The sequence below is a fragment of the Sinohyriopsis cumingii genome, chromosome 12, assembly GCF_028554795.1.
Source record: "Sinohyriopsis cumingii isolate HCF-2022 chromosome 12, ASM2855479v2, whole genome shotgun sequence".
In the NCBI taxonomy this organism is placed as follows: domain Eukaryota; kingdom Metazoa; phylum Mollusca; class Bivalvia; order Unionida; family Unionidae; genus Sinohyriopsis; species Sinohyriopsis cumingii.
In genome coordinates, this window is record NC_142972.1 from 87,772,218 (window position 1) to 87,916,396 (window position 144,179).

Genomic DNA, 144,179 nt, shown 5'->3' on the forward strand with positions numbered 1-144,179 from the left:
CATTTGTTGACAATGGGATATGTAGATCAAATGAGGACTAACATTTGTTATTTGCGTTTTCAAACGGGATGTAAAAGATATAAATTTTCTAGCATCTCATTCTTGGATTTTTCATAGACATGTACAGTTCTTAATGCATTATTTATTCTGCTTCACAAATGTAAGTTATCAATACACAGGCGTATTTCAGACTACTCACTGACAACAGGTCACTTTATACAATTTTGACTTGTGTGCGAATTTTTATTTTGTAGCCTCCCACCCCCCGCAAACACTTATCTCAACATCAGCTTAAGTCGACAATATTATCTTAGTCCTGTGGATATCGAGATAAACAGATAGTACTGTATTATAAAAATGGCTACTTGTTTTTTTTTTTTTAAATTCGCTACAAAATCTTGACGTTTGCTGTTTTGTGCTATGACAACCTTTTTAAATATCAGCACCATTCCTGTATTATCAGTGGGACAGATTCGGGGTAATGTATGCTTCATTACATTATAAATTATTGCGTCTGTTCAAGCAGAATTTATTGCTTGTTGTTTAGAATTTTCTCATTAAAAATCTAATCTGCATGTTGGACAGAGGTGAATGTTTGCCGTCTTAGAAAATATATTCTTAAACAAAATAATAAAAATAATATTCCTGAAATTAACTTGTTCACCTGATTGGACTGGTTTAGCCCAGTACTTGAAGTGCTTAATACATTGTATATATTTACTAATAATTATAACATATATAATGTTTGAATACAAAACAAATTAAAATGAAATAAAAAAAATTGCAAAATTGATTTGTGCATCTAGTTAAGTCATTTTAGCCCAGTACATGAATCATTTAGTGCATTATATATACTAATCATTACTATATATATATATATATATATATATATATATATATATATATATATATATATATATATATATATATATATATATATATATATATATATATATATATAACAGAGGTTGGTACCGTGAAACATTTTGTACTGCGGTATATCGTGACATTTCTGAATGTCCTGCGATGTGTAAACAAGCATACCGCAATAATATTAGTGACCAACAATTTAATGTTCTGGGGCAGGAGCCCTGCCAAGTTTTTGTTTAATTTAAGTCTGTCTATAATTGGGATACTATTTTCCTCTGATATATACCAAAATAACACCATATTACACCCATTATAGTATTTGAAAAGAAAATATTAATGTTCAAAAGAAGATACTTTTCCCTTCAATTTCTTGAACTTTTTTGTTAAAGGTCATTGCGCCCAGAATTCAGCACTTTGTGACAATTATGAAACTTATCTGCAGATCAAATGCTGTACCCTTATTTACTGTCATAAATCATCTTCATATAGTTGTTTTGTAACTATCAAGTATATCTGGTTCTCGGTATGTACCATCTGGTTTCATGAAAGTAATCAGTTAGCCACGAACTTAAGTGTCTAATTCAACAGGGGCAAAGTATTATCCAAATGTATATGCATTTCTAACCTTGTATTTAAGCGAGACGTGACTCCCCGAGTCTTCCCTACTTTGTCTCAAGTTTAGAAACTTCCATTGCAAGATTTCAGCAACGTAGTACTTGATCTTTCTCTCTCTGGCTCTCTCTGTCTCTTTCCTCTCTTTCTCATTCTCTCTCTCTCTCTGTTCGAATGTGGAGACATTTCAAACTAGGCCTTGATTCTTGACCCGAGTTCTAATAAAACCAGCTGATACAAATAGCTACTATTGTGTTGACTGTGTTTGTCAGTACAATGAATCAGTTTCACAAAACACTGCCTATAGGAAAATTAGATCCCGAAACTTTCCTTGGTGTGATTCATTATTGTTACATCAAACTGCATTTAGTTGGATACAAACGTTAACCATACTGTGGTGCATGACTAACTTATATATATATATATATATATATATATATATATATATATATATATATATATATATATATATATATATATATATATATATATAATTGTGTCCTTATCTTTGGTCAGTGATTTTAATTTATATAATGTAAATATCATACTTACATCACTTTCTTTTGTCCATTATTGAAGGTTATAGATAGGCTGTTTGTATAGTATTTGCATTTAGAACATTGTAGGCACAGATTTGTTTACTCTTGGATTGTAATTTTCCATTGGAATGACTCACTCCACTGTCTAGTGAACATGTGTATAAATAGGGAATTGGTTAACCAATAATTGATTCCGATGTTAGATTAGTCCGTGAAATCCATATATTATAGGAGTTTACAGTTGTGTTCAGATATATTTTGGGAAGAATTGTTTATTAAAATATTCAGTTGATTTCCTAAAGTGCTCATTCAGCTGTGGCATTGATATGCACTTCTACAGTGCGTTACTGTGAACTCATTCAAATGCAATCTGGATTGCCTCATTGTGTTATATCAGGAATTTGAAAATTATTTGAATTCATTCGGAACATTCTGTATTATTGACCTGTGAAACGGCATGAAGGATTATATGGGATGTAATCCACACTACTATAGTCCTTTTCAATAAGTTACTTACTTTCCTTAGATGGAGGCGCTGTCATCACTTAATCAACTTCAGGGGGCTATGCTTATCAATTTTGATTACTCGCTACAGTGAGCTAGTTAAACAATGACGCTTTGGAAAGTTGTAAAATCCCGGAACTTAACTCTTATCTGAATCAGCATGGTCAGAATGTTAGTGGGAGAAAAGAAGAACTAGTTAAGCGAGCGAATGGGATTAAAGCGTTGGGCCTACAAGATGTAAATTGTGTTTCATTAAACGATCAGCAGGGACACAAGTCAAGGACAACTGAGAAACTATTCTTGGTGAGAAAATGCACCGGTGGATATATCTGAATAAAACAAAGATGGAACTAATGCTTCAACTTCCACCAAATCGAAATGGAATAATCTCAGGAAATGATGTCTTAATCCAAAGAAATCAAAGGATCGTTCCTTTTGCCACTCACTATGTAATATTGAGGAGCCATCATTGAAACCAACTGTTAATGTTTAAAGGTTTAGATAAAAGCTTTTAAAGCTAAACTCTAATTTTGAGAACTCTCAGTTCATTTCCATAATCACTTCAGAAACATATCCTATTTTAAAGTACAAAATGTCAAATCGAACCTGGAACGAAATTTCAGCATAATAACAATAGGTGTATGGAATACCACAAAAGGAGAATTACATGTTCAAAGTTCGGCCAAATGGTAATGCGTAAAGAAACTACTCGACCAGACAATTTGGTAAAAGTTAGCATGGGCTATACATCATTTGATAGCATGCATGACACAATCTCATACAGATCTTCACGTGACGCCGTGTGGGCTTTATGTTAACACACATTTTCCTCATTTGGGTGCAAGTCAAGATAGAGTTGTTGTCAAGATTCCTCAGGCTTACTGGAAATAAAGTGTCCAGCATCCAACAGATGGAAATTTGAATTTCCAAGTGAATGTGCTCAAGATTCAGATCTCTTTTGCACATTAGACCTCCATGGCAGTGCAATCTTAAAAAGGAAGCTTGAATATTAGTTTCAAGTGCAAGGACAAATGGCCATTACGGCAAGGAATGGTGTTATTTTGTGGTTTGGACTTTGAAGCAACCACCATCTAGCCAACTATTCAACGCATTCCATTCAATTTATAATTCTGGAACAGTTATATTATCTCTTCTTGAAAGGAATTATTCTTGAAATGTACAGAACACGTGTGCTTAGAGGTGTTCCTCTCTAACAGTCGGTTGGTGATGAGAGAAACGAATAAAGTTATTGTCAAATTAAAGACATAAGTTTACACTTCAAGTAATTTATCGACTCAATGAGATTTGAATAAAATTTTATACAACAATGTGGACTGAATAGTTTAATGTTTTCTTTATTAAAACTGCTGTTAACTTGTTTAGCAAATGAGATTTAAATATGTGTTGTTTTTAAAAGTCAAAATTATTGGCACAACAATGTTGAAAGTAATGTCATGTATATGGTCATAACAGACTGCTGTAATACATCTAAAATAAAGTATTATAATACTAATTTGCTTTGCAAAATGTTGCCTGTAAATGTGTTAATCGTGTATATATCTTCCATATTATTGTTACTTGTTGTGACATACTTATAGGCATAACAGTTTTAAGAATATTAATTTTTTTTATTCTTTCCATCTGTCTCTCAACACGGATACGAAAATTTCCAATTGTTTGTGTTTGTTGCATGTTTCTTTTGTAGAACCGGTTATTCCTTTGTTTAAACGGAGGGATGATGAGATGGACACCTTTTGTGGTTGTGTTGTCCGAGATAAGGAATCCTTTGTCTGCCATAATGGCATCTCCAGGTTCACACATGTCAACCAGGGCACTGTCTTTAGTAATTTGTTTGTCCTTTCCCTACCAAAAATCTGATAAAAAATGTTACAACCCCAGCTGGACTAATTCCAATTAGCCCTTTCCATGTCATATGTGATTTATCACTGTACATCAAAGAGTTGTGCTGTAAGGAGGAACAAGGCGTTTCCGTGCATAACTGTGCACTACCAATTATCACCCTACAGTATGGATATCTTTCCTTGAAATAAAGTGGCATATGTTCATCAGCAGCACCTCTTGAAGGCCACTGGATTAGAAAATCTAACTGTATAAACATTTATTAAAAATCATTCCACATGTCGATGTTCCAGTGCTTAATTGATCTGCTAAATCTTCCAGTCACAATCTTAGTTTGAATCGCATCAAGACAAGAAAGAATTCATCTATCAGACACAAGTGTCTTGGACGTCCCTTTCCACTTGTAGCACCATAACCAGCTGTCTGATTTGCAGTTTCAGCCTTATTTGCATCAAATATGCTGGAAAAGTAGCTGAATTTGGGAATCAAGTACAAAATACCATATTTTGGTCATAATTTTCAATGTCCTCATATGTTAATACTGGAATTGACCTGTATCCTGCAATCTACAGTTGTCACAGGGGTTCTATATTCAGGTGACATATCATTAAAATCACACGATGCAGAAACGTATATCCTCAGTAGGGTATTGGTTTGTGTTGATTGGCTGTTAATATGACTGTCGGCAATATCTTTTAAATTTATTGGTCCACATTAATCATGTAAATGTATAGAGGTGTTAAGAGGTGATTCAGTTTTTGCTATAAATGGTTCTGACATATTTGAATCATCCTCTTCATCACTCTGTTGTTCAGCAATGTTACCTTGTTCCATATCTTCATTTAGTTGAAAGTCACTACTGGCAAGTTCCAAGGATTCACTCTCCAGATTCTGAAATTAAATAATTATACAAATATAAAAACAATCTTTAACAGTTAATTAACATTTACATATACATTTGTAGTATGAACAGTTAAAAGTTGGTGCTGGTGTAAGTTACAGCATTTCCTTTAAGTACTGGATGGGTAGACAGTCCATATTTATAGTGTAACTGTGCTCCTGTAGCCATTACAGTGGCAATGGCAACAGCAGATGTGAAGGCAACACGACTTTTGTTATCTCTGAACATCTGTATGTACACTTACTAAGTTAAATATGGAATATGCTATTTGTTTAAAAGAATACCCAGTGATATTGATTACAACTTAGTCTTTATAATATTCTTTTTGTTAAGTCATGGAAGTTTTACTATTCATTCTCCTTCCTTGCTTTTATTCAGATTCTTGTTGTTTAGCAGGATTAAAAAGTTATCACAAATAGGGAGTATCCAAACTGGAACTTGTCATGTTCAATAATTTGAGTTTTATTTATTTTAGTTTTACTGTCAGGCAGCATGGCACCTAATCATTGTGTTTGTATGTTCGTGTTCATTTGTGATACGCCATTGCATTCCATCACCATGTTCATATGACCCAGAGGTAATTATTGATATATAATTGCATTTTCTCAGGCTGTTTATATGATCCTGTGATCATTCCTAATATAATAATCTAATCAATGTGAGTTATTTGGCACAAAAGACAATGCAATTTTATCTGATATATACTTTTAAAATAAAAACATATAAAATGCCATATGTTATAAGTTTAGTTAGCATCTGTGAAAATGTAATGTATGAATACCCTTGCCATTCGAATATGCTAACTAATGTTGTGGGTACGGTAGGTTTTGTTGTAGGTATATAAGCTGTGGATTGCTTTTGGGGAAAAGGGTAATCTTCCAAACAACTGACATCAGAATTAACTTGTTTTGTTATTGTTTTGTATTATCTTCTTTTTTTCAAGTTTATTGCTTTTCTGTATAAAGTTATGGAACTGTTGGCAATACTTTCAACAGTTAGCAGTTGTAAAGTTTATTTTAAACTCACATTACTTAATATATTTGAGAATTATCTATGAGTTATGCGGTCCATGTGTATGTGTTCTCCTCACCAATCAGTTCTGTCAGTGTTTGATTTCTCTATTTATGTGTTATTATCAAGCTGCACAAATCATTATGATTGTTTTATGCAGTTCTGTGAGACCATTATCTTTACTTACTGACCTGTTCAGTTCAGTACGTGCTTAATTCTACATTGCATTGACAGTTTATTAGGTAGTCATAAGATCCTCCAAAGTCCAAACCTTTGAAAGGTATATATATATATATATATATATATATATATATATATATATATATATATATATATATATATATATATATATATATATCGTACCAGCTTGGTTTCATGCACTGTACTCATGCAGTAAAATGCACTTTGCCAGGTGAGTTTAAAGCACCTGACCAGCTCTGTTTAATGTACTGTGTCAGTTTGGTTTAGAGCAATATACCAGTTTCGTTTAATACAACATATCACCTTGGTTTAATGCACTTTATCGCTTGCTTTAATGCAATGTGCCAGCTTGGTTTAATGCAACTTACCAGCTTGCTTTAATGCACCCACCGTATCAGCTCAGTTTAATGCGCTGTACCAGCACAGGTCAATGCACCGTACTACTTGTTTAAATGCACCGTACCAGCTCATTTTAATGCACTATGCTAGCTTGGTTTAAAGCACTGTACTAGCTTGGTTTAATGTTCTGTACCAGCTTGTTTTAATGCACTGTACCAGCTGAGTTTAATGCACTGTACAGCTTAGTTTAATACACTGTACTAGCATGTTTTAATGTTCCGTACCAGCTTTGTTTAATGCACTGTATTAGCTTGGTTTAATGTTCCATGCCAGCTTGGTTTAATGCACTGTACCAGCTTGGTGTAATGCACTGTACCAACATAGTTTAATGCACTGTACCAGCTTGGTTTAATGCACTGTACTAGCTTGGTTTAATGTTTCGTTCCAGCTTGGTTTAATCACTGTACCAGCTTAGTTTATTGCACTGTATTAGCTTGGCTTAATGTTCTGTACCAGATTGGTTTAATGTACTGTATATGCTTGGTTTAATGCACTGTACCAGCTTGGTTTAATGCACTGTACCAGCTTGGATTAATGCACCCACCGTATCAGCTCAGTTTAATGCGCTGTACCAGCTCAGGTCAATGCACTGTACTACTTGTTTAAATGCACCGTACCAGCTCATTTTAATGCACTATGCTAGCTTGGTTTAATGCACTGTACTAGCTTGGTTTAATGTTCCGTACCAGCTTTGTTTAATGCACTGTATTAGCTTGGTTTAATGTTCCGTGCCAGCTTGATTTAATGCACTGTACCAGCTTGGTGTATTGCACTGTACCAACATAGTTTAATGCACTGTACCAGCTTGGTTTAATGCACTGTACTAGCTTGGTTTATTGTACTGTATTAGCTTGGTTTAATGTTCTGTACCAGATTGGTTTAATGCACTGTATCTGCTTGGTTTAATGCACTGTACCAGCTTGGTTTAATGCACTGTACCAGTTTAGTTTAAATCAATGTACCAGCTTAGTTTAATGCACTGTACAAGCTTGGTTTTATGTTCCGTACTAGATTCGTTTATTGCACTGTATTAGTTTGGTTTAATGGTCCATACCACCTTAGTTTAATGCCCTGTACTAGCTTGGTTTAATGGTCCATACCACCTTAGTTTAATGCACTGTTCCAGATTAGTTTAATGCACTGTACCAGCTTGTTTTAATGCACTATACCAACTTGTTTTAATCCACTGTACCGGCTTGTTTTAATGCACTGTACCAGCTTGTTTTAATGCACTGCACCAGCTTGGTTTAATGCACTGTACCAGCTTAGTTGAATGCACTGTACCAGCTCAGTTTTGGCATCATCATATAACAGTGATGACAAGGAAAGGGAGCCAAACGATATTTATGATAACTAGACATGATGATTTACAAGACGATTATGGAGGCTTTCAGAACTTTGTACCGGATGACATTAGGTAGTGAAATTTATAGGAGTCTGTTAATTAAAAAAAGGGGGCTTAGCAAAATTAATTCAATTTCTCTTTGAGCAGGTAAACTCTAACCGATTATTTGGATCAGCATCTATCCAGTATAAGTTTTCTAACAATTTTAACGGGTTTAGTCATGTATATGTACTCTTTTTAAAGTCTAACTTGAAATGAAAGGATCCTGATGATCATACATGCAGTTTATATATTGACAGCAGTAAAGATAATAATTGTCGGACATCATATAACAGAGATATTGACAGGATATGCAATGTGCAAATAATGCAAAATTTACACTAAATCACCCATATGGAGAGCAGTGATCTGCAAGAACTTCTATAAATTACTCTAAAGTCGCGCATCTAAAAATGTACTCTGTGCTGTATACAATCTTAATTCAACAAAGTTATTTGTTGCAACGTGCGTCACTCCATATGAGGTACCATAGGAAATACTGGCTGCTGATAGTGAAGATGACACTAATTTGTAATCTTGAAGCATATCAGGTCATTGGAGCTGGGAACGTGTAGCCCAAAAATGTGTTAAAAATGACTCAGATATACATGTTGGATAAATAATAATAGACGTCATGCCAGTCATTCCCACTTTCATCAATATATGTACATTAAACGTAAAAAAGGCAGAATAACAAGCATATTAAAACTACGGACAACTTACAAGTATAGTGCAATTGTCATGTCTTTCTCAATCAATTTAGCCCAGCAGGATAGTGTACTACAAAATTATATAACCCTATAAGAGCAAATGTAAGTAAAAAAGTCCTATAAAGCAAGAGTCAACACTTTTTAAAGGTTTTGATTTCAGCAGAAGAAAGATATTAATATGAAGTGTTAGTTAAATATTGAACTATGGGCATTACCTACTCCTTTTTATACCCCTTATTATTTTTGGACAAGGTGCAAAGTCTCCCTTTTGGATAAAATTCTGGCAGCATTTTTTCACACATCAGAGGCACTTTTGCATTCTTTGGATCCTTGGTATATCATGTGTTGTTCAAAATATATTTTAATTTTCTTTGCTAAATTAAGCCCAGCATATTGAAGAGTACCACATTATTGAATAATTATGAAGTATTGTTTCCGTAATTTAAAAATAAAAACAAGAGTCGATAAACTAAAGCTTGTGTGTCATTTATTATTATGTTTACCATCCACAGCGTGGACATATTGAAAAGAAAAATTGTACTGGACCCAAAGTGGATGATTGATGCCTTGAAGTCTCTCATCACTGCTGAAATGTTTGTTCTAAGAAGTATTCCAGCTGTCACTGAGAAGTGGTTTGAGTTTAAGGAGAATGGAAAATTGTCTTTCGAGCTCGTTGGTTGGTATATTTTTATTTTGTAACATATTTTTAAGACAAGAGTGTTTCTTTAAATTTCATATTTATTGAATTAAATAACAAATCGGGTAGATCTTCGTTGCTTTTTATATTTTGTATTTTGTAACATATTTTAAAGACAAGTGTTTCTTTATAATTCATATTTATTGAACTAACTAACAAATCAGGTAGATTTTCAAGAATGCACAAATGTTGTACGATATCACACATTTTGAGAGCATACACACAAAAAATCCTGCAAGATAATTTAAATTCAAGCATATAAATATGCACTCTGCGCTGTATATACAATTTTATTTAACTGTTAACCATTTAAATTTTTGTCTTTACTTATGCTGCACTACCAGTATAGGTCTCATAGTGCTTGTCATTAAATCTTTAAGGTCGACAACTGTTTGCACATATGGCTACTTCAACTAGATATGAATTGTTAAAATAAATTTTATTGACACATTTGGAACAGAGACAACCATTCTGTCCTAGTTTGAACCTTACATGCATTTGTGAAGTGTTAAATATGCTTGTTTAAAATACAGGCTACCTAGAAACCCACAATGGCTGACTATCAACATAGTTCATCTTCAGATGAGGATCTTGTTAACCAAACACTGACTGCAAGTAGAAATGATGAAAATAATTTTTTAAAAATTTTAAAGTATATCCAGTTAATGGATCTGGAAACGTGTTTGTGAGGGGTTTAGATTTAATGTAGCTTTAACATTTTTTCAGTCATATTGCTACAATATCTGCATTACAATGTCTCTATTGTGGCTGTTTAAAGTAATGTCTAGCCCTGGGGCATCATTCCGCGCATGTAACATCATGTCCCTCCGAGTACCATTATCCTGACACCAGACCAGCCAATAGATTTAACCTCTTAATCATGAGAGCCAAGTGAGGCAACTGCTAGTATCATTTTTGTCTTTGATATGACTTTGGTTGGGTTTTTACTGCAACTTCCCGTTTTCGAGGTGGATGATCCAACCACATAAGCCAGCTAGAGTGGTGGAACTAAAAATTGATATTGGAAATAATGACAGTGAGAGATTTTGACATAGGATATGTTTTATTGTTGTTGATTTTTTCTTACGTGCTATTCATTCTAGACTGAAGTTATGAAATGCCTCATGTTTTATGCTCCAACCTTTACGCCACAGTGAGCTCATTATGAGCTATATTTCATCTTTTACTGCCAAGATTGGTTAAATATTTGAACTTAGCTCATGCCTGTATTGCTTTTCCATACCACAAATATCTGAACAAACACTGATATCCTTTCTGACTATTGTAATTGGAAGTAAAGATATTGTTTTTTTTTCAGTGGTAAGCTTTCCATATATTTTATGACAAATTATTCTCAAAAGGTTAATTCTAATATCCAGTCAAGGTAAATGCATATATGAATTAGAAATTTAGCTTTAACGTTCAATCATGGAAATTAGGATAGGATATAGATGAACAGACTGCATGATTTTCATATCAGGCATCAACCATATTAGCTGTTCAGGAACATTAATAATGTATGAACTCTGTGATATTTTCTGTCTCTCCAAGCTTATTCCATGGCTTTGACGTTCTGCCAGTCAAATATGTCTTCTCGGGGCTGATTAATATAATGTATCATGTGTATTTGTGTGGGATAGGGAAAACTCACCCAAGTGGTCATATATTATGTCCAGGAATGATACTTTGCTAAGTTTCAGCCCATGAATTAGGACTTTGAGCATGGTATTGCCTTTAAACAGAAATACCTGTGATCATTTTTCTCCAATTTACTGCTTCATTCTCCCTTTTTACGAAATAAAAACGAAAATTTGTCAGGCAAAGGTCTTCAAAGAAATCTATCCCATTAAATAGATTGCAGAAAGTTTTAGTCTACGATGAAATTATTGGCATAGACTTAAAACTTCCAAAATTGTAGAAGTAAAATAAATGGCTTCACAGTAATTCTGTTTTTCAAATCAACACACCAGAACAGTTATATGGTAGATATGCATTCATATTTAGTCTACGTCAGAAACAACAGTTCATGCTTGTAATTGTGTTAAAACATGCAGACAACACAGTTTACAAATTAGTATAGTACGCAATCCACAAGTACAAAACTTAGGAGAAATTTGAAGATATCAAACGAGAATGACTCTGAATAAAATATATCAAACTATAATAAAAATTAGCATGCAAGGAGCTCCAATGCTGCAATGTGACTTCTATCAGAAGCAAGCTTGGAGCAGAGAATCAGCGTTATCTTTGACTGAATGTTTTCTTTTTCGATTTTTATCCTTAGCTACGTTTGCATGGTAATTTATATTGACTGTAATGGTTCTGCTGATCATTGCGTCTCCATAGAAAATAGATTCAGATGGTTGCTTGTTGCTCTTGATGAGGGCAAAGCTTTGACAGAACAGTTGCGTCAATCTGGCGTCAATTGATACAAGGTTTTGGCAAATTTAGGAGGGCACAGGCTGTCTATAAAAGCTGTAGATCTGGTGTTCTGTGTCACTGCATAAGCCCATGGCTTCAAGGAGATTTTTAGATGCATTTTTTCAAAATGCACATTTTTGTCTTGTTTATTGCGTGATAGTTATTCAAGATTGGATTGTTCATATGGCCAGTCGTGTAGACTTGGCAGTAGTAAGAAGCAGCTTTATCCATCATCTTTTGCACCAGTGTTTTCCAGACACTAGTGTTCATTATTATTGTATTCTCCCTGAGATTTGCTTCTATTGACATACGCTACAAGAAGTTCCTGATTTATTTGCTATCATACATGCATCCAAGACCCAACTTTCATGAGATTTTGGATTTTCATTGGTTACTTCAGGATCATCTTTATTTCAATAATTCTATGGATGGTGGGATTTATATATGAGGTAAGTAATAACAGGTGGTTTGTATGTATAGAAGAGGTACGTCATCATAGGCCATTATAGTGAGATTTGCATAGGAAGTAAGTTGGCAGAAGCCAGCATTGTGGAACATCTATACCTGTAGGAGGTAAGTCGTCACAGGTCAGAATTGTGGAACTTCTATATCTGTAGGAGATAAGTCGTCACAGGCTAGAATTGTGGAACTTCTATACCTGTAGGAGATAAGTCGTCACAGGCCAGAATTGTGGAAATGCTATACCTGTAGGATGTAAGTCATCACAGGCCAGAATTGTGGGACTTGTATACATGAAGGACGTAAGTCATCACATCAATCATCCTTGGGTGGAACTTGTGGAACTTGTATGAGGTAAATCAACACAGCAAACATCCTTGGGTTTCTGGAGAATTGTATGTATATCAAGCATATGTTACAAGTGCTGATCATGCATCGTATTCTTGACATCTGGCATTTGCCATTTTCTTAACTTCAAACATGTCTTGTATACTTGACAGCTGGTATTCGCCATTTGCTTTACTTCAAACTAAATATAGAAACAGTAAGTTGATTGGTTAAAATTTTTCCTGTGATTTTTTGACTCTTTTCTTCACAATGCAAAATGATTTGACAAGTTAAATGTGACTCAAGGTTTTGCATAGTATGATATGAATTTCACCATATTTGATCAAGGTATGCATATTAGCCTCTCTGACTGTTTTATACCTAGGCTTTCTAAATTGACCTTCCATGTCTAACATATCTCAATTAAAATTATAGAACAATATACAATATGTTCAAAAGTAATATCAGACATAAAAATAGTGGATGTTAGTTATTCCCCTTTACAAATAAATTTAGTCTGGAGTCAGGATAAAGATTTTCTGGACCAGTGTTCTGGCTGTATTTTCTATATCTGTACTAATATGGAATGAAAGAAAATGATAATATATTGTGAAGCAGTTTTATAGAATAATTAAATAAAAAATGTAACAAGCAGTGCAAATTACATATAGATAACATTATGATTAGTTGGTCCTATATACAATTGTGTTGATATGAGAACTAGTTCTGGTCACCACAGCAACCAAACTTGGAAATCTTGTTATTACTACTTCTCCTCGACAAAAGGTCATATTATCATTTAGTTTCTACTAGAAGACCCTTCCATTATGACAGTTTTAGGCTAATAGGCTAAAGCTAAAACCTGCTAATCTCACTCATTGGTGTTATCCTTAATTCCTGGGAGTCCTTTTCAGCTAGTATGAATCCTTCAACGGACTTATGCTTCTTAAACCATTACTTGAAGCATGCTAGTGTAAATTATAATTATATGTAAAGGCCAAGTGAGCTGATATTATGACCTACATCCTTTTTTATATCAGTCATTAGTGTTACATCACACATTTCATGTTTGACAGAAGACCCATGTTCCCACAGTGAACCATAAACCTTTCATGCTGTTTCCATCACAGACACGATATAGTGGCTGACATGGATTGTCCACATCATGGCCTTTAGTGGGATGAATCAAGTTGTATTACCCAACTTAAAGTTTTAGCAATATAGTAATAATGCATGTCTACTACAGATACAGTACACATTGCTGAAAAACATTCAGCAGTTCATCCACTAAAACGCATTCACATACGTGTATTGATAGCTATTAATATATGCTATCATTCGGTAACACATTTTGTTGTCCAGTTCCGTCTCTAAGTTTCACATATTAGAACTAACTTCAATAGAAAGTTTGCATGTATATGTCATTATAGACAACTTACAACATTACAACTAGCTTCAATCTGTACTTTGCATGTATAGGTTATTGTAATGTGTTGCCCACCGAATTTAGACACAAATACACAGTAATCCCATTTAAAAGTGCTCTTAAAACCCCCTTATTTCGATTGAAAAAACAGACTTAAAGACCTAATAATGTTTCCTACCTTAAATATTTTCAGCATGTGTTTTTTTTTTAAATGCTTTTCTAATTTCATGGTGTTTGTGTTTTGTAATCATATCATTACATATTTGTATAGTATAGTGTTTAATGTTGTAAAGCGCTTAGAGCTTCTAAAGATCAGGCGCTATATAAAGTCCTCATTATTATTATTATTATCATTATTATTATTGTTGTTTGGGTTTCATTTTTAGACACGCTTTTAGTGATGAGTGAGATCTGTTGAACTTTGTTGGCTAAGTGAGCTAAGTCAGTCACCTTTATCAGTCACTGGCATCCCACCACTGAAAATGTGGGTTCGAATCTTAGGCTATGTCAATGTGAGAATGTGACAAAACTTGCTATTAGTATCCAATGGGTCAGTGGGTCTTCGTGTATTTCTAGTTTTCTTCCTCTACAAAATAAACTGGTTGCCATTTATAGCCTATAATGTGCTGAAAAGTGCCAAAAGATCCATAGCAACAACAATAACAGAAACCAAAGAATAATAATGATAACATTATGAGCTGCTTCACGCTTTCCACTAACATTGATACATTCATGAAAACTTTCATTGGTACCTGAATTATGTAGACAGAAAAGTACATTTATTCTATTTTAATGTCTTGATATTTAGGTTAATGACAATGCAACTTAAAAGATTTGAAAAAACTCAAGAATATCAAGGATATTTTTTTTTTCACTAATCAGATATTGAAAAGAAGAAATGGTTTTGACTTGGATTCTTGGAAATTGTTTTCTACCAGCAGTGCATCTGTTCCTCTAGGACGCTTGCTTCCATTGTTATCCAAAAATGTTATTATATCAGAGTATGCATCCATGTGAATATTTGACTTACCATTGTAACAACTATTTTCATTTCATTGGAAGATGCTGTCTGGACAAAAGAAAAACATCCAGACCTTTATGACAACAAGGAACACATATTGTTCCTAATGGAGCAGTTGAATATAATTGCAAAGCTGAGGATATACAGCGAGGAAGCATCAGAAATCAAGGTCAGTTCATTTTAAAATATAAATCTCCTTACAATTAATGATAGCACAACTAATTTTAATCACATATCAAAGCCTTATATTTAAAACAGGAATGAATGTATTTATTGGGAGTTAAAGGCACGTGAGCACAATAGTAGATACAACAAGCAAAAGTTAACAAAATTATTTATTTTTGTATTGCCCCTGCTATGGAATGTTGAAAGACAACACGACCGCAATGATGATAGACATTGCCTCTGATATGCAACTTATGTGCACAAATGCATCAGAACAATAAAAATTAAACTGGTACACATTCTGACATCCGGTATGACCACCATATTAGTCATCTTGAAAATCTTAATATTGCTACAGTTCTGAAATGCAAAGTCATATTGACTAAAATTTTAACTGGCACACTTCTTATTGCTAACTGGTCCTAAACAAAAACGTGCCGCATGCACACCCAACATTACCATCACATTAGTCATCTTGAAAATGTAGTTCTTGCTCTAAATGGATTCTTGCTTCAATGGCGGATTGTACTAAGCAACTTCTTATGAAGAACATGGTGTTGGTCATATGTAACCACAACATTGAATATACTGAAAATTCTGTTATCACTACTGAACGTGTATATATATATATATATATATATATATATATATATATATATATATATATATATATATATATATATATATATATATATATATATATATAAACATAGGACATTCACATTAAGAATGGTCATATCAGCATGCGATTTTTCTCTGAAAAAATGGTCATACCAGCTTGGGATATTGATTAAAATGTTTTGTATGATGTCAGGATTGTTATCAATGGAAATGGCATTGACGTGATTTCCAATATGAATGCCAAAATGTCATCTTGGAACTATTTTGAATGATATTTCTCTTAAATGGCAGGACATATTGACATTATCATTTTACCAAAAGATGTTTTATGATATGTAGTGGTTACTGGGTAGAAAATGATGCCTACCTGAAACTTCTGTAGTCACCATGGCAGTCTATTTAAACAGCTTGCTGACATTACTCGTCCAAGGCAGAAAGTCAGATTAGAGGATTTACACAAGAAGATTTCGTGTCATATATGGCTGATCATAAACATTATCTTGTTGTTTCTAAATACGAATGATACCATTCTTCCATGGAATATATTCATCGCAGCAGCTAAATGGAATACACACACACACACACACACACACACATATATATATATATATATATATATATATATATATATATATATATATATATATATATATATATATATATATATATATATATATATATATATATATATATATATATATATATATATATATATATATATATATATATATATATATATATATATATATATATATATATATATATATATATATATATATATATATATATATATATATATATATATATATATATATTGCCAAAGAATAAAAAATATGGTTTCAATTAACTGCAGTTGAAAGGAAAAATAATGGTATCTTTAATTTCTGGAAATTATTGTGGGCCAGTAGAGCGTCAGTCTTGTTGAGAGATTCTTTGTAATATTATATTACCGTTATTATTGTTATTATTATTATTAGGAGTAGTAGTGTCGTAATTATTTTATTCCGATAAAATTATATCAAGTACCATATGGATGTATGGCAATTAAATAACACACAAAGACTACACAATAAAAATAGACGCCAATTCAGCATGACTTCACATAATTCAGTTGTACAGAGTCTATATTTAAAACACATTCAAAACCAGTTTTTGCAATGTCTTAATATGCATTTCCTTTGAAACAATTAGCATAACCTGTTTAAGATTATAACAAGTACCTCAATTGCATATATATATATATATATATATATATATATATATATATATATATATATAACCTCAATTGCATATATATATATATACATATATATATATATATACATATATATATATATATATATATATATATATATATATATATATATATATATATATATATATATATATATATATATATATATATATATATATATATATATATATATATATATATATATATATATATATATATATATATATATATATATATATATATATATATATATATATATATATATATATATGGTTATTAGCTCAACTGGTCAAAAATCATGTAAAGCTTATGAGATGGACTGTTATTTGATATCTTCATCCATGCATTAGCACAAGATTGATAATCACTCCTCCTCTTAATTACATGTATATGGAGAAATACAATGCAATTTGACACACCCATTAATCGTGTGGTTTAAGTGGTCCTAGCATGACAATAGGGCTACTTGGATATCCATCATGGCTGACAAAGTGGCCAACTTTGACAATTTTGTTATTGCTGCTTCTCAATGAATGGTTGTGCCATAATAAGGTTTTCACCTAAGGACTTTTTATAATGTCTAGTTTGTCCAAATGGCGACAACCTGATGTTCCGTTTTTAAGCTTGAGCTACTATCCTGAAAATCTTGATATTGCCTCCGTCTCTTTCTGAATGGAAAGTGAGGTTGACAAAGATATGTGTTTTCACCAGATATCTTCATATCATGTTTATCTGGTCCTAAAATTAATTGTGATTAGGTGGTTCTAAAAATAGTTATGATTAGGAATCCAATGAGATCACCACAGTGGTCATTTTGGAAACACTTGTTATCACTACTGCTTCTGTGTGGATGATCTTGTCAGCTGAAATATTTGTTGTGATATTATTAATGAAGTTGTGCAGCCCAGACGTGCAATACGGTCACCACAGTGTCAATCATGTGGATAATGTTTTTGCTACCTCTAGACTGCTGGCAATATCATTGTGATTGCACCAAAATAAGTAGTATTCTTATGTATCGATGGACCTAAACATATATTATCCCAATCTAATACCCAATATGACCATCTTTTCAGCCATCTTTACAACTTTGTTATCTTTAGTCCTCAAAAATGGAAATTCCTATGTCCAGAAGAAGATGTGCAAGTGATTCTTCATTTATGTGGACAGTATTGTTTATGTTAGATTTTCATTTTAAGATTTTGTACACTGTCTAGGTGGTCATCATCGTATACATATAGATAAACATGTTGTCTCTGCTCCATTCAAATGGTTGGCCATATCATTATTCAGTTTTCACCAGTAGGATTCGTATGATAACTAATTGGTCCTTTCTCACTGTGGATGTTGATAAGCAGACCGTTTTCGTATTGATGCTTACTGTTTAGCCAGTACCGTTCATCTTAATTTAATGCTCCAATCTGGACCTCTCAGCATTTGCTGTCTATCATGCTTCCCACTGTGTTACATTCGCTGATGTTATGTTAAATCTTTCAAGTCAGAACTGCGGACATTGTTTAGGAAATAATTGTGTATTGTGCTGTCAACTGACATTGGCAAATTTACTTTAATGAATATACTTTGGAAGGTATTCATCTTGCATCCTGTATGAGTCTTTTAGCTAGGGCACTCTTCTCTGTTTACGAAGTATTCAAATGCTTGTTAGACTGGCTTGGGCTAAGATTCATTGGTAGCCTTGACCTGACATATAATGCCTGGGATGCAAATCAAGTGGAAATACAAATTCTTTTCTTTTCTTCTCAGATGTAGGTAGTCCATGCATCTTTGTCATACATGAACACATAGATTTGATAGATCAGTATATTGTTCAGGACGGTAAATTATGTGAAGAGATGAGACTGAAGCGTTTCAGAGAGAATCTGATCGTTAGCTTAAAGATGGCTGCCTGGATTAACATATCATAATCCTTGATGGATTTGACAAAGCAGTGTTGAGTAGTTTATGTTCACGTCTGCACTTTATTGTATTTGGAGTAGGGTAGAGATCATATCACTGTTGACCTTAATGCTCCTCAAAAGCCACATTTCACACCTTAATAAGCATTTGGTCAATGTGCTGTTTGATTAATCTCAAGGTAACCCTGTCAGTGTCTTTCCTTGTAATGCTGAGGAATGAGATGCCATGGTATTTGTTGCAGTCAACCAATGACCTTTATTATTATACAGCAGTGATTCACAAATTGGGTGGTAATGAGCCCCTGTGGGGCAGAATGATTACTGGGAAAGGGCGCTAATGCTGAATAATGCTATTTTTTACGGAGCAAAATGGAGTGCTGATGATAATCGAGTGGGTGACGGCTCAGAAAGGTTTAGGAATTACTGTGCCACTGCGGGATGATGCTGGTATAGTTCATGCCCTGTGGAGCTAATTATTCCATCGACGAGGGGAAGAGAAGGTGATATCAGGATTGACTTTGTACATTGCGTCACCTCATCTAGAATTATGTCCTTTATGTCTGCCTTTCCAATTGCAAATTAAATCTATAACTTAGTTGTTCTTATGTGCTGTTGACAACTTGTTACGATAGGTAACCGTTGCAATACATCAATTGTTTGTTTGGATATCTCCATTTTACAAGTGTGCAAGTCATAGTATTACTCAGTATATTTGCCTTCTTCAGTCGTGAATACCTTGCCATCCAATGCCTTTTAATGGGGAGATATGACTTTCATGATGTAGGGGAAAGGGCATTATTGTTCACAATGCAAATTGTGCAAATGTTTCCCGTCTCTGATGCTGTTTGTATTTCCTGACACAGATGTTCTCTGTTCTGAGTTGCATTCTGTTTCTTATGTCCACAGCACCGCACACTATGCTGACACGACATACACTGTAGAAGGTGTAGGTGGCCGCACATATTTATGATGTACTATTCTGTCTTGTTTCCTGGGGAGGTGCAATGCTGATGTTCAGCCTATGTTGCTTGCATGTTGTCAGCTGTTCCAAGATAGAAAGAATTGATGATACAGCTTCTAAGCAAGAAGTGTTTGCTTTCCATTTTTGCTGGGTATATTCATGCTGTCTGCTTTTAAAACAAAATCTCTAAACTTCAGGCACCAACTGAAGCATCTGGGCCTTTGATTAACCCCATACTGCTTGAGAGATGCCCAGTTTTATGTTTTATCATGAACAGACCTTTATGATGCAGTGATTAATCTCACCATCAGATGCTACCTATAGTGCTATTGCTAAATACCACTTGAGCTTTAATTATAACTGGTAAACATTCACGTCATATGTTCTACCCTTGGTGAAAGGAGCAAGGATGAATTGTCCTGTCCATGGCTTACATCACATCATGGGTAAATATGTCTCCCTTTTGACTTCAAAGCAGGTTCCAGTACATATGGGACATTTTAAGCAGGAGTTGCTGAAACGGTTGCAGTATTCACCAGTGACTGAACTGTAGTCCAGATTTTCTCTCATGGGTGAACTCCCTTCGTCCTTTGTCCCTCACCACAATGTGACACCCAACGAAATTGGTCCTACTTGATCCTCTGCAATAAGCCTGGAACCACAAGGCCCAATATTCTTTTTTGTTGCCATGTGGAAATACTGCGGGACTCTTGACCATGTAGTTTATATGTACAGACAGGCAAAGATTGACTTACACACTTGGCTCTCTCATCATTAATAGTCTATCTAGTATCAGTAACCTAAAATTAACACACTGGATATGTTACACAGTGATACATGCCACTAGCATACTACAGCAGTATCTTTTGCACACAGTGCTATGATATGCCACTATTGTAATCAGGTTGTTAAGACAATTTAAAATTAAAGAAAGTTATATTCGAAGAATTGACCTTCATGAAGGGTACAACCTGTTAAGCATGCAACAGTAACCCGTTTTGAATCTTACTCTGACCATTCCACTATGGTCATCATATATACCGGTTATAAAGAGACAGATATGTCTGATTTTAAAATGTCGTCAAGCCTGAATGTAAATACCCACCCAGGTCTGAATAGTCACAAAGTGATTAAAGGTTGTCATGTTAAAACTTAAAAATTTACATCATCATATAACAATCACGATCTCTTTATTTTTGTTTTTAAATTACCTCCTACCCATCTCCATTTGAAGCATTTCAACTAATTACAACAGTTTATCGTTGTTGCTGTATTTGCAACATGCCATATGCACACTAAAAGTTTTATGTTTACTGAGTATTGTGTTCGTGGAGTTAACACCAGAAAATGCTACTTGTGTCTCACAATACAGGTTCTTCCCTTGTTGGAATAGTATTACACAAGTCATATTGATATAATGTTTATATTGTGTGCTTAAATTGCTATTTCGTGCGGTTAAATTTCATTATACTACGTGTGCACTGATGATACTGTAAACAGTTCCACATCACATGTATATACATTCAGTTAGCTGCTTCTGTCTATGGCGATAACTACATTCTGGAATTGTGTTCCTACTAACAATAAGGTCATCCATATATAAAGGTAGATATGTTCAGATGTCTTTCTTGCATGTTTCATGTGTGATTTTGTTCCGTGTAAGATTGCAACCCACAAAGTTCAGTCTTATTGACAAAAGCACATTTATTGCAGTATGTCGTTAGAAATTAGTGATGTTCTAGACTGACGTAAGCAACAGGACACATGACAATCCATGACAATACTATTAATTATCAGCTGCATGTTGTTCAAGTTGAAGCAATCCATAGTTTGTTCAATGAATATTTGGTTTCCATGAGTAATCTATTCTGTTTTATTTCCATGAGTAATATCTGCTGTTTCTATTTTCATGATTTATCCATACTCTTTTGGTTTCTGTATTTTGGTTTCCATGCGTAATCTGTACTGTTTTAGTTCCTGTATTTTGTACAGTTTTGGATTTATTTGTGGCCTCCACAATATACATTTATAAAATATTTGTCCATTCGCCTATCATATCACAAAAACTTTTTGATACCTTTAAAAGAAGAAAATAGGTGATATTCTGTCATTTTCCTTTGTGAACAAAATATGCCAATAAAACATTTTTTCCCAGGTACAGTCAGCTATCTTCAACACTAAATTAGTGATTTCCGTGTTTTGATTTACCCATAAAAATAATAAAGCGTAGTTCAAGAAATTCGACTTGTTTATCCAAAATATAGACTTTCTTCACGATAACTGTTGTTGCACTGGATTGTGGCATTAGTCCAATTTGATTCACTTATCCACTGAACTGTGTTTCTTTTACTTGTATTTTGTTCAAAGGAAAAGTAGTTTCTTACCAAAGCATATGTGCTCATATAGATCACTGAACAAGTTGTATTTTAACTAATTGCATTAGTGTCACTGCTACCAATTGTTTGCATTGTATCTTTATGGAAGCTACCAGAGTAGGAATAATGCCAGGAAAAGTTTGTCACAGCAACCTATAACCTAACAACGCCCTTGTACGCAAATCAACTGTGTTATTCAAAGGTTAACTCCAGTGAAAACTACCTTATTTGTATGCATGTATTTAGGAATCAGACAGCCAAGTATGTTTAAATAGTGGACATGTTTAGAAGTGGATGAGCATTGGATACTATATTTAATATTTGGAGATAAGGTCACTGGCTGTAATATTAGCATTGACCAATTTGTCAAGTCATGTATCAGTGCTTTAAAGTTTAATGCAGATTCTGTGCAAGTTGGTGATTACTGTTACCTTTATTGACAACCCACTTCAGTGCATTTATCTAAAGAAAATTAAATGTTTTTATTGATAACCCCCATGCACATTTATTTTAAGAATGTGGCATGAATAACATAGGTTTGATTGTTCAGAACATTTGCACTTGCTTGAATCGAAATGTGCATGTGTTACATACAGGGTCATCTTGCGTACAAATTTTATATAATTCTGTGTTCTCAAATACTACCAAAGATTTTAATGAAATTATATGTAGTCTGATCCTTGGGGTATGTTCATGGATTAATTCAGTTGAATTTATTCATCATTCTGAAATGCACTTGGGAAATGTAGATGATTCTAGTGACATAGTTTTCTAACAGTAGTAGATAATTGTCATCATTGTTACAAATGACCATAACATGTAGTTGACATGGATTTTACTTTTTCACACCAATTGTCTTTATCATTAGCATTGCAGAAAGATAAGTTTACAATACAGTAAAGATGATGATGTGTTTCTGGTCAATTGGGTAACTGCCCATTGATAGAAACCTGGGTAATAAAATAAGCTATTGTGTACCTGTTGCCCATATATGTTTTCTAGACGTGCTTGTAAATGTATAACTCACTTTTTTGACAATCCTTTTGATAATGTTGTGAATAAATGTACTTTGTTGATTCCGTGATGACGCCTGCCTCATCCAGCTAATAATCAAACTTAATCCAGTGGTAGATTCCCCACACGACAACACTTTGATTGAGCTGCGATGTGGTCCAGTGGCAAGTCACAGAAGGTGGTTATTTGATCTTGCTGCACAATTTGATTTGGTTCCGTTGCAACTTTTAATACATTTAACAAACCATATGATCAAAGTGTTACGTACAAGGCTCATGCTCAAACTCTAAATAAACATCTCATATGATAGTGAGGCTGAGAAATGGGAGCCATTATATGTATGATTACTAGACCACAACGATTTACTAGACGACGATAGAGAATTTCAAGACTTTATCAGTCAGGACTAATTTTTGGACCATACATGATTTTTCTCCATTTTAAAGCGGAATTCCACTTTTCTCCTGACTTGAATCAGTTTTTTCTTGATAAAGTTCGTGTTTTCATATCACCACCAATCCCGTGTTTTAAAAACGGTCTTGCCGGTCCCATTCTTCAACAACCCTTGTAAATTATTCGTTCCATATATTAGTTAGCACACGAATCTCGTAAAGAGTATTCTGATTGGTCAAAGGTTTATATACATCAAATGAATCTTCATATATTGGAAACTGATCGCAATGTAAAGAAGAAGCATGCTTGCAGAACATGGCATCCCAAGTTGTTGAGAGAGAGCATGACACAACAAGTGTAGATAAATGTTTAAAAAACGGATGGAACTGGGAATGGCTGGAGCGAAAAGTGGACAGAAAGTTAGCTGGTCATTTTATAATAAAACTGAACCCTAGATGGGTGGTATTTTGTGACCTCTGCAAGAAAGATCTGAGTTACGGTAATCGCGCTTTGAAGAGTTTGGAACAGGACCTACACAAGAAGCTGCACACGGAAAATTTGAAGCTCAGAAGACATCTGGAACAAATGCAGTCAGTTACTATACGAAGAAAGATTTCTTGCATGAGAGAACAGATGTAGCAATTTGTCAGAATATGCACACTTCATGTCGCCAATAATATCACCAGCTTGAAAGGAGAAAAGCTCTCTTTGAGAAGGAAAAGAAATGATTGCACATTGAGCCAAAACAGTCAATGATGACAAAAAGGAATTCTAAAGAAATATTTGCCAAAGACACAAAAAGAGCTCAACTGGCATATTAACAGGCAGTGTCCATTGGATAAAACGTCAAGTGAATGTATGGAATTATTTGTATATAGTTGATATACTTGGGTGGTTTTTTTTTAAAGATTTGTTATGAAAAGACAGAAGTATAATATATTTGCTGCAAAATTTGACAAATTATTGTGATCGAATTACGATGTGAACACTGACATGCACATGAAGTAACTTTTGTATCAATTAAATTATTGAAGTAAAGTTGATCTTTTTTGGTAAGTTTATTAGTTTTTCAAATGATTATTTTATTCATGAACACAAGTCGTACCAGGAGCATTTTTTATGAGTTTCAAATGGGGATTTGGCCGGGGTCTTCGGACCCCTGGACTTCTGGATTGGGGGTACCACCCCTCGATGACACATTGGGGGAGGACCACCAAGCCCCCCTAAAATGTTTTCATCTTTTTTAAATAAGACCAAAATCATGTCTCTTGGACTTTGCACCAGATGCAATTACATGGTGATGTTTATAGCATACTGTGATTTAAAAAAACTTAACTTCAGGCTTGTGCATGTAAATACATTTTCCGATTGATCGGATACCCGACACAATGAGAATACAAATTATATCATTTTTGCATACATTTTGTTAAAATGTGAATTAGTTGAATGCTCATGTATGTTTTCTCATGTGCTTGCATTATGAGAACTCAAACAATTTTATCACCACAAAATATTCGCCATTAAAATTGGAACCCTTTTATTTTCTAGGAAGAGAATTGCTTTCTTGCTCCATGCATGCTTCGTCAAAAGACTCCTAGAGAGGTCATCTTTCCTGAACCACAGCCTCAGATGGAGAGCTCCTCAGTCCTATGCTATGTCTTCGTGGGAAAATATTTGCCGTCCCCAATTTTTCATAGACTTCTAGCTGCCTGTGTTGCGCACTGGCCAATAGCCACAAAGAAAAAAGAGGATACACAGGATAATCTGATCTTCTGTGGGTGCTGTGTTTTTCAACTTGATCATTATCACAAACTAATTATTCACTTTAGGGACTACATCATATTTATGAGAGTCATAAGAAAGGGGATAACAGACAGGACTCCAGCTACAAAGTTGTGCATTGATGTCAGAGAGTTTGTCACTGCAATGCTCACAAGGATCATCGGTTGTCTGGGCCAGAGCCTGAAGTTTGAACTTTTTATACAATGTCCAGAATACACTGGTGACAGTACCAACAGTTTGATCCCTTTGTCCCGGCTCAAACAGAATACAGAAGTATGCTGTGAATTGCACGACAATATAATCGAGTCAAAGAAGCTGTTAAAATTCTGGTTTAAAGACACAGTGAGTAATAATATTAAGTCCCCTCTAGATCTTCCCAGAGCTAAGTAACCCTTTACCATTGATATATTGTCTATGCATGTAAGATGATATGTGCATGCATTTCATGTCATATTGTCAATCTGTTAAGTAGGCATTGTATTTTAAATATCAGTCTAGGTTATTGCCGTGTCTGATTATGTTTGTCTATGATAAGGCAGATTTGTATTGGTCTTAAGTGTTGTAACTCCTACATCAGTCTTAGATATTGCCTGGTCCGATTCCATTTGTCATATTATTCTTACTTTTTGTAGTTCCAATACCAGTATAAGCTACTGTCTGGTCTGATTCTATTCGCCTGAGATAAAACAGAGTCTAGAAGATGTATACTAAAATATAAGAGGTAATACAAGTGACCGATCTATTGTAACATGTCGATCAAAAAACAGTTCTTAACAAAGTTTAGCAAAGTGAAATTCGATCATTTTTTAAACCTAAAATAACTATTAACAGTCAGTTGTATTATGCCCTCATTATGTAACATGCTAACAACAACCCATATCATACCTCATCAAGGCAAAATTCATATGGGATTTTATAATGAAACGAGTGTATTACACTTTGTGAAACTTTAACTACTTTCTATTGAATTGTTGAATTGCCTCTCCTGGAAGAAATTTGCTCCGCTTAAGTGCTTATTTCCTTTATACTGTTTGATGAAGAACATATTTTATTTTAAAATAGACTAAAGTAATGATTTGGGGTCAAATATATCATCCCTCACACAACAGACTTCAGTTAAATAGTTGGTATCACACAGTGTCTGGCAATTAAGTTGGTTTAAGAAAGGCAAATAGACATAATAGGCCAAATATAACATATATTTTGTTTCAGTTGCAATTCAATAATATTAGGGCGGGTAGGTCAGTGCAAACATTGCTTTTTCTCTTCCGGATAGATTTAAATGAGTCATAAACTAGAAAATAAGTGTCATTCTCAGCCTGAATTTAATTTTGATTACAGATACCTTTTTAATTTGTTTGTCTTTATATTGTTTTCTTTACTCTATTTCTTTCTCCAAACAAGAAATGAAGGCTCGGCTGGAAATAAATAGAGCCGGCCAGGTGGCAGGAATCACGCATACTTTATTATTTGGCCTTATCAAGAATGTGATATTTATTATAAACTTAACTGTTTAGTGCAAATAAACTTGTTGTGCTGTTAAAGGAATTAAAAGCAATTTACATGTTGTTTATCGTCTGCAGTAACAAAACTTGGTGAACGATGTGCAATTAGGTGTATTAAAGAATCATATCCTATACCAAAAGATCAATGCTCAAAGTCACTGATTATGAAAGCAGAAAATGGTTTCCTATCCAATAGTATTAGTTCTAAGTCACAAACGTGGCAAAAAAATTTGTGGGTGACTTGGGGTAAAGAAGAAACATATTTTCTTTGTTGAGAAGGTCAAAGATCAGAGCCATTGTCACCGTGATTATTTATGCACACAAGTTTCAGATACAGAATATCCTATTTGTGGATGAGTTGCACATTGTGTAAGAAAGACGACTTGATTTTGGGGTTGGAAAGGCCAAACATTAATGTGACCATGACCTTAACATCTACTGTTGATATAGCACTATAGCAGATAGGAAGGTAGGTCGCTATAACATGTTTGTCAGGATTTTTTTAAACTTTTGTCAGTTTTAAATCCACTACTGTTCATGTGTGTATTAAAAGCTAATCTGCATGGGACAATCAATAAGAAGAGAAGACCCATGAAAAGAGTTTATATCAGCTAGGATATTCTCCGAAGACATAGAGATTCTCATTGATATCAATGTAGGATGATGTAAAGAAAAATGGGGATAATTGTATGGATATTTCCTCGAGCAGTATTAATTGGAAGCTTTCTGATCAAGCAGCATTGCCTATAGAAGCCAGCTACTGGATATCTTAAATCACAGATCAGTTGGATCATGGTTGATCCATTGAATGCAGCTCCCATTAGGAAAAAGAGAAAGAAGAAGCAACACCCACTGTCCCACCTGATACAGGATTGAGATTAACAAACCGTCATTTTCAGGGCCACTACTTAATTAATTACCATAAGATTTTAATTTTGGCCAGAAAGCTCTTTTATATATAATTTAACAAAATCTATTCAGCCACCTGTTCAAAAGTATCCCCATTAATTGCCTAAAATGCAGTACAAATTCAGTTAATCACTTTGACCTAAATTACATTTAGTAGAACATTTTTTGGAAGTAAAATTATACTATGTATACACAAGTTCTAAATTTACGATTCCATAGAAAAATTCACATGACTCTAGTTATGATAGTGGCTAATACAGCATTCTTAATAAGGAACAACCCCATTTAAGCAATTGGGCAAGATGTGATTATATAATCACACCTTGGCGTTTTAGACACAACCCGGCAGAAGTTTACAGTTTCCTGCCAAGCCCTTTGCCAATGAACATGCAAGAGGTCAGTGTGTGGGCCAGTTCCTGATATTCTGCATCACCACAAACCCAAAAGATAGAGAACACAGAACTGAGGTGTCGCCAAATATATTCTCAAGAGGCGACTTAACATTTACAGTACTGATATCCAATTGCCACACAAATGCAATTCATTGTTCCAATTTCCCACTCATTCCTAATACCGCATTTACCGTATATAATGGGACTGCGTATTTGTTGGGACACCACACATTTATTTTAAAAGTAATTTTGTGTGTGCACTGTATGTACTGGGACACATCGTTTTTTTTTCGAGCCGTACGTTGTGGGACACCTTTTAAATCATTCGAAAACTACATGTCGGAAAATGCACTCAGATGTAAATTAAAAAAATTTTAAAATGCTGTGAGTGTTGTCTGTTTACACCTTTATTCCTAGATGCAAATTTGGTAAGAACAGGAGCTCAGGTAAGAATGAATCGTTTGTGTATATGAAAACGAGTCCAACTTTTTCTGTTCTAGTTTATTCTTCAACAAAGATTTTTTTTATATTAAATGTCAAGGTTTATTTGCCGTTCGTGCTCGTTTATTTTGCAAAGTAACTATTGATGAGTACAGGATAAATTATTCACAGTAATTAGGATAAAAATATATTCAGAGAGAGAGAGTGAGAGAGTGCGAGAGTGAGATAGAGATACCGTTAGATAGTGACGGTACAGAGTGATTGATAAACATACTAATTCCGAAAAAGAACATCTTTTATTTTCACAGCAGTGATATTTGACATAATGACAAGTACTGCTGAACAAACTTGAATGCCGCTAATATATTTAATTAAAATCCTTCAATCTGTCCACATTTTTAATTGCCCACTCAACCTCCTCAAGCTCAAATCAAACAAATGTATCATTTTCACTGTCGCTGCCATCACATTCATTATCTCTTATGATATTGTCCTCACATCCATTCAAGTTATTGTTAATACCACAAACTTTAAATGATTTTCGGATCAGATCTGGCTTGTCCCGAAGCGATTCGAACATCTTTTATGTACACATCAGTGCTATCTGACATTATTCAAGTATTGCTGAACAAACGTGAATGCTGCTAATGTATTCTGAAGAAACCTATTGCCCATTTCCTACTGGCTTGAAAGTCAGTTTCTGGACGTTCACGTGACACAAATTCCTTGGCATAAGTGCTTATAGTGTCCACACTAACAGGGATCTGCAGATCGCGTTGGACGAGAACCCACTTTGCTATTTTTCCATCTAATTCGCTGCCATATGATGTCGGTCTCCCACTCCTTGCTAAATGTCCCCATTCATTCAGCTGCTGAGAAAAATGTATTTTTAACGAATTTGCAATGGTTGATTTGGGGATTTTGATATGTCTTGCTGTTACTCGAATTCCATGCAATTTTGAGAAATTTACAACTTTATTTTTTGTTTTAATGTAAAATACTTGTAATGCCCTCGCCTGACATCATTTTCGTAGTCATTATAATTCTCCTGACTGGGGTCTCTAATTTCGTGTCTTTTTGCACCTGGTTCATTTTCTTTTGCATCACACTCCTCCTCTCTAGCATACTTTTTGGGTCGACCAACGGGCCTCTTAGGTGAAGCGTTAGGCAACGCATTTCCTTTCCATGCATGAGGCAAGGCCTCTTCACTACTCGGGTATCGCACTACAAACCTATCCATACTAGCGGAGATCTATAATGTGGTTTAATTTGTTTTATTTTTATTCCCCTTTATATATGCTATGTACGCGATAACAATGACTGCGAGAAATCACTTTTTTGTGTAAATGTGTGAGAAATTATCATTTCAAAGTGTTCCATTGTTTCTATTTATTTTCAAAATCCCAGTGAAAACCGGTATAAAGAAATCAAAGTTGGCTTCTCCATGTCGGTCGACTTTGTATACATATGTTTAATTTTACAAAATCTCCACGCTAAAAGGAATCAAAAGTCTGCTTATGTGGTCAGCTTGCTTTGTAATAAATTAACCTTTGTTTTTGATATACTACTGGTAAGTTCAAACAAGGAATTTATGGCTGTTAAAAGGTGTGTTTATTCTACACCTGGTATTTGATTTATATGCCATCTGTAGTCATAATTGAAACAAATGGGTTTCGAGTTCTTCAGTGTAAATAGTATACACAGCATTAACTTGCTTTAATAATACTTTTTGTAACCCATGGAATCAAAAAGAATGTCATTTGTACTCACAGTGAATGTCTTTCTAATAATGATTTTAGTTTGTGAGATATTGTCTTATTGTTAGCATGGATCTAATACACTCTTGGTTATTTTGTACCTTACACCGTGTCACGCATGAATAGCAGGTGCTTTCGAGCAATGGGGTTTATAATTCTCACTCTCTTTCTTTCTTTCGTGTGTGATTTTGTAGGATCTAGTTTTCATTCTCATGACATTCAAACATGATTCGTTTCTCAATATTCATGTCAACGACCAATGTGTTGTGTTGTCTGACAAAAAGCGATAACACTATGGATGCATGCTCTACTTATATGGAGTTCGTGGATATATTTTTCTTTAATAAAATGCTAATGTCGACCAAAAAAGTGAATAAATGATAACAGTACAAGGTTAGTTTCTTTCATGTTATTATTAAATAAGCATTTTATTGATCTATTTTATTGCAACATGCGGTGTGGCCGGTTGCGGTTGGGAGTGGGAGGGGGGCCTCAAATATTGAACACAATTTATTTCATTTCCTAAGTTTTGGTTCACATGATGTAGGTTAAAAAAATTCATCCTAAGTTCTGGGACACAAAAATAAATATTTTTCGTGTCCAAACATATGCGGTAAATACGGTAGCAACGATGCGAGTTATAGCCTGGTACAGTGGTTGCATCAGGTGCATGGCTGTTATCCCAGTGCGCATTTAATTAATGGGCGATTGTTTTAATTGAATGCCACCAATTTGAATATTATGTAGTCTGCATTGCAGACATAACTTCGTCACACATACCGAAAGAGCGAATGCGGTTTTATTTGAAAACATTACAATAATAGTTCCTGTATTTTATATGCTTCTTGTTCTTTTCAATTAAAAATGCATGGATAAAATGAAATGTGCTTTCAGGAGGATTTAAGTTTTTAGTATGAATGAAAAGTCGATTTGAATAAACATTAAATTAAAATGTTTATATTTGCAATTATTCTATATTTAATTTCAGTATTACCTGTGTTTGAATGCCTTAGGCTTCTTCTCATTTCTCTCTATCCTTGTCTCGCCGATCAATTTAAGGAAGCAAGTATGAATTACAGGTATAGGGTGTTTTATAACTTTTATCAAATGATTAAAATAAAGCAAACACGTGTTCAAGTTAATATTGTATTCTGAGTTTATGGTATCAATTTTGACTGATTAAATACTATTAGCGTTGTATATCGCTAGGAATAAAACACAGTAAGAAAATAAGGGCATGGCAGATTATCATAATCCGTTTGTAAGTTTACATTTGAGATTTAAATTCATGGTTCAGGGCACCAACAAAGACCACCAAAGTGTCCCCCACGGAAAGTTCTGATACTGCAACACCGGCCAAAATGCTAGGCTTGGTTTGAGACAGAGGCAAGTGTAGGTTACTTGCTGCAGAAGCAGTCTGAGTGTGGGACCGGCGTTCTAGTGACTGTGCCAATGCAGCTCCTCACTGCCAATAGCATGCTATATATTTTGATATTTTGTTCATCAGTTATCATTCTTTTTTCTCAAGGACATCTTTCGTGTTACACAATCAACCTTTACCCTACTTAGTGAATGCCTAGCACTCGAATAAAAAATAATCCTTAAAAAGTTTGGGTTAAAAGGTCAAAGATCAAGGTCATTCCAGAAGTAAAATGGACACCACACAATAGTATTAAATTTGGTTCTCTAAGGTTAATAGGTCTAGTTTACTGTCATTGAGATTAGAACGTTAATTATGTACAAACAATATGAATTACTTTGAACTTACTGATGCTAGTTTAGATTTATGAAGGTGTTGTCAGGGTATGTATTGTTGTCTAATCATTAATATTAAATGACATAATAATTAGAATGATGATGTCATTATCCAGAATCTTTATTCTAATATAATTATTAATATGAAATGGCATGCCCATCATATTCCTGAAGACACTATATAGGTTTGTATTCTAGTACAATAATAATAATAATAATAATAATAATAATAATAAGAATAATAACAATAATAATAATGAGGACTTTGTATAGTGCCTAATCTTTAGAAGCTCTATGCGCATTACAACGTTAGACAACACCTATAACAAAAAATATATAACATGCCCATCATATTCATGAAGACATTATATATGTTTGTATTCTAATACAGTATGAATTGACATACTCATTAGATCAGGAATGCACTATCCAGATCTGCATTCTAGTTTAGTTAATATCTTATCATTTAATCCATTTAAGATAGGTATTCCTGAACACTGCTTGATTGCACTATCATACCACCAACTGACGGCATACATTGGCAATATATTCAGATGGTGGTGATAACTCTAGTAATCACTAATAACCCATTCATGCACATATATGCACATACTTAAAACGAAACAAATATGTGCACACATTTTAATCTTGATTGCCAATGATTGCAACATAAATCAATCTAAAAAATTGATGATTCTATCAGTTTTCTCTGTGTATATGTGCACTGCCCATTTATAATATTACTTTTCATACATTGTTACAATTGTTACACTTCAGATGCAAAGATAAAAACATGATCATAATAAATTGACTTGTGTGCTTATCATACGTTTTTCTTCTGGTCCTGAAGTCAGCTATTGTCGAATTGCTTTAACAATTGTAGTTCTTAATATGAGTTTCAACAGCGTTTATGTTAGCATTTGAAGATTGATTTATTTAGACTTTGTGTGTACTTTTTATGTTGTTGATAAGTTTTATATGTGGGCTACTCTCAAATACTTAGCTCCATTAGGTAATAACGGTCGAGGTGCCGTTCCTTGTACCGACATCTTTAAAGCCTTTATATGTTGCCCCCAAATTTCTGTTAGTGTGTCTTTCTCAGTAAAAGGTGTACACGGAATTTGATTAAAACATGTTTTTAAAAACACACACGCACACACGCACGCACACACACTCACTCACACACACACACACACATGCATATATATATATATATATATATATATATATATATATATATATATATATATATATATATATATATATATATATTGTTTGATTGGGGTGCTCTGTTTACCTAAACATTTGAGAGGTTTGTATTTGTCAGGTTTTCCAGTCTCAGTTTCGCCAATGTTCCTTCCCCAGGTCTAAAGTTAAAAATTGGAGAGAATTGTACTCACTTTCTTAGACAAAAATGTCCGTGGCCAGTTGCTTTTCCCCTTTTCTCTGTAGAGTAATCTTACCACAGATCTTCCTATTGTCGAATGTATGCTGTCGTTATATTACTATAGTCTTTGATTTTGCACCCCATATGTTTGTTTGGACTGGTATACAATCAAATTCGTCAGAGGTGTTTAATATTTTAGTGGAAGCCAGATTTGTTTGTTCCTTTATATGTGATAATTGCTTCAGAGATAGTCAGAGTTGTGCATGCAATGCATATAGACTTTATAAGAACTTTAAGAGGACATCCACATTTCTGGAATTTTCATTTGCAACCATTAATGGTCAATAGTGCATTAAAGTTTCTTTCAAACCATGCTGGAATAATAGGATTGATACCTTCATTAAACAAAAAACTGTTGATCTCAGAAACTCCAGTCAGTTTAATGTCAGGTAGAGGCCAATAGAGGCCAACACGTTCATTTGCATGTACATTCTTGTGCTCCAAGTTTTGTAGGTATTTACCACATTCAAGAACACTGGCAGATCTCGTTGTTGTGGGTGCATTTAGATGCTTGTGATGACAGGATCCCCATTGTGAAGCACAAATTGATCAAAACACTTTCATGCTGACAACCGCTGCTAAAAAGCCAAGCAGATGCTGGATAGTTTTAAACAATGTTTATAACTGCCTCATAAAAGCCGACAGAATAAAATTTAATTGTATGTCTGAGTTGAGATTGCACTACAGGTGACCACACACATTCATTATATTCGATAAGTTTGATAATACTGAGATATCTTCACATGTTGATGCTCAAGTCAACCTCTAGCACATGCTGCCCCATGGCCAAACAATGAATTGTACCGGTTCTCATCGTGGACAGTCTATCATAATTAGGCCCATTCATCACATATATTCCATATACAACCGCAATGACAGGATATGTATTGTTGTAGTAAACATAATCGATACCTGTCAGCAATCCGGACGAAGAACATAACATTAACATAATCACCGGCTGACCATGTTTGCTTTCTTCACGTATTGGATCACAGTTGATACGTGGCTCCGCGCTGCTCAACCATCTATGTGGAATACGTATGAAATGTAATCAACATTAAACGCATCTTTGCATTTACAAAAATATTGATGCAGCTCTTAAAATTTCTCAATTGTCAAGATCAAGCACTGATTCAAAAACATGGTAATAGCACTCAACAGGTTCGATTTGGCGTAGTCATTGCAATTCATTATTGGCGTAACATTTGCCTATTTCCTGATTATGAGGAATATATCCAGTCTTTTTTATACCGGTAGGTCATTTGCTGCGAATTTGAACATGGCCAGTGGAATTTTATTCCAGTTGGTTGAAAAAGATTACTTTATGCCAATCAAGCCAGTGTTTGACATTTTGATAACTTTGTTAGAGACACATAGAGACAGGCATGCAGGAGGGGAGAAAAGTTTGATGTCTGTAATAAGATATTTGTCCCAGAAATGTATTGGCTGCATGCAGGTTGGTGAATTCATAAGAGAATTTCCATCGAAACCATAATGCATGCTTCACAATTAATTTTTCCCTACACAGAAACGTTGCATGCTTCACATGGAATGGACCACCATACCTCTTATATGATTGGCTTGTATCCAACAATGTTCATTGACACATTGCTGGCAACAATATGTTGTCATCCCATTATGCAACCATTTGTGTTGATTCTTTCGAATCATAGGTATTAATATTATTATATTTCTAATTAAGTTCAGCTTGGGAGGAAAGGTAGCAAGGTTGGCTACCTCAGTGTTTGTTTCATTGATTGATTGGCAGAGGACATATCCTTCTGAAAAAGATTTATCCTCCAGCTGTGTTTAGTAGTTTTATACATAGATGTACAGTAACAATAACTGGTTTACCTGGGATTAATAATTTATAACAAACGACATCAGTGTGTCAATTGGACCATAGAACAATAACACTTATGGTGGTGCCACCCACCCGACCCCCCGCTGTTTTGTTACCTTTTTCAGAATGGCTTGACGTGCATAGCAAACATATAGAGAACATATTTGCAACATCTTTAGCTGTGCTAATTTCATCAGACTTGGACGAAATGTTTCTTGGGACATGATCTCTTGAATTTCTAAATGTATCAGCCAAGTTATCGCACCGTGGTCAGCTCTGACAGCAAAATATTTTCCATATCGTTAGTGATGGAAGTGTTTAACACTGTCTGCGATTGCAAGCTACTCTTGGTAAGTTACACAGTAGCTTCTTTCTGCTTTGTTTAATGTTTGACTGAAAAAAGTGATATGTTCTTGGCCATCATAGGTTTGAAATAAAACAGCGCCCATGCCATGACCACTTGCATCTGTATAAATAATGAATGGTTTGGTCATATCTGGGTAGCTAATAATAGGAGCTGATGTTAGTAGTTTCGTCGGTATTTTTGGATAGGCGTTTTGTGGTCTGTGTTCCAATGAAAAGGAACATCATTTGCAATAAAGAGGTGAAGAGGTTTAGTTGGATGAGGCCAGTCTTTTACCGCAACGACTAGTTCAGGATCAGTCAAAATACTTTTGGAGGATACAATATGTCCCAATAATGCAAACTTTTCTTTAGGACAAAATAACACTTATTTGGAGTTATTTTCATAAATGCCTTCTGAATGTGCAAACAAGTGAGGTGTTCTTCAAAAATATATGCAAAGGCGATGATAGCATCTAATTATATAAAACATGTTATCCACTTTATTTCTTGGAGAATATATTTCATCAGATTTTCAAAAGTCTCTGGAGCATTGCAGAGCCCAAATGGTCTGACCTTAAATTAAAAGAGACCACATGATATGACAAATGCTGTCTTCTCAGTATCATTTGGATCAACTTCTATTTGACAATAGTCATTGGCATGGTCCAAAGTTGAGAACCATTTGGAGCTTCGCAGAGCGTCAAAGGTCTCAATATGTGGAAGAGGATATCTGTCCTTCACTGTTATATAATTTAGTCTGCGATAGCCTATGCAGAATGTCTCTGACTCATCCTTAATTTGCACAAGGACATTGATTGATGCCCATGGGGATTTAGAAGGTTCAATGAAGCCATCCTTTAACAATTGATTTCATCTGCTTCACCTTGATATCTATTCAGTGAAAGTCCTCAGGATGCACTTTTATAGCAGCGTAATTGCCAATGTTGATTATGTGTTGAATTATATTTGTATGACTAAGATTACTTTTATACTTGGCAAATACTGATTCATATTTGCATAGCTGTTTTCATAGACTGCTGTGATTCAGATTATGTTTTACTTGACTGGTCAATCAAACAATTTAAATCTTTTGGATCCTAAAGACAAGTAGTGGTGGATACTTTATTTGCTTTTCCTACTAGGTAATCATTCTCTGTGTCTTCCAAATGAAAAGTGGAAGCCACTGGTTAAAACAATTGGAGCACATTAATGTTTATTTAGCTTAATGGTGTTACGAGACAAATTAACCGTTCGAAGTGGAAATCAGCCAGAAGTTGGGCTGACAACAGCTTTTGCAACTAGAATGTCATTGTATGCCAAGTGTGACTTGTGAGGTTCCAGAACTGCCTTTTCACAGCTTACACTTTTACCGTCTATCCTTCCTTTAAGTAGTATTTCCGAGTTGGAGGGTGCAATGATGTCCTCCGATAGTGCAATTTGAAACATAGATGGTATCTGATTTTCTCATTTGCATGGAAAATATTTCCGATCTATTATAATTTGCCCTTTTCTCATGTGTATTTGACAGTTGTGTCTATACAAAAAATCATATCATAGAACAAGAGGTACTTCCACATCGGCTATAATACATTGATGTGTCAGGGATTCACCATTGATCTTGATGCCAAAGTCAGCACTTCCCAATGAAGTAGCCATACCGACATGTGCTATTCTCAGTTGTCCATACCTGGATTGCAAAGTAGTTCATAGTGAATCTAAGATAGCATAATACTTCTGAAGATTTAAAACTGTGATTGAGCATCCAGTGTCAATTAATGTATTGATCCCAATATCACAAATTGTAAGTTTAACATAAAAATCATCTTGTTTAGAATGTTTCATTTCATTCATGGTCCACATGTATTGAACTTTAGCTGAATCTTGGTCCATTCCTTTAACTATTGTTCATTTCACCTGGCTGTAGGTGTTTGGTATAATACTATCATGTTTGAAACTGCCTTCATGATGCAGACGTTTGAAGCACTTACTTTCCCAGTGTTTCAGTGGTACATTTATTGTGCTTATTCATTGTTGGGTTTCCGCTATTTTTGCTTTAATTCTCCAGTTTAGAATTCCTCTCAGTATGTCACCATTTTCAGCTTGTTATCTCTACAAACATGATGATTACTTTGTTCAAAACTGATCGTTACTTCCATACACCGTGATTGGGTTTGAAGCACATATGTCTTCTCTTTTGAAATGTTTCATATCGATGAACAATTCACAGTGCAGCATCCACAGTTTGAGACTTTGATTACAAAACCACCCATTCAAGCTCAGAGTCAACCTGGGAGTCAATAAAGCAGCCTAGGGCTAGCTGCCTTCTCTCTTCCGCAGTGTGTTCTTAATCTGTGTCCAATACAGTTCTGACTGTTATTCAGCTGCAAACCAAACCACTAAAGAACTGATTAGACACTCGTAATTTCTTCGTATGTCAGGGTGTAGGTCACTCAAACTCCATGCTCATCCCATTGATTAGTTACAGCTACCAACTCAAAATGTACCAATTAATCTTTAGAATGGAACAAGCCATCAAACGTTACTGGTTTGTGATATTTTGATTCATTTCAATGATGTGAATTACCATATGGCATACGTATTACAGGCTGTCCATCATTATTTATATCAGCTATAACTCTGGGTTGGCATATAGATTGAGGCAAAATAAACTGAGAGGCCACATGACCTTTGTCTATCCTCATTTGTAATGCTTCTTGTATTGTCTAAGGAGTCTTCTGGTCACCTGTTTCATTTGATTAGCTAATAGAAAAAGCTGTGTTAATATCTCTTCCATCACTCAGTTGAAACTGTTCAACATATTATGGATAATTTCTAATAGTTAAGGGATTGCTGCTGTCTGATTAAATGTAGTGACTATCCCTTCCCCTTTTTCCACCATTACTAATTCTAAACTGTACATCTCCAATAGGTCTTGCATTTAGGATAGTACTTGCAAAGGAGGTTCTATGGAATGGTCGGAGTAATTTGTTCCTGGATTATGATCATCTCTAATGTTTAGTCATGAGAATCCATTGTTGTTCTCCTCAAACAGGTTTTTATTGATCTCTCCTCTGCCACCCATGTCAGTGGTAAAGGCCAAATACAATATAGTATATAGACAGCTCAGATTTCGTTCAGTTACTAGATCTCTCCAATGTGTTGTAGTGTCAAGAAATCATGCATTCACCACAACAGGTCTTTTCTAGATTATAACAGCACACTACAACATAAATATAAATTGTCAGCACAGTTTATTATATAACCTCTAGACTTGGATGTGTTTCCTCTGACAATATGGTGTTCAAAATGGTAAAATATAATATTTGCAAGTATAATATTTAATTGAACCATAGGTCTCAACAGGTAAAATTTTAAATTGGACCCTTGTTATTTCTTCTGTTCCCTACCAGCGTTACGTCATGGACTTCATTTACTGAGATGACTTATCAAGAGGAATTAATGCTTGAGTAGTACCAACTTATCATGCAAATACTTTTTAATAGCAAAATTCCCGTAACTTATTTCATTCTCCTTGCTTACAGTTCAGCACCGAATATGAGTCAGCTGATACATTTTCTGCCTCATCCAAATACAAATCAACTATTAAAGAGAGTGAAAAGTCTGCTTATCTAACTGAAAGGGACATCCGAAAGCATCCCTCTGAATACATCACTGCCCCAAGGAGCGAGTTTGAGGTTTCTTAAAAACAATTAATCTATAGTGTGATATCGATTACTGTTGTGAAGCTCGATTTATGTGGATTGTTATAAAGACATTTTTCCTGGGTATATAATTTTTGTGGTTTTTCTGTCATAGTTGACATATTAGTATATGTTTAATTCATGGTTTAGCTTCGGCAGATATCTCCTAAGTATATAAAAGAATAAAACTATGCCAACACAGATGGCAAACCCTAATGTTAAAATCCATACTACTAAAACTGCACTGGCACAAATCAAAGACCAAACAAGTTGAATACTTACTCTGTGCCTTGGCACGTGGGAAAAACATTAATTAAACTAGTGCAGGCAATAAAAGTAAAACAATGCTACCATCTCTATAAGAACTAATATGCACTTGTCAAGATCGTTCACTTACACAGTGTTTTCTTCTGCATGGTCAACATAAAAGGAAGTGGAATGAGCCAACAGCAATAAACCAATCCGTTAATAAGGCACATTAGTATGATCTCTTCCTTAAACCACTGTCCATAAATTTGCACCATCAGTACTTTTGACAATCGTGAACTTGTACAGTGACTTTGATGGTGGTAAATTTCAACTTAGACCACATCTCGCTTCCTGGACTTGCTAACCCAGAAGAAGCCGAGAACACAACCCAGCATAGGCATTTGCTTACCAAACAGATAATGATGCCATAGAAGTCCTGCTTCCCTCTTCCTCCTGGAAAAGAAAGTGAGGAGATTATAGAAATTTCATTGAGGAAATTTGGGCAAGAATAGCTTGATACTTTATTCATAATGGTTTTCACAAGTTATTCTTACAGTTTTTATAAAGTATTGAAGACTTTAATAAAGTGTAAAAGAGTTTACATTGATCATACCGGTGTTTGTCTTTGGAAGTTCTAACAGGTTTTATACATGATATACAAACGATGACATACATGAAAATCTATTTTTGCACCCTGTGCTCTTTAGTGTGGTTTCTTTTGGATACAAAAAGATTTAATCTATTCCATAAAGAAATTTAGAACTATAAATATAGTGTCTTTCGGTTCATACCTATTACTTCTTTTGTTCAGACCTGTTTATTACGCTGCTATTAGTTATATTAAAGAGTATATCAATAATTTAAAGACATTCAGAAAAATGTACGAATCTTTGTCATATAAAAATAGCTTATGCAGCATTTTCCCTTTTCAAGTTTGTAGAATAATTGCATTGTTATATAACGTGGGAGACTTTGATAGAGAGAGAGAGAATAGTTAGGCATACAGGTTTGTTTTATACAAATGGTTAATCATCATGGGAAGACCTTAGTGACACTTTGTAACTTTTGTATATGCTAGGCAGAGTTAGACCTTCCTATGTCCATCCTTCTGTCTATCTCATTATACCAATGTATTTTTAAAAATATCAAAATTTGCTTAAAATAATTGGATTCATTTCCCTACCAGTGTAATGTCATTGCCTCTATTTACTGAGATGACTTATCATGAGGAATTAATGCATGAGTAGTACAAACTTATGATGCAAATAATATTTAATAAGAAAATTCCGGTAACTTATATGATTCTCCTTGTTTTAGTTCAGCACCGAATTCAAGCCATCTGATATAGCTTCTAACTCATCCAAATGCAAATCAACATTTAAAGCGAGTGAAAAGTCTGCTTACACAACTGAAAGTGACATCAGAAAGCAGCCCTTTGAAGACACCACTTCTCCAAGGAACAGCTTTGAGGTATTTGAAACAAGTGTCGATTATTGTTGTGAAGCTCGATTTATGTGGATTGTTTTAAAGCCGTTTTTCCTGCGTACTTAATTTTGTGGTTTTGTCTGTCAAAGTTGACATATTAGTACATGTTTAATTCATGGTTTAGCCTCCACAGATATTCTTAAAGGATATAAAAGAATACAAATTTGCAAAACAAATGGCAGTCTCCCTAATGTTAACATTCATGCTCCACAACCTGTACTGGCACACATCAAAAGATCAACAAGTTGGATACTTTGTCCCCTGGCACAGATGAAAAACATTTAATAGAACCAGTGCAGTCAATAAAAGTAAAACAATACTACCATCTATTTAAGAACCAATATGCATCTGTTAAGATCATCCACTTACACTATGGTTTCTTCTGTATGCTCAACATGAAAGCAAGCCTACCCAGCCAACAACACTAAACCAATTAGTTAATAAGGCATATTTGTATGATCTTATGCTTAAACCACTGTCCATAATTTTTCACCATCAGTACTGTTTGAAAATCATGAACTTGTACTGTGACTTTCTGGTGGTAAATTTCAACTTAGACACCACCCCTCACTTCTTGGATTTCCTACCCATTATAAGCCATGAACACAACATAGCACAGGCATTTGCTTACCAGAAAGATAATGATGTCATAGAACCCCTGCTTCACTCTTCTTCCTGGAAAGGAAAGTGAGGATATTATACAATTTCATCGAGGAAATGTGGGCAAGGATACTCTATTGGCAATGATATTGCCAACTTTACTGGCAAATTCATTAGAGATTCTTCTTTAGAATCATTGAGAAATATATAGAGTTTGAGGGAGCAGTACATAGAGTAAGAAAAGAACAAGATGTGCAAAATGTTTACCATCTACCCAATTAATTCTGGGCTAGCCTTTGATGCTAGGAAGCAGGCTTGACGCAGAGTTACAAGACTGGATGAAGAAATGGTTAGAATTAATGTGTGAGGGAAATATATATATCTATATATCTATATCTATCTATCTATCTATCTATCTATCTATCTATCTATCTATCTATATATATATATATATATATATAGATAGATAGATAGATAGATATAAATATACATATATATATGCATATATATGTGTATACACACACAAACACACACACACACACATATATATATATATACATATATATATATATATATATATATATATATATATATATATATATATATATATATATATATACACATACATACATATATATACATATATATATATATATTAGGTTAGGTTTGTAAAGGCTGGGACAGAGTCTATAATCAACAAGTAGATTTCCAGCCAGCTGGGACGTTACGGTGGAGACATAAGCATCAGCAAGACTTGGACAAGGTTGCTACATCATCATATGGGATTTATTAATTGGATAGGTACAAAAAGTACATGAAACATCTGCCCAGTGACTTGGATGAAGTTAACATAATGTTTTTGTAATAAAATATGATCAGTCAGGTTGCCAACTTCCATATGTGAAGAAAACACGTGACCAGGTGTCCCTTGCTCATTGCAGTCAGCAGGAAGTGACAATATTTGATGTGTTTAGAGCCCATCAAAGTGTAAAGATGCTAACTAAATTAAGCGACAGTGTAATCATTCATGTGTTTGTGCCTGCAACATGTACGCACCTTAACCACTAGACAATAAATAAAGAGCACAAATAAGAATTAAACTCTCTCTTTCACAAGTGGTATACTGAACAGGTCATGGAGGCTGCTATGGAAAACATGCAGGATTTTAATTTTGGCCAGAAAGCTCTTTCAGATAACACTTACCATGAGTTTAACAAGATATACCCAACCACCGGTCCAAAACTACCCCCATTAATTGCCTCACATGCAGTATAAATTCAATTAATCACTTTGACCTAAATTACATTTAGTATAACTTCTGTGGAAGCAAAATTATACTCTGTATACACAAATTTATAAATTTACGATTACGTAGGAAACTTTGCTTGAGTCTAATTACGACTGTGGCTGACACAACATTGTTAATAAGGAACATCCCCATGTTAGCGACCGGACAAGATTTGACTATATAGTCACACCTTTGCATTTATGACAAAAATCGGCAGACTTTGTGGTTTCCTTTCTGTCCATTTGACTCCTTACCACCCATAAACATGCAAGCGCGATTTTAATTCAAAGCAAGGCCAAAATTATTTTTTATATTTTACAGGCTTCTTGTTCTTTTCCATTACAAACGCATGGATAAAATGAAAGATGCTTTCAGGAGGATCTAAGTTTTTTCAGCATGAATGAAAGAGCGATGTGAATAAACATTAGATGTCATTTTTTATATTTGTTGTTATTCTATATTTAATTTCAGTATTACCTGTGTTTGAATACCTTAAGTTTCGTCTCGTTTCTCTATATCCTTATCTCACCCATCAAATTAAGGCAGCAGGTAAAAATTACAGGTATTAGGTGCTTTATACTTTTCAAATGGTTAAAAGAAACACATGTACAAGCTAATAATTTATTATGAGTTTATGGTATTGATTTTAAGACACAGTAAGAAAATGAGGGCATGGCAGATCATCATTACGTTTCTAATGTTTCATTGGAGATTAAAAGTCATTGTTCAGATCAGCAATGAAGACCGCACAAAGGTGTCCCTCACAAAAGCTCTGATGCTACAGCACCCGCCAAAATGCTAGTCTTTGTTTGGCACAGAAGCACTTGTAGGTTAGTTCGAGCAAAAGTAATATGAGTAACGTTCGTTGTCCAAGAACAATCCACAGTAGTTGACCCATGCTGGGCTGATGGTAGGACTCAAATCCACATGTTTTGGGTAGTGGGACTGGAATTATAGCGACTGAGCCAATGCAGCTCTTCCCTGCCAATTACATGCCATATATTTAATTATTTTGTTCATCTGTCATTATTTTTATTTTTCAAGAGGTCAAAGGTTAAAGTCATTTCAAGAAATCAAACAGAAACCAGACTATAACATTTCCACCATAAATTTGGTTTGCTGAAGTTAATAGGTCATGATTACTGTGATTGAAATTAGTTATGAAGAAAAATATAAATTCGAACTTATCGATATGTATTGTTTAATTGTTAATATTAAATGACATACCAATTACATTGATGACAACATTAACCAGATCTTCGTTCCAGTTCAATTATTAATTTGAAATGACATACCCATCATATTCATGAAGACACTGTCTAGAACTGTATTCTAGTTCAATATGAATTGACATACTCATTAAATGATGAATGCTCTCTCCAGAACTGCATTCTAGTTTAATTAATATCTTATCATTTAATCCATTTAAGATAGGGATTCCTGACCACTGTTTGATTGGACTATCATACCACCAACTGTCGGCATTCATTGGCAATATAATCAGATGGTGGTGTAAATCTCGTAATCACAAATAACTCAAGATCATGCACATATATGCACATACTTAAAAAGAAACAAATATGTCCACACATTTTAATCTTGAATGGCAATGATTGCAACATAAGTCAATCTAACGAAATGGATGACTCGATCAGTTTTCTCTGTGTATATGTGTACTGCCCCTTTATAACACTACTTTTCATACATAGTTACAATTGCTACACTTCAGATGCAAAGAAAATAAAAACAAAATCATCATAAATTGACTTGTGTGCTTATCTGGCTGACAAAATATTTCACATCAAGCCATTGTCGAATTGCTATATCAGTTAGTTGTTATTCAGAGAATCAACACTGTTTATGTTCATTAGCATTGGAAGTTTGATTTATGTAGTCTTTGTTTGCATTTTTGATGCTGTTGATAAGTTCTGTATGTGGACCCCTCTCAACTCTTTAGCTCCATTAGTTAGTAACCATCGAGCTCCCCCCCCCCCTTAGGCCGATATCCATAAAGTCTTTTATTATGTATATGTTGCCCCCAAATTTCTGTTGGTGTGTATTTCTCAGTAAAAAGGTCTTAAATGATTTTGATTTCAAAATTGTATATATATATATATATATATATATATATATATATATATATATATATATATATATATATATACAGTGCGACCCGGCCATAACACGCCCCATGATAACACGAATTCGGACAAATTAGGATATAATGCGTTCATGGCTTGGCTCCCAAAATTCCGTATATTTATTCTCACATAAAACAATATTTTTTGTTCAAAGTACGTGAAATAGTGTGTACAAATTTATTTTCATTTTGGGGAAGAGATCTCGTTTGAATTCGAATATAATATGATCTTGGCATGGTTCATGAAATTTGAAACACATGTACGTGTATTTCTCTTGAACCGGGAAACAATATTTTTTTAAGTACAAGAAATTGTGTGTAAAAACAGTTATTATCATTTTGAGGAAGAGTTTGCGTATGAATTTTAATATAAGATAACCGTGGCGTAGCTTCTGAAATTTAAAAATTTCACCAGGTTTTTGGAGTGTTATGCCAAAATAAATATTATCGGAAATGTTATTTATTATTGATCCATGACTAAAGCCAGTAAGTCGTCTTTGCGATTGTCTTCAATTAAATCTGTATACAATCATTGCTCAAACAAAAGCCAACATGTGTTTCTTCTTTAACTGCATACACAACCGAGCAGCAGACAATACGGTGGTTGATATAAGATTCTCAAAATTTAATAAACATCGAAAAACGAAAGCTGCCAGCATGTGTGCCGGGCTTGGCAGTGTTATTAGACGCAATCAGTTGACCAGAAAATAATATCCACTTTATTAGCTGGAAATTGAAAGGGTATGAAATGTACATGCGATCAGCTTTAAAAAATGTATAAAAGTGACTCATGACCATTGCAGGCCTACTGCACTTAATTCTCGGGTTTTACATGTGTATGGTGTTTGCTTATGAATCCGTTATTAATTTCCTATTTTTTATAAAATTATTTTACCGCTATGGAAAAGCAAGTTCACAAGCGCAGGTCATTCTCTGCACTTTGCGCAATGATTAGTATAGTAGTTTTCACACGTTTATTTCGATATTCACAAAATCTGAAGTAAAAGTTATATGCACACTGAAAGCATGTGTTGATTGTTAATTATTATTACTGTAGTCGTTTAAACTAATAGGCGTACAAGCGTTAACTATTGGAAATTTACAATGAATAAATGTACATGGAAACACATATGAGAAAATTATAGCAGTATGAAATTTGTACAGACACCATTTATAGACCTTGGAACGTAATGAATCAAACACGTGCTTTGTCTTTCCTAATCTAATTTTCCTTTTATGTTTTCCCATTGAATTCAGACACATAATAATCTGTGACAAAAATATTGAAAAGTTTAAATATGTATGCAATTTTTGCAACGGAATTACAATATTATGGATTAATTGCAAGCCTCGCTGGTACGATATCAGACGGCAAGTAAACGGTGTTAATACTCTGTTCATGCTATATGTTAGATGTTGAATTCAGACAAAATGATCAGGGACAAAATTATTCAATATTGTAAATCTGTGTACAATTTTGCAATGGAATTACACGCATTATGGATGAACCACATGCCATCACTGCACAATAGTAAATGGTGTTGAACCCCTATTCACCATACACATTAGACATAAATACACATATGAGTGCCAATGAGGTGTTCTCTGAAAAAAAGTAAAATACTTGTAAAATCCCGCATTAACGCGACCCCGCTATTAACACAATTCAATTTTTGGACCCCAATTATTGCGTTATAGCGGGCGTCCACTGTATATATATATATATATATATATATATATATATATATATATATATATATATATATATATATATATATTCTTTTGAGTAATGGCGGCTCTAGGTGGAAGCTAGTAAAGTGGGCTCTGTAGATTCTGATGGTTATAAGTGGTTATTTTTACAATGAAATGCTTCATAATTGTTGCGATGATGTTTGAATATTCAGGGAATGCAGGGCATATAACATTACTGGTGGATCATAACTCAGTATTTCTATTTATGCACATGTGTGCGTCATGGACGCACCTTGGAGAAAATTGACGCACACATCTTGTTCCCGTGCGTTTTTTTTACGCAAAGGATTCGCATAATGCGATCAGGATTTATTTAATATCCAATGCATTGGACGAGGGATGGCATCGTATATACTTCGAGCATAGGCATTGACTGGTTCCCCGCTTTTTTTTGCTCCCTGTGTTGCGTTCCTCTATTCGTATAGAAGAGTGCAAAGCAGGGAACATATGAAACAAGGAACCAGACTAGCATAGGCAATGTTATGACGGAGTAGCTTCCCCTAATCTCGCGAGCTCTCGCGCAATTTCCATCGAACTCAGCAAGATTTCATCTAGATGTTTAACCTCAATGCTTGTTGCACTAGAAATTGATCTCCAGATTAAAACATCGTGCACTAAAAATCATTAGTGAAGCAAGTGAAAGAAGCAGAACAAAAAAAGAGTAAATGTGGATCTAACTTTAATGAAAAATGGAGAAAATAATTCCATTGACTGGAATATGGCATATACATCCATTAGGATTACCGGTGTGACTTCTAAACGCATAATTGCGAAGACTGCAAAAATGAATAATCCTTTTGTGACAGGATTTAAGAACTTTAAAATATCTGCCCTCGTTCGCCACAAGATATCTGGAGAACACATTATAACCCAAGACATTCTTTCACAAGAAAGAAATCAGTAAACTTGCCGAGACAAATGTGTTATTTGGATTACAAAGTCAGGGATTTTATTGGTTTTTAACTTTGCTGCAATAAGAGAAAGATCTTAAAGGAGACTAGAAATCAAAATTTTCCTTTTACGTATGTAATTCTCTACAGATTTTAATTCGACTGCAATGTTTATAAATGAAATATCGTAAGCGGGTAGTGATTATATTGCGTGGAAGATACCACGATTCCGTAAATTGCCGAGTTTTTCCGAGTTTTAATGAGACGACAGATCACGTGGTACCGTGACGCTATACTAGCGAGTCCTCGAATACAAACATAAACATTGGCGAGCGAGGCAGACAGGAGACCACATTTGGGTTGCACATTCAAAAGTTGAATCTGCAGTCTGATATAATAGTTTATGTACTGTACTGGTAAGTATTAAAAGAAATTTGTTAGGCACAGGACCCGGGCTGGTGACTTAAATAAACTAAAGTCCTGAATGAAATTCCACAAGCCCGGACAGTTCATACCTGTCAACTCTCAAGCCGGGAGAAAAACCTCCCGATTGGGGGGGGTATTTCCTCATCTACATCCCGATCTCGTAATATCTCTCAATTTTGCGCAGCGAAGTCCCGATTATTACATTATGTCTGTCAATTTTCATTTGTCAGAAGAAAAAACGCAACCCCAAACCATTTTTAAATATAACGTATGCAATCCACAGTCTAAACTGCCACACTGCTGACATCGTAGCGATATGACTGAAAAATTGTTAAAGCTACGTTAAAAATTCAAATCACACGCACACACGTCTAAACCCGGCACTGGACGAAATAATTAATATCATACAACAGTTTTTTTCTTCTTTTTTTCTTCTTCAGTAAATAGAACGTGAAGATTAAACATTATTCAAGTAAATTTCAGATTTTTTAAACAACTACAACAGTACTATAGTAAAAAAAATAATTAAAAGAATAAAATTGTCACCAATTAGCTTAAATGAATGATCACGTTGAAATTTTCTCTGCAAACAAAATCGCATCTCCATTTCCGCCAAAGAAACTCGGCCAGTTAACACCTGACATTCCTCTACCGTATATGAAAAGTTTAATTACCATGATTAAATTACAAGGAATAAAACAAAATATACCATGCAGTATATGTGGCCCTAAAGAACTAATTCTGAATAAATATTTTAATCAGCAAACAGTGTTACATGCATTAAGACTTAAACCTAAGAAAATAAGGTTGTGCATAAAACTTGAGAAAAACAGTTGCCAGATGTACGGTAACTTGTGATTGCAGATTTGAACTGTTAAAATGAAGTCCATGGCATCGTAAGTAACATCAAAATAGGCATCGTTTATTTGGTAATCAGTTGCTGGTATTTACACACACTGTCGAACATGGTTTCTTGGAAGTATGTCCGAAGGGCAGTCCTTTTCACAAGATTAATGTAAGGATAAGGATTCTGTTCATTAGTCACATAGGCTTTATTGTTTGCGTACTTAAATCAAAAAACTTTAGCTATTTTGCAATTTAGCCAGAACTGACCAGAATATGCAAAAGGGGCTTGTCATGGGGGAATAATAAGGCGTATCACAGCGAGAAAAGGCACGTCAAATGGGCGGTCGCACATTGGGGCGGGGGGGGGGTCAATAGTCCCTCCCCCGTTCTATTGTCAGACAGTTAATGTGAAACTTTGACCTTTTTTTTTAATCGCTCCTTTTTAAACTGCCCAAGGAATAGTTTTATATCAGTTCCAATTAATACAGATTACCGTTTATGCATACTACATGTATACAATGCATGTTTTTTTTTAATTTAATTTTTATAAGATTACTGAAAATTGTGTTTTCTTGAAACACGACAGGTTCAGAATCTTATTTTTAGCAAAGCTTAGATCTGATTAAAATCAAATGTAAATTTCACCTACGACAGTGGTGATTTGATTTAGATTGTGCCGTGTTAAGGCATGTATGTCAACATCTTGAAAATACATTTACTCATTTCACCAGCGCGATCAAAGTTTCCTCAGGCAAACACTTTTTGTTTCGACAAGCCTGACGGGCACCTCACTTTGAATACAGGATGGGCCGGAACTAAAACCAGAAGGGACCCAGGGTGTCAGGCTATCAGATTTGTTTTTAGCACTGCTGTTTTAGATAAAAGATATGTGGATTGATTGTTGCATTTTGTGGTCACTTACTCGTCCTTCTGCCCATTTTCGTAGCTCACACGTTTAACTCTTTTCCCAGGATTTAAAATGTTCAAAGGTATGTCTGGAACAGCGCCAACTTTTAGTCTAGGCCTAGCATTTCTTTGAGCTGCTATTTTTTCATGATCCCTCTCGTAACATTCCTTTGAGAAATGTAACGAGCACATAGTGCTGTATGGTGTTGCTTTGAAATCGACTCGTTTGTAATAATGTACCCATTCTTTCATGATGCCTTTATCTTTAGGAAAAGAAAAAAAAATATGTTCACAGGCTTTTCTTAATGTTCTATTACACCCGTAAGCAACGCAAAACGGTATTGTCTTTTACTCTGGCAACTCCCACTTGGGTTGCTGGAGTCGCTACTATGACGTCACATCCCGAAAGTAACCGAATAGGCGCGGAAATTTTGCATACGAGGTCACGGAAATTCAGCTCCTAGAAGATAGGCCAATATTTAAATATTGGCATTACAGTCGCAGATGATACTTCAGAATAAGGTTTTCTGCTATAGTACTTTTATTATTATTCTGTATTTCCATTGGTTTCTGGTCTCCTTTAAAGTTCAAGTGTAACTTATTAGAAAGAAGATGAATCATTTGCCTCCTTGATTTTTGAATAAATGTGTTCTTGGACGAAGTACAATGAAACCGATGATAGTACACATTTTATGACAGGCAGTAAATTAACTGCCATTTGGTTAAAAAAAAATTATCTCGTTTTTTGTATTGGCTTATATGTAATTTGTTGATCTATAGTATTACTTCAAAACGATTATAAGGAGATTGTTAAAAGTATGACTTTGAAAGAAAAATAAACTAATAAAATTATTCTTTGAATGGACAATGCATTTGTTTATTAATTATGCATGTTGATTTATATTTATGTTTAGAGAGAGAGAGAGAATGTTGTGCAACTTGCAATATCCTATTTCAAGCTGAGTCAGATGAAAATTTGTCAGTACATTTTTGACCCCCACATTTTTTATTTAACCCCCAGTTCTGACACCAAGGTGTTTTTAAACCCTCAATTTTACACCCCAGGGGGATACAATGTTGGAAAAAAATGTTTTTTCAACTCTAAATTCGATTATCATAGAGAAGAGATGGAAGTTTAGCGGTGCAGTTTTGAGACATTCCCTACCTGATTTGTTTGACACATTTGCTTATTTCAGTGTAGTTACCTGTCCATCAGTTGCCTACAAGTGTACGAATTAGTTTTCTTATGGTGAGTAATAAATGTCAGTGTCACAATCGAGTAGTGAGAAAATATTAGTCCAAACAAGATTATCTACAAGCATGAGTGGAAAGAAAGATCAAGGCAAGCAACAAATAAAAACCAGATTACAGAGTGGCACCCTAATGGAGACACCTGAGACGAGTATGATTGAATCAAACTTGAGTACAATTCAGCTGGACTTAGATGAAATAAAGCAAAGTCTCAGAGGGAGCATTTTAAAAACAGATTTCACATCTGCTATTGCTGATTTGGTGAAAAAGATGACCTAACAGAAATTGTCTCAACTATTGTGAGGAAATTGTTAGAGAATGTGAAAGATCTGAGAAAGGAGATAGTTGTAGAAAGTGAACGTGTAGTAAAGTAGAGGACAGGAGAGTTGATGGATAGGGTGGATTCACTGGAATTAGAAATCCACCAAATGCGAGAAAAATTACAAGAGGGAAAAGAGGAAAATGATAAAAAGAGGAGTGACATGAAAGATTCTGAGATGAGATCAAAGCAAGCAAGTGCAGCTTCAAACCAAATCGAACAATATTCAAGGAAGCTGAACATTAAAGTTTTAGAGCTGGAGGAGGATGAAAATGAAAGTCTGAGAGAGAATTCCGAAATTGGTGAAGGAAGTCACAAAGATTAATTAGTGGTTGTGCATCCCAGGCCAACAGGGACAACCAAGGCCAGTGATTGTCAAATTTTGGAGTCTGGATTGTAAACTTCCACTTATCAAGAAGCAGAAGGATTTACACAGTACAAAGGAATTAGACTGGTAGAGGATGTGACCAGGATGAATACTGAACTTATTAATAAATTACCCAGGCATCAGGAAGTTGACAGTGCATGGTACGTTAATGGATCTCTGAATGGCAAAACTAAATCAGAACAAAATGATAAAATTTGACAGCTATGATGAAATTGATAAGAAAATTAGAGTATAAATGTAATGAAATTGAAAAATTTATGTATGTGAACTTTCGTTTTGATGCTCCTTTTTCTACTCTAATTTGTTTTAGTATTTTTGTACAAGACACTTCTTTCCCTCACCAGTTTGGTCCATAATTAATATATTTGTTTATTCGCTCTTCCATTGTATCATATCTCTCCCTAATCGATTCACTCACTAGTTCATAAATCATCTTTTCATAAGAGTTATCGCAAATGGAGTTGCATCACTTGTTGTCTATAGTATACTGTATCAATGTTAACTGCAGCCAAATCTACAGCATGTACTGTAACCATGGATGATTTTATTATTGATGTTGGTATGCATATGATGAACTGAAGGTAATAATTACTTCATACATTCCTGTACAAGAATATGTATATCTATAATTTCTGCTGTTTACATGGATAATAACATAAAAGGTATATCTATAAATGTTAGAAGCCTTCAATGTTCAGTCTTTAAGCGAAGGGACATTTTCCACTGGGTAAAACAAAATAATGTATCTATAGAATGCTTGCAAGAAATTCAGTACAAAGAATGATGAAATATATTGGGCAGCTGAATGGGGATACAAATGTATATTTAGCCACTGCACTAATAATAGTGCTGGGGTTGCAATATTTTTTAGAAATACTTTTGAATTTATAATTCATGGAGAAAGATGTGACAGTTAAGGGAGATTTATTATTTTAGATATTACAATTAATGGCAACAGAATAAACCTCGTGAATTTGTATGGCTATAATGAAGATAATCCTAGCTTAATTATAAAGTTAAAGAGGAGATCTTATTTGTTGATGACTCATCAATTGTAATGTGCGGAGACTGGAACACTATTCAAGACTTAGATTTGGATACTTATGATATTTTACATGACAAACACCAACAGTCTAGGGTAGCGATGAAAAACGAATTGGAATTAATTGATCCTTGGTGAAATTACAATCAAAACTTAAGGATGTATACCTGGAGGCAAAAATCTCCCTTGAAACAAAGTAGATTAGATTACTTTCTTGTATCAAATGACATTCATATGAACACACTGATGTGTGTATCTTACCAGGGTATAAAACTGATCATTTAGCTATTGTTTTGAGTGTGGCTTTTGCAATGTGTCCAAGGGGAAAAGGATATTGGAAAGTTAATGCCCAACTGTTGAGGAACATTGAGTATACTGATTTGGTCAAAAATTATATAACTGATTTTGTAGGTGGAAATAAAGATGACTCTCTCCATGTTTCTCTTTCCTGTAATGATCCAATGTTCTTTGAAATCTTGAAAATGAAAATAAGATCTGAAATTATAAAATTATTATACATGGAAAACAAAAGAGAAACAGGAAAACCTTAAAGAATATTGAGCAGGAAATAATAGCAATTCAGGGAGGAACTGTCAAATAACACAGATAGGGACACTCTGCAAAATTTAGAGACAAAAAAGCAGAATTCGACAAAAAAAATACATATAAGGCGTTATATTAAGATCTAAAGCTAGTATGAATTTGGGGGAAAAGCACAAAGTACTTTTTAAATCTTGAAAATAGAAACTATGTCAATAAGACAATAAAGGAAATTATTTTTGATGATGGGACAAATGTATCTGACCAAACTGATATTTTAGAAGCTCAAAAACAGTTTTATATTGAATTGTACAAAAGTAGAACTGCTCAGCTTCATGATGAGGCCACTCAAAAACATCAAAATAGATGTGAGGTCCTGCTTACAATAAATGAATTCGGTATGTTTCTAAAACGGATGGAAAATGGAAACAGTCCTGGCTCGGATGGATTCACTGTAGAGTCCTATAAATTGTTTTGGAAGTCTCTTGGGGGATTTATATGAAGATCAATAAATTACGGATATACTATAGGAAAACTTTAAGATTTGCAGACTCAAGGAGTCATCACATGTCTACTAAAGGAGGAAAAAGACAGAAGATAATTTAAAATCTGTAGACCTACATCACTTTTAAATATTGACTATAAAATTGCTTCGGGAGCCATTGCAGCTAGGATTAAAAAGGTTCTTCCATCTATAATCAGTGATACTCAAAAAACATATATGAAAGGTAGATTCATTGGAGAAAATACCAGACTATTATATTATATCATAGACCAACTTGAGAATGAAAACATTTATGGTTTATTATTGTTAATAGACTTTGATAAAGCCTTTGACTCAATTAACTGGATCTTTGTGGAAGAAGATTTACAATCTTTTAGCTTTGGTGATTCCATTGGTAAATGGTTTAAACTGTTTTGTAATGACTCTAAAAGTTGTATTATAAATAACGGGCATATGTCATCTTTTTGTAGACTTGAAAGAGGATATCATCAAGGAGATTTCCTTGTACCATATTTGTTTATCATTAGGGTTGAGATTTTAGCTATATCTTTAAAGCACAATTTGGATTTCTGGGGACTAACCCTTGACGCAAGTGAATATAAATTGGGTCAGTATGCCGATGACGCTTTTATTCTTCTTGATGGATCTCAACTTTCTTTTCAAGCAATTATGAATATCTTGCAAGGTTTTTTTTTCTATTATCTGGACTTAATGTAACATAACAAAAACAAAAGCTACTTGGATTTGAAACAGGAAATTTTATAATGAAAGAATATGGCCCGAAATGGGCCTAATTTAGTCCTCTTCTAAGTTTACACTCCTTGGCATAGAATTTTCTCCAGATTTACAACAAATGGTGGAAATTAGTTATTTGAAGCACTAACAAAGGGCAAAAGGAATACTGGCAAGCTGGAATCAAAGACATCTGCCATTAGTTGGTAAAGTAATTGTTGTAAAATCTCTTGTTCTGCCCATATTCATACATCTTTTTTCAGAACTTCCAAACCCATCAGCAAAAGTTGAAGCAGAACTAAATATCAAATTATTTTAGTTTGTATGGGTTGGAACAATAGAGAAAATAAAACGTCATAAACTAGTTTCCCCAGAAAACGAGGAAGGACTAAATATGATACACATAGTTTCATTCATTAGGTATATTAAGATAAGATGGGTTAAAAGATTGCTGGAAAAGGAAAAAGGAACGTGGCAGAACTTACTCAATACATCTATACTCAGAAATAAAAATGATATTTGGAATTTAGGAGAAGGAAATTAGAAGAATTTAGTAAGTTCATTAAAAACAGTTTTTGGAGAGATGTAATTTTGGCAGTATCTAATTGGAAAGAGGAACCGCAAAGTCCTAACGAGTATCCATCTATGAATGTTTTAAATTTTGTCCCCTCTAAAATGTTCTATCAATACAAATCCTGGACAGAGGCCAGTTTTGAAATTGTGAATGATTTAGCGGATGATCACGGTAATTTAATACCTTTTGAAATAATAAAACAAAAAACTAGAAGCGATGATTTCTTGAAATAGTTCTCCTTAATATCCAAAATTCCAAAAGCATGGAAAGATGCCATAAAAAAAAAACATTTAGTACATAATAATTTTGATAAGGAGGAGGATAAAATAATGAACTTGCAAAAACAAAATTCACTCAAGTTTGTTTAGAAAGATCTTTTTTAAAAAACTCAAAGACAACATACTAATTAAGCTGATCTTGCGTGGAAAGGTAGCATGGTGGGTCACCTTAGTGTTTTTTGTATTGATTGATTGGCAGGGGATCTATACTGCTGGAAAAGATTAATCCCCTGGTTGTGTCTAGTGGTTTTATACCTGGATGTAGAGTAACCATAACTGGTTTACCTGGAATAAATTAGTTTTAACAGTATGCCACCCACCCCATCTTCCGCTGTTTTCTTAGCTTCTTTAGCATGGCCTAACTTGCATAGCAACCATATGGCGAAAATATTTACAACATCTTCAGCTGAGCTAATTTCATCGGACTTGGAAGAAATGTTTCATGGGACATGCTCTCTTGAATTTTAAAATGCAACAGCCTTTTTCTGATAAGCCTTCTTATATTGAGTGTGTTCTTATTCAGGGAGTAGGGTGCAGCTTTGTTAATGTCCCTCTACATTGTGTAAATTTGTCATCAGACTTAGTCTCAGGACCTGTGACAGTCGGAACAGTGTTTGCTTTACCCGTTGAGGGCATACATTTATAACTAGGCAATGACCTAGCTGGAGATAAGGTTGTGGTTAATCCACTTGTAACTGACAAGCCTTGCTTGGATCAGAAAGTCGATCCTATTGAAAAAATAATTTCTTGATTCATATCCAGCCTGTGCAGATACTATTGCTTTGACAAAGAAAGCTCTTGAAAATGATGTTGATCAGGAAATTATTCCTTTAGCTGACAAATGTATCGATCAAGCTTTTGATGAGGTCACTTTCACTCCTTGTTTGGCTGAATCCAAGGGTATTGATAAAAATGATCTCTTTTAGCTACTCATTCTCTTTATTCTAATCAGGTGACAAACAACAGTCAGGTGTCGTCGAACAGGAAAAAGATCCAGAGATCGTCTATTTGTTTCAAAGGGCCATTAGTGAAACTAACACCACTGAAGTACACTGAAAACCCAATCAGAAGATAACTCAGGCTCATCTGCAACCTATTCCTGCATTTGACGAACCATTTAGTAGAATTATGTTAGATCATGTCGGTCCTTTACCTTAGACGAAGTCAGGTAACCAATACTTGTTGACCATAATTTTGTATGTCAACAAGGTTTCCGGAGGCAATTCCTATGAGGAATATTAAATCTAAAACAATAGTAAAAGCTTTGATAAAGGTTTTTTTTAACTTAATTTGGCCATCCCTAAGTTTCTCCAATCGGGTCAAGGGTGCAATTTTAGGTCTGGAATTTTCCAGCTAATTATACTTGAAATTGGGATTCAGCAATTCAAGTCAAAAGTGAAATTATGGTTTGACCGAACTACGACGAAGATAATTTTTGTGTCTGGTAATGTAATTATGTCTCTCTTGCACATTCTTCAAAGTTTTCTTCAGAAGAGGTATTACAGCCCTTACAAAGTTAAAACGAAAATGAACGAATTAAATTATAATAATAGTACTCCAGGGATCTAAATAAATTAAAAGGGGACCAGTATTTTGCGAGAGATAGCCAGGTTAAACATGCAATTAATTTAGTTGTACATGTCCCACCTAAGGAAGATTTAAGAGAAGGAATATCATCGGACTCTACCGATTTTGGAACGACAAATCTTCAGAATTCAGAAATTATGGATGATCTGGACAAGAAACGTTCACATTTGCAACAAAAAGAAAGGAATGAACTGAAACATATTATTTGAATATGAGCACTTATTTCCAGGTGTTCCTACAAGAATCAAATTTTCCAAGACGTTGAAATTGCAAATTCCAGACCTGTGAAAAACAACACATGTACATGATGAACCCTCTCAAACAGGAATACTTGAGAAAAAAGTTCAGTATTTGCAAGAGAATGTTTTCTTAGAGCCCAGTAAAAGTGACTGGAGTTCACCTTGTATACTTGTTCCGAAACCAGGCAAAACATTTCCTGTGTGCACCGATTATCAGAAGGTGAACAGTGTGACAAAACAGATTCATTTACATTACCAAGAATCGATGAATGCATTGATAAAATCGGAAATGCCAAGTATGTCACCAAAGTTGACCTTCTTAACGGATTTTAGCAAATTCCAATGACTGGTTAATTGTAATTTTAATTAAGGCAGAATTATGACTTAGATCAACTTTATTAAATATTATAATATTTTTATTACCAACTGTTGGCTCGTTATTTCGCTTAGATTATATTCCACGCTATTATCCATGTGCCCGCACATCAGTTCATTGATGAGCGTACATTATTCAAGAATATATGTTTGTAGTGCCCTACTTTCTTCATAAAAACCAACTTTCATGTATACAACATAAGTATGACTTATATTAATTTAATCAATGTGAAAAAAGTAGAAACTCAAAAATTTAAGCAATCAACCTATAAATATGCAAAGGTGGTTGTGAATAGACACAAAAGAACTACACATTTTGTATTGGACACACTCGAATGGGATGTGAGTTCACTGACTTGGTCAATACACAGTTGCCTGTAGTCAGTCTAAATTCCATTTAAAAGGCAAACATGCATATTTGTATGTGATATAAATACAATACATGCATAGTATTACACTGCAATCACAATATACCACTCGTTGTACAAGTCTCATTCCATTTAATGAAACAGTTACGCATTTCGTGGTATATCATTAATACAGCGTACATGCCATACATATTTTCTGCTGATATACCATTATTCTGGTCAGAAATACGTTTTGTTAAATCGTTTATAAATAATAAAAATAGCATATGTGACAAAACACAACCTTTCCTTGCCTCGGTTGGTCAGTTAAATATTTTTATCAAAGCCATTTGTTGTTTTCACACAATCTTTAACATTTATATGGGTTTCTGTATAATAAGCATTTTACTACTATTTTCATTTACTAATTTATGTTAAGCTAATTTCTGTCATGTCTATATGGACAAACATAATAATAGCAATAATAACACATATTTGGACTGTTCATTGAGCTTTCATAGTTTTAAATCATCAGATGTTAACCCATCACTCTTTGCATGAATCAAACACTTGTACTTTTCACACATAAAGGAACCAACATCACAATTCAGTCCACATACAACACAAGACCAGTTTGTTTTTTGTCTTTTTCGAGCAGAAGTACTAAGCATTTTGGAATTTAAACTTAAATAAGATGTTTGATAATAAAACATTGTGGTTTGGTTAATGTATTCATCAATATGACTAACTATAATTACACTATTTTAATTTGACTTTGCATGGCTTTGTGAGGCTTTGTGTGGCATTGTCAGGTTTTGTCAGGTTTTGTCGGGCTTTATCAGGCTTAGCAGTATTAATAGCACCGTAACACATACATACGGACAGGAGAGGGGAGAAGATTGATTATAACTGGATATTTGCCCCATATGAGAATTTCCATCATTGTTCGCGACCATAATGCACGCTACACAATGTGTCCCTACATAAAAACATTGCATGCTTTACCTGGAATGGACCACTGTCTCTTTTGTGATTGGCATGTATCCAACAATGTTCATTGACACATTGCTGGCAACAATATGTTGTCATCCCCACATGCAGCCAATTGTGTAGATTCTTTTGAATTATAGGTATTAATATTATATAAGCTTGGGTGGAAAGGTAGTGAGGTGGGCCACTTAATAGTTTTTTATTGATTGATTGGCTAGGGTTGAATCCTGCTGGAAAAGATGTATCCTCTGGTTGTGTTTACTGGTTTTATAACTGGATGTACAGTAACCATAACTGGTCTACCAAGAATAAATCTGTATTAACAGGATGCCACCCACCCCATCTCCCGCTGCTTTCTTAGCTTCTTTAGACTTGCATATCAATCATATGGAGAACGTATTTACAACATCTTTAGCTGAGATAATTTCATCAGACTTGGAAGATATGTTTCTTGGGAATTGATGGATTAATTCCTGTCTGGGACATGTGCTTTCCAAGCAACTGCCATACATGACCTACTGTATTTAGCATATTCGTGATATTTCCTTTATATACTTTTAATTATTTAATTGAATTCCTGTGTATTGTTGTGCTGCTGAGTTAAATAAATTGAATAAATATTATGAACCCAGAATAAAAAAATTACTTTCAAAACTATGATTCTGCTTTTTTCATGAGAGTCAGTCATTTATGAATGTATTTCAGACATGTTGTTGAATGTAAGTCTTTTGCATGTAGTTTAGACACTGATGAGTGAGTGTCTTGTAGCCATGTATTGTAGTCACTGATGAGTGAGAGACTTCAAGCCATGTTTTTCCGACAAAGTATAACATTACACTGGCTTTTGTTTGCGGAGGCTGACATATTACTGACGTATCTGACCAACAAGGCTGACTTTTTTGTATATATATATATATATATATATATATATATATATATATATATATATATATATATATATATATACCGCATATACTCGCGTATAAGCCGAATAATTTAGGAAAAGTAAAGGCCTGGAAGAAGGGGGGGGGTCAGCTAATCCGCGGGCGAATGTATAAACTTAACAGTTTTTAGATCTATTTGTTGACTACTGTAATGGCTGTAAATCTTGCGACACAAAACACGACACAATAATTGTTGCTGTGTCCTAAGACATAGGCATGTAAAAAAATTAACTTTTGGTGACCCGACAATTATTAAATTGTTATAAAGTACTATGATTGATCTTGTTGTTATTTTGCATTTGCATATTTCCTGATTTCTCCAACACGAAGTTAAATTAAACTAATTACAGACTTCATAATTCGCAGGCTGGTTAAGTTTACCAGGGAGACCATGATGAACTATAACGTACAGTACTTACACAGTGCAAAGCGTGCCCTATTTTCCCTCAGGATGTGCCCTATTTTCATATCCTGGTCATCTGTGGTCAAACTGCACAATAGTGAATGATTAGTCTTAAATAAACAAGCAAGAAAGTCAGCATGACTAATTTAAAAATAATCCTTATCAATGTAACTATTTTGTGAAAACGGCTTGCCCTCTATCTTAATTCAAAGAAACCACGTTCTACACTAGTGTGTGTTATGTAAGCACCAGCAATTGATTTGCAAATAAAGGATTCCTAGTTTTGTTGAACTAAAGGTACCAAAATAGGCAGCCTCATAATATCGTACATGTGGCGACCATTTTCCCCTTTTTGTATATCCGATCGTATTTCCTTATTGTCAACTCGTAAAGCATTTACTATTGTTTATTATAAAACATGTATTCTGAATTAGTTTTTTGAGGACACATTTGCTTCATGGTATGTATTTTCATTCCTTCTTTTAATTTAACGATGGTAATTAACATTGGTATATACGGTATAAAAATGTCAGGTGTTCACTTGTGTAAGTTTTTTTCATGGGAATGGCGCTATATCATATGGAGTTACAGCATTCGTAGTGATCATTCTAGGGATTGGAATTAGATGTGGACGATTTTATTGTTGTGGGTTTTTTCTGGTTTATTTTTTATTTTTGTGTTATTGTAGAGGTAGAAAAAGAATCATTAATGAGCGTGAACCATGTTTAAACTTAACATTCCATTTAGTGAACAAGAGAATTCTTTCTAGTAAAGTAATTATTTTATCACAACAATAATTCACAGGTGATACAACAGAATATGTAGGATTTTTCTTGTTCGGAAGAAATGAAAATCGAAGACATAATGTAATAATCAGGATTACTCTGCGAAAATCGGAAAATATTATGACATCGGGAGCTAGGCGTGGAGCCAACATAAAAATCGGGAGTTTTTTTCCTCCCGGCGTGAAAGTTGACAGGTCGCTTACATCAAAGCAAAGTACAATTCAGCTCCGGTGGCCTAGTGGTTAGAGCCTCCGCCTCAGATGTGGGATGTCGTGGGTTTACTCCCCGGCCGAGTCATACCAAAGACTTACAAAAATGGTACTAACAGCTGCCTCGCTTAGCGCTCAGCATTAAGAGGTTAGTATTAGGACTGGTAAGCCTGGTGTCAGGATAATGTGACTGGGTGAGACATCATGCTACATGTCTGCGGCATGATGCCCCAGTGCTAGACATCACTATAAACTGCCACAATACAGATATCGTAGTGATATGACTGACAAATTGTTAAAGCTACGTTAAAAATCACAATTGCATTACAAATCACATCACAACACACACAACTCAGCTTTTACGGTGTTAGCATAATTTTTGAAGCATTATTTTCGAACCTTCATTATTGTATTTTGAAGATATCATTAAATTTTATTGAAATGGTGCCCATGATTCAACTCCAAGGGTTGTTCTTAATTCCACTTTAATCAAACCTACACATGCAGTGGCTATATTATGTAAATACGTTCAGTAGCCTAATTGTGAATGTTGAATCGAAACATATTGTTTGTTCGTTATGTTGCCATACTGGGATTATATTTTAATGAGGTAAGTATTTACAGTTTCAAAGCAAAGTAAAAACGTAATTATCAGCGCATTGATATAAAATGTCCAGTGCAGTAATGCTTAAACAAACAATAATTTAGTCAAAAGGGAGGTGTAGTGTTACAGCAACTCACGATTGATAAATTCTTGTCATCGTTTGATCAAATTATGCAAAAATTTAAATTTGGCAGACACAATAAGAAAACAGAAAATTAAAAAATACTTTTCAAACAAGTTTATACCATTTCTTTTTAATAACCATGCAAACCAACCTCGATGTAATTTTTTTTTAATACAAGTTTTCCTAAATAAGTGAATTTATAACTTAACCTCGTGCATCTGAGATGTCTCGGAGTTGTAGGTGGGCTTATATGCGGGTCACGCACTTTTTAGTATTTATACCTGTTCAGTTTGGGGGTCGGCTTATACGCAAACAGGTTTATATGTGAGTATATACGGTGTATATATATATATATATATATATATATATATATATATATATATATATATATATATATATATATATTTGTGTGTGTGTGTGTGTCTCTGTGTGTGTGTGTGTGTGTGTGTGTGTGCGGTCTGATGCAATTAGTTGACCTGTTACTTAGATGATTGTTAAATGCATAGTAACATGTTAAAGAAAAACATTCAGTCACCCACTCAGTATTAGCAAAGTTCTACGTGAATATTTAATATGGCAACATGTGAGTGGAAACTACCAAGTACATGGTTCTAAATTCCGACAAGAATATTCATTATAGTAGCATGTGTGGGGGAAACATTTACAATTAGTACATGTTGACAAAGTCTTATATGATTATTCTACTGGGCAACATCTTAATGGAAATCACTAAGATCCTGGTGGGAATAGTCCATATTGTAACAACTTAGTGTCAAACACTCAGTACATAATGATCAAAAGAATATTCAATAGGATAACATTTTTGGGGAAAACACTTAGTTACCTACTACTTGAAGATAATCCATATAGCCACATGTAGATATTGATCATGTTACATAATAGTTGAAAGTTAAAGGACTTTAATAAATTTTATTTTCTATATTGGATGTAGTATGCCATAAAATGGACTTTTCGTTTCTGTATCAATTCATTGTAGTATATCTTAATACTGATTTTTCTTTTCCTATATTATACTTGGTGAACCATTTCCTGATATGGACTTTTCATTATCTATTTTATATTGAATGTTTTATGTCAAATTTACATTTTCTATTTTCCATTGTCAATATTATTACCTTATGTAGATTTTTATATTACTATAGTTTGTGATAAAATCCTATGGGAATACTCCTTATGGTAACATGTTAGTTGAAAACACTCTTAATAATGACAGTTATTTTATACTTTTCTTTTCTTTTGTTTGTTTCATGCAGCATGTCCTGCACTGCTAATATGAAGTTTTTAATTTTCTATTTTATACAATATATAGCATGTCCTTATATGCATAGCTCATTTTCCGTTTTCTATCCGATGTAGCATGTTGTTTTATGGATTTTTATTTCCTGTTTTATATTGGATGTAGGGTGTCATATGAACGGTTCCTTTTACTCTTAATATAATTGTTATCATCATTATAAATTTTATTATATTATTTGATTTAATTAACTTTGCCCACATAATGGTCATATAGCTGTCAGCATTATAGGGTACATATTTTTTCTACAGGACGAAGAAGATGATTTCCTTCAGCAACAAGAAATGTGGAAGAGAGAATCGTCTGACTATGAGAAGGATCAGAAAAAGAAAGGTTAGAACAATATTCATACACCTATTACACAAAATCATTCCACCTGCTGACACCAAGATTACCAGTCGCATTAGTTATCACGGCAGCGAGGTTACTGATCATAAGAAGTGGGCCTTAATACCGTATAGCTGTTGCGAAAATAATATCAATTATTGCTGTAGCCATTTTACCTGCACTTTTGACTGCTTAGTATTAACAACCCCGCCTGCCTTCCAGCCAGCCCAACAGTTCTTTGTTCCAGCCGCCTAGCCGCCATCTTAACTATTCCACTTCACAAAGGAAAATTATTTACACAAAGGAATTTTATTCAAAAAGATATCATACATTTATTACGCCTACGGGTATTATAACCCTGTGTTGTTTTATCAATTATATTATCGAAACAAATGTAAAAGCTTTCACATGTAAATAACAGTGTAACAAATACTCATTCCTTTGTTAACCAAATGTGCCGCCTATTTCCTTAAACAGTTACTAGGAAACATGCTAGACCATACCTAGATTAAATCCACACAGGTTATTTAGCACTTCATAACCCACTGTGTGATTTTCAATTATATGGACTACATCACTGCAAATTGTATCAATTATTTAAACACTTTTAATATCATTTAACTCTCTTTTTCCACTCAAATCCTTTCTCAGTTTAAAATCCATTGTTCAGTTTTCTGGCGCCATTTCCTGAAAACAGGTATTAGGAATCATACTAGTATACATCTGCGCAGAATCCTTGCAAGTTCTCAAGCAAAGTAAAACCACTGTGAGATTTACTGCTGAAGGAAAATAGTTAAATTGGACACTCTATTCTCACTCACACACTAACTTTCTAACTGTTTTAACTCTCTTTCTTGCTCATCAACCAATATATATATATATATATATTTCATTCAAAAACTCATAAAACTAATCAAACTCAAATAAGCTAGTAATCATTCCAATTTAATTAAACCATTATATAGGCAAAATAACTTCTATGGCCCAACCACTCGTCAACAAAATGCCCATGAAAGTCTGGAGCAATAACACTACACAACTATGTAGCAAAGCAACTTGAAATAAAAAAATGGCAGCATGCAATATAAATGCACCACAGGTACAGAAAACCCCAACCATTACCAACATTGAACAGCTAGATCTCAAACCTAAACCCGACAGTAGGGAGATATGTACAAACTTTTTTTTGGAACTAAACCTTAACTCCAGAAAGGAATAATCGCATTCAGGGGCAAGCAAGCATACTAAAGAAATCATCACCTGTGGATCTTAGATACCTAACCAAAACATTGGAAATTGAGGACTTGGATTCAACCATCCCTACACTGGAGTTCGAAGTATAATTCCCTAATCCAGCCAGCAAAGTAAATCAGGACCAACCACCCACCCCTACCTATATGCAATTAACACAATCTCCAATCAGAAAACCTATTGGGATCACAACTGAGCTATCTAACAAGCCAATTGAAACAAAAACAAAAACAAAAACAACCTCTCCTACAACCTGTAACAAACTTAATGACCAAACAGCAAACAATAAACAAGGGGAACAACAATAACAACAACACCAGCAACGCCACCTGCTAACCAAAATCCCAGCCCTCAAAGCAAATCAATGCTAAAATAACTAAATGCTACAGCAGCCAAACCCCAGGACCATCTAGAATACTTACTGAAAGTCAAATCCTAAGCAACACCTATAAGAATATTGTAGCAAAAGAAATTAAGACACCAGATAAGGAAAGTCCTATAAATGACAAACGTCCAAACAGCTGGAGAGGACACGCACCCATGAAAAGCAAAACAAATAAAGACACAAACCTTACAACCCAAGTTACAGTAGTCACAACACCAACCAACTATCTAACTACTAAAAAAGATAAATAATCCACAAAATCCAACAGACATGATAAAACCAAACAAATTAAGTCTAGATACCACCCAATATAGCACACAGTTTAACCTAAGCCTTAACAGCCTAACAGGGGCCCTTCTCAGGGTGTATCAGGGGCAATTTGTTATACACCGGTCCAACACCAAATGTATAATTGTGCACTGCAGCACCCTTACTCAAATGGCAAAATGTTTAGAATTACAAGAAATACATAATTTGAAAATTAAAGTGGAAAGACACCTCAGAATAAATCAGAAATTGTAACACACAAAACCTATCATAAGGGCCCAAACACAATCGACACAAACATCAAAACTAAAACTGAAAACACCCACCCCCAAATAGACACGAACAAATTTAAATCAGTCCTGAAGCTAAAAGGTCCAAACAAATGAATGGACAATCAAACAGTAACCAAGCAACTCAAAGACAGTGGGACACCCATTGATGGAGCATACAAAAACTAGAAAAATTACAAAGGGCAGGAGACCAATACAGCGGTCTTAGAATTTTTTTAAAAAAACTGTCTAGCATGGTATGATTAGGCTCATACGGAATACGCCAATGCCTGGAATCAAACATTAACAAACCCAGGTTCTGCAGCAACTGGTAGCGTTGGAGGCACTATGCCTCCAATTGCAAATTCAGCAGCAAACTATGCAAACAATGCTGGGGGGACCATAGGGGACAGTGCTGAAGGGCCACACCAAAATGTATAACCCGCAGGGATGAGCATATACCACAATCTTCTAAATGCTCCTATGCCATCAGGGAGGGCAAACTATTGAAGTAATGAACACAAAAATGTACCCTATTATGCAGCAAAAAAGTTGACACAAGCAGGTGACAAAAACTTAGAAACAGGCAGAAAACTAAATGTAACAAATACAAAACTAAATCAAGCAACAGCGCAAAACACAGAAAACCCAAGACTAAGGTGTTAACAACACCCAAACAGGACAAAGGCACCCAAACATCCCCACCTTAACAGATAAGACAAACCTAAAATTGAATAATAGAACCATAACAGAACCCCCAATTGAACATATAGTTAAAAGAAATACTAACATACACCATCAACTGCTTTCATTCAAACAAAAAAGCTCTAGAGCAAATAATGGAAAAGATCCAACAAATACTAACCAAAATGAGTTAAACCCCTAGTAGCACAACTAAATGTGACTTAATATCATGACAATGGAACTAAAAATAATACTTCAAGATCAAGTTCCAATGCCCGATATCATTTGCATCCAAGAAAGCAAGATATCTGATAAAGAAAAAACACAGGCACTAAATAAATTTAAACGATCAGGAAACTCCATAGATTTTATAAATTATAAGTTAAAGGAAAGAAACTGAAGAAAGAAAAAAAAAAACGATTAAGCAGGCTAGAGAAAAATCTTAGCAAAATTACTGCTCAAAAATCAATATTATTACCAGCTCCAAACAAGTGTGGGATAAGATCAAATCAATTAGAGTAAAAACAGTTAATACCACAGTTTATACCACTCCACAAATGGCAGGTGCACTCACAAATAAGGAAAAGGCAAACCAACTAGCCAAACATTTCTCAGTTATGCGTAGCAAACTAAACCACACCCAAGCCTTTCAGCAGTACAGGGATAAAGTGGAAAAAACACATATATACCTTTTTAAAGAATCCAACTTAAATAGCGAAATAACATTATCTGAATGGGAGGAAGCACTGACATCAAAAAGGGAAGCAACCACCTGGTAAAGATCAAATAGGCTATACCATATATACAAACTTGCTTGAAAACATTACGTATACCATAATAAAGCTGCTTAACAAGATCTGGGATGTAGCCAAACTACCAAACAAAATGTAAACTGTAAACATGCAATAGTAATCCCAATCCTCAAACAAGGAAAGGATCCCAATGACATAAATTCTTATAGACCAATCTCCCTCAAAATATTTGCAAAGATAGGGAAACAACAATAACTAATCGACTTAAATACCACTTGGAAAGTACCAACTTAATATCCGAAAACCAATGCGGATTCAGAAACAAAAGGTCCACAACTCATACGATTTGAATCAGCTATTAAACTGGCACTTAACTACAAACGAAAGATAGACAGAAACCTAATTGCAGTATTCGTAGACTTAAAAAGCCATTCGACCACGTTTGGATAAAAGGCTTATTAGCCAAACTTAACCACTTCGGAATCACTGGACGATTATTTAACTTCAACGAGAACGTCTTAACTGACCGCAAAATTATGATTAGAGTCAGATACACTTGCTCTGATATATGCTCACTCAATAATGGTACCCTTCAAGGGAGCATACACTAACATTATGATTAATGACTTGGATCAAAACATCAAACTTCAAACCTAGTCAACATGTCACAATTTACTGATGGCATTAGAATATGGAGAGCAGGTAACCCAACAAGTCACAAAGTCATCAGTGAAATCCAAGACAGTTTAAACAATATAGGGAGATGGGCAGATAAATGGGGATTTAAACTATCCCATGAGACAAATTAGTGCAGTCCTCTTTACAACCAAACGTAGTTATAAATTCAAGTACCCCCAACTCACCATACAAAATATAATCATTAAATTCGTAAACGTAGCACTATTCCAAGCTATGTATTATGATGAACATCTTAATTGAGGACACCATTGGACACAAACTATTAAGGAACCTTAACTGGACCACATGGGGATCCAATCAAGAAACAATCTTAACACTATACAGGGCACTAATAAGGTCAAAATTGGACTATGGGTGTACAATATATAATTCAGCTTCTCATAGACACTGACAAAAATTAGACCTGATACAACGAAAAGCGCTACTCACTTGTACTGGTGCTCTGCCATTTCTATCCCTAGCTGCACGCCAAATATTAACTGGAGAACTGCCCCTTCACCTAAGAATGCAGGAGTTAACCATAAGATATACAGCTAGAGTAACTATCCACCCTAACACACACCCCACCTATATAGACATCATTAAATGCAACACATCATTCAATAATGAATGAGTATCTACCTTCCCGGTTGGAAAATTTATAAATCATTTGACTAACCAACTACCATTTGATGATTATCAAGGCGAATTAACAACAAGCCACGACACAACGCCATGGAGTAATTTCAAACCACCAATCAGCACACAAAACATGGGATTTGGCAATAAAAGAAAACCCAGGAACTCCAACTTAAAACAATTATCACCACTGAAATTATGACAAAATACCCTACCTCAGTTACAATATACACTGACGAGTCCAAAATATCAGAGGCCCCCAGATCAGCAGCAGCAGTAGTAATATCTGAGGTGAACATTAAAATAGGCAAAAGGCTACCTAACCAATGCTCTGTTTACACAGCAGAATTCTGGGCCATCCTAGAAGCCCTCAGATTAATTAAGGACAACAACATAACTAAAGCAGTGATCATAAGTGACTTGCTGAGCGTCATATCATCTATACTAAATAATAACACTAAATCAAGAGATAATTTCCTCAGGCAAACAAATTTATTAATTAAAGAATTATATAACAACAAACAACAAATCGAATTCATTTGGATACCATCCTACATTGACATTCAAGGAAATGAGTTAGTTGACCAAATAGCGAAACAAAAATTAAATTAACTAACTCATATAGTCATTAATTACAGTGTCAGCGAACTCCAAAACATAACGAAAAACTTTATTGATATCAAATAGCAGGAATGCTGGAAGAAAAACACCAGACGCAGGAAACTATACTGTATTCTAAAAGATATTAACATGAATAAGAAAACACCCCAAATCAAAAACACCATAACTAGAATATATACCGGAAACAAAAACAAATTAGCCAGCAGCTTTGGGTAATACATAGGATCTCAACCCCACAACCCAAACTGTTACCAGAAGACCTAACACATATTCAACACCTGCCACAAACTAAAGAATGAAAGACCCAAATTTAAAATGGAGCAAAATAAGATCGGATCCCCGGAAACATACTCAGAGTTTTTAATGAATAACAACTCCAACCTTATCCTCACATATATATAGTTAACTTTTTACATAATATGGGATACAAAACAAAATATGAAACTAAAATTTCATAATTCAATTAATTACAACTAGGAGACAAGCTAACAAACTAAATTAAGGACCAATAAGATCAGACGCCTTTGACTTGTCTTAGCGAACTGAGTATTCGGCAAATATATCTGTCTTATCAAATAAATTTAGCCTGAAAATAACATCACATAACTAGTAGACAGGCTAACAAACTTAAAGCTAGGACATAATAAAATCAGATGTCTTTGAAACGTCTTAGCAACTCGAGTATTCGGCAAATATATCTGTCTCAAAAAAATAGACTTAGCCTGAAAATAAAATAACACCAAACACATATAACCTGACATAAAATAACACCTGGCAAATAAAGCAACTAGGAACAAAAATAGGGAGGGAGGAAAATAAATTACAAAAAAGGGGAATTAGTTGATCTTTCCCCTTTTTCTTCAGAGAAAGGAAGAGAAATAAAAAAAATCGTTTTGTAATTTCAAAAAAAAATAAAAAAAATTGTTACTTCTCTCTTATACAATCATTCTCACCCATCCTTTTCTCCCTTTCTCTAAACTATACCTGATAATCTGGCATGTACGTAACACCATTAATACCTCTGAGAATCTAACACTCTAGCCGAAGGTGTCAGTAATATGTATAGCACAAGAAATTCTGGGCCCCTAAATTTAGAACATATAAAGTGGTCCAACACCCAAAACAATCAGGGCCCGCAGCACAAAGTGGCAAACCAATAAACAACTTTAAGAAAGAATGAACTTGTATTAGCTTATATTTGTTGTTCTAAAACACCAGCAACCATCAGGCCCAGCAGCACGAGGCTGCAAATAAAACAATGATAATTTAGACAGGTAAGACCCTAAAAGCCAAATCCAGCATATAAGGTGGTCTCAAAAGTCCAAGACCATCAGGACCACCCACACAAGTGGCGAACTTTGCTAAAAACTGTCACTACGATACCTCTCCTTAGCAAAACTCCAACTCAAAACAGCACAGGTTTTTCAAAATTGTGTAGGACGTCAATGTAGACCCAATACCCTGAAGTCTAGGAGAACCTACCTGTTACCTTGACTCCGCATTTCTACCCTCTCCTCCCTAGCACGGCCGGACATCAAAAGCAATCAGCGTTCAGTGCACGCCTTTAATGCTAATGAAAATTTAGTACCAAACATATGAGTGTGTGATGGGTCCATTCCCACTCATACATACCTAAATGCAGCTAAGTAGTAATGACTGAATAGGGTATGTGCGTGATGGGTCTATTCCACTCGCCTTCAAGCCTTCCATCCAGACAGTTAGGACCTCTTGTTAGGTCCACTGACTCACGGCTTCAATTAAATAGTACGTCCTGAGCACATGCATGCCTGGGGGAAGTGGTTCCAATTCCTTCCCCTTGGAGCAATTAAATAGCCTAACATGTAGGCATAAAGCAGAGGTACATGCTCGGAAGACCACAAACCTCTTTAATCCAACATAGCTAGATAGCACACAAAAACACATCAATCATCTTCATCCATACAATGCAATGGCTGATACACCTATTACACAAGAACACGTGAATCCTGCTCATTCATGACACGCAATGAATGATACACTTATTAAACAATAACACATCAGTGTCATGCTGATCTATGTAATGCAATGAAAAATGATGATACACATATTACACAAACACACATCAATCATGCTCATCCATGTAATGCAATGGCTGACACACCTCTTACCCAGGAACATATCAATCATGCTCATCCATGTAATGCAATAGCAACTGCTGCGAAACATATTACACAAAATCACAGCAATCATGCTCATCCATGTAATGTAATGGCTGATGCACCTATTACACAGGAACACATCAATCATCCTCATCCATGTAATGCAGTTACAACTGCTGATATACCTATTACACAGCAGCTGAAGAAAACAAGACACTAAATATATCAGTTTATTCAGTTAATTTGATATTTCATTTTGGCAAACAAAGTGAGGGTCATTTGGGTTTTCATCTTACTAGAGATATTTCCTTTGGCCTTACACAAATATTACACAGCCTTACTAGGCGCTTGGTAATAAGCGGTTAGTGTTAGGACTGGTTAGACTGGTGTCGGATAATGTGATTGGGCGGGACATGATGCTACATGTGTACGGCATGATGTTCCAGTGCAAGACATCAAATCAATATGAACTGTCACACTACAGACTAAAAAATGTTAAAAGCCACACTACAAAATTAAAATAGCACACACATAGTACTCGAATTTCGGAATATAGCAAAACAAGCTGAGATCGCATGGAACATTTTTAGAAAAGAGCATACTTTTCTTAAACCAAATGCATGATAGCAAAAGTTGGGTTTATGTTCTAGCTGATGTAAATATGTAGATAAAAATACTCAATGTTTGATAGTGAATTCGTTAAAACAACACAAAATATAATGCAAAAAATATCTGTCATGTCCAAAAGGACACATTCGCCTATAATTGATTTCCTTGTCACGATACTTTCTAATCTATATACCCCTAACGTAATTAATATGAACAATATTTTAATGTGTGTTTGTGTATATGTCTGTATGTGTGTCTGTGTGTGTCAGAAAGGGAGAAAGAGAGCACCGCTTTATGAGCTGTAAAACTCAGTGAATAACCATGATTGGATGTGACATTTGCCATTCACATCTTAAACAAGAGTTTTTTATCAATACATTGCTTTAAAAAACTTAACATTTGTACATGTTTAGAAATTCAGTTATGGGAAGGCATCACTGTAAATCTTATGGGGTTATACAAATGAGAAATCCTAGGAACATTTTTAAGTGGTTAAGTTTGATAGCAGCAATCACAAAATAATATTTTGAATTGGTTAAAGTATCTTTCGTTCATAAATGTACCATTATTACCATATATGTTTGGACACTGTATTGGTTGGGACACCATAAATTAATTTTAAAATTATTTTTTTTGTGCACCATATATTCTGAGACACATCGTTTTCTCGAGTCGTAAGTTGTAGGACATCTTTTCAATCATTCAAAAACTACATGTCGCAAAATGCATTCCAACTGAAATTTTATTTTAAAACATAAGTCTGTGTACTTGAGATAAAACTCATTAATTCGCTGCAGCAGCATCTCATCAACAAAACCCTTCTCCTGCACATGAACGATCCATTCTTTCCGTGCATGAATATTGTTTTCAGTTTTCTCATACCATTAATTTTTTTTTAGAGGCAACACATGACCTGAAGAGGAAACTGCAACTACTGAAGTCAGATTTTTTCAAATCTGCACCAGTCTTGCTAATTCTCACACTTTTGACCCACATCTTATCGTCAGTCCGTTTAGAAATAAGATAAAAGTGCACTAGATTTTCATCCATGTTAATGATCTTATTATCAGCGAAATTACCTGCTTCTCTTCTGACCTTCACGTTTCACCGCATGATCTTACTTTCTCCAAATTTTCGGGACAACGCTGAGTCATCGATGTCCATGCAAGAAACATTATATTGTATCACTTTAAAAATTGTTCATTGTTTTAATTTGTTTTCAAAATTGTCGCGATTGCCAGTGAAAGGAACTAAAATTCGCTTCCATATCTCGGCCGCCTTTGTATATTCAAATAACAAATTGGCACACTTGAAAGAATCCATAGTCGGCTACTGAGGTCAGTTTTCTTTGTAATAAAATCTCTTTTATATTGATATCCTTTTTAAAAACACGGCTTCAGAGAATCCAAAGATGGCTTCTGAAGTCGGCTTGTTTTGTAAATTATTAACCGTTTTATTTGATGTCCTTTAAGTAAGTTCAAAGGAAGAGTTTATTGCTCGCTGCCAGTTGTGTTTATTCACCACCTGGTCTTATGTGTGCTTGGCATCTGTTGTTACAATTAATACCAAGGATCATTGTTGTCTGCAGGTTAATAGTAATTATACTATTGTAACCCGTGCTAGCAAAATGATTATCACGTGCACACAAGCGAATGTGTTTTCAAAAAATGATTTGTATTTGCGAGATACTGTCATACAGTAGACCTGTATATAATTCAATACCGGCTATTTTGCGCCTAACACAATGTCATGCATGAATGGCAGTTGCCTTCAAGATATAACTTGATTATTTCCCTCTTGTTACGCGAAATCATCTGCTTCTTTTCTGTCCTTCACTACTCCATCACATGATTTTATTTTGTCAAAATCTTCTGGGTGTCACTGGGTCATCAACATCTGTGCACGAAGAACTATATTGTGTAACATTAAAATTTGTTCCATTGTTTCAATTTATTTTCATATTTCCCATGAATACCGGTGAAAATGAACCAAAGTTTGCTTTCATATCTTGGCCGTCTTTGTATATTGAGAAAAAGAAAGAAAATCGACACACTTAAACAAATCCAGTCAGTTTCCGATGTCGACTTGCTTTGAAATAATATAACCTTTGTATTGATATCCTTTTAAAATAATAAGTAACCAAAGTCGGTTTCTGAAGTCAGCTTGTTTTGTAAGTAAAATAACCTTTGTCTTGGATGTCCTGTCAGTCATTTCAGAGAAGGAGTTTACTGCTCGCTACCAGTTGGGTTTATTCACCAGCCGAGCTTCTATATGCTTGGCATCTGTAGTAGTAATTAATTAATACAAAGGAGAATATTTGTCTGCGTGTAAATAGTAATGATACTTTTGTAACCAATGCTGGTGTTCTGTTTGTTGTTGTTCTAGGTTTTAACACCATTTTTCAGCACAAGGTAGGCTATACATGGCGGCCAGTATAACTGATGAAGGAAGAACCCTGGAAAACCCAGGGAAGAACCACCGACCCACGAGAAGCTAATGGCAGGCTTTCCCAAGTACCCACGCTACCCGAGCCTTGGACTTGAACCCACGCAGACAGGTGAGATGGCAGTGATCCGGAACGGTGAGCGCTTTAGTCCACTCAGCCACTCGGGGCCCTGTAACCATTGCTGGCAAAAGGATTGTCACTTTCACTCAAGGGAACGTGCTTTCAAACAAAATATGATTTTTATATGCGATATACTGTCACACAGTAGAAGTGGATATAATTCAGTTTTGATTATTTTGAATCTACCACCGTGTCATGCGTGAATGGCAGTTGTCTCCATGATATTAGTTGATCATTTTCCTCTTTGCGATTTTGTTTGACCCAGTTTACAGTCAGATAACATTTTCAAACCTTTGAGCACAACCAAACACAATTCGATTTTCAATGTCAATATCAATGAACAACGTGGCACATGCTATCATACATAAGCGATACACACTACAGTAAGGAACTTTACATTACATACACGGATTTCGTGGATATATTTTATTCTTTAATGCTCATGTTTTAAAAAGGAATAGATGATAATAATACAAGGTTAGTTTCTTTTTATTATCAAAATAAGCGTTTTATCTATTTTATTGCAACATTCATTGGGGGTGGGGAGCACAAAAGCAATGCAAGTTTATTTTGTTTACTAAGTCTTGGGACATATCACCTAGGAGAAACAAAAATCATCATAAGTTCATGGACAGGATTTAAGTGTTATATATATATATATATATATATATATATATATATATATATATATATATATATATATATATATATATATATATATATATATATATATATATATCAGGAGAATGTAACAGTCTTCCTTGCCAATGAAGTAAGCTAGGACATCTTTGGTCCTATATCAAGCTTGCATGTATACAATATTCCACTTTTGTGCTAAAAACATAGAGAATTTAATTCAGAATTAAGTTTATGAATTCAAGAGGTGATCTTCAGCTGCTCATTCAATGAATTTACATCGCAGAAAATTCAATCTCTGGATATATCAAACACACACACACGCACCCATTTTAGATACTGTACATATCAGTGTCCAAGTGGTGTCAGTCATTTGAGATTTCATTACACTTTTCATTCTTTATAGCTTTCAAGTCATGTTAACTTCCATTGCACTTTCAGTTTTTGATAGTTTTCAAGTCGTTTGATGTTCCATTACACTTTCAGTTCCCTATAGCTTTACAGTCATTTACGATTATATTACATTGTCCATTCTTTAAAGCTTTCAATTCATTTTAGATTTAATTACATTTTCTGTTCTTTATGGTAATGTTAGTAACTTGTTTTACATAACACTTTAATTTGTATAATTTGTATTCTATAGCTTCAGTCCCATTCATCATTAGTGATGAAACTTAGTATACCTATAAATTAGCATTCAAAATGTGTATGCACTTTATTGGGCGTTTCATATTCATGGACACTGTGAATGGTCATTATATTATGTTTACCATCAAACTGTCCATTCATTTCGTTAATTTGTGTGGTTAGTAACTCATCATAATAGGTTTGAGACAAAAATTCACTGAATGCATTTGTTTCATTTTAAGTTTAATTTTTAAGTTCGGGTTATAGCTGACTTGATGGTTGTAGGAATAGATTAGTCTCTTTTTCTGTAAGACATCACTTTTCAACATAGCTTGTTGAATATATCCTTGTATACGTTACATCACTTCTTCATGTGATGGCTGACTAGCCTGTCGGATTGATTGATCAATATATTTTGTGTAATACATCAGTTTCTTCAAGTGATATTCTATATAAATCTCTTTTTGTAAGACACATCTTTACATTCAGAAAACACATATGTCCAAGACCGGATTCTGCTAGAAGTCCATATGTGATTGCTAGAACAGTGAACATTCTAAGCAGTCTTTATCAGTCCAAATGCATGAATTGTTTACTTATCTAAAATGCGTATATCGCTTTATGATGTGATCCTCTGTCCATGTTGGGTCCTGTATTGTCTGTTAACATCTGCTCATATAGTATGGTTGTGGGTCATGTACTGTCCAGCATGCATCTGCCTTTATTGGTTGATGATATGTCTATAGTAGGTTGTTTGCTGTCCATCGATATATCATGCATCTGGCTATTTGGTTTGGTTCTGTGTCCATAGTGGCTCATGTGCTATCCATCATACTTTGCCAGTTAACATTTGCATGTGATCACACTGAATTGTATAGCCTTTTTTACAATATAACTAGATACATGTTTATTTTATCATGAACATCTCGTTTTAAATTGATAATGAGCAAGATATGTATATGACTTGACAACTTAAAGTAAGTATAGGATATATACATGTCTTCCCTCTGGAAACCATATTTGAAAACTATCAAGGATATGTACATGTTATATCTCTGAAAGCCATATTTTGGTTACAGTTAAAACACGTAGAGGATACGTAACACCATTAATACCTCTGATGAAGTAGAATCGCTGTATTTTTTAGAAGTGAAAATTTTTTTAGGAAACTGTGTCCATTTCTCAACTCAAAATACATAGATTTTTAACCTTTTCTATATTTTCTAATGGTAAAATCTCGCATCACTTTTCTCTGTGCCAATGCAATTAACAATTGCATTATTGCATCAAACAAAGGAAGTTCCCAAAGTCAATTTGAATCCTGTTTTATGTAAAGACGTGGTTCAACAAGATAAAGATAGTTAAATTATAGGTCAGCGTGAGTCCTGTCTGTATGTAAAGACACGGTTTAGCATGCTAGAGACCAGGAAGGTATAAATCAGTTTCATTCCAGTCAAAACATAAAGTCATGGTTTAGCACGGCACAGAGAGTTAATTTGTAGGTCATTTGCAATCCTCACTTTATGTAAAAGATGGTTTAGCAAGATTCAGGTAGTAAATTTGAGAGTCATGTATAGTCCAGGCAGTATGTATTGACAATGTTAAGATAGTAAATTTCAGTGTATGACAGAAGATGACTGTTAATAATTATGTTACAGAAATCTGAATATTATTGAAATCAACTTCTGCCATTTATATAAATACGTCTGAATTTGCCTAAACATAAATTTGGATTTTGTCACCTTCTTACCACACTAACTTTTGATTTCATTTTTTGTAAGCATTGACCAAATTATTTTGGTTCAGTGACGTAAATTTCTCAGGGCCAATAAACTTTTCAAGCTTGTTGCCATGTTGCCGCCAAGTTTTAGAGGTACTTTTAGCACTAAATTTGTAATGTCAACTAATGATAGTTTAGGTATGTATTTGGAGCAATAGTGTACCAGAATGCGTTTTTGAATTAAGTTTGGAAGCACCAGTTTTTGTCTGATCGAAATCAAATGATCAAGCTTGTGTAAAATTATGTTTGCAGGAGTGCCTTCTTCTGACTCTAAATTGTTTTGACAGATTCTGGTTTTTAAGATTATGTTAAATTCTTTATGCATGAGTGCCTTGTTTAGACCATAACTTGTTGTGCCAGATTCTAATGTATAACGTTATGTTAAATTGTATTTGCAGGCGTTGCTTCTTCTGTCCCTAAATTATTGTGCTAGATTATAATGTGTAAGCAAGTATAAAATTCTGTTTACAGGAGTGCCTTGTTCTAACCCTAAGGTGCTGTGCCAGATTTTGAACAAGTCTAAGCAAGCTGCTAATTCTAGCCAATCAACACTGGAAAGAAACTGTTTATCATTAGGGCTGGAACTTCATAGTGAAACACCCTCTGACGGAAACTGCTTTTTTGAGGCTGTCTCCCGCCAGCTTCAACGGTTACATTGTGTTACGCAAAAATCACCACAACAGCTACGTAAGGAGGTGGTTGCCTTCATGAGGACTAACAGAGTGATGCATGTAAGTAGCAATTGTATGCTGCCTGTCAATAAAGGGGAATATGAAGGGTATGTTTTTATTGTCTTTCATAGGTACAGTCATGCATACATACATACATACATACATACATACATACATACATACATACATACATGCATGCATACATACATACATACATACATACATGCATACATACATACATACACAGAGCAATGCATAAATACATAAACATTGAAAATATTTGTGCCATATCTGTGACATCCTTCACTAATAAACCAGTTTGCTTATATAATTTGAGAAACTAGCATTAAAGGAAACAAAATATGTTGTTAATATGGATTGATAATGATAAAGTATGGAATTGTAACAAGTCAATTATCTTATTCTGTCAATGAAATGTATTACTGATTCTGTATCACTCCATACCAGATATTTATGTGATGTGCTCGGTTTGCAGTGTGAGCACAAACCTTACTATACATTGTAATTTGAGCGTACCCAGGTAACATGCTATGCAATCAATGGCCATACAGTATTGTCCATATCAGTTCAATATAACATTAATTTTTAAATCATTTATGACAAAAATAAATTTTCATGTGACCCATTTTGATTATTGAGAAAACAGTCAGAGGTATGGACAATAAAACATAGCAACTTTGTCTTATTGTGATGAATATAATATAAAAGTTTGTAAACTAACCTAGTTAATAAACTGAATGTTTCTCACCTACTCAGGCATCTGAAGGCACCATAAATTTGGATAGTTTCATCTACAATGAGACATTTGACAACTACTGTACACGAATGGCCAGGGATGGAGAATGGGCAGACCATGTGGTGGTGATTGCAATGGCAAGGAAACTACAAATGGATATTTTCATTGTAACGAGCTCACCATCATCAGGCCCTGATGATATCATTGTGTGGGTTGTTGGACAGACAGGTTTTCAGGGGATGCCTATTATCCTAGGGCACATCTGGGAATCCCATTACCTATCATTACAACCCATAGGTAATGTTAAAAATAATTTGAATTGATACTTAGTTCCATTTACGTCCATTTGTTGTAGAGTAGACTAGTTAAGTAATGGGATAAATTTGGTAATTTTATATTATTTGATTGGAATAATAATGATTTTAATGTCATCCTCCTTAATTAGACTGATACTGAAGACAGACCAACATAATCTGCCAATAGAAAGTGATATCTCAGGACATGCTGTTCGTCCTAAAGATCATATATCATATGGTACATAATATAGTTGACTTCTTTATGAAAGGACACATAGATCATTTTAAAGAGAAAATGTATGTCAGTAAATATTCTGATATTAACTCCTACCAGCTATGATATTTGCATATCAAATATATAGCAGCAAATAAGAGCATGTGACCTGAAAGATCTGCAAGGTGGTCAGATAATATACTGTACAGAAAAAATATTTTACTTCTCCTTGAAACTAAGAAAGGTTGCAGGAATGTTTATAGTATCATGGTGAAAGATACAGAAATATTAGAAACTGACAGACTAACTAACTGGAAAAACTAACTTAATCTACTAAGCGAACTGGATTTGACAAGGCATGTTGCCTTAACATAAAAAATTACAAACGATTCGAAGATAATTTGATTTCAGTTTAATTTACTGCATAGTTCTTTCCCACGCACATTTCTATAAACAATTGGAATATCAAATAATAATGAAAGTTTTTTCTATGGATTCACCTGATACATGAATTCATCTTTCTTGGGAGCGTGCAATAGTTTTGGAATGATTTAACCAGGTTCATAGCCACCCTCAAAAACATGAGAAAGCATAATGTACTGCCGTTAACCCACTAAAAGCTTACATTATCCTCCAAATGTAACTTTGCTTGAGGTTAGTCTTAAAATATCTTACAAATCAGCCATGTATTGTTTTCTTTTTAAGTATCATATTGGTGTTAGGGAAGAATTTTGCAAGGTAAGAAGCAGTATTCGCTTTGGTATTGGTATTTTTAGTGATAGCTTTCGATATAGAACATACTCAAGTCTGTGAGCTACTGAAGATAATATCACGTCAGCCACATTTCTAACATCAATATTTCTGCATTGGCATATTCATTTTAAGAAATACTATGTTTTCCATTCATAAATTTTACATATACTGCTATACCTTCGGGTGGCTGTCGTAATTGTTGTTCATTTTGGGGACTCTACTGTGCCTTGCTGCTGATGTGATGACTGGATTTTAGCCAGTCAAATAATACTAACCTACTTTCTACATTTCACTTAAAGGAATAATGTTGGGTATGTTAGAATTAGGCAATGTAATTAATTTTATATTGCTGATATCTAAAAGATACATATATATTTTGGACCGTGATTCATGCTGAAATAACACGTCCTTCTCTACCTTTCCTTAAAAACTTGTTTAAAGTATACTACATATTCTAGATGGAATTACTCAAAAGAAAGAATAAGCTGCAATGTTAATAAACAAATTTATTAACTTATCAGTATAGCACGGTTATATTTTCTGCCTATTGATTGAAATGGCTTATATATATTTATAAAAATCAGTTGATTTATCTACAATCTCGATTTATCTCTTGGTTATATTTTGTTTTTATCATCAGAAACTATGTTAATAAGATTGATACATATACTTATTGTATACTTAAACTTTCAATACTTTTCTTTCTTAATATCTCTCTCTCTCTCTCTCTCTCTCTCTCTCTCTCTCTCTCTCTCTCTCTCTATATATATATATATATATATATATATATATATATATATATATATATATATATATATATATATATAGGTTGTCCTCTTTTCCTATTGTAAAAATATCAGCTGATTGAAACTTTATACAGAAAACAAGATATTTTTAGAATCAAGTAAGTGTTGGGTAGTCCATGTGATTGCTTCCTGACCCATGACTTATGTACGGGGAATATTAAAAAAAATTAAAATATCTTCGTGTGTGTGTGTGAAGACAAGAATGCCGTTGTATGTATGAGAAGACATTAAGTATATTGTGGTTTTTTTTGGAGACTACAGACATCATGCAATGAAAGTAAAATTTATGCTTTGATTCATGGTGAGTTTAACAAAAGGCTAATAGAGATACATTTAAGATCTGGACTATAACTGGTCAGTGTATAGATTCAAGGAGATAAATCTGGCATATTGACCATGATTGGTCAGTGTATCAAATTATGATCGAGATGTATCTGACGTTTGGACCATTGTTGGCCAGTGTGTATACAATCAAGATAGAAATAAATATTGTATGTGGACCAGGCATGGTCAGTGTATAACACCAAGATAGAGAATAATGTTTGGTCAGTTTGTATAAAATAAAATCAAGATAGGGATAGTTGTATCATGTAGAGATGACAGTGATTGGTCCGTGTGAATATATATATATATATATATATATATATATATATATATATATATATATATATATATATATATATCTATATATATATATATAGAGAGAGAGAGAGAGAGAGAGAGAGAGAGAGAGAGGATGAGGGAGGGTAGGTGGACCAAAGTTGGTCAGTATGTATAAAACCCTGACAGATATATGTAGTTTTTGCAGGTTGATAATTTCCCTTAAGAAGAATTTCGAAATGGCTTGCTTAAAAGCTATGGTGTATATCTGCACAGAGTTATTTTATCAAATTTGCTAAATAAAATTGCATCATGAAGAAGTCAATCCCCCATGTAATGAAATTGAGTAAATAGGCTTGTGTCACGAAGATGTCCAATCCCAATATAATCGATAAATGGGCTTAGAGCATGAAGATATCATCAAAATATACATTGCCAGAGATGCTGCTTGGACATGCGATTGTGTGAATCATTGAAGTTTTGTATGAATTCATGCGCTTGGAAGCCAGTGGTGAACAAGAACTCCCACAAATTAATTGAAATCTGCAAATACAAAAATATTGTCTTTGCATTATACACCTGTTATTCAGCCATTCACCTTTAAAGTGCTTCTTACTATATTAGTCATGCAAGAAAACGTACCATTTGTCACATTGCATCTTTTTTCTTAACTGTTTTCACAACTGGATTCCTTGACTTAACATGAATGGTTGTTAAATTAAATTTAATTGGCATGATTGGCCCTGAAAAAAGCATCCTGGCGTTGTTTAAACCCTGCATCGAAGAAGTTTTACAAATGCACGTTTAATACAAGATACCTAAAAATACCAAATCGCTGATTCCCAGCACTGTTCATTGTTAGAAGTCAATTTTGTTAGACAATTACTGGCTGATAAAAGTGATATGTTTTAGTGTTACGAAGTATATCAAATTTTATGAGCTGTGAAAGTGGTGATATAGATAGCAGTGATTTTTTATTCCGCAAATGCTGTAAAGTATGAGTCCGATGCACAAGATGGAGGGACAAAAACAGATTGCATGCTGGTTACCCACTATTTCAGTGCTATTTCAAACTTAAATATAGCAAATGCAGAATAATGAACCAAAGTAAACTACAGAAAATTTAAAAGTAGAGTGCAATTTTCATTTATTTTCTTCCTGAAGCAATTTAAAATCAAAGGAAATGTCATGGAATGATTCATCATGATAGAGTACAGTGGCGACAATAAAAAATAGCAGTAATGAATTATAAATTCGTATGCAAGTAAATATCTTTAATACGTTTTTCTTGTTGAAACAGTTGGGTTCTAAGAGCACCGCTGAGTGAGATCATATTGTACTTGTGTTTTGAACAATGATAGGAGTTACATGGATGTTAATGAAATAGTGATAATCTTGGTTAGTGGAGGTAATATTGCATCTAATCACACAATCATCAGTGATGTCGGAATCGGATCGAGTTCGCATGATGTTAGGGTACTTGTCATCAAATTATATGTACCAAGTCCATAGACACAGGTTAAATGCTGTATATAAAGGCAAAATTGAACAGTTATTCTGATTCCTATTTCCTATTAGTGTTCCTGTTTTAATATCAGTTTACACATGTATTAAATGTTGTGTTTAAATTTAATTTATAACAAATAATTAATCTGCAATTAATAAAGTGCTGATATTGTGGTTTGGACTAAAACACTTTTTGATTATTGTGAATTCATTCAGAGACCTTCTGGACAATGCCATTGTGATGCATCAAGAAACTTGGTACTTTAGCACTCTTAAACTGTTGACAATTCAGTATATTCAAAACATTGCACTTCAGCAAATTCAAGGATAATTGTACTCCAACACATTCATTACCTGGAATTCATTTTGGATTTGTGATAGAACGTTAAGAATTATCTTGGATTTAATTCATAATATTACATGGTCCTCTTAACTTTTACTTCTCTAACAGTGATAATTGAATTAGTTATTATGTTTTACAAAACTTGTTGGGTTTGCTACTTTCTGTGAATTAGTTTAACACCACAGAGTTGTTGCATGAAACTGACTATCATATAATGTCTCTGTCTGTCTGTCTCTCTGCCTCTCTGTCTTTATATCATTGATGGTCTTTACCTTTTCTTCTAAAGGTTACTATGACATGTTTTGTATGGCACTGTTCCCTTGGTAAAACTTTCTAAAAGTACTTATTCTGTCCAGTTTCGATTTTATTTTCACTAAGCTGAAGTTTTTAATCTAAATGGCAATGAATTTGCTTTGATATCTTTAACAAATGAAAATAATTCATTTAATAATAATGATACTACTTCTGCTCCTACTATCCCTACTACTACTTGTAATAATAATCTGGACAGCACCTAATGTTTTGAACATGTAAATGCTCTACCGTGTTACATAACACAAAAACAAACAATGAAAGATTACTTAAATGCAACAGTAAATTATAAAACAAAAACTAGCACATGTTGACATTAATTTAGGGCATAAACATTATTAAATCTTTGTCTCTGCTTGTACTGGAAATATGTGGGCTTTAAGAGCACTTTTGATCACGGTGTCCTTGTGTTTTATAGTCTTATATATATGACAGCAGAAACATCATCTAAATTTAAAAGTTTTCGTTTTGGCAGTGGATTTCCCATTGAATTTAGATTAACAGTACAGTGCTTTTCAGTGGTTGACATAATCACCATGATAATAACTGTTGGTAAATAACCAGTAAATATCAAAGTGACAAAACCTAAGAACTAAGTATTAAAGCAGCAATCATAATTTGATTATTTACCTCTTTATAAGCATCTTGGAACAATTGTCAACATGTTCAATGTAATATGGATAATATATGTACGTGTCGCTATCGTATAGTTTACCCATTCCAGAACGGAAAGCCCCATGTCCATGCCATATGCACCATCTTCATTTTCCAAAATGTAATTGGAACGTATATATCGACCCATTCAGATTCAACATGATAGGCACAACTGCGTCTGTTCATCTTTGTTAGGATGGAAGTTGGTATATGCTGTAGGATTCACACTCACAGAAAACTTATATTTAATCAATTGTTTATTGCTGTTCAGGACTTTGTGGCACAAGTTTAACTTTTTTGGCCCTTCTGTACCTTTCTTATACCTCTGGCTTTACACTCAAGAGTAAGTGGTCTAGATAAAGGCCAACATTTTCCCTTATTTTGCATCATCTTTGTTTGTAAAATTTTATTTCAAATGTCACAAACTGTATTTAGATATCGGCAAAAGAGACATGCTCTCACTTTTTATGTCCTGGATATATAAAATGCGCACAAATGCACTGATGTCTACCTTGCTGTGTATGGTCTGACACTATTCAGGACCTTGCTGAAAAACAAGAATATTTATAAATGTAGGATGGAAGTGTATTCTTCCACCTTTCCCTATGAAACTACTAAGACCTCTGTTGCACATTCGAATAGTGGAATCAGGTGTGTCCCTCCAATAAATAAGGGAGTGACAGCACCGTCGTTGAGAGAGCTGCTGTTACCACTCATTAGGAAGAACATATTCTTCTCAGCATCAGATAGTGATAAAATATGCTTCCCCGATAACTAGCATATCTTCTAGTAAGAAGGCAGCAACACTCATTAAGGGCTGTCTCTAAGCTAGCATCAAGTGCCCCCCCCCCAAAAAGTACATGAAAATGTCGTAGCACCTTCTTAAGTAAGAGAAAAGATAAATCTTCAGAGGTAGTAGGGCGAAACTATATTAGGAAAAGGAATATGCTCCCAACATTCTGGGAGGGTCAACATTCTCCAGGTATTGGAACCCCTTATTTGATGATGAACAGCTTCCAGAAAGGTTATATCATCATCTGGGATCTGTAACTCAGTCAGTTATCATCTTAGCATCATTAAATGAAGCTAAAAGTAATTAAAACATTTCATGCATGAAGTATTTCAACAGTGTTTGAATCGACATAGAATACAACACATCTCATTAAACATATGCTAAACCAGGGTCGCCTGCATATATCTTTTTTATGCCATCATGACCTGTAGAAGAGTCAATGTGTTTATTAAGGGCAATTATCTTTCCTGTTAGGTTATATGAAGTGATAATGTGGTTGCCTTACTTTGATTTATTGTTCCAGTATCAATAAATGGACTATTCCATACTGTTATGTATATTTAATTTGTATTATTTGTTGGCTTTTGTTAATGATTGTATCTTATGTATAATTGTAGTTTTTACTTGACTTTGTTCAAATTCAAGTACATGTTGTACCTGACCAAGAACATCTGTTTTATAATTAACTTAATCATAATACATAATTTAACTTTTCTCTATGAATTTGGTTTAGCTATTCAGGACATTGATAATGAAAAACATATTTATAGTCATGATTCTGACAATATAAACTTCTAGAATGGAAAAATCCACTATGTTCGCAAAGTATTTCCTGAAAATGGTAGATGTGACCATAGTCAAGTAGAGGGTTATATAATATTGTTTACTTGAAAATCTACTCAGACTTGCCTTAACATTTTTTTCAGCAGAGTCATTCTTATTTATGTGTTCAGTTTTTATTTTGGTGGCATTATTTATTCAAGTTATTATTCTCTGGAATTACAAACTGCTAAATAATATTCTTGGAGACAAACATTACTTTGGAGTTAGAGTGAATTCAGACAAGGACATCCTGGATAATATTATTCTGATACATCAAAACACGGTCAGTACATCATCAAACTCCAGACAACCAATACATAATCTCAGTTGAGATTATTGGCTCATCATCACCAGCAGTGGTAGGTCTTCTTTGGAATATATCTGGATTTAATTAGAATTTTATTCATGAAGACTTGTGAAATAACAAAATTTTTATTTGGGATTTAATTTACAATTTATTAAATTCTATGCATACACATTATTCGCTGATCTTTATAAAACTTGTTGGTATTCACTCCTTTTATGTTACTTAGTTTTAACACCATGGATTCGTAACAATACATACATACATACATACATACATACATACATTCACATACATGCATGCGTACATAGTTACATGGATTGGAATGGAAGGTAGGATTTTAGGCAGGCTCTGGGTGGAATCCATTCTTGTGTCTTGAATTGAACTTTGCGGTATCTGTATTTTGTTTGTGTCTTTAGTATGTATGCCATCTGGGTATTTTCTGGTGTTTCTCGAGCCTTGATAACAATAACAGAAAATATTTTCTCTTAAAGGAAATGGCAAGCTTTACACTTAATGAAGCGCCAGATTCATAAATGGTTATGCAGTTTAAAATGAAAATTGCTGAATCTTTTATGAACTTGCTGCTGGCCTCATCCTGGGTTATGCAGTCTATGGCCATATTTGCCCCAAAGTGTTTACACTTTTGATGAGAAATATTTACCTATATAAGCTTTAAATACATTGAACAATACGTGTACAAACAAATTACAATTTACACACAGTATTATGTCATTCCTATCTAAAGATGAACTTAGCATATAATTAGGTTACCTGTTAAATAAACCACGGTATATGAATCAACAATTGATCAAGCTTAGGAAACTTTAGAATCAGCATAAACTATTTTTGTTTCGTCATAACAAACGTACCATTTCACACATACATATGAACTCAACTCTAATGCCCGAAGAAAATTAGCCAAACATTAGGATTGATTACTCAAGGAAATGGGTTAAGGAATATAAACATTTTTCGGGATGTTTACAAAAGATGCATAGAACATTTGAGTTAATGCAAACCAGCAAGACAATAAAGGTGACAAGTTGTTTTTATTTTATAAAGCAGAAATCTTAAAGTATAATACTATAGGAAATCCATGTACCATTTCGAATCTGATATCTTGCAGAGTGTTCGATGATAAAGAAACTGGCTAGCAATGCAACAAACTATATGCAAATAACTTTGGTCTGACTACGCATGTGATCCAGCCATGATAAGCATGCACCAACAGTCTGCATTTGTGTTCTTATTGCATCTTTTAATGTCTTTAATTAATACCCTGTTTCAAATTCAATATGTTGATGGTATTGCTAAAACTATGACCATTTTGTTTTCTGTAAAGGAGATAAAAACCCAGAAGCCATAAGGAGCAACAGAAGAATAGAACTTGTCACTGCGGAGACACCAGCCAAAATGGGACAGGTAAATGTAAGTAGTAAATATGCGATTTATACAACACAGACTCTTCACAACCCACTATAGTCGGTATAATCTGATGTAGCTAGTCTAGATGTAATATATAAAATGTAAACAGTATACAACTCAGTATAGTCAGTGGATGTAAATATTCCATATTTAATTCATAGGACAGTGCACAACCCTGTACAGTCAGAAGATTTAAGAAGTCCATATATGATTCTTAGTATATACTCATTTTATTCTCCGTTAACTTTACATTGTCAGCTTCATTCAATATTGTACTATAATGCACACCTTCATATTGCATTCACGTGCATAAAGGAACTACTATATATTGCAAACAAACAATAGACGCAGACACTTGCACTATTGATTTGTAAACAAATCATGTATACTCACGTAGCAGGCGCTTTAAGGCTTGCTTGATTAAATTTGTTTCTGAATGAAGTAAAGCAGATGTTTCGTGGACTGCCACATTCCCGCTGCTTTGGCACATTCCGCATTAACTTTTTTGATACAATGTTTCAGATTTAGGTTAGCTATACAGTTGACGCCAGAAAGGGTCCTTACAAAATAACATAAACGTGACACGGGATAAACTGTCTTCTTTAGCTGGTATTAAGAATGGCAAAAAATATACTTACAGTTTTACTGTCTGAAATTCTTCAAAATTTACTTTCTTAGTTCTGCAGATCCGAATTACATGAGCCATGTCATAGATTCTCAATCTTGATTACACATTACAAAATTGTACTGCAATTTCAAATATATTAAGTGCAATTGCATCCTCCTTACTGCACTCAAAATGAAATAAGCATTAAATGTCTTCTTGATAATTTCAATTGAAAGACTGCATATTTTCCCCACATTATGATTGCAAACATTCAGTGACAGAAACAGAAGCGCATTTGCAGATGTCAACACGCTTCTCACTCGCTTCTTCAATCCGATGTATTTCTTTGTGGAATTGTCACATATAAATCCAGTCCATAATCACGAAGTTTCGTATAATTGAAAACAATACCAAAATCTATTCATTCCAGATCAAATGGAAAGTTGTTGCAGTGCGCATTCATTCACAAAATGACTCCAGATTTCAATTTTAACTAGACACGCCATTTTTTCGAAAGTTATGTAGAGCGTGACTAATTTCAAATTTATCTGGGCGGAGTTATGTGCGCAGTAATAATTTTTGTGTAATGGAGAATCTTGTATATTAGTTTGGAACACGGCATACATTCAGTTACTTTTTTCTTGTAGTGTATTTTGTTTATATAATTAAGCATTAGGTACAGTACCAAAATGAGCATATAATAAAAAGGTTACTACATTTGTATTGGAAAATATGAACTCGTTTCATCGGATGGATATAATGCACTCCCAAGGTCGTGCAGTATTTACATCCAAAAACACTAGTTTGTACTTACCCATACAAATGCAGTAACCAATAAATACAATGCAAAACAATACACCACCCACCACACTCAGCAGATGTAATTTCAGTAATTTAGTCAAGATAAGGATATCTCAAAACTTAATATTAATTGTATCATGCTTAAATTATCGGGCTGTTGAAGAATAATTTTAATAAATGAAAGCAAACTTATTCAATACTTAAATGTATTTTAACTTTTCTTATATACTAATGAGATTGGCGTTTTAACACTTGTGTAATTCTGCAGCAATCATACCGAAAATCGACTAATCATGCTCACATCCCTTTACATGCTGTTATTGTTCCTAGTATTAAAAACCAAAACTAAAAAAATGACTTTCTTTATAAGTGCTCCTACCAAATCAAAAATTGCAAAATAGGAAGAGTCCTAGCATGGCCATATTACACATTAATAGAAAAGATACCAATCCACCATTCAATTCAACTAAAATTACTCAATGTAGAAGACCATTTTGAAATAAATCATCATGTTAAAATTTGCTATCAAATGAATTAACTCGAAATTCTTCCACTCGTGGGTTCCAACCGAAGGGAGGTATTTAACATGAGTAATGAAGTACGAGATTTCAATATTTACTTACTCTGGTCTGTCCTTACCTGTATCTAGTTAGCAAATCATATATGTTTATAATTATTTGGTATACTTTTGCTGTTGTATGTATTTGTTTATAGTTGTTGATATTATTATCATTAATGAAAATTAGGACATGTTTAGACTCACACAAACAAGATCAATCTCCCATGTGACCTGTACTTATGTCCCTAATACCAATGGAAAATACACTAATACAATGAAACATCCCCACACACTCAGTCTGGAAACTTATCCACACTTCCTGTTTCTCCCCAGTTCGGGTGAGTCTCTACCCACCCCTCCCGCTTCTCTCTCTCTCCCTCTCTCTCTCACACACATACACACACACAAGCAGTTATGTACATATTAATTCCATACTTACAAACAAAGTAGAATAATATTCAAGCATGAGTATATATTAATCTGGCTACTTACATTAATTATTATCGTGTGATGGATAGAAAAAAGGTACACATCTCTGCTGTTATAGACTTTACAGATGTGTCGCTAACCATGTTCAACATGAAAATTTAGGTAAAGATTTATATAAAAGAAAACCTCAATTCAAAACGAGCGATAAAATAAACAGATGTCATTACCAATCAAGTTAGGTCTTATTTCAGTATATTTTAATATGATCTTTCATTTAGTATTACTTCCGTTGGATTCATAATGGATGAATAATTGAGCTTGCTGCCATATTTGAGGTTTTAATTACAAACGTTATAGCTGGTAACTGCCACAGCATATTAAAACATAAATGTCATGCACAAGCCACCTGTCCTATTACTACGTTTATTACATATGCATTGGAAATCATCAATGCAGTATGAGTGATATGGGGCTAACTATGAGAATGTTGTATGTATGAGAAGACATTAAGTATATTGTGGTTTTTTTTGGAGACTACAGACATCATGCAATGAAAGTAAAATTTATGCTTTGATTCATGGTGAGTTTAACAAAAGGCTAATAGAGATACATTTAAGATCTGGACTATAACTGGTCAGTGTATAGATTCAAGGAGATAAATCTGGCATATTGACCATGATTGGTCAGTGTATCAAATTATGATCGAGATGTATCTGACGTTTGGACCATTGTTGGCCAGTGTGTATACAATCAAGATAGAAATAAATATTGTATGTGGACCAGGCATGGTCAGTGTATAACACCAAGATAGAGAATAATGTTTGGTCAGTTTGTATAAAATAAAATCAAGATAGGGATAGTTGTATCATGTAGAGATGACAGTGATTGGTCCGTGTGAATATATATATATATATATATATATATATATATATATATATATAGAGAGAGAGAGAGAGAGAGAGAGAGAGAGAGAGAGAGGATGAGGGAGGGTAGGTGGACCAAAGTTGGTCAGTATGTATAAAACCCTGACAGATATATGTAGTTTTTGCAGGTTGATAATTTCCCTTAAGAAGAATTTCGAAATGGCTTGCTTAAAAGCTATGGTGTATATCTGCACAGAGTTATTTTATCAAATTTGCTAAATAAAATTGCATCATGAAGAAGTCAATCCCCCATGTAATGAAATTGAGTAAATAGGCTTGTGTCACGAAGATGTCCAATCCCAATATAATCGATAAATGGGCTTAGAGCATGAAGATATCATCAAAATATACATTGCCAGAGATGCTGCTTGGACATGCGATTGTGTGAATCATTGAAGTTTTGTATGAATTCATGCGCTTGGAAGCCAGTGGTGAACAAGAACTCCCACAAATTAATTGAAATCTGCAAATACAAAAATATTGTCTTTGCATTATACACCTGTTATTCAGCCATTCACCTTTAAAGTGCTTCTTACTATATTAGTCATGCAAGAAAACGTACCATTTGTCACATTGCATCTTTTTTCTTAACTGTTTTCACAACTGGATTCCTTGACTTAACATGAATGGTTGTTAAATTAAATTTAATTGGCATGATTGGCCCTGAAAAAAGCATCCTGGCGTTGTTTAAACCCTGCATCGAAGAAGTTTTACAAATGCACGTTTAATACAAGATACCTAAAAATACCAAATCGCTGATTCCCAGCACTGTTCATTGTTAGAAGTCAATTTTGTTAGACAATTACTGGCTGATAAAAGTGATATGTTTTAGTGTTACGAAGTATATCAAATTTTATGAGCTGTGAAAGTGGTGATATAGATAGCAGTGATTTTTTATTCCGCAAATGCTGTAAAGTATGAGTCCGATGCACAAGATGGAGGGACAAAAACAGATTGCATGCTGGTTACCCACTATTTCAGTGCTATTTCAAACTTAAATATAGCAAATGCAGAATAATGAACCAAAGTAAACTACAGAAAATTTAAAAGTAGAGTGCAATTTTCATTTATTTTCTTCCTGAAGCAATTTAAAATCAAAGGAAATGTCATGGAATGATTCATCATGATAGAGTACAGTGGCGACAATAAAAAATAGCAGTAATGAATTATAAATTCGTATGCAAGTAAATATCTTTAATACGTTTTTCTTGTTGAAACAGTTGGGTTCTAAGAGCACCGCTGAGTGAGATCATATTGTACTTGTGTTTTGAACAATGATAGGAGTTACATGGATGTTAATGAAATAGTGATAATCTTGGTTAGTGGAGGTAATATTGCATCTAATCACACAATCATCAGTGATGTCGGAATCGGATCGAGTTCGCATGATGTTAGGGTACTTGTCATCAAATTATATGTACCAAGTCCATAGACACAGGTTAAATGCTGTATATAAAGGCAAAATTGAACAGTTATTCTGATTCCTATTTCCTATTAGTGTTCCTGTTTTAATATCAGTTTACACATGTATTAAATGTTGTGTTTAAATTTAATTTATAACAAATAATTAATCTGCAATTAATAAAGTGCTGATATTGTGGTTTGGACTAAAACACTTTTTGATTATTGTGAATTCATTCAGAGACCTTCTGGACAATGCCATTGTGATGCATCAAGAAACTTGGTACTTTAGCACTCTTAAACTGTTGACAATTCAGTATATTCAAAACATTGCACTTCAGCAAATTCAAGGATAATTGTACTCCAACACATTCATTACCTGGAATTCATTTTGGATTTGTGATAGAACGTTAAGAATTATCTTGGATTTAATTCATAATATTACATGGTCCTCTTAACTTTTACTTCTCTAACAGTGATAATTGAATTAGTTATTATGTTTTACAAAACTTGTTGGGTTTGCTACTTTCTGTGAATTAGTTTAACACCACAGAGTTGTTGCATGAAACTGACTATCATATAATGTCTCTGTCTGTCTGTCTCTCTGCCTCTCTGTCTTTATATCATTGATGGTCTTTACCTTTTCTTCTAAAGGTTACTATGACATGTTTTGTATGGCACTGTTCCCTTGGTAAAACTTTCTAAAAGTACTTATTCTGTCCAGTTTCGATTTTATTTTCACTAAGCTGAAGTTTTTAATCTAAATGGCAATGAATTTGCTTTGATATCTTTAACAAATGAAAATAATTCATTTAATAATAATGATACTACTTCTGCTCCTACTATCCCTACTACTACTTGTAATAATAATCTGGACAGCACCTAATGTTTTGAACATGTAAATGCTCTACCGTGTTACATAACACAAAAACAAACAATGAAAGATTACTTAAATGCAACAGTAAATTATAAAACAAAAACTAGCACATGTTGACATTAATTTAGGGCATAAACATTATTAAATCTTTGTCTCTGCTTGTACTGGAAATATGTGGGCTTTAAGAGCACTTTTGATCACGGTGTCCTTGTGTTTTATAGTCTTATATATATGACAGCAGAAACATCATCTAAATTTAAAAGTTTTCGTTTTGGCAGTGGATTTCCCATTGAATTTAGATTAACAGTACAGTGCTTTTCAGTGGTTGACATAATCACCATGATAATAACTGTTGGTAAATAACCAGTAAATATCAAAGTGACAAAACCTAAGAACTAAGTATTAAAGCAGCAATCATAATTTGATTATTTACCTCTTTATAAGCATCTTGGAACAATTGTCAACATGTTCAATGTAATATGGATAATATATGTACGTGTCGCTATCGTATAGTTTACCCATTCCAGAACGGAAAGCCCCATGTCCATGCCATATGCACCATCTTCATTTTCCAAAATGTAATTGGAACGTATATATCGACCCATTCAGATTCAACATGATAGGCACAACTGCGTCTGTTCATCTTTGTTAGGATGGAAGTTGGTATATGCTGTAGGATTCACACTCACAGAAAACTTATATTTAATCAATTGTTTATTGCTGTTCAGGACTTTGTGGCACAAGTTTAACTTTTTTGGCCCTTCTGTACCTTTCTTATACCTCTGGCTTTACACTCAAGAGTAAGTGGTCTAGATAAAGGCCAACATTTTCCCTTATTTTGCATCATCTTTGTTTGTAAAATTTTATTTCAAATGTCACAAACTGTATTTAGATATCGGCAAAAGAGACATGCTCTCACTTTTTATGTCCTGGATATATAAAATGCGCACAAATGCACTGATGTCTACCTTGCTGTGTATGGTCTGACACTATTCAGGACCTTGCTGAAAAACAAGAATATTTATAAATGTAGGATGGAAGTGTATTCTTCCACCTTTCCCTATGAAACTACTAAGACCTCTGTTGCACATTCGAATAGTGGAATCAGGTGTGTCCCTCCAATAAATAAGGGAGTGACAGCACCGTCGTTGAGAGAGCTGCTGTTACCACTCATTAGGAAGAACATATTCTTCTCAGCATCAGATAGTGATAAAATATGCTTCCCCGATAACTAGCATATCTTCTAGTAAGAAGGCAGCAACACTCATTAAGGGCTGTCTCTAAGCTAGCATCAAGTGCCCCCCCCCCAAAAGTACATGAAAATGTCGTAGCACCTTCTTAAGTAAGAGAAAAGATAAATCTTCAGAGGTAGTAGGGCGAAACTATATTAGGAAAAGGAATATGCTCCCAACATTCTGGGAGGGTCAACATTCTCCAGGTATTGGAACCCCTTATTTGATGATGAACAGCTTCCAGAAAGGTTATATCATCATCTGGGATCTGTAACTCAGTCAGTTATCATCTTAGCATCATTAAATGAAGCTAAAAGTAATTAAAACATTTCATGCATGAAGTATTTCAACAGTGTTTGAATCGACATAGAATACAACACATCTCATTAAACATATGCTAAACCAGGGTCGCCTGCATATATCTTTTTTATGCCATCATGACCTGTAGAAGAGTCAATGTGTTTATTAAGGGCAATTATCTTTCCTGTTAGGTTATATGAAGTGATAATGTGGTTGCCTTACTTTGATTTATTGTTCCAGTATCAATAAATGGACTATTCCATACTGTTATGTATATTTAATTTGTATTATTTGTTGGCTTTTGTTAATGATTGTATCTTATGTATAATTGTAGTTTTTACTTGACTTTGTTCAAATTCAAGTACATGTTGTGCCTGACCAAGAACATCTGTTTTATAATTAACTTAATCATAATACATAATTTAACTTTTCTCTATGAATTTGGTTTAGCTATTCAGGACATTGATAATGAAAAACATATTTATAGTCATGATTCTGACAATATAAACTTCTAGAATGGAAAAATCCACTATGTTCGCAAAGTATTTCCTGAAAATGGTAGATGTGACCATAGTCAAGTAGAGGGTTATATAATATTGTTTACTTGAAAATCTACTCAGACTTGCCTTAACATTTTTTTCAGCAGAGTCATTCTTATTTATGTGTTCAGTTTTTATTTTGGTGGCATTATTTATTCAAGTTATTATTCTCTGGAATTACAAACTGCTAAATAATATTCTTGGAGACAAACATTACTTTGGAGTTAGAGTGAATTCAGACAAGGACATCCTGGATAATATTATTCTGATACATCAAAACACGGTCAGTACATCATCAAACTCCAGACAACCAATACATAATCTCAGTTGAGATTATTGGCTCATCATCACCAGCAGTGGTAGGTCTTCTTTGGAATATATCTGGATTTAATTAGAATTTTATTCATGAAGACTTGTGAAATAACAAAATTTTTATTTGGGATTTAATTTACAATTTATTAAATTCTATGCATACACATTATTCGCTGATCTTTATAAAACTTGTTGGTATTCACTCCTTTTATGTTACTTAGTTTTAACACCATGGATTCGTAACAATACATACATACATACATACATACATACATACATTCACATACATGCATGCGTACATAGTTACATGGATTGGAGTGGAAGGTAGGATTTTAGACAGGCTCTGGGTGGAATCCATTCTTGTGTCTTGAATTGAACTTTGCGGTATCTGTATTTTGTTTGTGTCTTTAGTATGTATGCCATCTGGGTATTTTCTGGTGTTTCTCGAGCCTTGATAACAATAACAGAAAATATTTTCTCTTAAAGGAAATGGCAAGCTTTACACTTAATGAAGCGCCAGATTCATAAATGGTTATGCAGTTTAAAATGAAAATTGCTGAATCTTTTATGAACTTGCTGCTGGCCTCATCCTGGGTTATGCAGTCTATGGCCATATTTGCCCCAAAGTGTTTACACTTTTGATGAGAAATATTTACCTATATAAGCTTTAAATACATTGAACAATACGTGTACAAACAAATTACAATTTACACACAGTATTATGTCATTCCTATCTAAAGATGAACTTAGCATATAATTAGGTTACCTGTCAAATAAACCACGGTATATGAATCAACAATTGATCAAGCTTAGGAAACTTTAGAATCAGCATAAACTATTTTTGTTTCGTCATAACAAACGTACCATTTCACACATACATATGAACTCAACTCTAATGCCCGAAGAAAATTAGCCAAACATTAGGATTGATTACTCAAGGAAATAAGTTAAGGAATATAAACATTTTTCGGGATGTTTACAAAAGATGCATAGAACATTTGAGTTAATGCAAACCAGCAAGACAATAAAGGTGACAAGTTGTTTTTATTTTATAAAGCAGAAATCTTAAAGTATAATACTATAGGAAATCCATGTACCATTTCGAATCTGATATCTTGCAGAGTGTTCGATGATAAAGAAACTGGCTAGCAATGCAACAAACTATATGCAAATAACTTTGGTCTGACTACGCATGTGATCCAGCCATGATAAGCATGCACCAACAGTCTGCATTTGTGTTCTTATTGCATCTTTTAATGTCTTTAATTAATACCCTGTTTCAAATTCAATATGTTGATGGTATTGCTAAAACTATGACCATTTTGTTTTCTGTAAAGGAGATAAAAACCCAGAAGCCATAAGGAGCAACAGAAGAATAGAACTTGTCACTGCGGAGACACCAGCCAAAATGGGACAGGTAAATGTAAGTAGTAAATATGCGATTTATACAACACAGACTCTTCACAACCCACTATAGTCGGTATAATCTGATGTAGCTAGTCTAGATGTAATATATAAAATGTAAACAGTATACAACTCAGTATAGTCAGTGGATGTAAATATTCCATATTTAATTCATAGGACAGTGCACAACCCTGTACAGTCAGAAGATTTAAGAAGTCCATATATGATTCTTAGTATATACTCATTTTATTCTCCGTTAACTTTACATTGTCAGCTTCATTCAATATTGTACTATAATGCACACCTTTATATTGCATTCACGTGCATAAAGGAACTACTATATATTGCAAACAAACAATAGACGCAGACACTTGCACTATTGATTTGTAAACAAATCATGTATACTCACGTAGCAGGCGCTTTAAGGCTTGCTTGATTAAATTTGTTTCTGAATGAAGTAAAGCAGATGTTTCGTGGACTGCCACATTCCCGCTGCTTTGGCACATTCCGCATTAACTTTTTTGATACAATGTTTCAGATTTAGGTTAGCTATACAGTTGACGCCAGAAAGGGTCCTTACAAAATAACATAAACGTGACACGGGATAAACTGTCTTCTTTAGCTGGTATTAAGAATGGCAAAAAATATACTTACAGTTTTACTGTCTGAAATTCTTCAAAATTTACTTTCTTAGTTCTGCAGATCCGAATTACATGAGCCATGTCATAGATTCTCAATCTTGATTACACATTACAAAATTGTACTGCAATTTCAAATATATTAAGTGCAATTGCATCCTCCTTACTGCACTCAAAATGAAATAAGCATTAAATGTCTTCTTGATAATTTCAATTGAAAGACTGCATATTTTCCCCACATTATGATTGCAAACATTCAGTGACAGAAACAGAAGCGCATTTGCAGATGTCAACACGCTTCTCACTCGCTTCTTCAATCCGATGTATTTCTTTGTGGAATTGTCACATATAAATCCAGTCCATAATCACGAAGTTTCGTATAATTGAAAACAATACCAAAATCTATTCATTCCAGATCAAATGGAAAGTTGTTGCAGTGCGCATTCATTCACAAAATGACTCCAGATTTCAATTTTAACTAGACACGCCATTTTTTCGAAAGTTATGTAGAGCGTGACTAATTTCAAATTTATCTGGGCGGAGTTATGTGCGCAGTAATAATTTTTGTGTAATGGAGAATCTTGTATATTAGTTTGGAACACGGCATACATTCAGTTACTTTTTTCTTGTAGTGTATTTTGTTTATATAATTAAGCATTAGGTACAGTACCAAAATGAGCATATAATAAAAAGGTTACTACATTTGTATTGGAAAATATGAACTCGTTTCATCGGATGGATATAATGCACTCCCAAGGTCGTGCAGTATTTACATCCAAAAACACTAGTTTGTACTTACCCATACAAATGCAGTAACCAATAAATACAATGCAAAACAATACACCACCCACCACACTCAGCAGATGTAATTTCAGTAATTTAGTCAAGATAAGGATATCTCAAAACTTAATATTAATTGTATCATGCTTAAATTATCGGGCTGTTGAAGAATAATTTTAATAAATGAAAGCAAACTTATTCAATACTTAAATGTATTTTAACTTTTCTTATATACTAATGAGATTGGCGTTTTAACACTTGTGTAATTCTGCAGCAATCATACCGAAAATCGACTAATCATGCTCACATCCCTTTACATGCTGTTATTGTTCCTAGTATTAAAAACCAAAACTAAAAAAATGACTTTCTTTATAAGTGCTCCTACCAAATCAAAAATTGCAAAATAGGAAGAGTCCTAGCATGGCCATATTACACATTAATAGAAAAGATACCAATCCACCATTCAATTCAACTAAAATTACTCAATGTAGAAGACCATTTTGAAATAAATCATCATGTTAAAATTTGCTATCAAATGAATTAACTCGAAATTCTTCCACTCGTGGGTTCCAACCGAAGGGAGGTATTTAACATGAGTAATGAAGTACGAGATTTCAATATTTACTTACTCTGGTCTGTCCTTACCTGTATCTAGTTAGCAAATCATATATGTTTATAATTATTTGGTATACTTTTGCTGTTGTATGTATTTGTTTATAGTTGTTGATATTATTATCATTAATGAAAATTAGGACATGTTTAGACTCACACAAACAAGATCAATCTCCCATGTGACCTGTACTTATGTCCCTAATACCAATGGAAAATACACTAATACAATGAAACATCCCCACACACTCAGTCTGGAAACTTATCCACACTTCCTGTTTCTCCCCAGTTCGGGTGAGTCTCTACCCACCCCTCCCGCTTCTCTCTCTCTCCCTCTCTCTCTCACACACATACACACACACAAGCAGTTATGTACATATTAATTCCATACTTACAAACAAAGTAGAATAATATTCAAGCATGAGTATATATTAATCTGGCTACTTACATTAATTATTATCGTGTGATGGATAGAAAAAAGGTACACATCTCTGCTGTTATAGACTTTACAGATGTGTCGCTAACCATGTTCAACATGAAAATTTAGGTAAAGATTTATATAAAAGAAAACCTCAATTCAAAACGAGCGATAAAATAAACAGATGTCATTACCAATCAAGTTAGGTCTTATTTCAGTATATTTTAATATGATCTTTCATTTAGTATTACTTCCGTTGGATTCATAATGGATGAATAATTGAGCTTGCTGCCATATTTGAGGTTTTAATTACAAACGTTATAGCTGGTAACTGCCACAGCATATTAAAACATAAATGTCATGCACAAGCCACCTGTCCTATTACTACGTTTATTACATATGCATTGGAAATCATCAATGCAGTATGAGTGATATGGGGCTAACTATGAGAATGTTGCTATCGATATTCCCGTCCATATTCAAGGTAGCTACTTCATATTATTGTAAGCTGAAAGGCTTGCAAGTAATTGGATTTAACAAATATTGTATATTGGCTTTCACTCAATCACAAGTGAGAGGATAACTATATAAAATGTAAATATTTCAAAGGCTGATCCATATTATGGCCATCGTGTAATATATAGTGAAGAATAAAATCTGCAAACTACCGAATCCAACTCTTGATTAATGTTTTATGCCAATGTCATGCGGAGACGTGCCTGTGATTTTCTTTACAACCAGATTAGTTTGTTTAATTTAACCCGAAGACGTGTTATTCTCAAATAATATAGTAGATATGATTAATTCTTTGTTTTATAAATCGTAATGAGAAATTCCTTTTCCAAACTAAATCGCAGATCCTGTTCACCGATAACGTATGGCCAGTTAGTAAATATTCTTAAGTCATTATTTATTCTTTTTTCAAAATCAGATCAACATATGTTTTGGGAACTGAACAATATTAATATTACTTATTTTTATAGAAGAGAGATTCTATTGATGAACTAAAAACTTCAAGCGTAACAGATCAGACTACTCATGAGGAATGTAAAGAACCTTTGCAGAGAAGAAGAGCTTTGCAACCAGGAAAGAAATACCATGCCTTTTTCAGTTACTCTAGCACTGACATAAAGTGGGTGAAACAAACTGTAGAGAGACTTGAAAAAGACCACGGGTTCATTTGTTGTGAGTATGATCGAGACAATACTCCAGGAACACCATTATTGAAATTTGCTGCTTACAGCATCAGAAATGCCTACAAAACTGTAGTGGTCATGACTAGTGAAGCATTTCAGAGTGGTTTTGTTTTGCATGAAGTTGATATGGCCATTACACAAGGTTTCGATGAGAGGAGAAAATGTGTTGTCCCAGTTTTATTAGAGGAATGTGAGGTTCCACTTCACCTCAGGATCCTGAACTATGTTGATGTTCGGGATATCGAAAAGATCAACATCTGGTTGCCCGCATTAGTGAAGGAGCTAGAATCTTGAGGTGAGTGGGCATTTTACCAGGTTTCCAGTCAGACATTTCTAAATGAGGGAGTCGGGGGCATATTTTATATGAACGAAAGTTTTAATGTGATGTATAATTTCAAAACGAAAATTTACATTCATATTTTCTTATATTTTTATTTACTGTATCTAGAGTGGCATCAGACTATAGTGTACATAACATGGTTACTTCCATATATTTGTAGCTAGAGTGGCATCAGACTATAGTGTACGTAACATGGTTACCTCCATATATTTGTTACACTGATGTCATTTTATTGTCTTTTCCTTATCATCCTAACATGGACACTTTTCTATACTCTTAATAGTAGTATTGTCATCTTGATAACGTTTGTTCTGTATGGCATAGAAATGTTTCTTATATGTTGTTAATGTGACTTGATCAATTATGGTTGAATAGATGGTCATCTAAATTACATTAGTTATACATATTTTCTGAGGAAGATAAAAGACTCTAACAGCAATACTACATGGAGAGGAGAGAGTCATCTAGCTCTAAGAAGGACCAAGAAAAAGAACATGAATGCTGATATACAGTTCCCAACAGAATCTAAATAGGATCATGAAAGTGAACTCTGTTATACCCATTACAGAAGATCACATCAACACAGTTCGTCTATGCAATGCTCTGGCATCTTCTGATGCACTGAGGGAACATTGTCAGTCGAATAATTGTACCTCCCTTATGGTAACAACTGCAAAGCATCCTGGCCAATAAGGCCCATTTGTCCAGTACATGATTGTTGAAACCAAAGACATGTTGTTTTCCCAGATTTCTTGGCATGGTTTACGATAATAATAGACCATTCTGAAATTTCGTTGCTTTATACCATGACATGAAAAGTAACTTCCATTTCCACGCCAACAGCAGGGCATGAAAATCCTCCAAAGGTCAACCTGGCGCAACAGCTTCAGGGGCCAGAGTGGAAAAGGTACGGTTATCTAGGACAAAATTTAGTCATTGTCTACATAGGAGAATTAGAGTTCACTGATTACTGGCAGAATATTGGTGATATGATTCATGACAATGAAAACGTTATATTTTGTCCAGAGGTTCCGAGTGTAATTCAAGAAGCATTCAGTTTAGGCTATAACCTCTCATGTTGCCCATCAACTTCATAAAAATGCATGAGTATAGAAAAACAAGGTTGAGGTAATATGTATGTTTTATATAGGTATATGGCCACATTCAATAAGTGCCAATAATTAATTCCGTTTTCCTTATTCAGTATATTACACATCTTTTATGAGAAAACGTGTGAAATATTGACATGCTTCTTTTTTCAAAAATGTCGAATTTAGGGCTTAAGTTTTTAAAACAAAATCTGTCCAATATTGTCCATGCCCGTAGCATATCTCCTCAGAATACTTTATATATATATATATATATATATATATATATATATATATATATATATATATATATATATATATATATATATATATATATCTATATATATATCTGTGTATGTGTGTGTGAGATAGAGAGATAGAGAGAGCAGACAATCTTGAGTACTGGAAGTGTCATTTGAAATGAGGAATTATGTTCAATGTTCTGTATTATTGTCTGTCTGGTAACTTTAAACATATGCGGATAAGTGAATTATTCTTTCTTAAAATGAAAATTGTATACAGGATTGACATACATACACTTATAATCTGTGAAGTTGTAAACTTAGAAAAAAGTAAAAAGAAACATTTTTAAAAAAATATTTTCCAATCACTTGTGAAAGACATATGTTCATATAGCGTTAATAATCAGGTTTTGTATCATTATTCGGATTGCAAATAGTAAAGAAACCATCATGAGAGATATTTCTTTTTCTCAGATGCAAACACGAGAAACGTTATTTGTCCATGAAAGCTGTTCAGGTGGTTAGGACACAGAAGCATATGTCCATATCTTTCTTGATATGGTGAATGTAGTCTGCAGTCATACTCAGTGAAAGTCACTCCACACATGGACATGGCCATTCTTACCAAAAAGAAGGTATTCAAGTACATTGATGATTTTTGTTTTGTGGTCCATATCCCATGATGTTAGTTGCAAACTAATTTTCACTGCTTTCGTCAAAAGAAAATAAACACCTAAGACAAACTTTTAATATGTTGTTACGCAGTTTTGTTATATTTTGTTCTCTGAATATTTTGCTAGGTCCTTAGTGCCATAGTAACAAACATCATGATTAATTTACCACCTTGATCTAATTACACTGGACAACAAATTTTTACAAAAGTCATGTTACTGAAATAAAATTAGTCAATTCTTATCAATTTTTATGTGCTGAACACGAATATGACAGTCAAATTGCAAAATTGGCTCTAGTTTTTTTGTAATCTGCAAGAAATTAATGTTTACATAACGAAATGCATTCCAATAGTAAAAGGTCAACTGTAATAGCCTACCTATAAAAAATCAAGTCATTGACTACATCTTAGATTTCTTCGCCTGTCTCTTGTACAGCTGTTCGGGAGCATCTCTGAGGAGTGTCCAGCAGTAGTCAGCCAGCATTGTAGTGGACCATTTTCCCTGGTATCTTTGTTCCATTGTTGCGATATCTTGATGAAAACGTTGGCCGTGTTCATCACTAACAATACCACAGTTGCTAGGAAAGAAATCCAAATGGGAATGAAGGAAGTGAATCTTTAGAGACATATTGCAGCCAAGTTTCTTATACTTCATCAACATGTCTTCTACTAGTTCCTTATAGTTTTCTGCCCTAACATTTCCGAGGAAGTTTGTAGAAACTAGGCGAAAAGCATTCCATGCTTGTTTCGCGTCACCTTCCAGCAAGTTGTTGAACCGGTCATCTTTGAAAAGCTCTCGAATCTGAGGACCCACAAAAACTCCCTCTTTAATCTTTGCTTCGCTGAGTCGAGGGAATTTTTCATGCAGGTATCGGAATGCTGGCAAAGTCCGGTCAATGGCTTTCACGAAGTTCTTCATCAAACCTAGTTTGATGTGAAGGGGTGGTAGCAAGATTTTCTGAGCCTCAACCAGAGCTGGGTGTTGGATATTCTTCTCTCCAATGGCTACATTCTGCCTGTGAGTCCATTCCTTCCTCATGTAGTGCATTTCCCTTGCTCGGCTATCCCACTCGCATAAGAAACACATGTATTTTGTATATCCTTGCTGCAGTCCCATTAAAAGGGCAACTACCTTCAAATCACCACAGAGGTGCCAGCTGTACTTGTTATACTCAATGGAATTCAGTAGCTGCCTTAAGTTATCGTATGTCTCTTTCATGTGGACAGCATACGCTACTGGAATAGATGGAAGAATGTTTCCATTGTGCAAAAGCACAGCCTTGAGACTCAGTTTCGAAGAGTCCACAAATAGTCTCCATTCTTGTGGGTCATGAGTGATTTTTAAAGCATTCATGAGGCCCTCAATATCGGAACAGAATATCAGATTACTTTCCTTTCTGAAGAAAGGCTCCAATTGCTGGTGGCGCTTTCGATATGCAGTAATTGTGACATCTTCTTCTAGAAGATTCCATTGTTGGAGTCTTGATCCTAGCAATTCTGCCTTGTTCTTTGATAAGTCCAAATCACGAATCAGGTCATTTAGTTCTTCCTGTGTTATTCTGTGTGGGGTTGATGATGCACCACAGTGAAAATCTGGATCACTGCATGCTGATGGACCAGGAGAAGAACAGGTCGACTCACCTTTGTCTTCGTCAGATGAATCAAGAGAATATTCTGCTGGAGGTTCTGGAATAGGAAGTCCCTCACCATGTGGAACTGGTCTCAATGCAGACGGAATGTTTGGGTAGACTATTCTCGACTTCTTTCGCTTCGTTATTCCGCCGGAAAGAGGAGGAACCAAGCAGAAGTAACAGTCATTTAGGTGGTTGCTTGGCTCTCTCCACACCATTGGGACTGCAAACGGCATTGATGACCTTTTGCAATTCAACCACTGTGAAAGCTGTGTTGTACATGTAGCACAGCATATATGCGGAGCCCAAGGCTTGTCTTGGTCACCAACCTTGCATCCGAAGTAAAGATGATATGCCTTCTTCACTTGAGAATTGATACTTTTCTTCTGGTTGGCAAATGTCACTTCCCCACAAATATAGCAAAAATTGTCCGCGGTATTAACACACTTTCGAGGCATTACTGTTCTTTATTGTACGTAAATGGATAAAATAATAAGTTTTATGTAACAGTAGCTTGAACTGTCTCGCACAACGTCTAAAATATTTTAAATGCTGAACCTATCTGATTGGGCTTTATATAGTACACTGCTTACGTCAGCTTCAGCAGCCGCCTGGCATTAGTATAATAGGCCTACACATGTATAGTACACTGCTGACGTCAACTTACTTCAGCAGCCGCATGGCATTAGTATTGCATTGCATCAGAAAATGATGCAATCAACTGTGGATGATGTGAGCATGATGGTGTTATGCAATGTTACATCATTATTCCGGATGTTGCTGCAGTCCTACTGGAGAAATTTACACAGTGAAACATAGAAAATGAGGTATATGAATATCTTCAAAACGAGAGCCAATACAAATTTTTCACGGTTATATTCGTGTTCGGCACACCAAAATACTACAGATTAGGGCCTTTTCAAGTCAGTAATGATTTCACTGTTGACCAGTGTTATGAATGGGGGAGACACTTTCCCCATTATGTGCACCACAAATATATGGAAATTTGATCATTTCAACTATTATCTTAGTGCATAAATTTTTCTATAAATTTCATTATCTTATTTATTTTTATCACTCTCCCTTACTTTATGTCCCTATTTCTTTTATGACTTGAATGTAAAGTCAGTGTTCGCGAGTATTGATATTCTTACGTGGCGTATTTTCCTGAAATATTTAACCCTTATGAAAATACTGAATTTATTATTGCATAATGATGTTTACAAAAATTGCTGGTGACTGCTATAATATTTATGGAATAAGCTGCGTAAATAATTATTAGATTTTGGTTTTCATCTACATGTTTTTAGCTCAAATTAACGGGGTCAAGAAGAAGTTATGAGATGGGTTTTCATGTGATGTCCATCATCCGTCTGCATGTTAGCAAGTATGTTATCGCTGTTCATTGTAATTTTCATGGAGGATTGCCATGAAAATTGAAACTCACATTCAAGGTCAAAGGTAATGGCAAAGACTTTGTATTACATTTACGACTATCCTGTAAATGTGTTTACTCACATGTGCAAGAAAGACATTTTTTTACTAAATTTGATATGTTGGAGTTTCTTGGAGATTAGTTTGATACTCAGCAGATAAAATAAATTAGAACACAACTGAATAAGACCTATTGTGGATACATGGAAATTAATTTTCCCCAAAAGGGTATATGTCAAACCAATGTACTCTAGCTTATGTATTGTTATGGTTGTTAATTAAATATAGCTTTGCAACAAAGTTTGGGGCCCCGAGTGGCCGAGTGGTCTAAAGCGCTCTTCGTTACGGATCACTGCAATCTCACCTCTGTCTGCGGCGGTTCGAGTCTAGGATTCAGCCAATGTGGATATGTGAGAAAGCTTGCCAGTAGCTTCTCGTGGGTCGGTGGTTCTTTCCGGTGTTTTCCCGGGTTCTTCCTCAACCATTAATACTGGCTGCCATGTATAGCCTATCATGTGCTGAAAAATGGCGTTAAACCCCACAACAACAACAACAACAACAGCAACAAAGTTTATGCGAAAAAGTTAACACATGTTGATTTTTTTAATTATTTTTCAAGTGAAATTTTCTTACGTCGTATACAACTCATTTACAGTCTTAACATTAAGAGTATTTTACCCTTATAAATCTTTTCAACGGGACAGGATATTATTAAGACTCCATGGTCTTAAACTAAGTAGCAGGAAAGAGTGATAACCATCAAGTGTTCTAAAAATTCAAGAAGTAATTTATTTCCCTAGAATACAGAGGTAACATTTGAAATGAAATGAACGGTTTGCAAATTAAATCTCAAATAAAATATGTCATAAATATTGCTGCTGTTACTCATGCAACCAAACCTTTTCAATCTGTTGCTCAAAAAGGCACTGTTACAGATTTCACCAGCTGTATGAAAGGTACCATGACAACAGAACCCTTTTAACTTTAGAAAATGGATATCATTGCAGCATTAAAGAGCACCATATAGTAATTTAAATTCAACTACCATATTGTATGCTGATATAAAGCTCCAGTATAAAGTAAATATTTGTATTTTTCATAATGTTTTTTAATTCATTTTAAAAAAAAAAGATTTATCACACTACACCTGCTACAAACGTACATGCACTTTTACAGGTTAAGAATGCATGTAAATGGTAAATCCCATTTTAAAAATGATTCACCAGTTTTCATAATGACTCTATCAACAAGAAAGCATTGTTGAGTTATAATGTTTTCTTCCATTCAATAGTTCTTTCTCTTTCTGTCATCCTTTGACACCTCTTTTCACATTGCCCTACACTTATTAATGAACAGTTTTTACCTAGAATGCATGCTAATATTTAATCAGGAGACTCATTTATTTGACTCCTCAGTAATATACCATATTTTATTGTGTATAACAACTGGATGTTTTATTCAGAATGAGGTGAGAAACGTAGTTCTGTCATATAAAGTGCAAGTAGGAGTGTTGTGATATAATGTGTTTGCATTTATTTGTGTGCACATCTTAGACTCAGTATTATTTTTATGTTAATAGTTTCATTTTTATATGTAGTGTCTGGAGGAAACCTTACAGACAGTTCAGGATCAGGACCAATCAGGACTCCATAATTCGATATGAGATGACTTGCGAGGAAACTATGCAGGAAAAGGGGGACTGGTAACCTGGCATCACTCACACTGTATCAGAGAGGTAACAAACACTTGACGTCTATGACCCATTCGAACCTAACGTGTGATTTTTTTTACCTTTAGGCAGAGAACTTTTTAAGATATGACCCAATCTGTTTGTTCATCAGTCTGTATTTTAGTCTGTCTTTTACCTTGATGCTAATGTATGAAAAACGAAATTAGATCTATGCTAATGTATGAATGACGAAAATAGATCTATGATAACGTATCAATGAGAAAAAAGAACTATGCTAATATATGAATGAGTAAAATAGAACCATGCTAATGTATGAATGAGTAAAATAGAACCATGCTAATATATGAATGAGTAAAATAGAACCATGCTAATGTATGAAATAGAAGAATGATGAGGAACTTAGATCTTTATTATTGTATGAATTAGAAGACTGACAAGGAACATATATGTATGATCATGCATAAATGAGAAAAACGATGAGGAGGATAGGTCTGTGCTAATGTTTGAATGATAATTATAATGATGTAAATAGAACTATCCCTACTTATGTAATATTATTATGATTAGGTTTTAATTTCACATACTTTGTTAAATTTCATGAGAACAATGAGGGTTCAGTGGCATAGCGCAAGACTCACAACTGAAGTACTGCAAGTTTTAATCCTACCCCAATCAGCCCGGGTCAGGTGTCCTTGTATTACTTAGGTTTTTGTTCTTATTGCCACAACACTAAAGAATCACTGATGTGCTGTTTTGCTATTAAACACAAACAAACCTTGATTTCAAACTTAATTTTCTTAGATTCAGTTGTGCATATAGTATCACATGACAAATTCCAGGTCAAATGTCAGATATATAAAGAGTAAATGTATGAATGATTGTTTACCATACTCTATGTACTATGTACTATGTAATAGGCTATGTACTAAATGTTGTCATCTTTATCTGGCATATGGAAGGTGTGCTGTTAGTAATGCTGATTCTGCCAGCAAAGGGGGTGTATTTTTTTCAGTTTATGGTGGCTTTAACTATAGTGTGCTATGCTTGAATCATTGTTGTGAACATTGGTATCAAGAAGGCCAACTGAACATGTATAAGATGACCTTGCTTTCTGTTTTCTTTCCAGGAATGGAAGAAGGTGGGTCCAAAGGATCCTATTAAGTCAAAAGTAGGGTAAATCAAAAACAGCTGCAGCAAATACTCCTACTCACCTTTTCTCTTTATTGACAAATTTGAATACTTATCACTATCAAAGTCATTCATTCTAAGGCTGCCTTAAATTTTGCAATAAATATTAATTTTACCCCCATAGTTTAAATTTTCAATCAGTCCATTTTTGACCTCACTGTATACTGCTTTTGATGCAAATCGATGGTGCCTTCATTATTATTATTGCAGCAAAGGTGACAAATTGGTGCAAGGATGTGGTCACGACCACTGATCAGTGAGTGACCAATGTACTTGTCTTAGCTGACCTTGCTTATAACATGATACACTTCTATGCTTGTTGAAAACAGATTCATAAGGTAGTCCATGGTACATAACGTACCCGTTTATACTGCTTTTAGATGATAGAGTGGAACCACTGTGCATCTTTTATATGACCCGGCATGTGGTGCATTGTTACTGTTATCCTGAGCTTGAATGCAAGGGACAATTGTATATCTATTAGGTAACATGGCACATGGTGTATTTGTATTACTATCCTGAACAGCTTATTAGGGAACACTGTACATCAATAAGGTGACCTGCCCTTTTAAGTGACACATTTTTAGTAGTGTCCTAATAGTGTTGGAACACTCTACATCTCTTAGATGGTCCGACACATAGTACATTTTTGTAACTCTCCATATAGTTAAGAAATACTTTATATGTATTAGGTGACCTGACCTGATACATGTTACATTTGTATTACTGTCCTGAACAGCATGATAGTAAGAGAACTCTGTGCATATCTTTGGTGACCTGATGCACGATACGTCTCAATTAATGTCCTTATAGTGCTGGAACACTGTGCATCTGTAATGTGACCTGGCATTGGGTAGACTTGTATTACCTTCCTGAACACCTTGGTAGTGAGGGAACACTCTATGTTAGGTGACTTGACACATATGTTTTATTACTGCCCCGAACACATTGATACTGAAGAAACACCGCATATATGATTGGTAACTTGACAAAAAGTACACTTGTAGTACTGTCCTTAGCACCTTGATAGTTGTTTAGCACTGTATGTTAGGTGATTTGACACATGGTACATTCGTATTTCTTTCCTGATTAAAATAATCCCCATCCCAAGAATTGGTTAGAATAGAGAAATATGATTTATAAAAGGGCATTGTAGGAAATTTAATTGTGAAAAGAATATCTTGGAACATTGTGAAAAGGCTATTGTTGGACGTTTATTAATGAACAGAGTAATTTGGGACATTTACTAGGAAAATTTTAGGAAATGGTTTTGAATCATCTATCCTTCATAACAAATATAATTATTTTTGCTTGTTTTACTGAGTTTTCTTTAAATCTGACTGCAAGTATTACTATTGTATAGTTTGTATATGGTATAACCAAACAAAAATTGTATAATTTTGCTTTTTTGTAGATTTTTATTTTAAGTAATACTAATGTTTAGTAGAGAGGGTGTTGATGTGCTCTTATGTATACAGAAAGCCAATATTTCTGTGAAAGTCCTTAACATGAAACTTCTTCTGTGAAAGTCCTTAACATGAAACTTCATATCTGCAGTCAGGAAATATATCAGATATATATATATATATATATATATATATATATATATATATATATATATATATATATATATATATATATATATATATATATATATATATATATATATATATACACTCAAACCTTTAGACAACAACTGTATTGATTATATATGCATGTATTTACATTTGACACCTTTAGTCAGTTACAGACCTTGTAGGATAAGTTAAATTATGTTCTGCTGGAAAGGATAGGAAAATTTAGCAGCATATTTCCCAAGCAGACAGAAGTTACCATTGAACACTATTAATCAGTAAATATTTCATTACATAGAATATCATAAAAGACACAGTTTGGTTCAAGAGGAGAATAGTCATTGAAAACGATATCTAGTGTTTCAATATAGACCATGTGACTCCAAATATGCATTGAGAAGGAAATCACATGATTTGTATTAATGTTACTCAATTCAAAGCGCAAAAGTTGCGTAAGTCAGTACCAGTATGCATTGTCAAACAGCTAATTGAACTATTAATCTAATTTAATAAGGAATGCATGATCATGGACTAGAAAATGAAGCGTTTTCTACTTGCATGGTTATCACCACAATGATACACGTGTTTTAGAACTGTGTACTTGTCTGCTCCTCAGGGATACACATACTTTGGAGCTGTATAATTGATTGTCACATATTCAATGATATACAAATATCAGAAATGTTTATCTGCTTGTTAGTTCATTAGTGAAACACATTACTTGGTGATGTCTACATGCTTATCAGCTCTTCAACGATACACGTAATTTTGAACAGTATACTTGCTTGTCAGTGCTTCAATGACACACATACTTTGGAGCTGTCTAGTTGTGTTTCGCTTCTTTAGGGATCCACATGACTAGGAAATGACTGCTTGCTTGCCAGTTCTTCTGTGATAAATATAATTTGGAGCTGTCTACTAGCTTGACAGTTATTTAGGGACACACATGCTTTGGAGATGTTTCCTTATCAAATCTTCAGTGACAAACATACTATAGAGCTGTCCACCTGGTCTTCAGTTCTTTAGTGACGTCTACTTGCCTGTCAACTCCTCAACGAGACTAAATACTTTGGAGAAACTGAATACTCAGTATGACCAAATATTGATGACCACTAGTATTTTAATGAGGGTGAGTAGAAATGTTAATTGTGGTTCTGGTTTAGACATATATTGTGGATATACATTGCATGAAGGAAAATGTCCCCCAAGCAAGATTAGCTAACCTTTGACTGCAATGTTTAAACAAAATCTAGGGCTAATACTACTTAAACATGGGTTCCACTGGATGGCCTTAATTTATAAATAATTTATAAATCAAACTCATTATTGAGATTTAGCTAGTTATCTTACTTTTTCTTGACCATTGGGCTTGTTTTAATGCCTGGATACCCGGACAGGTTGCTTCATTGTGGAAATATGAGGCTTTCCAACCTAATACTAGGTGAACTACATGTACATGCAGTGGAGATGGGTAGTGTTTTCAGATACAGTTTGTGTGAATGATTTATTTGTCCATTGTTATGTTGAGACTTCATGAATATTGCTTGTCAATACACCAGCATATGCTATAGAAATGAGCATGATTTCCAGCTCATCTGTGTATAAATTAAACACTTATCCTTTCTTCTATCTACAGTATAACATGCCTTAAAGTCCCTTATACAATTGTCCAGTTCATGTCAGATGCAACTAATTTTACCTTTTTCATTTGTGATACAGCACTTTGATAAAATGCAGGTAAACACTTCTTAACCATTTCGGTTAAGTAACATATAAGGTGTCCCCAAAAGCAGTAGCCATGGTGGCTAAATGGTTAGCGTAGTGGATTTATGACTAAATGTGTATGTGTTCAAATTTTAGTACTTGATCAGCCTAGATCAGCTATTGTGATGTGTCCTTTGGTATATTTTATTTTTAATTGAATCAGTGCAGAAACCACAAGCTTCTAAATCACAAAACATCAGACAAAAATGATGTTTTGTCTATGGTATAGTTATACATTACCATCTTATTTTGTTTCCCCTTTTTTTTTTGTTTAACTTGACTTTCCCAAGCATATTAATACATTACCATTCCATTATCAGTACTCTGTTTGATGTTTAACCTGGGCATATTGCCATAGGTATATTTATGCCTTAGCATCTCACTGGAATTCTTCCCTTAATGTTTCACATGGACTTAACCAGAAATTCATGTCATGCATGGGTCATCTCTCAAACTTATTCAAGATATGTTGGCATACACTGAAATATAGGTATGTGAATTGTGAGAGTTTTGAAGAAATAACACTGTAGAGATATCCATGCATGCACCGGCTGGTTTGATTATTGATAAAAATATATAAGTGCTACGTTGCGGGACATACATATATGTGAAGTGCAATGTACTTTATTGTTTCTCATGCTTTGTTTATATTCTAGGGGGATGTATAAACTGGATACATCTGATAATCCTGCTGACTATGGAGCTGTGATCAACATCAGTCATGTTTAACAAACTTTCGTTGGACGTCTTAGTCTGTTTAATAGTTTGCAGACAGGATACCTATACTTTAATCACACACTGGAAAGACTCCATCTACTTAATACATGTTCACCTGCTGGCAAATGTTGTGACGATATCTTTCATGTGACAGATGTCAAAGCTTATAATGTTTGAGGGCAAATAAAGATGCTTAAAGAATGGACGACAGATGCATGCTACTGTGGTGTCTTTCTCACAATAAACACATTATAAAGTATTTTTCATTTTTCTTGGATTAACGAATGAACAAGGACAGTCACGTCCGGCATAGACATTGTGAAATCTCCATCAATGTAGTTATGTGGGAATGACATAGAAATTCTGAAATCACAAAAGATAATGTTCTGGAAATGACAGATTTTGAAATTACAATAGATTAAGTTATGGGAATGAAAGCAATTCTAAAACTGCATTCGACTTGTAATAAATGCAGTTCTGGGAATGGCATAGAAATTCTAAAATTGCAATAAAAGCAGTTCTGGGAATGACAGAGATTCAAAAGTTGCAGTATAGATGCGTTTCAGGTAATGATAGAGATTCTAAACTTGCAGTAGATGAATTTCGAAGAACAAAATAGAGGTTCTAAAATTACAGTTCTGGAAATGACAGAGATTAAAAAAATTCAGGATATGACATGCAGTTCGTGGAGTGGCAATACGAATGAGATGACTGTAACTGTTGCACTACTTGACAAAGAAAACTTTTAAAACAACTTGGAATTATATTTCTTACAGACAGAATGGATAATAATAATAATAATAATAACAGCTCAAATCTATTAAGAACAATAACTGCAACTGGAATGAAATTCAGTTGAATGTGCTTTACCATTATAAAATAGTTATATAAATTCCTGTTTTCTGAATTTTTTATATATATTTCAACTTTTTTCTGTCAGTGGAAAAATATATTATATGCAGTTTGCTTTTGAAGGATATTTTTCAATTTAGGTAGATACAGTTATCTTTTGTTAAACATCCACCATTGAAAAATCTTAGATATAGTTTTCAATTGCTGGAAAAACCACGAATGCATTGTCGCACACATACAATATATAATATTTTAATATTTTGAGCAGAAGGTATAGTGGGGGTAAATGTGTAACACACACACACACTGTTCTGTATATCTATAATTTTGTAACTCCTGGTACATGATTGTATCTATAAAGAAAATAATTGTGCATGGTCATGGCTATAAATTGTACAGAATATCTTTGTTATAAATTTGTGTATGACAGTAACACTATGTGTCTGATTCTGTTAAGAACGCAAATTGAATCTGATCTATAAATAGATGCTTACATATGAGTTGACAGCTATTAATAATAATCTTAATAATAAGATTTAAATGCGCCTGTGGCTTAATTTCTCTGTGGCTGATGGGGTTTCAAATTTTCTGGAAAAAATTAAGTCAAACTGGGTCACATGAATATTTACAGTCAATGTAAACATAGTAGTTTATTCTGTCAGGTTGTGTCTATTGCGAGGCGCAGTCGCAATAGAAGATAGATATAAGGAGAGAATTCAGCAATCAGATTCATTCTGATTCTGGAGTCATTATCACTTCATCTATTCCTGCTGTAAGTCTACAGATATGTTTTATGTTGTACTTAGATACTATCTGAGAGGACAATATCTGTTTGGACAGATCTGAGGAAATAGAAAGTGCTCATTTTGGACTATAGTTTTATTCTCAAACTGTGATAAATTATTCAAAGGAATTGTGGACAACACCGTCTTGATGACATCATAGCTCTTGGAGGACCAGTATATTTCCGGTTTTGAAATTTATGAGGATGCTTTCAATAATTAAGGATTTTCATTGACCTTTTATAAGTTTGATATGGATTCACTTCATAAAATCTAAATTTCCTTAACATTTTCATAAATGGATTTGATAATTAAATTGTTTGTTAAATTTACCAAACTGGTTAGTTTTGCTTCTTAATGTTGCTTAGGTATAATACTATAATGACTACAAGTTCATTGTCATAATGTAACTTTATAGCACAACATGCAAAATATTATGTAGTAAATATGATGATTTAACTTATTGGTCGTAGGTTGTTTGTACTGTATGTAGATAATAATGCCTCTAAAAAGTTCAGGGTATCTTATAGTTTTAAATTATTGTTGGAAAAACCTCGAATGTATTGTCGCACACATAGTAAAAATATACATTAATATTTTGAACAGACGGTATAATGGGGTTAAAAATGGAACACACACACAGACACTGTTCTGTATATCTATAATTTTGTAACTCCTGGTACATGATTTTATCTATCATTTTAATTATTTTAGGTCAAGGTTGTGCCTGACTCTGTTAAGAAATTGCATCTGATCTATAAATAGATGCTTACATATGAGTTGACAGCTATTAATAATAATCTCAATAATAAGACTTAAATGCGCCAGTGGCTTAATTTCTCTGTGGCTGATGGGGTTTCAAATTTGCTGGAAAAAATTAAGTAACGTCAAACTGGGTCACGTGAATATTTACAGTCAATGTAAACATAGTAGTTTATTCTGTCAGGTTGTGTCTATTGCGAAGTACAGTTGCAATAGAAGATAGATATAAGGAGAGAATTAAACAATCAGATTCATTCCAATTTTGAAATCATCCTCACATCTGTTCATGTTGTAAGTCTGCAGACATGTTTTATGTTGTACTTAGATATTATCTGAGAGGACAGTTGTGGAAATAGAAAGTACTCATTTTGGACTATAATATTATACTGGAACTGATAAATTATTCAAAGAAATTCTGGACACCACCATCTTGACGACATCATGGCTCTTGGAGGACCAGTACATTTTCGGTTTTGAAATGTATAAGGATAGTTTCAATAATTAAGGACTTGATAATTAAATTGTTTGTTAAATTTACCAAACTGGTTAGTTTTGCTTCTTAATGTTACTTAGTTTGTGACCATAGGGTCGTAACACACACACAGGTATAATGCAATAATGACTACAAGTTCATTGTCATAATGTAAATTTATAGCACAACATGCAAAATAGTTTGTAGTAAATATGATGATTTAACTTACTGGATACAGAATATACTGATCAGTTTCAAATTTTTTGGGTAGCTAGACAGTGCTGCATACTCTCGTATAAGTAAAAGTAGAAAAATGGGAAATTTTAATCTTTGTCAAACTGTCCCATGCAAACTGCTTTTTGTGATTTTAAACATTAACGTATTTAAAACAAAACATTTGACCTGATGGAAAAATGCCCCCAGTATGTTGTACCTTATTGTTTGTAAATAACTTGATATCTTTTATGAATGTTTTCTAAGGTCAGTTTTGTTCACCGATATCACAATTTGCATTATGACTTTCGTTTTTATATATTATCTCAGATTCTGTATTAACTTTAAACCTCTTGATATGTATCATGAGTTTCATTTGTAAAAATCTCAGACTCTGTATTGACTTTAAACTTCTTATAATGCATTGTGTTTCATTTGCATGAATAATCTCAGATTCTGTGTTTACAGTAAACTTATTAATATGTATGTGTGTAATTTGGATTATTTGCGTAGCTTTCAAACATTTTCTGTCATATGGCTATAGTGTCTGCAGTGTGGCAGTTTATAGTGATGACTAGCAGTAGGGCATCATGCTGCATACATATAACATGATATACAACCTATTCACATTATCCTGACACCAGACCGACTATTCCTGACAACAACCTTTTAATGCTGCTAGTACTAATTGTGAATAACTCGGCTGGGGAACCCGTGAACCCACACCCCGTGGTGGACGCTCTGACCACTTAACGCTATTTATGAATGTGCATTATGAGTAGATTGGTAAAATAATCTCCGACTCTATTTTCACTTTAAACTTATTAATGGGCATGAGTTCACTTATATAAACAATCTCAGATTATGTCTTCATTTTGAGCTTATTATTATGAATCTGTAATTCCTACAATTATGTAAAATATGCGTATAGTGATGCATTAGGTAAAAACGTTGATAGCAGTATAGTTCTTAACGTTGTTACACAGGCTAATATTATCTATTACTGATGACGACGAGGTACTCCTGATAAAACTGTTACATAGGATAGCATTATCTATTCCTGATAACATTGTTCCTTAGGCTAGTATTATCTGTTAGTGAAAACATTGTCACATAGACTAGTTTTTTCTGTTCCTGATTAACACTGTGACATAGGTTAGTAATATATGTTACTAATAACACTGTCATATTATCTGTTATTATTAGCACTGGTATTTAGGCTAATGTTATGTGTTCTATGTAACATTGTTGCATAGGCTAGAATTATGTCTTGCTGATAACACTGTTACATAGGCTAGCATGATATGTTGAAAATGTCATGATTACATAAGGTAAGTGTTATCTATTCCTGAAAACATTGTTACATAGGCTAGTATTATCTGTTGCTGATATCATTGTTACATAGGATAATTGTTACCTACCTATTCCTGATACCTTTGTTGCATATGATAATATGATTTGTTGCTGATAACACTGTTACATGCTCCAGTATTATCTGTTGCTGACAACATTGTTACATCGGCTAATTGTTATCTATTCATGATACCTTTTTTTACATATGGTAACGGCATTTGTTGCTGATATCATTAGTATTATCTGTTCCTAATAGATGAATTGTCTTTACTCTATAATTGTAAAATATTTCTTTCATTCAACATGTATATATTAGAGTTTAGTCAGGAATTATTAAATTGATTTATGAAGATCACATTTTAGTTTTAAAAATGTGTCATACAGCAAATTTTCTGCATTAAGACAATGAACATGCACATTGAATTAATGTGTGCAGACTGAGAATAGACTATTTGGTACTTGCTACTTGGTATTTTAGTTGTTGAATTGTTGAATGTAATTGTTTGTTAAGGTATACAGCATAATCTAAACTTGTATCCTATCTTAATCTAACAACTAATCAGAGTCATGGAAAACTTTTGCTTTAATTTGTCTAAATATAACATGGACAAAACATCAGGGATGCACATTAAGATATAATTTGTTTTATTGTAGAAATATCAAGGGACTGTAATTTCCTCCATGATGAAATGATCCCAACCACGTCTTACAATAATTAGTACTGGAAATAAAATTGTGAGACTGTTGAAGCGATTAGCTGCAAGATGCCATTGTACATATGTCGACATGTTAGTTTTATTATTTGATCATGATTTTACCACCATTACTGTATGCATCCAAGCAAAATACAAGAAAACTGATGTATTGAGAGAGTTTGATAATTAGCCATATATGTAAAATATATGATTTATATAGTGTTGGACCATTAGCCATTATCAGTAAATTTTATGATGTATATAGTCTTGGATCATTAGCCAATGTCAGTAAATTATATGATGATTGTATCATTAGTCATTGTCAGTAAATTATACAATGTATACAGTCTTTATCAATAACTATTGTCAGTAAATTATATGATGATTCCATCATTAATCATTGTCAGTAAATTATATAACGTATATAGTCTTTATCAATAACCATTGTCAGTAAATTATATAAGATGGATAAAGGTTTTGATGAATGGGTGTGTCTGATTATCTATATGAAGTATCTTTATCATTGTAAATTGCACATTTATATTGACAATTTATTTTAAAGCATTGCTTTTCTTTTGGGTTTTATCTAGTGCATGTTTTTTAATGAATTTCCACATCTATTATTTTTGGAGAATTCTGATTATGTTATCATATGGAGAGTGTGTTTTGGAGTCACATACTTTCTGAATAAATATTGTAATTATTTACTTACCTGTGCATCCTTTATTTAATTTGCAAACATTCATGGTATTTCACCAGATGACTTCTTATTAGCCGTGCTGGTCATAGGCCATGAGAGCTTATGGGGTGCAATCTTTTATATTGTTCATCTGTCCACTGGCACACATTTTTGTCGCTACTCTGAAGAAACTAGAACAAATGCCACGAAACTTGACATACGCATAGATTCCTTGAATTTGTGGTTGCTATATGAAAAGCGTGTTCAGTGCCCAACCATGTAAGCATAGGTTGATTGCCCTGTTGAATCATTTGGAAAAGCAATTATATCCCATGTCATCCACATAATATAGTCTACACTGTCTTAACAGTACCATTAAAGGAAACAACAAAAAAGAAAAACATATCAAAATGAAACTTGTCCAACTTAGACATCCAGTATGATTGTTACAGCAGCAATGTTTGCTATTATGTTGAGGATAACGTTTCTTAGTGACGATAAGTGTGAAAGTCATTTTGTGACATGTATAACACAATAATTGCAATTACTGTTGATTTGTTCATTTTCAGTTGCTTCTTCAATTTTTCTTTGAGTTCAGAAAACAATCCTGGATATTATATGATTAATGTATGGTAAGATTATGGTAAGAATATCATACAACATATCATCGATATGAATGATGTCGGATTAACTTCTTTTCTCTGTAATAGACATCATATAGTATAAGATTTCCTGCTCTTCTACTGACATCAATTGTGAGGAGTAAATTATCTATCTTAAGTGACTTGTATCGTAACGATTTAATGCCTTGTATAAGGTATACTGAGAGTTGATATTTTCCTCTCTATCTGGACACGGATGTGAAGGAATCACTAATGAGCAAAGAAACGTAATAAGGACAAAATTAAAATCTATTAATTTGTGTGCAATTAAGTTGCACATTCTCTTGAACCAAGAATCAAGAAAATTGATATTTATAATATACGATATATGATGCAAAAATAGTGGGCATCTCATTGATCCCAGTGTATTGCAATACCTTGTATTTTGGTTGGGTGTTATATTTTATATCTAAAAAATAAATAGTTCCACACCTTTATTTCATAGTGGAAAAAGTAGTCTGCAGCCAACAATACTAAACAGAGAGAAGGAATAAATATAGAAACACCTATCGATCACCAGCAGTGATTTGGGAAATACCGGCAGCACCAGGTGATGCTGTCATTCCGCAATTTGAGTTCGATCTGTCACTTGATCATACGACGAACTTTGGTATTTCAGTATCACAGAACAGCAAATTGAATTTTGCATAATTTTGTAACTGTATTTCTGAAAGTAAGTGATTAATTAATGAGTCATGTTGGATTTCAATTTTTTAATGTAGTTGATTAAATGAATATACTTTACATTCGATTCGGGCAATAACACACCGTGGTCGATCATAACCCACATAAAGATAACCAAACACAGTAAGGAGTGGGGAGATCACTCATCATCACCACCTCCTGATAATATATATATATATATAGAGAGAGAGAGACAGACAGACAGACAGACGACAAACAGATCTACATACTGTATATAATGTTCTGTTATAAATTGTTCACTGATCCAGAAACCCAGTGTTGCCCGAGTTTCTCATGTAAACAAGGTCAAAAGCAAAATTAAAACTAGCAATGATGGAATTCAGCACTGATCATATGTGCCAATACTTAATCATTAACATGTTTTTTATATTCTGCTATTTTGTATTTTACATTAATATTACTGTTGGATTCCACTTTTGTTTGTCCACTCATGATCTTGACTTTTTACATGACCTGATATTCAGGGTTTGGACATGTATATATGTCAATCCAACCATCTCTTGCCAAATTCATACCTCAGGTAGACCACCATCTACAGTTACCTGGGATGGCAGAGAAGTTTGTCAGTTTTGGGTGGTTAGGTTGAAGACCACTAAATGAAAGAAAATGCTGTTCCTTTACAGATATTTCAACTATCATTACTGATGACTTTTAAACAAGGGTGGTCATATAAGGTTCTCTTATTTTCAGAAAGTTAATGATGGTAAGAATTCAGAGCTAAATGATATTGGTTTTGTTCTGGCATTATTTAGCCTAATTATGTAAATTTTGTATTTCAATCTACGGTACATTTATATTATTTACTACTGACTCTATGCAAATATTGTCAGTATTTAAACATAGTCACTGAAGAGGTTTATATTTGCAATTCTTTCATTGTATTTGACGTGAATATGTGGTAAGGGTATTTATTTACACACATACAATTAACGACAATAAATAAAGTCATTAGTTAAGGACACATCGGTTAATGCAAACACAGGTTTTGTGCATTTCAGTTTAATAAGTATAAATTATGTATTTCATTAAGAGTGAATAATATAGATATAACATAATAAGCACAAAATATATATTTCAGTAGGACTGAAAAATCTAGATATAACAACTTTGGAAAGATTTGAGATAAACTGTGCTTTGTGAAGGCAGGTAAACTTCTGAAATGTATTCATAATGGGACATTAGCTCTAAACAACCCTTTTCATAAAAATTTATTGCAATTGATAAAGTTAATTCTGCTGCATTCACAACAGAATTGTCATTTCTGATAAATATCAGCAAGTAGCATGTTTTACAGCCCACAACAATGTACAGATGTACACAAACCTGATGCCACCAAGTATGAGTCAGTTAATCATGGCTTAGTAATGTGTTTATCAATTGATCATGATGTAGTGGTGTGTTCACCAAATGATGATGGTATAATGCAGTGCCCATCAACTGATCATGATGTAGTGTGTGTGGTGTGTTCATCAAATGATAATGATATAATGCAGTGCTCATCAATTGATCATGATGTAGTGGTGTGTTCACGAAATGATAATGGTATAATGCAGTGCCCATCAACTGATCATGATGTAGTGTGTGTGGTGTGTTCATCAAATGATAATGGTATAATGAGGTGCTCATCAAATGATCATGATGTAGTGTGTGTGGTGTGTTCATCAAATGATAATGATATAATGCAGTGCTCATCAATTGATCATGATGTAGTGGTGTGTTCACGAAATGATAATGGTATAATGCAGTGCTCATCAACTGATCATGATGTAGTGGTGTGTTCACGAAATGATAATGGTATAATGCAGTGCTCATCAACTGATCATGATGGAGTGGTGTGTTCATCAAATGATAATGAAATAATGCAGTGCTCATCAGTTGATCATGATGTAGTGGTGTGTTCACCAAATGATAATGGTATAATGCAGTGCTCATCAGTTGATCATGATGTAGTGTGTGTGGTGTGTTCATCAAATGATAATGGTATAATGAGGTGCTCATCAAATGATCATGATGTAGTGTGTGTGGTGTGTTCATCAAATGATAATGGTATAATGAGGTGCTCATCAACTGATCATGATGTGGTGTGTTCACCAAATGATAATGGTATAATGCAGTGCTCATCAATTGATCATGATGTAGTGTGTGTGGTGTGTTCATCAAAAGATAATGGTATAATGCAGTGCCCATCATCTGATCATGATGTAGTGGTGTGTTCACCAAATGATAATGGTATAATGCAGTGGTCATCAATTGATCATGATGTAGTGGTGTGTGGTGTGTTCATCAAATGATAATGATATAATGCAGTGCCCATCAACTGATCATGATGTAGTGGTATGTTCACCAAATGATAATGGTATAATGCAGTGCTCATCAAATGATCATGATGTAGTGTGTGTGGTGTGTTCATCAAATGATAATGGTATAATGCAGTGCTCATAAACTGATCATGATGTAGTGGTGTGTTCACCAAATGATAATGGTATGCTCATAAACTGATCATGATGTAGTGGTGTGTTCACCAAATGATAATGGTATAATGCAGTGCTCATCAATTGATCATGATGTAGTGTGTGTGGTGTGTTCATCAAATGATAATGATATAATGCAGTGCCCATCAACTGATCATGATGTAGTGGTATGTTCACCAAATGATAATGGTATAATGCAGTGCTCATCAAATGATCATGATGTAGTGTGTGTGGTGTGTTCATCAAATGATAATGGTATAATGCAGTGCTCATAAACTGATCATGATGTAGTGGTGTGTTCACCAAATGATAATGGTATGCTCATAAACTGATCATGATGTAGTGGTGTGTTCACCAAATGATAATGGTATAATGCAGTGCTCATCAATTGATCATGATGTAGTGTGTGTGGTGTGTTCATCAAATGATAATGGTATAATGCAGTGCTCATCAACTGATCATGATGTAGTGGTGTGTTCACCAAATGATAATGGTATAATGCAGTGGTCATCAATTGATCATGATGTAGTGGTGTGTTCATCAAATGATAATGGTATAATGCAGCGCTCATCAACTGATCATGATGTAGTGGTGTGTTCATCAAATGATAATGGTATAATGCAGTGCTCATCAATTGATCATGATGTAGTGGTGTGTTCACGAAATGATAATGGTATAATGCAGTGGTCATCAACTGATCATGATGTAGTGGTGTGTTCACCAAATGATAATTGTACAATGCAGTGCCCATCAATTGATCATGATGTAGTGTGTGTGGTGTGTTCACCAAATGATAATGGTATAATGCAGTGCTCATCAACTGATCATGAGGTGGTGTGTTCATCAGATGATAATGGTATAATGCAGTGCTTATCAACTAATCATGATGTAATGGTGTGTTCATCAAATGATAATGGTATAATGCAGTGCTCATCAACTGATCATGATGTAGTGTGTGTGGTGTGTTCACCAAATGATAATGGTATAATGCAGTGCTCATCAATTGATCATGATGTAGTGACGCGTTCATCAAATGATAATGGTATAATGCAGTGCTCATCAACTGATCATGATGTAGTGGTGTGTTCATCGCATGATCATGGAATAGAGCAGTGTTCATTAAATGATCGTGGTATAATGACTGTTCATCAATTGGTCATGGTATAATAGAGTGCTTATAAAATGATCGTGAACTAATGCCAATTATTGCAGTGCCACGTATTACTATGCTAAGCATGTGGTTACATACCACTCATACGAAAAATCTATGCAAAATTTGACATCACATAAAAGATAACAACATAAAAGTTTGCTTAGCAATGAAATAACTGCCTGACAAATAATTGCAAATAATTCCAACAGACTTCTATCTATTGATGGCAAGGCAAATGTGTTTATAGCTCATTGCATGAAAGTAATGTTTCTTGTTTAGGCCAAAATAAACAGTAACAAAAGAAAGAATGAAAACAACAAGCTTTGAAAAATTTAACAGATAATTTATTTCCCTGGAAAAACACTGTAAAAATTAAAAACTAAGAACTTACTGCTTTAAGAATCAAATTCAAAATAATCAAAAAATAATCCAAAAATTAAATTTTAGAAGTCCTAGTATTGAAATGTTCTAATGAATTCAAGATCGAGTCCCGACAAAAAGTCCAAAATAGAAGGCAATGACGTATACTGTAGCTAGTATTGTGATGTTGTGTCTACAGTTCTTTGTTGTTTCACGAAAAATATTCCTGTGTTTAAATTTCCGAAGAAAATTTGAATTCAAGAATTCTGTATGAGCATTCAAATATTTCCAGGAAAAAGAACTGATCTTTTAGAATCCAAGTAATTTGAATAAAAATTAAAATATAACACCAAATTGTCACAACAAAAGGAACATCTTCACGTCCCAGTGTTTAGAAGCCCAACTGAGTAATTTCTCTATAAACAAAGGTTATACAGTAATTCGAGACGCAAAACAGATTCCCGGATGAGGGTCAAGTCTCCAGAATTTCGAGAACAGCGTAGAAGTATTTACATCTAAAAAGATGTAGTCCCAGTATGACCTTGACAAAAACAATCATTTTACTCGAGAATAAGATAAAAATAGAAAACTATTTAATTGACTCACTGATTTCTGAATCAAGGTCGGGAACTAGGTCAGCTTAAGAAACAAAGTTCGGTGTTTACAACTAACAGTTAGGTCAAACTAATTTCTGGAAAATATCAAATTCCTAGTAAAAAAGTTTACATTACTTTGACATATAATGAAATAAGAAAAAAAGATTTTAAAACTTACAAAAAATTAAATTAAATCAAATATAAATTAGATCAGCTATACATAACAGTAATGACCCATGCTTTAAATTATTTTGCATATGTTAATGAGCTGCAAGGGACAAAATAAATAAATAAATAAATAAGGCATTTTTATACTAAAAGTATATTTGCTTGTATGGCTGATTATTAACAGTTCCTTCAGTACATTAGTGTCTAAATATTGTGAAAAAATTGGAAACCAAAAGTCTTTTTCGTGAAAACATCTAAGTTGTCAGCATGGATGGCCTGGGAGGAAACTGAATATGTGAGCCTTTTATTACAATTTCAATACTTTACCACATCACCATGGCTGTTAGTTTCTAATATAAAAAAGATGATTTGCAAATTTTAGAAACCATTTTATCATATTCAAGACTTACTCTGAGATCAAACTACTTTTTTGTATTTTAAATATTTTAACAGGAAAATATATTTTCTAAAAGAAATTCATGTAACTAAAATTAAAATTTAGCCCGTCGTGTTGCCCATGCACATATGTATATCCAAATGTCATCTAGATCCTGAATTGCCTATCCCACATAGAGGTACCCATCTATCTGTACATATATCTATACAACGTGTTCATCATGGATTCATTTCAAATCTATAATAGAAGACGATAGATACACACCACAATTCGCACAATGCTTCATTAATGTATAATTTGGGTAAAGATGGGTAAAGTTCAATTTTCAATGATTGCAAATCAAAATTGAATTGAGTTATATACCATGTATAGTCACATCTGTAGTCTGAATAGACGTATTCATATTTTTATTGAACTATATCAGTAGACCAAAGGAGGTAGTATGCTAACCATGATAAATTGATCTTAAAATTGGCTGCTCTTGTGAAGCAGGAAATGTACTACAAGAACCATCTGAGTCTGATTGTAATTAATTATACATATTTCAGGATTTTGTCTCCAGTGATTTCCCTCCTTGCTTGCAAAATTCAAGAAATGTATCTATGCTTCGTGTAGTATCCAATTTTACCAATTGTTGGCTCATGATTGATGGGTCAAACTAAAATGTTTTGAAATGAAACACGTATTTATGACCATGGATGACTAGAAGCCTTCATCAACGGTATATCGAAAATGGAAAATTACAACTATGTGATATGGAAAGTATATGCTAGTTAATATTGAATGGAAGTATTTGAACTCACCATGCCAAAACAAAATCATAAAGATACGCAAGATAAAGTATATCCTTTTATCCGTCTTTTTCATCGGAGGTGAATTTGGCGGGTAGAAACTTTCAGATATTAGATTTTAAATAACAGTTGAAAGATTCCTCAAAAAAATATTATTTGTTTTGTCATCAAATGACATGTCCCAGTAAAATAAGTTTCAATAATATTTTTGTCAGCAAATATGTGAAGATCTGTCAGAAAAATGGGTATAGCCTATCGGGTGCAGAACAATTTCCGTTAAACCCTACAAAAACAACAATTATACAGAATTTACCACCTGAGATTGCAGAAATCAGGAAATCACACCATGAAACACTTCATACACAAATCTGTCAGAATAATAAGTAGTTTGATTAGTTTTTGTTCCACTTATCCTTACCGTTAGGTAGCCACAATTCTTTAAATTTCCAACAACGTTTTTGTTTTAGTCTTTCTGATAATTCCTCTGTCGTTGGCCTGGTACAGGTCATAAACAAGATGTGATTGAAAATCGTATTGCAATGACAAGTTGGCGATATTATTATCAGTTACCTGATCATCCACATGATAAACTCCATTCCCATTGGAATCTCATCACATAACTACGCATAAATAAATTCGTGTAAGAACATCTTTGTGTACTTGGTATCATCAACACCTTTGACTTTTATTTTATAACCCTCTAAAGTTCTAATCCCAAACGAAGCTTTAGTTTTAAGATTAATCACTACTCGCAGCATATTTTCAGCATATCAGTTGTATTTCTGGTGAACTTTAAATATCTCCTGCTCGCTAACTATTGGTTTAAGTCCATTAAGCATACTTTTGCTTATCATAAATCTCTAATTAACATTTTGATATCAAACTTAATTAGAAAAATGTAAAACTATAAGTATAGTGATGATGAAACTTGCTGATATCGCAAGAAGTTTATTCTCGACATAAAGCTATCAACCTAAAAAAATTGCAACTGCATTTTGATGGGTTCGATAAGAACTGGAAATTTGATAATCATCTTGTTCTAAACAATTTCTCTGCAATAAACGTATATAATCTACTTCAGCCAACAATTAAATCTGAGCTTGTCACACACAAGGGTTTAAACATCATTGTACAGTTTTATGTTCAGTTTTCGATGCTAAATATATATTTGGGGATTCAAGAATCCCAACAAAAGCAATGCGAGGAATTTTCTGATCCTTATGTCACATCAAAATCTCGTCGAATTTTAACTGGGACAGATTTGATATCGTTGTCAGATAATATATTTAAGGAAATATGGAATCAAGTTCAGGTTGGAGATTTGATAAAATAGCATATATTTTATTTCACACTACGAAATATAATCCATTGCGTGGTAGCTCATTTGTCGAGCTACCAGCTAAAATAAAAAAAAATCTTAAAATGTTTTGTAAATATAAAAAGTAACGACAATGGACTATATTATTAGCGTTCTTTCCAGCTCATACTTATCGAGTATCGAATTATATATGTCAAGTTAACAATTTAACTTTAGTGGGATTGACTTTCCGGCTGCTGAGAATCAAATTAAAAAATCTGAAACAAAATGAAAACAATCTCCTGTTTACAGGAGGTATTAACGTCTTCGGAGTCGATGATCACAAACGATTTATCTCAGTCACATCAGCGATCAAGCATCGCAAACAACATTACATTTATTGTTTTATAAAAATCAATACGTGTGGAGAAAAACTTTAACGGTGGAGTCGGAGGTCAGTATAACAAGCATAAAGAAAAAACATATTTCTGTGTCGGATGCTTGCATGGCTGTAGGTCTCAACAAATACTTGATCGATATCTCGATTATTGCTCTGACGTACAGCGGATATCTATGCCTGGCGAAGATGAAAAGATATTACAATATATAAACTACATATACAAGAAGAAAGTTCCTTTTGTTATTTATGCAGATTTCGTCTTTTTGACTTCCATTGCTAGGATCAGTAAATAGCCCTGATAAATCTTTGACAAGAAAAGTTCAAGAACATATTCCTTGTAGATTAGTATATCAAGCTGTCTATGCTGTTGATAAAAGTTTATCAAAAGCAATACAAAATTTATCGTGGAGCCAATCCTGCTAGTTGGCCTGTGAAAGGTCTTATCAAAGAGATCGATGTAATCCTGGTGTTACTCGCTAGGACAACAGCGATGAAACCACTGGTAATAAAACAAGAAGCTGATTTTGCTGCAGCAGAAATATGTTATTTGTGAGCAAGCGTTTACGACTCAAGATCGTGTAAAAGATCACTGTCATATTACTGTTAAGTATCGCGGTCCAGCACATGACAAATGCTATTTAAAATATACCGCACCAGAGTTTTATTCCTGTTGTCTTTCACAATTTCAGAGGATATGATTGTTATATTATAGCTGAAGCGTTCGGCAACAAAGATGTAATAAACCGTCTGAAAATTAACACCAACGATAAAATGAAATCTATTCCTAATAACACAGAAAAGTATATGTGTGTGAGACTTGACAAATTAAAATTCATTGATAGTTTGCTGTTATGGCTGCATCATTTAATGAGCTTGTAAAAGGTTGTGATAAGTTTGATAATTTGACTGAACATTTCGGTGACAAGTCAAGCTTGTTAAGAAGAAAAGGAATGATTCATTATTAGTCTGCTGGCAGAATTTTTTTAAAAAAATTTCAGAGATGTCACCGCTAATAACTACGGACGTGACCCAGCTTGGTACTATTCTGCACCGGGCCTAAGCTGGGACGCATTACTAAAAGATAGAAAAATGTAATTGGAGTTGCTGACATACCCAGATATGTTCTGTTTCATCGAGCGGGAAATCAGAGGTGGGATAAGTGTCATAACAAAAAAAAATATGCGAATGCTAATAATACATATTTACACGACTATGATAGCACAGCGCCATCAGGTTTATAACCTATCTAGATGGCACCAGTCTGTACGAGTATGCGATGTCCAAGCCTATGACATATGATGAATTTAGGTCGATCAGTGAAAACTTTGTTTTCGATTAAACTGATAAAATCGTAACAGAGGGATGCAAGCATCCTGACATTAGTCATTTTGTTGAAGTTGATCTTGACTATCCTGTTCTGCTTCATGGTAAATTTAATCCATTTTGTCCACAGTCAATGCTAATCGACTACCGTTTGTCATCAGACAAACAACCAAATTATGCGCAGTGTAAATCTGTTGTTCATAAACTAGTTCCTAATCTGCTTGACAAACGGTGATACGTTTTGCATTACAAGAAACTGAAACAGACACTTCATCGTGGGTTAATGTTAAGAAAAGTTCATCGTGAGCTAAAATTTAAACAATCACGTTCGATCAAAGATTATATTGAAGTTAATACTAGCCGAAGAGCAGTTGCAAAAACAGAATTCGAAAAAAAATAATTTCAAACTCATGAACAACAGCGCCTTAGGTAAGGCTATGGAAAATATCAGAAAGCGAGTCAATATTGAGATAGTTTAATAACGTGGAACGTCGTAATTAACTTGTTGCATCTGATGATCTTGTTAGCATGAAAATAGTTAATGAAAATCTGATAGCCGTTCATAAAAGAAAAAAAAAACTTCAAGTTGAACAAGCCAGTTTATGTTGGTATGGCATTACTTGAGATATCAAAGACGTTAATGTGCTGGTTCCACTACGTTTATTTTAAGGTTAAGTGGCCTGATGCATAGCTGTTATTTACAGACACTGACTCTCTAATGTACAAGATATAATCTGATGACATTTATCAAGAGTTTTACGATAGCTGAGAATTATTAGATCTTTCAGATTATGCACAAAAAATAGCAGCGAATTTCACTGTGACAATAACAAAACGTTATAGCAAAGTTTAATGAGGAAACAAATTTTGTTCAAAATTATATTTTTTCACCCCGCTTTGTAAAGTTATCTACGTGGCTGGTTTCCTTTCCTATTTATGACGATTAATAATGATCCTTGCCATGGATCAATGTATTCGTGCATTTGTTTGTCCATGTTTGGTGTCGCATTTGTTGTAGAAGTAATTATCCTGTCTCATACATAAAAAAACGTACGGATATCGACCTATGTCCTAAAATAACTAAACTGCATGAATTGCTCCGAAGACTGATTTCCCGCTTATAATGGGATCACAGGTGTGGATAACATTTTTTCCTGGAAAATAGGGCCTTATTTTTTAACATGAAGGAACTCGCGAACAAATTGATAACGAAACCTTGTAATATTACTCGTTTTATTGTCAGTGTTTGTGGTTAATGTCCGAAAATAACAATCATTTTATAAAATATTGATCAGTGAACAGGTTACCAATAATTACTGGTGACAACACTTTAAGAAATAAATATCAATGAAACAATTTTGTTTAGTGAGATTTGTGCTTTAGTCATTTATTTTAATTCGGTTTCAGTGAGTTCTTTATAAACGTGAATCAAATGTCAATTAACTATCATAGCAATGTCATCGACCTTTATTTGAGAACCTAATAATCTGCCGACTGTGTTTTGAGCTTCCGTTTGCGGACTTATGTGTTGAATTGTTGCACTTTATTCAAAGCAGACCTGTTTTGTATTATCAGGTTTATTATTTATTTTATATCAAATCAATCAAAGGGAGTGGAATGAAAAAGGGTTTAAGGTATGAAAATTCTATATAAGTAAGAGTTAACTGACATGGTCGTGTCTCCGGTCAACTCATTTCAAATGACCTCTTGAACACTGTTATAAAGGTTACTGTGTAAGTAGCCGTTTATGCTACCTTAAATTATCCTAGTCTCATTCACAAATGTGTCTGCGAGGGTTTGAGTCTTAGGATTAACCAGTGTGGATATCTGAGAAAGCTTGCCAGTAGTTTCTCGTGGGTCGGTGGCTCTTCTGGGGAATTTTCCGGGTTCTTCCACCGCCAGATATACTGGCCACCATGTTTAGCCAGCCTATCATCTGTTGAAAAATGGCATTATAGCCAAACAACAATATCTTCATTCCCTCGGTTGATCGCGCCTTCGATTTTAGTGCGGTCTATCTTTATAACCCCTTTGTATGCCATGTATTGAGGGTGAGGTGTATAGTGTTGTCTTGCTTATCAGCTACATATTACGTCTTTCTCCAATTAAAACAAAGCATTACCATTGCACAATTTATGTACCTATGGTATATATTATAATATATCTTTGTAAGTAAAAGCTTTCTCAATTTGGTTTGTGTATGCCATATTACTATTCTTATACTTACCGTATTCCTCGATTATTTTTCATGATCGGATTTCTTTTTACTGATGTTTTCACTAAATATTGATATGCTCTTTGTGTAGTGTTCTAGATTATATACCAGGTAATAGGCAAAAGGGACACAGTTTATCATAGTTTTACCATGTGTTTTAAATATGATCATTCCTACGGCAGCCACAACTCATTTACGTATGTAACACATTATCGCTGATAGGCATTCATGTTACATTGCCCGACATCTTCCATATTGATTCCGACCGCTCCGGTGGCCTAGGTGGTTAGAGCGTCCGCCAATGATGCGGGAGGTCGCGGGTTCAAACCCCAGCTGAGTCATACCAAAGACTTTTAAAAAATGGTGATAGCAGCTGCCTCGCTTGATGCTCAGCATTAAGATGTTAGTGTTAGGACTGGTCAGCCTGGTGTCAGGGTGATGTGGTTGGGCTGAACGTGATTCCACGTGTCTGCGGCATGATGCCACTTTGCTAGACATCACTTCAGAGTGACACACTGCAGACATCGTAGGGATATGACTGAAACAATTGTTAAAGCTACGTTAAAATACAAATCACACACACACACACACCATATTGTTTCGAAATTCAAATTTAAGTTTCTGCTTTAATACTTTCTACTTTATCTATAGCTTTTTGTTTGGTTTGTTTTAGATTCTCTGATTAGTTCATATATAATTCTGTATTAGTTGTGTATCACTTGTAATCCATTTTGTTTTGATCCGTACAGTTGACAACGATTTGTTTTCAATGTGTTTCCTACACGGTTCATGTATCATGTGAATTTCCTGTATATTTCTTGTCATATATCATAACCTCTTTAGATAGATACATATATAGATAGATATACAGACAGACAGACGGATAGATAGATTGATTCGTGGTGTTTCGTTGGAAAAGGCTAGCCTTTTGTATGCGTTTTAGGAAGTAATACTATATCGATAAGCATCTTAATGTGTTTTGAATAAAGGCTTGGTTGTGTCGTTGAAACATATTTTCTCTGACATAATATTAATATTATCCACAATTTGAACATTCATATGGCGTTGCAATGCACACACGATGATGGCAGCCATCACACAGGCTGTAAATATGAATATATTTGCTAAATTTTGGAAATTTTAAATTTAAAATTGTAACAGTATAACTTTTCAAGAAAAAAATCAAATTTAAATGTTTAATGTGATTATTATATGCAAGATGCAAATATACATGCAAGGTATGCAAGGTCAAAATGTCTCATGTCTATATGTTTTCTTGAGAGTACCCAGATTACATTATGATCGATATTTATATCTTCATTATTTTGTATTACTTAAAATTTTCTTTCTAAAAGACTAACTTTGGCAACTGATGTAACATAAAATACATTTTAACCGTGACTCCGGTGCGAATCATACTTCTACACTACGCTAACTGTACCGTCCGAAAAATATGTGCCGCTATTTTTAGTATGTAAGCGGCATTACTCTCACAACTCACACCTTGTTGAGTTCGGAACATGAATCAAAGTTTCAAACATTTCGTCGAACAGATTGTCTTGATCTGAATCTGTGGAAAATACAGGCAAAAATTAACTTGATTACATCTTTTGATAATCTTATATCTACAGCGATCCAATACTTTGTTAGTAAAGACACGAAAACATATTCCACAAAAATCATATACAAGGAAACTGACAGTGATATATATTTTGTCAAATGGTGTTAGTTGTGACAACGTAAATAAACAAATGTATGCATATATACACAAGTTGCCAAAACAGCAACATCTTTAGGTATTATTATTATTTGTTTCCGTCTACATCACGGAGATAAGTTCGTATACTTTCAGTTATCTCCCTTTGACCATATGATTTGTTGTTATTATTTTACCTCCCTTGTTTCCGACCTTTTGCAGATATTTAAGTATTGTAACAGGAATACGGTCATTTATTTATGTATTGAATATGCTTTTTGTTTAAGAAACTGTATTTTTTGATGGGATGTGTTTGTTAATGATATGTAAAAGATCCAGAATATAAAAGAAACCACCCCATCCCCCAAAAACAATTTTCACAGGTAATAATTGATCGAGTACAGGTGTTCGCTAGATTTTTTATGTGTTTAGTCACTTGTTTTGGTCTCCTGTGAAAACCGTTTGTCATTTCTTTAATTTCTCACAATTCGTTTCAATTTTGTAAGTATCACTTCCAATTACGAATGTATTTTTCTTATTTTTGCATCAGTGTTGGAGAGAATAATCTTCTGATAATCTAGTGTAAAGCTTGCAAAGTAATTAATTGCACAAGTCATACAGTTAATCAGCAGTTTAAATGTAAACCTTTAATTATTATAGTAATCTTTACTAGTGACGTTTATGTAAATGTGGCATTAGACATCCAGGAAAGGATGTTCCTTTTTACCCTTTAATCCATCAGAGTATCAGGGAGGGCAATGATAACCTGGATACAATGTTTGAATTTGAACAAGTTAACCACGAAGATGTGTACAAAGTGCAGAGAGGTTTGAATTCGAAAAAAGCCACTGGAGGAGATCAAATTCCTGATGAGCTATTAAATACTGGATCACCAATCCTTGTGGGCCATATTGCAGATCCAGTTAACATAATTTACAGTCAAAATATTTTTCCTGATCGTCTGAAGGAAGCCCAATTAGTTCTGATTGTCAAAGTAACTACATATAGGTCAGCATACTCGTTCTTTTAGAGATCAATTGATATTCACTTAGCCTATTTTTTGAGAATATTTATAACAAACGTGTGCTTTTCAGAATGGTCATGAATGTCAGACACCATGTTACTTTTGTTTTAACAGTGGAGGAGATCTCTTGATGAGAACAAATATGTAGTTGCGGTTTTGGTGGATTTATCCAAGGTATCTGACTGTCTCACTCACTGTATTCTCATTTGCAAGTTAAGGGCTTAGGGTATGTCAAATGGGTCAGTGGGGATTAGGGTATGTCAAATGGGTCATTGGGGATTAGGGTATGTCAAATGGGTCGGTAGGACTCGTACTGAGCTATCTGTGAAATTAAAAGTTGCAGTGTGTCTTGAATAGCTGATGCTCAAATTCAAAAAAGGATTTCCCGGGGAACGATCCTTGGACCATTACTCATTAAATGTTTTATTGATATCTTCTATTACAGATAACTCTCTCTCTCTCTCTCTCTCTCTCTATATATATATATATATATATGTGTGTGTGTGTGTGTGTGTGTTCTTTTTCTTCATCAGATTTTGACACTCTGATTTACACACTTGAGGGTAGTTGTACAATGTAGGACATAGAACATGAACAAAAATATCGGGTGATGTGTCTTACTTTGTAGAACTAACTCGAGGGGGCAGGGGACAGCTTTTATGCTCAAATTTAGTGTTGCGTACACCTCTGCCTAATATAAAAATTCATAAAAAATAAAATACATGAATGAGCTAAAACAAGGTCCATATTTTGGGATAGGTATAATAAAGCAACACATAAGAATATTCACTTGATCTGACAAGTCAACGTAAATTCAAAGAATAAAAAGTTGAAGCACCCCACCCCAAAATTTATACATGCATTTTCATGTCCGAAGGCCATTTTTGAGAACATGTGGTGCTCACAGTGCAAACACAAGACCTTTCCCTGGGTGATAATATTTTAAAACTATTATGTACTTGATGATTTGATGCTATTCAAAATAATTGTCATCCAATCAGTTTTTGAGATATTTTACTTGCCTTGAACCACAGGAGCCTGACGTTTTATCAGTAAAGTACGGTGAAATCTCTGACAACATGAAATTACCTTATCGCTATTATAAACTGTTATATTACTGACAATGCGATTTCATGTTGTCAGAGATTTCGCTGTACTTTATTGACAAAACGTCAGACTCCTGTACTACAGCCAACGTGTCTACTGCTATAAGTAGCTAGCTCTGCTTCCAAGCCGACTATTGGTATTTCACTGGCTACAGACTGTGCACTGACTGCAGGAAGTGTACATGACTAACATCAGTTTCAAGACGCACACAAGCCGGAAAGACCAATTTCGCGAATATGTCCATATCTTTAATTATTACACAATAATAGCTCAAAACGTCATACCATACCCTGGGCCAATATTCAAAACTGTCCCTCCGCCACCTGAAGCGGAGTCTAACATTCTGCTTGACTGGTTCCGTGCGACAGCCTTGAAAGGTTTTGTGTACATCTGCAATAACTTCAGATTGCAATCATTATATGTTTACCTGTATGTGTGTGTACGTCTGTGTGCCTATACGAGTAGCAAACTACAAGTACTAACAGTATAATGGAATATATGTCTTAAAGTGACTGAGAACTCTACCACGAAATTTCATTAACATTAAGACATATAGTTGGACTATTAATCTTGTTTTTATTTAGACAGTTCATCTGTAGAGATTCAATGTATGATACTGGCAGCAGGGGATGATTTTTTCATAATTATCGAATATATAAAAATGGAATGTTTTCTGCATAATTTGAGTGTGCAGATTTCAAAAATGAATCCCTCTTTATGATATCTTTTCAAAAAAATTCACAGGAAGCCTTCAAACACATGTACTGTCCACCATTTGTAATATTGGTCTTTGGCAATTTTTGAAAATTCTTGACCTCATGTTATTTCAAGCTGAAATTTGCATATTTCTTACATATATTTTATATAGAAATGTTTTGTGAACATTCAGCTTTAAGAATAAATTGACTTTTTATATATTCCTGGTAATTCAGAAGCCCCCCTTTGCCTTTTTATCACCCCCCCCAAACTTTTTTGCATGAAATACTATATTTTTGAGTCAGATACAAGTTGAAATTATATGTTGCTTTTACAATGGAATGTTTTTTGCTTAATTTGATTGTGCAGATTTCAAAAATGAGCCCATCTTTACGATATATTTTCAAATAAATTTACAGGAAGCATTCAAACACATTTACCATCCACATTTGTTTTGTTCCAGGTACTTCTGAAGACTTTCTGTGCCTTTTTATCACATGCCCCCTAACATTTTTGCACGCAATAGCATAATCATGAGTCATACCAAGTTGAAATTGTAATTTACTCTTAAAACCAATAGTGCATATTCATTACAGTATTCTTGTACATATACACATTTATCTGAAATCACAATTTAGTAAATAACAACTGACATTTTAGAATTTAGTTACCATAAGATATATTTGGTCAGTTTTCATATCTATAAAATAAAATCAATGACAAAAGGTTTCCCACTAAGCTTTTATTACAGTAAGTCAGGATTTCTATAGTGTCAACTTAGGATGGTACAACATTAAATTTTGGATGTCCTAAATTTGCGATATTTTCATAATAATTCTTACCATTGTTTTGAGTAATATTACATAGTTCATAAAGTAAAGACAATTGTAGTATCAGAGATAGAGAAGAAACTAGCACTGAGTTGGTTCTCAAGAAATATTTATGATTATGTATTTGTTTAAATGGAGAAATACTACAGATCGATTATCTATTCCTTGCCTTATGATGACAATATTCATATTGATATTCACAAAAATGGCATGACAATTTTAAATGAATTTGTTTTCATTCTTCAAAATAGTTTTACCTCTTTTCCGTCCCTACTATATATCGTATTGTTGTCATTGTTTACATTTTGTACGTACCTATGTGCCGGGAAGAGTTACCGTTCTTGCTGGCATGGGTGACCTTTGAAAAAGACGTAATTCGTGGGTTTTCCGCAAATATTCGCACACATTTTACCATTATTCTCGTAAAAGGAACTCCAATGTATTTAAAAGTAGGCGTAGGTGAGCGTATATCTTCGTTTGTTTAGTTTTGAGCGTTTTGAAAAATTCGTTTTTCGTTTTTTTTCCGCTGAATAAGTTGTGGAAATGGCCCAGTCTCATATACGCTAAATATAGACATTTGACCTTTCAACCATGAATACATTCGGATGTAATAATGTTGGCTTTTTACATATTAAAGCGGAGAAAACACCGGGTGTAATAAGGTTGACATTTTGAGAAAACGTTAATCTTGATCGCCAGTGCCCTCTAGCGGCACCCCCGTTGCTAATGTATGATGGTGAAGTGAGTGTCACATGGTGCTTACCAGTAGAAGGTATGTAAAAATTAGTGTTTGTATGCACCTGATAATTGATGCATTATATCAAAGTTTGTTATGACGTGCTCTCTCTCTCTCTCTCTCTCTGTCTCTCTCTCTCTCTCAATTTATATTTGCTCTTGCAATTTTAAGTTCTTCGATGTAGAATGAGGTCAGCGTTGGTTGCCATTTTAATTCAACCTACAGATAAAGGTTTTTGAATGCGGGTAGGTATTTACCTTTCAAGGTAGCGGTGAATATTTTTACTTAACTCCAGGCAATACCATTGGGTATTGACCCGTAGCAGCAACATTGAAATAATGGGACTATTTATGAAGTATATGATAAGCATGTATATATCCTAGACCAGCAAGTTGTTTCACCTTTTTTTATTGCTTAGCTGGCGGCAGAGACCAACGTTATTGTGCACCACTCGTGCTGAGACGTCCGCGCTATATCACCTCGGATGATCGGACCGCGCGCTATTAATTAATAAATTTATTTAGACTAACCTTTGTATCCAGACGGTAAGTATAATCCCTCTTCTAATGATCCACAGCGTTAAATCCTTTAGAACACACACTTTTTTTTAGTAGAAATCCCTGTCAGAACAGAACACCTGTGTATAGGTTGGGTCGGCATGACGTCACAAGCATAGCGACCTACTTTCCGCCATATTGCGGAGGTGAAAACAATTGCTTAGTAACAGCACAGTAGCGTTAGTTATGTTCGATATACAAATCATTTTAGTTTACCTGTATTTTGTTTATTATTTTTGTTTTCTGTTCAGAAGTGATGCATAGTCTTCTGTAAAAGCAGGATATAAAAGCACGAATGTGTCTGTTGAATATTGTTAAAGACACTTTTTATCAACAAAGTACGGCAAAATCTCTGACAACATGAAATCATCTTGTCGGTAATATAAATGAACACAAGATGTGCAAGCGTGACCAACACAACCCTCCGCTCGATTCAACTTTTCTCACGCGCCTTTTATCGCTTCAGAAACGCAAGAAAACTGAAAAACTACACATATACATTCAAAAGACAGTGACGTACGCATAACTCTCGGACGATCATGTCATGAATCCAATCCACCGAATTAACCTTTATTTTGACCATTACGGTCACAAACTCTTTCTGTTAGAATCCATTGTGTTTGAATGATTTTCTAGAGGTTGCCATCTGGTAAAATTATCTGTTGTTTGTACTGATATTTTTTTCATAACAGAAAATAATAGTGGAGAAGAAAATATGATACTTATATGAGAGATGTATTATTGATGATGATGATGATGATGATGATGATGAAAATGATTGAGAGAAGAAGGAAAAAGAAACCAATAGGAAAGGAGAATATATTACCGATAAGATAAGTTGATTTCATGTCAGAGATTTACCGTACTTTATTAATAAAACGTCAGACTCCTGTCACGTACATGTGTAAACGTCAATATACGCCAATTAGTGTCAAGGCAGTTTGAAGGCTGTTTGTTATATAGTTTGTGTATTGTACACTTTTCATTTATAAAATAAATATAAATGCAAGGTTCGCAAGGTTTGCGTCTGCTAATTTCCAACTTAGGCCAGTCGTAATCAAGAATAGTTCAATTTTCAAAACAGCTCGACACACTTCGTTCAGTTTGTGATATAATGGAGAAAATGCAATAATTGTTCGCCGATCTTGACGTATGGACATCTACCCTACTCACAGTGCAATTTTGCATTCGGACAATCTTGGATTTCACCATTGACCGAAAGGTAAGTTTGTTCAGATCTTACCTTTCGGTCAATGGTGAAATCCAAGATTGTCCGAATGCAAAATTGCACTGTGAGTAGGGTAGATGTCCATACGTCAAGATCGGCGAACAATTATTGCATTTTCTCCGTTATATCACAAATTGAACGAAGTGTGATGAGCTGTTTTGAAAATTGAACTATTCTTGATTACGACTGGCCTAAGTTGGAAAATAGCAGACGCAATTAGGATAAACTAGCAGTGTTGGAACTGCCGAGGGGTGCGGACCGGTGTCTTCCCTTGTGTTATATTATTACAGGTTAGAACCCCAATCCCTTGATTTTCTTTGTAACGAGCCCCTGTGGTTGACCTCAGATTTGAATTATCCACGCATGCGTGTAAAGCAGCATCACCACGAGGCAAAAGTAACGCGTGAAAACCATCTAGCGAGGCATAGATCACTGGGAATTTACTGATGCTTGGGTGAGAACTGTGTCGTTACGGTAGAAATTTAGGAGATAGACAGAGAGAGAGACGTCATGTCAGAAATGTGAGACAGAGTGAATGATAAATAAATTGTAAAAAGACCACAAACTGTATTCAGATGTGAAAATATGCTACACAATAATAATAATAATAATTTATTATTATTACTAGTGGTAGTATCTTCAATCATATTTAATAACATTTCCAAAGTGCGCAACAAACCAATACAGTACTTTGTGGAACATATATTTTGTGTAGAAAACCTTTGTGTCATGTGGATTCACGATTACACTTATAATGAGTGTCTCTCCAGCCTTAACTGGCTTAGAATGGGCATTTGTATTGATATTTTCCTAGTAATACTGTCGTACAAACAATGGATGTTCCAATTTTGCAATGTATCGTCATGATCTGCATCAAAGGAGATTAGGAATATAGTGCTTCACTTGTCTGTCTGTCCATCTGTCAGTCACACCTTCCTAAATTTTGCGTTAATGTTATTTGAAGCACAGTGGATGGGAATTCATTTTCCATGAGAGTATTTCTTGATAATTAGCTTGTACCAAAGTGATTTTCACAATTTTACCTATCTACGATGAGGTTGATTATGAAAGGTTGGCGTGATTTTCACACACCGTTGATGGAAATAGATGAACATATTAAAAGAGTAAACACTGAAGGGGAAATGTTTGTCATGTGAATCCATTCTTTCATAATTTACTCCTCACTCTTACAAATATGTTATGGAATTGTAGAATTGTAACATATTGCAGTCGGTGAGCTTTCATCTGACGTGGTAGATGATGATACATGGACCTTGCGTAGCACATTGTTGAGGGTTATAAAATAAATATAAACATTGTGTAAGGTTTATGATGTCACATGGGGCTTGTCAATTATACTGTTTGGTGTGGTAAATAAAGTAAAACCATGGTTTATGGTGGCACATTGGCCTTGTCCATGATATTGTTTGGTGCTAGGTAAATAAAGTGTAACCACGGTGTATGAGGCACGTGGACATTGTCCATGATACTGTTTGGTGCTAGGTAAATAACATGTAATTACTGTGGGACAATTATCTTTTATGTTATGTACTCCAAAATCTACAATCACATGCAAAGTTTTGATAGACAAAGTATGATGTCAGTCAATACATTTTATAATAATAAGCCTTGCGGGTGAGGCTCCAGTCATTCTCACTGTATGGGATTATTTTCAATCATAATGAAACATTGTCTTTTATCAGCCAGCTGTAGAAACGAATACAGACATACGGCTCATCAATGACATAAAACAATACCACAGCAATCATTTCGGTAAGTACCCTATTTGTATGTTTGGAACTGTTTTGACCAATATCGAAAATAACAGAACGCATATAAATGACGAATTAAAATAAAGAATAAGAAACGAAACATTAGGTTATGATTTCAAGGGTGTCAGTCCTTTAGAATTCCCCAAGCATAAGTAGAATGCTTCTGGAAAAGAGACCAGGTAACATTTTATCCTATGTAGGATGAATCATTCAGTTTGTTGTATGACATTCTATTGGGAAACATTCAGTACTATTGCCTGAGCTTGGATAGTAACTTTAGGGGACTGTATGGAGTCTCAGTTAAACAGTATGACACTTGGGGATCATATGTAAATTAACAGTAGCCATTGACTTACTATGGGGTCTCAGTAAGAATTAGAATAATAAAGGAATCAGCATTTGGATATTGTATTTAGGTCCTTTGGAAAATCGATGCTAAAATGTGTATAGGTTTTAACATAGATTATGGTATGCAGGGGATTTCATAGTATGGGATATAATGGGGATATATAGTAATTTTGACATTGGGTTGAGGAGGTGTGAAGTCGTAAGGGACTTATATGTTGTATGAATACAACATGAGGTAATGTATACACATACTTGCTATTGAACTCACTGTTACGTATACATAAAGGAAAACCAGTGGATAACTCATACTGTGGGGTGGAAGTTGTCTGTTTGGTTTGGCTATTGTTATATATGAGATGGTATACCACGGTGCTATTGCCCGTATCGATAAAACTAGAAGTAACATATGCAATTAAGGGATGGAATAACAGTACTGAACATATATTGAAAAGAATAACATGAGCACCCGTGCATAAAATACAACAATTAGTCAATTACATAAACAACAATGACGTAAAAACAGATGCACATACACATAAACGTACTCCAAAAATGACAGTAATAACCATAATATAGACAAACATACATGTACACACAAGATGACAATCATGACCAAAATTGTTTTAATGAAGGTGACTTTGAAAGGAACGTTATGAAAAAGTGAAAAGGAAAATAAAACTTATGAGAAAATATTATACATGTATAACGATTGTGTTGGTGCTATCAGCAGAGAAAAACAAAAATGTAAAAGACAAATGTAATCAGCGGTGTTTCTTTGAATATCAAAGAGGTGCTAATGGCAACGGGCCGTAGAGGCTGTACAGTAAATTTTAGAGTAAGACCTATAAAGGCAGCTATAACAGTAGTATTGCTCCTGATAGTAATTTTTGATGAGAAGCTGAGTGCTGATTTTATTGTAGTGGTAGCAACAGCGGCAATAGTGGTAGTATCTGCAGTAGTATTCGTTGTTGTTGTAGTGATGGTGGTTGTGGTCTCATTAGTACGAGAAGGAAAAAAAAGACAAAATGGAGGAGGATTTCAGTTCATAGCAGTTGTATCTGCCAGATGGACAACTAGATAGATATATAGATGAGTAAATAGGTAGATAGACAAACAAAGAGACAGACATATATAAATAGACAGACAGACATACATATGTGGTAGGTAGATAGATATTTAAATATGTTAGAGAGAGGTGTATGCAAACAGCGAAGTTTTATTGTCATAATTTGATTCTAGTTCATTCTTTTATGTTATTTTATTGTTACTGCCTTCATGTTTGAACAAATCACAAACGAATAGACAATGCATTTGATAACTGGAATGTCCTTAACCTGTAATTCCCAACGACACAATCAGCCAGGTACGATGTAATCTGTTTGTTACCTGGCTTGCTGCTAACATGCTTGAGAAATTGCTCGCGTTGATTGCTGGGCCTTGAACACATTATCATGATGCTAAGAAAATGCTTAGAAATTTAAACTCAATATTTTTAATTAACACAGTTTAGAACATTTAATTACTAACTGTCGAACAATAAATAAAGAGATTTACATCATGTACATACAGAAACGTGAGCAGAGAATATGAAACTATCCCAGATTGTTTATGTTTGGGATCATCTTAATGTTTGGGACTGAAACTTGAGTACTTATTATTATTATTATTATTACCACAATACATGGAGAACTTTTTTATTGTCTTCATAATAGAATGCTGCTTATTGCAAATACAGGCCTTCCTACCTGTTTTAGAAACTACTGTCAAGGTTGTTCATGACTGTCTAGAATCAATTTTATTTGCAAACGGTATGTGCAGAATCACAGTTCACGTTAAATTTATATATAAAAAAAATATTTTTTTCCTTGCCATTAAATGAATTATTCATAGGTGTCAGTGGCATTTCATTTTCTCTGCATATGCAACATGATCCATATTGCTGTAAGTTGCATCA

General features: G+C 34.2%; 2 protein-coding genes across 5 annotated transcripts; both read left to right on the plus strand.

Moving 5' to 3' along the window:
• The first annotated feature begins 35,288 nt into the window (after positions 1–35,288).
• On the plus strand, positions 35,289–94,865 carry LOC149786924 (uncharacterized). The gene is made up of 7 exons (XM_089975998.1): positions 35,289–35,465; positions 41,465–41,617; positions 64,283–64,364; positions 78,732–78,991; positions 79,709–79,985; positions 88,437–88,516; positions 94,845–94,865. The coding sequence occupies exons 1-7, from the start codon at positions 35,289–35,291 to the stop codon at positions 94,863–94,865; spliced, it is 1,050 nt and encodes a 349-aa protein (XP_089832124.1).
• Positions 94,866–97,840: 2,975 nt separating this feature from the next.
• On the plus strand, positions 97,841–119,725 carry LOC149786925 (myeloid differentiation primary response protein MyD88-A-like). 4 transcript variants are annotated; one of them, XM_089977452.1, is made up of 7 exons: positions 97,841–97,922; positions 101,332–101,839; positions 103,689–103,849; positions 106,829–106,979; positions 108,550–108,687; positions 109,769–109,815; positions 113,825–119,725. In XM_089977452.1, the coding sequence occupies exons 1-2, from the start codon at positions 97,908–97,910 to the stop codon at positions 101,836–101,838; spliced, it is 522 nt and encodes a 173-aa protein (XP_089833578.1). In that variant the 5' UTR covers positions 97,841–97,907; the 3' UTR covers position 101,839; positions 103,689–103,849; positions 106,829–106,979; positions 108,550–108,687; positions 109,769–109,815; positions 113,825–119,725. The 4 variants fall into 4 exon arrangements, 3 of the variants coding, with proteins under 3 accessions (XP_089833578.1, XP_089833580.1, XP_089833579.1); XM_089977454.1 differs by lacking the exon at positions 109,769–109,815; XM_089977453.1 differs by lacking the exon at positions 106,829–106,979.
• Positions 119,726–144,179: the final 24,454 nt, after the last annotated feature.

Excerpts from the sequence above, each read along its gene's own strand:
- LOC149786924 (XM_089975998.1), top strand. The coding sequence starts at position 35,289 with ATGGCCAGTGGAATTTTATTCCAGTTGGTTGAAAAAGATTACTTTATG. Across the intron at positions 35,466-41,464 it reads AATGTATTGGCTGCATGCAG|TTCAGCACCGAATTCAAGCC; the intron begins GTTGGTGAATTC and ends TCCTTGTTTTAG. Across the intron at positions 88,517-94,844 it reads CACCAGCCAAAATGGGACAG|GACTTTGTGGCACAAGTTTA; the intron begins GTAAATGTAAGT and ends ATTGCTGTTCAG.